General features: G+C 54.3%; 5 protein-coding genes across 16 annotated transcripts in view; 3 read left to right on the forward strand and 2 right to left on the reverse strand.

Annotated features, from left to right (window-relative positions):
- Window positions 1-8632, forward strand: part of MIGA2 (mitoguardin 2) — a 37249-nt gene extending 28617 nt beyond the window's left edge. Inside the window, exons 12-16 of one of the 3 annotated variants that reach the window (XR_004031444.1) lie at window positions 4246-4344; window positions 4781-5557; window positions 5658-5711; window positions 6429-6545; window positions 6828-8632. Coding sequence is in view for 1 of the 3 variants with exons in the window: in XM_030817993.1 (XP_030673853.1) it covers window positions 4246-4344; window positions 4781-4915; window positions 5658-5711; window positions 6429-6545; window positions 6828-7034 (612 nt within the window). In the remaining 2 variants the exon portion in view is untranslated. Of the gene's footprint in view, window positions 1-4245; window positions 4345-4780; window positions 5558-5657; window positions 5722-6428; window positions 6546-6827 lie in introns of those variants that run through there. The other 2 variants (XM_030817993.1, XR_004031445.1) reach the window with 2 other exon arrangements.
- An 8995-nt stretch (window positions 8633-17627) lies between these two features.
- On the forward strand, window positions 17628-26977 carry DOLPP1 (dolichyldiphosphatase 1). 3 transcript variants are annotated; one of them, XM_003264229.2, is made up of 8 exons: window positions 17628-17744; window positions 21199-21299; window positions 21560-21644; window positions 21744-21843; window positions 22055-22153; window positions 22674-22802; window positions 23244-23333; window positions 25510-26977. In XM_003264229.2, the coding sequence occupies exons 1-8, from the start codon at window positions 17669-17671 to the stop codon at window positions 25544-25546; spliced, it is 717 nt and encodes a 238-aa protein (XP_003264277.1). In that variant the 5' UTR covers window positions 17628-17668; the 3' UTR covers window positions 25547-26977. The 3 variants fall into 3 exon arrangements, with proteins under 3 accessions (XP_003264277.1, XP_030673855.1, XP_003264278.1); XM_030817995.1 differs by lacking the exon at window positions 23244-23333 and having other exon boundaries at window positions 25510-26975; XM_003264230.3 differs by lacking the exon at window positions 22674-22802 and having other exon boundaries at window positions 25510-26975.
- Window positions 26978-31307: 4330 nt separating this feature from the next.
- CRAT (carnitine O-acetyltransferase) lies at window positions 31308-47396 on the reverse strand. 3 transcript variants are annotated; one of them, XM_030817996.1, is made up of 16 exons: window positions 47088-47383; window positions 45712-45810; window positions 45297-45437; window positions 44345-44608; window positions 40729-40847; window positions 39553-39606; window positions 38940-39105; window positions 38425-38599; window positions 37050-37228; window positions 36409-36509; window positions 35080-35199; window positions 34798-34920; window positions 34562-34697; window positions 33797-33859; window positions 32527-32664; window positions 31308-32141 (listed from the first exon to the last, which is right to left on the reverse strand). In XM_030817996.1, exons 3-16 carry the CDS (start codon window positions 45324-45326, stop codon window positions 31926-31928), a joined length of 1884 nt encoding a protein of 627 aa, XP_030673856.1. In that variant the 5' UTR covers window positions 45327-45437; window positions 45712-45810; window positions 47088-47383; the 3' UTR covers window positions 31308-31925. The 3 variants fall into 3 exon arrangements, with proteins under 3 accessions (XP_030673856.1, XP_003264275.2, XP_003264274.2); XM_003264227.4 differs by lacking the exon at window positions 45297-45437 and having other exon boundaries at window positions 47088-47396; XM_003264226.4 differs by lacking the exons at window positions 45297-45437; window positions 45712-45810 and having other exon boundaries at window positions 47088-47396.
- Window positions 47397-47959: 563 nt separating this feature from the next.
- PTPA (protein phosphatase 2 phosphatase activator) lies at window positions 47960-86419 on the forward strand. Of its 6 annotated transcripts, XM_030818002.1 has the most exons (11): window positions 47960-48271; window positions 57545-57642; window positions 60101-60187; window positions 65355-65459; window positions 66380-66505; window positions 69102-69219; window positions 72298-72397; window positions 73965-74089; window positions 75082-75182; window positions 79912-80019; window positions 84877-86419. In XM_030818002.1, the coding sequence occupies exons 1-11, from the start codon at window positions 48241-48243 to the stop codon at window positions 84952-84954; spliced, it is 1077 nt and encodes a 358-aa protein (XP_030673862.1). In that variant the 5' UTR covers window positions 47960-48240; the 3' UTR covers window positions 84955-86419. The 6 variants fall into 6 exon arrangements, with proteins under 6 accessions (XP_030673862.1, XP_030673860.1, XP_030673861.1 ...); XM_030818000.1 differs by lacking the exon at window positions 65355-65459; XM_030818001.1 differs by lacking the exons at window positions 60101-60187; window positions 65355-65459.
- A 27264-nt stretch (window positions 86420-113683) lies between these two features.
- IER5L (immediate early response 5 like) lies at window positions 113684-116389 on the reverse strand. Its single transcript, XM_030818003.1, has one exon. The coding sequence runs from the start codon at window positions 116185-116187 to the stop codon at window positions 114970-114972; it is 1218 nt and encodes a 405-aa protein (XP_030673863.1). The 5' UTR covers window positions 116188-116389; the 3' UTR covers window positions 113684-114969.
- Window positions 116390-137881: the final 21492 nt, after the last annotated feature.

The following is a 137881-nucleotide window of genomic DNA, read 5'->3' on the forward strand; positions in this document are numbered from 1 at the left end:
TGCTGCCCTTGGGGTGAAGGCCAAGCTCTGTTTGGTGGCTTTTGTCCTGTCTGGCTGAAGGGCCTGCTTCTAGTGCACCAGACTTGCTGCCTGATCTGGGCTTTGCATATGCTGGTCTCTGCCCCAGGAACACTGTTGCTCAATCTTGTTTTTCTTTTTTTTTTGAGACAGGGTTTCACTCCTGCCACCCAGTCTGGAGTGTAATGGCACAATCTCGGCTCACCGCAACCTCCACCTCCCGGGCTCAAGCGATCCTCCTACCTCAACCTCCTGAGTAGCTGGGATTACAGGCATGTGTCACCGTGCCTCGCTAATTTTTGTATTTTTCATAGAGACAGGGTTTTGCTATGTTGCCCAGGCAGATCTCAAACTCCTGACCTCAGGTGATCCGCCCTCCTTGGCCTCCCAAAGTGCTGGGATTATAGATGTGAGCCACCACACCTGTCTTAAATCTTTTTTTTTTTTTAAACTTTATTATGAAATACACATAGGAGTATAAAAAATACAGGATTTGGCCGGGCACGGTGGCTCACACTTGTAATCCCAGCACTTGAGAGGCTGAGATGGGAGGATTGCTTGAGGCCAGGAGTTCAAGGCCGCAGTGAGCCATGATTGCACCACTGCTCTCCAGCCTGGCCAACAGAGTGAGACCCTGTCTCAAAAAAAAACCACCCAAAAAGTACCTATGGGATTTTTTTTTTTTTTGAGACAGAGACTTGCTGTGTTGTCCGGGCTGGAGTACAGTGGTGCGATCTCGACTCACTACAATCTCTGCCTCCCAGGTTCAAGTGATTCTTCTGCCTTAGTCTCCCTCCCAAGTAGCTGGGGTTACAGGTGTGTGCCACCACACCCAGCTAATTTTTGTATTTTTAGTAGAGACAGGGTTTCACCATGTTTGCCAGGCTGGTCTCTAACTCCTGACCTTAGGTTATCCACCCGCCTCAGCCTCCCAAAGTGCTGGGATTACAGGTGTGAGCCACCGTGCCTGGCCTATGTATAGGATTTAATGAACGACAACCTCTGTATAACCAGCACCCAGGTTAGGAAGTGGAACATAATACCAGTAACTGGAAGCCCCCCACACCACTTTTTCCTCTGTCCTCCTCCCTCCCCCTTCCTTGGTCACTTGTCATCTGAGTACCCTTGTCTGTCCCCAGGAGGTCATCACCTGACTCATCCCCTGAGGCCCGAGAGAACCCTTGGGCTCACCGTGGTGGTGTGGCCTCACTACCCTGCCTCCTGCTCATGGGCTGCCTTGTCCTTCCTCCCCCGTTATTCAGTTAGCTCCATGAGGGCCAGTGTCAGAACTCTCCTGGCACAGATGTGTGCCCCATCCAGGGCCTGGCACAGAGTGGGTACTGCATCAGCACTCCTCGGATATTCTCCCGGCAGTGGCCGTTTACCTGGCGGTGAGCTCAGTGTGTACTCAATGGTTCTTCACTGCGGGGAGTTCGAGCCTCACTGCAATTTCTGCTTGGCGGATGAGGACACTGAGCCCAGGAAGGGAAGGGGCTTGTCCAGGGTACTGAGCATGTGAAGGGTAGACTGGATTTGAAGCCAGGTGAACCGGACCCAGCGTGAGCCCGTGACTTGGTCTCTGTGGGCCTCCCCAGGAAGCTGGGTGAGTGAGCAAGTGAAGGAGAGTTAAGGTGGGTGCCGGGGCCCCACCCTATGGGGACCTCCTCTTTGCAACCTTCCCAGTATGGAACTTTGGTTTTATTAAGAAATGAGGCCGGGTGCAGAGGCGCACGCTTGTAATCCCAGCACTCTGGGAGGCCACGGCGGGAGGATCACGAGGTCAGGAGATCAAGACCATCCTGGCTAGCATGGTGGAACCCCGTCTCTACTAAAAATACAAAAAATTAGCCGGGCGTGGTGGTGGGCGCCTGTAGTCCCAGCTACTCGGGAGGCTGAGGCAGGAGAATGGCGTGAACTGGGGAGGCAGAGCTTGCAGTGAGCCAAGATCATGCCACTGCACTCCAGCCTGGGCGACCAAAAAAAAAAAAAGAAATGAAAGGCTGGGCGTAATGGCTCATGCCTATAATCCCAGCACTTTGGGAGGCCAAGGCAGGCGGATCACAAGGTCAGGAGTTCGAGACCATCCTGGCTAACACAGTGAAACCCCGTCTCTACTAAAAATACAAAAAAATTAGCCAGGCGTGGTGGCGGGCGCCTGTAGTCCCAGCTACTTGGGAGGCTAAGGCAGGAGAATGGCATGAACCCGGGAGGCGGAGCTTGCAGTGAGCTGGGATCAGGACACTGCATTCCAGCCTGGGCAACAGAGCGAGACTCTGTCTCAAAAAAAAAAAACAAAAAACAAAACAAAAAGAAATGAAAGCCATTCAGCAGCACCTGAGCACCACAGCCTGCACCGAACCCTGGGACTGGAGCAGTAACTGAGGTGACCCTATTAGGACTGGGGCCAGGCCCTGGCCTGGGAAGATGCTAGTCCTGTGGGAGGCACCCAGGCACTGGGGTCGTAGCATCAGGCCACTTGCTCAACTTGTTGTCAGTGGGGCGACCACAAAACCTCATTGCATATCAGTGTCCTCCTGTGGAAATGGGTGTGTCCTGGGGATGTTATGTGATGACACGGGCCATGCTCAGGTGTCAAGGACCAGCCCATATCTTTATCATTGCTACCTTTTACCGATGAGAAAACAGACTCCAGGCAGTTAAGGGATGGCCCAGGATCATCCTGGCAAATTCTCTTTAAAATGTAAATACTTTTTAAAAATTTGGGGCCAGGCACGGTGGCTCTGCCTGTAATCTTAGCACTTTGGGAGGCCAAGGTGGGCAGATCACCTGAGGTCCAGACCAGCCTGGCCAACACGGTGAAACCCCTTCTCTACTAAAAATACAAAAATTAGCCAGGTGTGATGGCAGGCACCTATAATCCCAGCTACTTGGGAGGCTGAGGCAGGAGAATCACTTGAACCTGGGAGGCGGAGGCTGCAGTGAGCCAAGATTGCACCATTGCACTCCAGCCGGGGTGACAGACAGAGACTTTAAAAAAAAAAAAATGTTGGGGCAATGGCTCATGCCTGTAATCCCAGCACTTTGGGAGGCCGAGGCGGGCAGATCACGAGGTCAGATCAAGACCATCCTGGCTAACACGGTGAAACCCTGTCTCTACTAAAAATACAAAAAAATTAGCTAGGCGTGGCCAGGCACGGTGGCTCACCCCTGTAATCCTAGCACTTTCGGAGGCCGAGGCGGGTGGATCACGAAGTCAAGAGATCGAGACCATCCTGGCCAACATGGTGAAACCCCATCTCTACTGAAAATACAAAAATTAGCTGGGTGTGGTGGCACACACCTGTAGTCCCAGCTACTCGGGAGGCTGAGGCAAGAGAATTGCTTGAATCCAGGAGGTGGAGGTTGCAGTGAGCCGAGATCATGCCACTGCACTCCAGCCTGCCAACAGAGCGAGACTCTGTCTCAAAAAAAAAAAGAAAAAAAAAATTAGCCGGGCATGGTGGCAGGCACTTGTAGTCCCAGCTACTCGGGAGGCTGAGGCAGCAGAATGGCGTGAACCCGGGAGGCAGAGCTTGCAGTGAGCTGAGATCATGCCATTGCACTCCAGCCTAGGTGACAGAGCGAGACTCCATCTCAAAAAAAAAGAAAAAAAAAAATCATGAGTTAATCCATGCTGAGAACCGACCCTAACACTTAGTGTTTTTCTACATCCGTAAATGCAGACCCACATCTGAAAAGAGCGTCTCAAACCCCAGCTAACCCCCAGGGTCCCAGAGGGTGAAGGATGTGTGCCGAGAGCCTCCGTGCCGTGCAGCGGCGCTTTAAACGCTGTTTGTTGAATGCTTTGGTGCCGGACTGACTGCGTCACACACGAGCAACTGCCCTAGAAGAGCCTCATCAGGGTGGGGCTGTAGCTTCTCCCCTTTCCTGTTGAGGTCCAAGGTCACAGAGATTTGAACCTTCAGCTGCCTGACTCTAACCCTCACATTCTGTGTCCCTCCAAAGTGAGATCACACTGTCACACTGGGCACTCCTGGAAGGCAGCAGGTGCTCAGCAGAGGAGCTGACTTGAGACCTCACTGGGTGCCCTGGTTCTCTGGAGAAGCACGCTGTGCTGAGTAGGAGACACTTCTCTGCCGCGTTTTCTCTGTGCCTGCTGCGTGGGGATGGGCCCCAGCCGTGCCTTGGCATGTCCCCCATCCATAGGCCAGCCTTTCCCTGTGGGTCTTGTCCAGTGACCAGGATGGGCTGTGCTTCTCCCCACAGAGCCCCAAAGGCTTCCTGGAGAGCTACGAGGAGATGCTGAGCTATGCCTTACGGCCTGAGACCTGGGCCACAACACGGCTGGAGCTGGAGGGCCGAGGGGTGAGTTGCTTTGTGCTGAACCCCAACATCCCGGGCTCCCCTGCATCTGAGCAGCAAGGGGGTTCCTGTGCCAAGCTCTACCTCAGTTCCAAGGGGCTGAGATGGTCCCATCACTACTCATAGCCCCCGGTTCCTGCCCTGCCCCAGGCCAAGGCCGAGGGAAGAATGGCCTCAGCTATACCCATTGCACAGCGGAGCGGGGAAGACATGTCCCCGCCACGTGTGCTCATGCCCTGGACCCCAGCCTCAGTCTCCCCATCTGGAAAGTGGCCCCAAGGCTCTGGCAGTGCCCCCATGCATGAGCCTCCTGGGGGCACCCTCTGTAGGTGGTATGCATGAGCCTCCCGGGGGCACCCTCTGTAGGTGGTATGCATGAGCCTCCCGGGGCACCCTCTGTAGGTGGTATGCATGAGCCTCCCGGGGGCACCCTCTGTAGGTGGTATGCATGAGCTTCTTCGACATCGTGCTGGACTTCATCCTCATGGACGCCTTCGAGGACCTGGAGAACCCCCCGGCCTCGGTGCTCGCCGTCCTGCGGAACCGCTGGCTGTCAGACAGCTTCAAGGAGACGGTGGGTCGCTGCCGCGCTCTCAGACCCATGCTTGCTCACATCAGCCCATGTGGTTGCCTGGCTCCGTCCCCTCTGTCCCTAGCACTGGCACCAGGGCTGGGCCCCCACCCCCTAGGTCCGCGGCTGCCAGGCCTGGGAGACCAGAGTCTGCTCTAGAGAAGCCTCCAGGGTGCCCCGTTGCTGCCTGGTGCCCCAGTTTAGAACCAACGTGGTGTGCGTTTTCTTCCTATTGTGTGGTTTCACTTCTGTGCTGGTATGAATTCGATTCAATTTTAATGCATCCGTTAAATCAAGTTAAAAGAGGGGAAAGCAAAACCAAAAGGAAAAACATGCACAGAGCGAGAGACAGCCCAGCACAGGACCCCCAGCAAGGCAAGCAGTGATGCTCCAGCAGCCAGGCTGTGCTGCCTGGGTCCAGGCTTCTGCGAGGCGGTTTACAGGCGGGAACCATTGCTCCCACAACCACCAAAGGAGGTGGGAGTGCTGTGTTGTGCCCCTTTACAGAAGAGGAGACTGAGGCTCAGAGAAGATCCAGCAGTAAGATTAGAGTCAAGATTCAAGTTTAGGTATGTCTGAGTCCAAAATCAGAGGAGGAAGCAGCAGAGCTTAGGCACCCGGCCCCATCTTCCTGCTTGGAGTGGGGTGAGCTGGGTTTAAGGGCTTGGTGCTGGGCTGGCAGAGGGTGAGGGGCTGTGGGCTAGGCCCATTTTGACACCCAGGGGACATCTTATTTTTGATGTAGGCCTTGGCCACTGCTTGCTGGTCAGTCCTGAAAGCCAAGAGGAGGCTGCTGATGGTGAGTGACTGGCAGGCCCAGGGGAGCACGAGCTGGGCTCTGAGGCAGCGTGGTGGGGAGCGGAGCAGGTGCAGGGCGGCTCGCTGAGCCACTTGGCCTTCACCACTCACGGCCCTGGCCCCCTTGTTCCGAGGTTACCTCTCCCCATGCCGGGAGCTCCCCGGAGGCACGTGTAGACCCACTTCCTCTCCTCCCCAGGCCCAGCACAGAGCAGGTCACTGGGGAGGGGAACAGACACTCTAGGGTAGTGGCCACAGGGCTGGCAGCTGGCCTGGTGCATGCGTCTTGGGGACAGGATACCCAGGAGCAAGCAGAGCACTGTCCCTCCTGCCCTTTCCCTGCTCCAGTCAGGCCCCTGTAATCTCCGCTCCTAGGCAGCGACTGGCTGTGCTATCTGGGCTGTGGTTTGTCATTCCCCTCTGCGGGCCAGGCTCTGTTGCCTAGCTGATACCAGCTGCCGTGGCCACGTGCTCCAGGCACTTCCCGCGGAGCCACCATGGCCCCACCTCTTGCAGTTCTCACAGCGGCCCACGGTTACCCTGTCTGCAGAAGTTAAAATGGGCTTCGAAAGCTCGAGTCACTGCCCAGGGTCATCTAGCAGGAAAGTACATGAGCTGGGGCAACCTCTAAAGCCCAGCCCCTCATGCGACACCTGGGCCTGGTGCCCTCATCCTGCCTGGGCCCCAGCCTGGCCCCTCAGCCTTGTGCCCACTGCAGGTGCCTGACGGCTTCATCTCCCATTTCTACTCCGTATCGGAGCATGTGAGCCCTGTCCTAGCCTTCGGCTTCCTTGGACCCAAGCCTCAGCTTGCTGAAGTCTGTGCTTTCTTCAAGGTAAACAGAGAGCAGTTTTCGTTCTTTCCTGACCCCTGCCCTGGGCACAGGCGCCCTGGGAGGTGCCAGGAATGGGGTGAGGGCCTGGGCCTGGGCCTGCTCCCAGAGAAAGGGCAGAGCCAGACCCACGTGGGTCCAGAGGAAGCAGTGGGAGGAAGGAGCCTGGGGATGGAAAGGATGGGCTGGGGCTCTGGTGGTGGACAAGGGGACTTCGGGTGACCTGGGGGGCACCATGGTGGGCAGTGGCCTGGGCCAGGCCTGACACCAGCCCCGCTCCCCCAGCACCAGATTGTGCAGTACCTGAGGGACATGTTCGACCTGGACAATGTGCGCTACACAGCAGTGCCCGCGCTGGCAGACGACATCCTGCAGCTGTCCCGGCGCCGCAGCGAGATCTTGCTGGGGTACCTGGGGGTGCCCGCGGCCAGCAGCGCAGGCGTGAATGGGGCGCTGCCCCGAGAGAATGGGCCCCTGGGGGAGCTGCAGTAGAGGCGGCACGGGCTGCGGGGCAGCAGAGAGAAGGCTCCTCCTCCCTTCCCTGGGTTGGTATCTGACAGCTGTGGTGGCTGAGGGCCGTTGCCCCTGACTTTGCCCCACCCCCATCATCTGGGAGTCCCCAAGGCCCAGAGGGGACATTTCCATGGAGAAGAATGGAATGGTTCCTGGGGGAGGCCAGGACCAGTGGGGCCTGTGGGAGAGAAAGGCAGTGAGAGAGGAGGGTGTTGTGGAGAATTGGGACAGGCAGAGCCGGGATGCCCCAGGTGGAGGACCCCAAAACCTCCCATCACCCCAGGGCTGCTGACAAGGGTGCTGGGAGGGTGGAGGTGAAGGATGGGGCCTAGAGCCCTGTGGTGAAGGTCACAGTGTCCTGAGCTAGAAGCCACCTGTGGCTGTATGGTCTCAGCATCCAGGCATCCAGCTGGCCTGTCCTGATGCCCTCCCCACCTCGGCCGCCTTCTCAGAGAGTTTGCAACTCCAGAGGAGGAGAGTGGGGCCACCTTAGTGGGCAGCAGGCCCGGGCCATCCAGAGGTGGGGCAGAGGTGGGCCTCCCACTCCTGTGCTCTCTTCTGGGCAGGGACTGGGCCCTTGACAAACCCAAGCACCAAACCAGGACACTGTCCTTTGACATTCCCTCGCCCTGCCAAAGATCGTCTTTTCTCCTCCCACCTCTGTCACCACCAAAGACGGGCGGAGGTGGGGCTGGGCCCTCCTGCCCCCGCCCATCCCCCTTCCATGAGCCCAGACCTCCCTGGGTGGTGCTAGGCTCTGAGCTGGGGGCTCGGACCAGGGATCGCTCAGGCCCCTGTCACCCGTGGGCCCGGGGACCACTTGGGGGAGGTCAGAGGATGTATGTGGCCGGCCCAGCTTCCCCACCTTCATTAGGACAAGAAACTGCCCAGCACTTTGCCTTCAGTTCAACACACGAACGCTCCTGGGGCCTCATGGGGGCAGAGCCTCCCCTGGGCCTGCAGACAGAGTCCTGTTAGCAGCGATGTCCCCCTGCCACGGGGTCCTGTCATCCCGGCGTGTCTTCTCAGTGTCTTCACCTGAGCAGGTGTCTATAGCCTCAATGCATTCTGCTGGGGCTCTGCCTTTTCCAGGTTGAGAGGCCTGCGGGAGAAACAGACTCCCCTCTTGGGTTTCCACACTCAGGAGTCAGAGGACTGGCTCCTGTGACCAGGGCCCGTCTCCCCTGAATGGGAAAGGGGTCTGGGGATGGGAGGGCGCACCACAGAGAGGAGATGATGCTGGGTGTGGCCCATCTTCTGTGGGCCCCTTCCCAGACACCAGATCCATGGGCACTAACCCACCTCCCAGGCTGATGCCCGGAGGCAGCCTCCACGGCAGGAAGGACCCTGTGCTCCCCGCCCCCCCATCCTGACATCCTGTTCTTTTGCACTTACCCTGTGCTGTGAATGTAACAGTGGGCTTTGGCCCCGCCCACTCTGATTTGCATTTTCATTTGTCTTTGTTTACACATCTGTGCACTGCCTGTAGCAGTCGATTGTCACAGCTTCGACTTTTGGATGGTAGAGTGTGTGCACTGACTGTGAGTCGAATAAACAATTGAGACGATTTCCTTCCACTTTGCCATGTTATTGGTTATGTGCATGGCTGTTTGCTTCTTGGGGCAGAGCAGGGCACCTGCTCTTTGGGGTGCCGTGGGTGAAGGTTCCAGGAGGACAAAGGTCAGGAGAAGCCTGGTGGGGGCTGTGATCCTACTTGGGGGCCACTTGGCTGCCTGACAGGGTCCAGCCATCCCTAGGCAGGGAGGGCCCCGGTGGTCAGTGGGGAAGGGTGGGGAGCGGCCAGTGCCACACTGAAGGGGATGGATGCGAGGTGGGCAGCCTGGCTGTGGACCCCGCTCAGGCACCATCTTAGGGAAGTCGATTTTCACTGGCCCTCAGTTTCCACATCTGTAAAATGCAGGCACTGGACCGGGCCAAGGTGCAGACTCACAGGCTTAAAGGTTGTCACCCCCCAAGCTGTGAGAGCCAGGGGGAGGGGCTGGAACACTGGGAACAGGTCCAAGCCTGCCAGATCCTTACAAGTTTTCATGGGCAGCTGGAAATCACAAGTTTTATTTTAAAGGTTTTTAAAAAAGAAACTTTAAAACAAAATTTCAAATGTACGGAAAAATTGAAAAAACTATATAAAACGAACACCTCTGGTCATGTAATTAACATTTTGCCTTTCTTTTTTTTTTGAGACAGAGTCTCGCTCTGTCACTCAGGCTGGAGTGCAGTGGCGTGATCTCAGCTCACTGCAAGCTTCGCCTCCCAGGTTCACGCCATTCTCCTGCCTCAGCCTCCCGAGTAGCTGGGACTACAGGCGCCCGCCACCATGCCCAGCTAATTTTTTGTATTTTTAGTAGAGACGGGGTTTTACCGTGTTAGCCAGGATGGTCTCGATCTCCTGACCTCATGATCTGCCCGCCTCAGCCTCCTAAAGTGCTGGGATTACAGGCGTGAGCCACTGCGCCAGCACCATTTTGCCATGTTTATTTCATGTATTTCCAAAATACTTTAGCCTAAGTTTCAGACATGTACTTTACTCTTAAACCTTTAAGCAGAGCTTAAAAACAAGGTAGTCACATTCTTATAAGTGGGAGTTGAATGATGAGAACACATGGACACGCTGCAGGGAACAACACACACTGGGGCCTGTCGGAGGGCAGGGGGTGGGGGAAGGGAGAGCATCAGGAAGAATAGCTAGTGGATGCTGGGCTTAATACCTAGATGATGGGACTGCTGGGCGCAGTGGCTCATGCCTGTAATCCCAGCACTTTGGGAGGCCGAGGCAGGTGGATCACTTGAGGCCAGGAGTTTGAGACCAGCCTGGCCAACATGGTGAAACCCGTCTCTACTAAAAATACAAAAACTTGGCCAGGCATGGTGGCGGGCACCTGTAGTCTCAGCTGCTTGGGAGGCTGAGGGACGAGAAGTGCTTGAACCCGGCGGGCAGAGGTTGCAGTGAGCTGAGATCACGCCACTTCACTCCATCCTGAGTGACAGAGTGAAACTCTGTCTCAAAAAAAAAAAAAAAAAAAAAAAAAAAAAAAGAAAAACCTAGGCGACAGGATGATGTGTACAGCAAACCACCATGGCACATATTTACCTAGGGAACAAACCTGCACATCTGCACATGTACCCCTGAACTTAAAAAAACAAAAAAACAGGGTCATTCTCCAGAATAACCACAATACCATGATCACACCTAAAAAAAAAATAATAATAATCGGGGCCGGGCACGGTGGCTCACACCTGTAATCCCAGCAGTTTGGGAGGCCGAGGTGCGTGGATCACCTGAGGTCAGGAGTTGGACACCAGCCTGGCCAACATGGTGAAACCCCATCTCTACTAAAAAAATACAAACATTAGCCAGGCGTGGTGATGCATGCTTGTAATCTCAGCTACTTGGGAGGCTGAGGCAGGAGAATCATCTGAACCCAGGAGGCAGAGGTTGCAGTGAGCCGAGATCACACCACTGCACTCCAGCTGCACGACAGAGCAAGACTATGTCTCAAACAAACAAAAATAATTTTCTAATGTCTTTGCTGAAAATAAGAGCTTTTCCCAATCAACTGGGGATGAACTGCATCTCAAAGAAGGATAAATGCTTGCATCTTACAGATTTTAGAGACATGAGCTGATACAGTAGCCACCTCCAATGCTGGCTAATGTTTGTTTTGGTCTTTTTGTTTTGGAAACAAGGTCTCTGTCACCCAGGCTGGAGTACCGTGGTGTGTGATCTCAGTTCACTGCAGCCTTGACCTCACAGTACCAAGCAATCCTCTTGCCTCAGCCTCCCAAGTAGCTCACCGCCACTCCTGGCTAAGTTTTGTACTTTTTGTAGAGATGGGGTCTTGCTGTGTTGCCCAAGCTGGCCTTGAACTTCTTGAGCTTAAGCAATTCCCCTTCCTTGGCCTCCCAAAGTAGGAGGCATGAGCCATTGTGCCCAACTTGTTTTGGTTTGTTTTAAACAGTTTTAATAAGGTATAATTCATACATCATAGGTTCACATGCTTTAATGTTTTAAATAAATTTACAGAGATGTGTACCAATTACCTCAGTATGGTTTGAGAACATTTCCATCACCCTGTGGTGCCCACTTGTAGTAAATTCCCCAGTCCCAGGGCAGCATCAAGCTACTCTCTGTGTAGACTTGCCTTTTCTGGGCATTTGCCGTAAATGGAATCATCCAATAGGCGGCCTTTGTGCTGGGCTTCTTCAGGTAGAAGCATGTTTTGGAGGATCATCCATCTGTGGTATTGGTATGTTTCAGTATTTTATTTCCTTGTTGCTGCACAGTATTCTGCAAATGACCTTTTCCTCTTTTTCTTTCTTTCTTTCTTTTTTTTTTTTGAGGAGACTCACACTGTCAGCCAGGCTGGAGTGCAGTGGCGTGATGTTGGCTCACTGCAACCTCTGCCTCCTGGGTTCAAGTGATTCTCCTGCCTCAGCCTCCCGAGTAGCTGGGACTACAGGTGCCCACCACCATGCCTGGCTAATTTTTGTATTTTTTTTTTTTTTTTTTGAGACAGAGTTTTGCTCTTGTTGCCCAGGCTGGAGTGCAATGGCGCAATCCGGGCTCACCGCAACCTCCGCCTCCCAGGTTCAAGCGATTCTCCTGCCTCAGCCTCCTGAGTAGCTGGGATTACAGGCATGTGCCACCACCCTGGCTAATTTTGTATTTTTAGTAGAGACGGTGTTTCTCCATGTTGGTGAGGCTGGTCTTGAACTCCCGACCTCAGGTGATCCACCCGCTTTGGCCTCCCAAAGTGCTGGGATTATAGGTGTGAGCCACCGTGCCTGGCAATTTTTGCATTTTTAGTAGAGGTGGGGTTTCACCATATTGGTCAGGCTGGTCTTGAACTCCTGACCTCATGATTTGCCCACCTCAGCCTCCCAAAGTGCTGGGATTACAGGTGTGAGACACCACACCCGGCCATCTCTCAGGGGTTTCTACAACCGAAACTGTCACTTCTAGTTTGAGATCACAGGGATCCAGGGCTTCCACAGCCTCCACTGAAATGGCAGTTTCCCGAGGGTGGCACCCAGCTGGCTATGTTCACCCTTCATCCCTGATGCCCACACGTGGTCTGGCATGACTGAGGAACTCAAATATTTCCTGAAGTCAACAAATGAACCTCCAACCCAGAAGGCAGCATCACCATGTTTGGGGAAAGAGGCTGTATTAGTCTGTTTTCATGCTGCTGATAAAGACATACCCAAGACTGGGTAATTTATAAAGAAAAAGATGTTAATGGACTCATAGTTCCATGTGGCTGGGGAGGCCTCACGATCATGGTGGAAGGCAAAAGGCATGTCCTACACGGCAGCAGGCAAGAGGGAATGAGAGCCAAGCGGAAGGGGGAACCCCTTATAAAACCATGAGAGCTCATGAGACTTATTCACTACCACAGGAACAGTATGGGGATAACCACCTCCATGATTCAATTACTTCCCACCGGGTCCCTCCCACAACACGTGGGAATTATGGGAGCTATAATTCAAGACGAGATTTGGGTGGGGACACAGTCAAACCATATCGGAGGCCAAGAGAGGGAGAGAGCCTTGTTTCCTAAGGGCTTGCTGGGACTCTGAGCACAGACCAGCGTGGCTGGGTTGCGGTGCAGTTAGACTCTGTACCTCTAATCTCAGGGCCACCTTGCCTGTGAACTCCCTGCCAGAGGAAAGTCCAGAGGTAAAAGGCCAGACCCTGCCCTGGGACAGCTCTGGAAAAGCCTGGGTTTCAGAGCTTGTCTGATAACCTATGGGGCAGTGGGAGGAGGTGGCCATTAGTTTGGTTCATGAGATGCAGGAGGTTCTGAACCTGGGCCAGGAGGCCGTGGCAAACTGTGCCACTCTGAGCCTTGCCGCCCTCAGCTACAAGCTGGGTGCACTTAGGGCTGCCTTGCAGGGCTGTTGTGAAGGTAACAAGGAGGACACAGCACCTCTCAGGATGCACAGAGCCGGCGTCGAGAACATCACTGGTCAAACCCTCAGCTCAGAGACAGGAGGCAGGCAGCTCGGGCAGCCTCCCCTGGGGCTCCTGGCCATATTCATGCCTGTACCGCCCAGCCCCTGTCCAACAGCTGGGTCTGACTGTGTCACCTCTTCCATCTCGTGGGACCCTGAAAGGGCTCCTAGGCACATCTCCCTCAGAAATGAATCCACAGCTATGATTCCACAGGTACGAATCCACAGCCGTGCACAGGTTCACAGCAGCACTACTTTTAACACCCCAAACTTAGAAACACCCAAATGTCCATCAAGACTAGAATGGAGGCCGGGCGCAGTGGCTCACATCTGTAATCCCAGCACCTTGGGAGGCTAAGGTGGGAGGACTGTTTGAGGTCATGAGTTCGAGACCAGCCTGGGCAACACAGCGAGACCCTGTCTCTACAAAAAATAAAAAAAGACTAGAATGGGAAATAAACTGTGGAATGTTCACACCATGGAATACCGCACAGCAACGAGAGGAAGCAAATTTCCACTGGACGCTGCAGCATGGCTAACAACCATAATGTGAGTGAAGAAGCCACATACTCAAAAAGTGCAGACTGTAGGCTTCCGTTGACAGAAATTCCACGATCCAGGTCAGGCTCTGTGGCTCACGCCTGTAATCCCAGCACTTTCGGAGGTCGAGGCGGGCGGATCACGAGGTCAAGAGATCGAGACCATCCTGGCCAACATGGTGAAACCCTGTCTATTAAAACTACAAAAAATTAGCTGGGCATGGTGGTATGCACCTGTAGTCTCAGCTACTCGGGAGGTCGAGGCATGAGAATTGCTTGAACCCGGGAGGCGGAGGTTGCAGTGAGCTGAGATCACGCCACTGCACTCCAGTCTGGGCGACAGCACGAGACTCGTCTCAAAAAACAAACAAAACAAAACAAAACAAAACAAAAATGAAATTACACAATCCAGCCAAACCGAAGGTATGGTGTCGGAAGTTGGAAGTCACCTGGGGTGATTGGAGGGGCGCCAGGACTCCTAAGTTCCTGGTTCCTGATATGGAGGCTGCTTACACAAGTGTGCTTAGTTTGTGAAACCACATCAAGCTGTATACATTTGGTTTCTGAAATTTTCTGTATGAAATATACACATATACATATATATATGTATATATATAATTGTTTTTAAGACGGTCTTGCTTTGTCACCCAGGCTGGAGTGCAGTGGCACGATCTCAGTTCACTGCAACCTCCACCTCCCAGGTTCAAGCGATTCTCCTGCTTCAGCCTCCCGAGTAGCTGGGACTACAGGTGCATGCCACCACACCCAGCTAATTTTTGTATTTTTAGTAGAGATGGAGTTTTGCCATGTTGGCCAGGCTGGTCTTAAACTCCTGACCTCAAGTAATCCGCCTGCCTTGACCTCCCAAAGTGCTGGGATTACAGGAGTAAGCCACTGCACCCAGCCATATATATATATATTTATTTTTTTGAGACAGAGTTTCATTCTTGTTGCCCAGGCTGGCATGATGTCGGCTCACTGCAACCTCCACCTCCAGATTCAAGCAATTCTCCTCCCTCAGCCTCCCAAGTAGCTGTGATTACAGGCGTGTGCCACCATGCCTAGCTAATTTTTGTATTTTTAGTAAAAACGAGGTTTCGCCATGTTGGCCAGGCTAGGCTTGAACTCCTGACCTCGGGTGATCCACTCGCCTCAGCCTCCCAAAGTGCTGGGATTACAACCCAGCCATATTTTTGAGACAGGGTCTTGTTCTGTTGCCCAGGCTGAAGTGTAGCGGCAGGATCACAGCTCACTGTAGCCTTGACCTCCCCAGCTCATATGATCCTCCCATCTCAGCCTCCCGAGTAACTGGGACCATAGGTGTGCACCACCATGCCTGGCTAATTTTTAAAAATTTGTTTGTAGAGATGAAGTCTTGCTGTATTGCCCAGGCTAGTCTTGAACTCCTGGGCTCAAGTGATCCTCCCGCCTCGGCCTCTCAAAGTGCTGGGACTACAGGTTTAGTCACTGTGCCTGCCCTGAATGTTCTATTTTAAACAAGAAAACCAAACCAAACCCAACAACAAACCCATCCTTCAGAGCTCCCCTCTGTCCGCACCAATAACAGTGCCCTCAAAGTTTCGGGTGGTCAGGCCCCTGTGGACCTCCCCCGCACCACCTTACCCCTTGTCTCCCTCTTGCCCACTTCATTTAGCCACACTCGGGCCCCAGGACACTGGCTTACACTGTTCTCTCTGCCAGGAAAACACTCCCTGGGTAACTCCCTCTCATTTCGTAGTTCGTCATCCTCATCCTCCCTCAGGAGGCTCCCTGCACTGACAGGCCTGCATTTCATGGACTTTGCTCCCGAGGCCTATTTGGGAGAGGCAATGTGGCCCAGATCATGGATGGCTGCCCTGTCCCAGGGAACTATTCTGGGAAGCTTCCGGCCCGCTCCTCACACCTCCTGCTTCTCAGAGGCTAATAATGGCAGTGCCTGAGGAAACCGAGGCCAGCTGACCCCAACGAGCCCAGGCTGGGAGTGCGCACAGCAGGGCTAGGCGTAGTGGGACTTCTGGGCTCTCTGGTGGGTTCTGAGTCGCCATCATCTCCGGCCACACAGGCCAGCTCATGGTCCCCGCTCTACTGGCCTGGCCACTCGCAGACAGAGCCACTCTCAGTGGGATTTCCTGGGTAATTCTCAACTCACCTCGGGGGTGCTCGTGTCACTTATCAGGCACTTGCTCTAGGTCTGGTCTGGACCAGGCTCAGGGTGTACCAGGCCCTGTCTTCATATTGCCCAGGGTTTCTCCAGTGGTGGCTGTAACCACCTGTATCAGAACCCCTGGAGCACATAATGCAGACACCTAGGCTCCAACTCAGACCCACTGGATCAACCCAGGCCCCACTGCAACCCAGGAATCTGTGTTTTCTACAGGCTGATCTCGGCACTCTATGAAGTCTGAGAGCCGCCGCTGACTGGGAGGGATAAGGAACCGATTACAGTCCAGTGAGGTCAGGGCTGAGACAGGACAGGAAATGCAACCCTGAGAGCCCAGTACTGGCCCCTCACTTGGCTGTGGAAACCTGTAAGTCGAGGAGATACCTGAGCCAGATTGGGCCGGGCAAAGTAGGGCAGGAGAGGCGGTTCATCCCATGCAGCAAAACAGCACATGGTGGCCCGGGGCGGTGGCTCACACCTGTAATCCCAGCACTTTGGGAGGCCGAGGTGGATGGATCACGAGGTCAGGAGATCAAGACCATCCTGACCAACACGGTGAAACCCCGTCTCTACGAAAAATACAAAAATTAGCCAGGCGTGCCATTGCACTCCAGCCTGGGCAACAGAGCAAGACTCTGTCTCAAAAAAAAAAAAAAAAAAAAAAAGATTAGCTGGGCATGGTGGCTCACGCTTGTAATCCCAGCATTTTGGGAGCCGAGGCAGGCGAATCACCTGAGGCCAGGAGTTCGAGACCAGCCTGGCCAACATGGTGACACCCGGTCTCTACTAAAAATGCAAAAATTAGCCGGATGCGGTGGCGCGCGCCTAGACTACTCGGGAGGCTGAGACAAGAGAATCACTTGGACCCAGGAGGCTGAGCGAGATAGTTCCACTGCACTCCAGCCTGGGCCTCAGAGCAAGACCCTGTCTCAAAAAACAGACAAAATCAGCACATGCTAGGGGCAGGAGACAAGAGGCTGAGCCCTCCCAGCCCACCTTACCTGGACTGTAATCCAATCCAGCCAGAGACAGAGTCGGGTAGGAGAGGTGAAGGCGGGTGGGAAGGTGTGGCTGTTCACGCAGGAATGTCTTGGGAAAACTGAGGGGTAGGTGGAAAACCGACTTCTTGTTTGAAATGCTCCCAAGACGCCTCATTAAGTAGCATAGACGTGACTGAATCAATAAATCTTTGTTAAATGAATGAAAAGAGGAAGGAGTCCTTAACTGTAGCTAAGCTTCCACTCTTAAGTATCAGTTAAGCTTCTCTGTTCAGTCCAGCGTTTAGGGCGCCTACTGCGCGCCCCGCCCCACACACTTGACAAAAAGGTCTGTGTGACTTGCCCTTTCGCCGGCCAGTATGGGGCAGAGGGAAATAAGCCCTCTCTGCTCTCTGGTCTCAGTTTACTCGTAACTGAAAGTGGGTCGGTTCAAACCCCTTGGGGCTGAGGTTGCCTCTCCTCTTCGAGCACGCGCTGTCGGACGCGCAGGTCCCCAAGACCGCGGATCGGCACGGGGTACCAGGGAAGCCTTCATTCAGGGCGCAGGTCCCAGCCGAACCAAAGCTCCCACCAAAGTTCAACACGCCCCCAAAGCCAGCACCTGATTGGCCCGCCCTGCCCACAAGCTGAGGCAGCCTCACCTTCTGATTGGCTGTTATGCTCCCTGTTCTGTGCTGGAACCCTCCCCTTCTCTGATTGGCCAGGCGCCTACCTGCGCTCGCCCCGGATTGGACGCCAACTGGGCCGGCTCGTTGGCTCCCAGGGGCCCCGCTCTCTGATTCGCCGCTCGGGCCAGCCCCACGGCCTGCACGCTGAATGGCTGCGCCGCTACCTATATTGGCCTCCGATTGGGTGCACGGCGCCTCCCCGGCGTGATAGGTCAGGACCACCGCCCCCCTGGCTCCTCATTGGCTGCTCGAAGAAGCCCGGTCTCCGGGTAAGATGGCAGCGGACGGACAGTGCTCGCTCCCCGCTTCATGGCGGCCGGTGACCCTCACCCACGTCGAATATCCCGCAGGTAAAAGGCGGTCCCGGCTCCAAGGACGCCTTCCCGGGGACGGCCTCTCAGCCCCGGGCGCTCCGGCCAGCGCGAGCCCGCGGAGGGGGCGCCGGGGGACCGGGGTAGGAACTGTCAAATAGTGAGCCATGGAGGGGCTCGGCCGGCGCGCGCGCCGCGCAGGCGCAGTGGTGCGGGGATGAGCTGGGCGAAATTGTGAGGCGCTCGCTCGCGCACTCTGCGGCTGCGCGGCCAAGGGCGCTCCCCCCGGTCCCGGGGCGCCGGTGGGCTGAAATGGGGTGGGGATCTGTGTGAGGCGAGAAAAGATCCCTGGCCTGGACCTTGGCCCTTCTTCCTCGCCCTGCCCTGTCCCAGAGAGGCCGCACTCCTGCTCCAGCGTGCAGGGAGTGTCTTGTTTCCTTCGAACAGTGCTTTGGGCTGCTTGTAAGAGAAAGCTCCTCGTTGCTGGGAGTGTGCAAGCTGAAGCCAGGCTTTTGAGTACTTGTGGTGCCACGCCCTGAGCAGGGCACGATTCCACAACAGAGAGGACCCGATGAGGGGGCGGGCAGCCTCTGGGATCTTGACTTCTGGAGCTTCCCATCAGACACACCTCTCGAAGCGCAGGGCTTTCCAGTTGAGAGGTCCATTAGCGGCGTTCTGGAGGCTGTCTATTAAGAGTGGCGCAGAGCCTGGGCGCGGGGGTCAGACCCATCTGGGCTCCAGTTGAGGCTGAGGCCTTGTGCAGGTGCCTGCCTTTGCCTAAGTTACTTCATCTCTAAAGTGGGACTGATTACAGTTCTTACCTTCTGGTGATGGTGTGAGCATGAAATAGCAGGAGGCACAAGAAGGGCTGAGCACAGTGCCCGGCATGCAGTAAGCGTTCGGTAAATACCTGCAGTTAATGTTATCCCACCTTCCAGGACCCTCCCTGGGTAAGATGGTTGAGTGCCAGGGAAGGCTGGGGCCCCTCATTGAGCCCTGGTTGCCTGGGAAGGGCCTGCTCATGCTGCTGTCTTGCGAGATGTGAGAACCTGGCTCCGCTGAGGGCACCAGGACTGAATGCCAAAGAACTTTGACCCTGGTGTTCTGGGTTGTACTGGGGGTGGTATGGCCCTGCCAGGTGCTGGGCCTTGCCTGCCTGCCTGTCTACCATTCATCCATCCATTCATTCATTCAGCCAATATCCGCTGAACGCTTCTGAGTGCTAGGCCCTGGGCTGGCTCTGGTTTTAGAATGCTTAACAGGCCTGAAATATCCCTGCATTCCTGCACTATGAAAACCAGCTGCTTTATAAGAGGAAAGCCAAAGTCTGGAGGTGGGGAAAGACTTGCTAAGGCCTCTGCACCTTCACAGCTTCCCCTCCTGGCCTCAGAGTAGCTTCTTGGAGTGCTCGCAATCCAACGAGCCAGAAGGAACCTGGCAGGCAGTTGTGCGCAGCATGATACAGGCTGTGATGGACCTGGCTGAGCCTGGAGCATCTGGTGAGGTCTAGTCCCCTATTAATGCTTCCATGGTTCCCTGCACTTCTCCGTCACACCCCTCTTCACACCATCACTTGCTTACTTCATTCATTCAACAGTTTTTGAGCCTAGTTAAGAGCCAGGCCCTGTGCTGGGCTTGGGGGATAGAGTGGGGTATAAAGAGACCCTGTCTCTACTCCCAGATGCTGTCCTGATATCTACACTAGTGGATCATGAACTGTGTCTGGATGGCAGATTCTCCCGTCAGACTGCAAGCTCTGCACTAGCAGGGACGTATGTGTCTTTTTTTTGCCACTGTGGTGGGTTCTTAGTTGTTCGTTGAGTTCACCCGGAGAGCATCCCAGGTGGGGGGAAACTGTGTGCAAAGGTCCAGAAGTAGGACAGGGCACGGTGCGCTCAGGGAACTCGAGTTTGGTCCTTGGAACTGGAGCAGGGGGTGGGAGGGAAGCAGGGCCAGGACTGTACAGGGCCAGATGAGCTGTGCTGAGGGGGAACTTGTCCTAAGGGCCGTGGGAGGCCTGAGGGGGCTTGGATCAGAGAGTAGAGAGGCCAGAGTCCCTGGCAGCATCTTCGGGAAAACCCCAGGGTAGTGCTGGCTCTGGGACAGGCTATGGAGATGGCTAAAGCTTTGGGGGTACCAGTCACTCACTGTCTTCAAAGCCCAGTGCTGTGAGGGTGAGCTTCGTAGTGGAGAGGCCCAGGAAAGAGAAGGGACTCACCCACTGTCACCCAGTGGGACTGTGGCAGCACCAGCACTTGAACCCAGGCACTTAGCTGGGCTGCTCTGCTCTCCCAGACCAACTCCAGGCCAGCCTGATCCTGGGTAGGATGGGCTGGGTGGGATCCTGTGTGTGGATGAGGCCGGGCATGCGTGTGTCTATGTCTTTAGCCCTGGAATCTGGGCTCAGCCCTCTGTGGACACCTTCCCTGCTGCTTGTGTGAGGCTGGTGGCGTGGACCATTTCCCACACTGGGTTCTTTCCACCTCTGCCCCAACATGGAAGTGTCCTGGTTGCCAGGGACCAAGCTGGGTGTCTCACAGGTCCCATCTCATCGAGTCTCATGCAGCTGTAGGAGGTAGGCACTGATATCCGTGTTCCACAAGTAGGTGAGCTGAGGCTTGAATCCTTGCCTCAGTTCATGCAGCCAGCGATTGCTGGCATAGGAGCTGAACCATGCCCTCAGACCCCAGAGTGGCTACATAGCTGCCTGTCTCAAGTGGTGAGGGTGGCCTTCAGACTCAGCCTCCCCTCCCCTTGGATTCTCAGCTTGAGTGTCCCCATCTCCTAAAAGGGGCCAGTGTTCCTCTGCTGCCTCCATCCCAGGCGTGATGGGAGTGTCAGAAGCTGGTAATCAATAGGTAGGCAGTTTCCTGCCAGAGAAGTGGCACGCAGCTGTTACCGTCGCCCTATTGGGCTTGGTTTCTGTCCGAGTCTTCAGTGTGGACCCAAGTCTGTGTGGTGTCCAGAGAATGTTGGATTTCCCTGGCGGCCCAGGGCTCAGCCAGGGCAGCCCCAGCACAACAGTGTGTGGCTCTCATGTGCCTGCCGGGCTGCCTCCCAGGTCCCAGGCTCCACCTCTGGAGTCACCAGGCCGGGTTCACCTTCCTGCTTTGGCAGGAGGGATTGGTCTAGTGTCTGGACCAGGTCAGAGACTTGGACTTTAGTCCTGGTCCCACCTCCTTCTGGCTGTGTGACCTTGGGTGAGTCACATAGTTGCTCTGGAATTCAGTTTCTTCATTTATAGAATGGGAACAGTCAAGGCACCTGCTTTAAACGCATGCTGTGTGCACTTTATTACTAGGTAGTAGACAGCGTCACGTGTGGCTGTGACTGAGTTGGCACAATCAGCTGGTAAACAGGTGTCCGTGGCTGCCTGGCCTCCATTCTCCAGGCCCTGCCAGGACCTCCTTTCTGGCTCAGGCCTTACTTATAGGGGGCTGGTCCCTCTTCTGATGCCTGTGCCCTGTCCTGATTCTGTTCTCTGTCTTGCCAGGTGATCTCTCAGGCCACCTCCTTGCCTACCTGAGCCTCAGCCCTGTATTTGTCATCGTTGGTTTCGTGACCCTCATCATATTTAAGCGGGAGCTGCACACGGTGAGTCTGTCCTGCCCACACCCTCCGCACCCCACCCCCAGTGCCCCCACCCTGCTTTGGGAAGCCTGTCTGCCCCCCAGTCCAGGGTTTGCCTTCTCATCCCTGCGTCCAGCTGTCTTCAGGTGCGTGGAGCCTCCTGGCTGGTTCTAGGTTACTCACCTGTTGGGCTGAGAGGTTCAGTCAGAGGCCATGGTCTTTGGGACTAGGTAGCAGCCAACAGGTGCACAGAGGCCCAGCTGACCATACGTCTTCCCCAGCAGATCTCCTTCCTTGGGGGCCTGGCACTGAATGAGGGGGTCAACTGGCTGATCAAAAACGTCATCCAGGAGCCTCGGCCCTGTGGAGGTAGGGCCTCGGCTGCGAGGGCCTGAGGTTCCCCCAGGTTGGGGCATTACTGGGAGGTCTGCATCCTCCCGTGATGCCCTGGTCTCCTCTCTCTCCCAGGCCCCCACACAGCAGTGGGCACCAAGTACGGGATGCCCTCCAGCCATTCCCAGTTTATGTGGTTCTTCTCCATCTATTCCTTCCTTTTCCTGTATTTAAGGTGAGTTTCTACCCCGGTCCGGATGGCCCTGAGCTGGCTCAGGCCGAGTTCTGCTAGGGACTCGCTGCTAGCCCTTCAGATGCCCCTGGGGTGGGAGGGGCTGCAGCGGAGGCAGAAGGTACTCAGGGACCATTTGGATGGGGCCAGGGACTGTTCGGGAGGCCTGGGCTGGGCTGTGGGCTGAGGTCATCTGGTGGGCCTGTTTTCCCAGAATGCACCAAACAAACAACGCCAGGTTCCTGGACTTGCTGTGGAGGCACGTGCTCTCCCTGGGACTCCTCGCTGTGGCCTTCCTAGTCTCCTACAGCAGGTATGGAGGAGGGAGAGCCCCTGCCTGCACCCTGCCCATGTGGTGTCCTGCGGGTTCCGGGTCCCTGTGGGACCCCACCATGGATCCTAGTCCCAGAACCTGTAGGGCAGGACTGGAAAAGGGGTCCCAGACCTCTAGTTTTAAAAGGACAGGGCTCCAGCTGCCCCTTCTAGCCCAGTCCCCACTGAGCCCAAGATTCTGGGACCAACTCCACATATCAGCCATCTCTTCCCAGTGTTCCAGAGGAGTCCACTGTAGACAAATTCAGAGGTCAAGGGCTAGATGGGAGGCAGGCAGATCCCAGCTGACCCTTCACTGCTACAGATGGGAGAGCTGTGTTTGGGGTCCAGCGCCCTCCCTTTTGGAAGTGGATCTGAGGCTGTGCCCCGTGGAGTCACTGTCCTGTGTGTCTCCACATGTGCGGGCACAGGTCCCTGGGAAGCTGGCACATGGGCAGTGGGGATTGTGCGGGCCTGTGTCTGACTGGCTCTCACATACTTCGCTTCTGGCCTTGGCCCAGGGTCTACCTGCTGTACCACACCTGGAGCCAGGTGCTCTATGGAGGCATCGCTGGAGGCCTCATGGCCATCGCCTGGTTCATCTTCACCCAGGAGGTCCTCACCCCGCTGTTCCCCAGGATAGCAGCCTGGTAACTGCCTCCTGCCTTCCTGGGCACTGTGGACCCTGTCCCCTCCTGTGGGTGGGGCCATCAGTGGGCGGACCTAGGAGTCTTGACCCCAGCCCCTGTCTCCCTGGGAAGGCCCCAGTGCCCCAGGGTTTGTGGCAGAGACACAGGGGGTTTCCTCAGGCCCGGAAGCCAGAGTGCCATCCTCTGTCCTCGCCTAGGTTCTCAGGGACTTAGAAGCCTGAGTCCTGCTGGGCTGTGTGTGCCGTGGGACAGTGCCCCTGCCTGAGGTGACACAGGTGACATAGCTGGGTCTCTCAGTGGCTCTGGGGTCTCAGGCCAGGCAAAGACTCTAGGCAGTTGGGGTGGGTGCCGTGCCAGCCCCGGGCAATGATGGGGATGTCTGGCGTGGTAACAGACTCATGCCCTGATGTGGCCCTGGCTCTCTGATGTCTGTCTCTCCAGGCCTGTCTCTGAGTTCTTCCTAATCCGAGACACAAGCCTCATTCCCAACGTACTCTGGTTTGAGTACACGGTTACCCGGGCAGAAGCCAGGTGAGTTCAGGGGACAGCAGTGCTCACTGGGCCAACCACAGGCAGCCTCTGCCTCCATGTTTGGAGGGCTCTCCGGGAGCCTCGCACCTGCCTAAGCACTTTTCTCGCATTAACTCATTGAATCCTGCTGTGACCCCCATTTTGCAGATGATGACACTGAAGCTTGGAGAAGAGAAGTCACTTGCTTGAGATCTTGCAGCTAGTGGGTGGGGGAGCAGGGTGGTGAACCCAGGCTGTCTGGCCCAGAGCCCATGCTTTTAACCTCTGCAGCCCAGAACCAGAATGCTGGGCAGCTGAGGTTCTCAGGGCTCCTGTGTGTGGACATCCCTAGGGATTAGTCCAGATGCTTTCTTAGACCTGGGTAAACTGAGGCACATTAAGTTAGGAGGCCAGCCTGTAGTTGTGCAGCAAGTCAGGACAGAGCTGAGCTTTGGAGACTCCTGACTCATGCTGTTTCACTCACCCCAAATCCTGGGTGGGGTTCCTAGGGGAGTGGGAAGGCTGGCTTTTCTTTTCTTTTTTTTTTTTTTTTGAGATCAAGTCTCACTCTGTCGCCCAGGCTGGAGTGCAGTGGCGCGATCTCGGCTCACTGCAACCTCTGCCTCCTGGGTTCACACCATTCTCCTGCCTCAGCCTCCCGAGTAGCTGGGACTACAGGCGCCCGCCACCACCCCTGGCTAATTTTTTGTATTTTTTAGTAGAGACGGGGTTTCACCGTGTTAGCCAGGATGGTCTCAATCTCCTGACTTCGTGATCCACCTGCCTCGGCCTCCCAAAGTGCTGGGATTACAGGCGTGAGCCACCGCGCCCGGCCGAAGGCTGGCCCTTCTCTGGTTTCAGAGGGGAGCTGAGGCTCCAGAGGAAGCCTGGGGGGTTTCTAGGCAGGCTGAGAGGGACTGTGGGGCGGGGTAGGGTGGGGCGTCCTAGCAGCCAGGAAACGTGTTTAGTGCATCAAGGTCCAAATTATCCTAACGAGCTTAAGAGCAAAGCCGGGGATCCATGAGGAAAGGGGATTGGAGGGGGTTAGGGCAGGCAATCCCATTAGAGGCAGAAAGGCCGCAGCTGGCCCCGCTGATCTCTCATGGGCCTGCCCCGCCTCACCCTGCCCTGCCCTGCCTGGCCGGCCTCCACCTGCCTTCATTTACCAGAATCTCAGGGCACACTTGTTCTGTGCCAGGCTGTGTGCTGGGGGCAAGCACAGTGACAGCCATGGTCCCCTGCTCACGGTGCTCACGGCAGGCAGGGAAGAGCTGCGACGCACCTGCCTATGTGATCAGTGCTGTGGCCTGACAGCTTGTGTCGGGAGCCTATGTGGGGATGTGGGAGCTGGGGGGAGGGGTGGGGGATGGGGAGGTGGGGGGATGGGGGGATGGGGAGGGTAGGGGGGCTGGGGAGGGTGTGGGGGGGTTGGGGGGAACGTTCTCAGCAGAGGGAAGGGCATGCACAACTCCTGAGGCTGACGAAGCTTGGTGACTGCACCAGACGGAGGCTGCTGGGGCTGGAGCCCAGGGAGCAAGGGGTGTGTTGTGGGACGAGGCTGGGGCCAGATCACACAGGACCAGTCAGGCTTCTAGATTTTAACTGGGACCCTAGACAAACCCCATTCTCCTCCACTGAGTCTCTGTCAGCCCCTCTAGAAAATGGGGGTGATTGGCCCTGGTTCCCTCAGGTTCCTGGGCCCACCCTGGATATAGCCACACCCCAAACTGGGTGCTCAAATCCCTCAGTAACCTCCATCAGTAGTTCTCCTGCTTTCACTTGCATACCTCCCAGATGGGGAGATCACTATGTTTCTGTACTTCTGTTTTGATCAATGATAACTGAGCCCACTTGTGCTGGCTCGTCTATAAAGGGAAACTCCCCATAACTAACTGGAACCCAGCCAAGTCCCTCTTGCCTCTGTCGTCTCATCCTGGTCCCTACCCCTGCCCCAATCCCCTGGCTCCACTTCCTGGATTGCAGAGCTGAGATAACAGGTACAGGCCTCGCCGGGGAGATCAGCCCTCTCTAGGTGCCATTCCCAGGGCAGGCGCTCTGATGGGCCCAGTTCAGGTCAATTGCTGGCTACTGGGCGTGGGCATTTGCCTACTTAGTTGGGACTACGGTTGGGGTGGGGACAGCTGTAGGTCACTGAACACCAGGTGTCCCCACATCTGACCCCCATCCCATTTTGCAGGAACAGACAACGCAAGCTGGGGACGAAACTGCAGTGACCCGTGGGTGTGGCTGGGTCCAGCCTCCAGATCTGGCCCGCACAATGCCTTGCAGGATGGACAGGATGACAGACAGGGACGAAGCAGAGACCTCTACAGATCCAAGTCACCAAGTGGAGCCTTTTTTTTTTCTTATTTTAATTTTAATGAACAAGGTGGACCAAAGGGCTGAACCAGCCCCTCAACCAGGACCCTGGAGGGCCTGCTGCCTGGGGGCCATGGCCAGAGACCCTCGCTGTGCTGCTGCCAGCCACCGGCTGGGCAGGAAGTGCCCTCGGCATGGGCACCTGGGTGTGAGTTGGAGGAGGAGGGCTTGCGCCTCTGGTCTCGGGGCCAGGAATTCCAGGTGGCGTGAGTAGTACACACTATTTATTTTTTGGTTTTATCAGAGGCAGGCAGGATTTTGGAGCTGGAAGAACCTGTTCTCCGGTGGCTGCCCTGTGAACAGAGGGCTCCCGGTCAGCTTCCCAGGCCCTTTGCCCTATGCCCAGAGGGCAGACTGCCTCTCCCTGGGCCGGGGTGGCCTGGGTGCCAGGAGGAGGGGAGCATACCCCATACCCTCCCTGCCACCGTTGCCATTCCTGAACCTCGGTCAGTGTTTCCCTGTCTGGGGGCAGGGCCCAGAGCGAGCACGCGTCTGGCGGCTGCTGTCATTGTGTTCTACCCCGTATTGACCCAACACCACAAGGGCTTTCTCTGGTCCCCTGTCCCTAAGACAACAATCCCTTTCTGACAAAGGAGCCTGCACATGTGGGTGAGCAGACCCAAGCTGTTTACAGCTCTTTCTTGTCCTGTCATCCAGTAGCAGTTAGTCTTCATCCCCACGCGAACAAAATGGGAAGGAGCCGCGAGGAGAGGAGTGAGGCAGCGGGCGCCCGAAGTCCCTCGTCCTTCCCTCTGTGTGCTCTGAATATGTCCTTGTCCTTCCTGACCCATCTCTGACCAGCTGGGAACCTGCTTGGGGTCCCCCTCAAACCTGTGTCTGGGGTGTGGGCTCACAGATCCCTACCAGCCCGGTTCGTGGGAGGGCTCTTCCTAAAGGGACCCCCATCTCTAAGTCACTCTGAAAGGGAGTTGTGGAGAGGATACGCCTCCAGACTCTCAGAAGTTTTGAGGACTGAACTGGGTCACTCGGGATCTGTGTTCGAATCCTCCCCACCCCTTTCTTTGTGGAGGTTCCTAACCTGCTGCTGAAGCACAATATTTTGGTGCTTTCTTTTCTCATTTGTTAAAGGCAGTGTCCAAAAGCCATTCCAGATGCCAGGACCAGGGGCTTATTTCTAGGGAAGGTAGGTCGGTTTCCACATTTCCCTCCCGTTATTTTTATTTTTTACTTTTTGCCTGAGACAAGCCGAGTATGAGGTGGTTTGATTTAAGAAAAATCAATGAAATTGTTTACTATTGTTTTAAAATAAAACCATAAACTCTGGCGGCTTGAGCACTTGCTGACTGAGCTCAGGAGAGGAGATTGGGGCAGCTGTGGGGACACATGACCCTTAGGGGCAAGGATACAGTGAAAACCATAAAACCAGAAGTGATCTAGTCCCTTCTAGCCTACAGCAGGGGTCTGAATGACCTCTGCGGCATTTCCCGTCAGGGTCTGCGCAGCTTCTGATTACATCCCTCCAGGGGACCTCACTGAGGGCCAGCATACCAAACTTGGACACTCTCAGCCTTAGGAAGTTTTCCTCTTTTCACTCTCAATCTCCCTCCCTGTGTGGCGCTGGCCCTGCTCTCACTGAGCCTCGTTCCTCTGGGACAGCCTTGAAGATTCAGGGGCAGCCAGTGTGCCCTTCAGAATGTGCCAGGATAAACATCTCCACTTGGTCTGACACAGTGGCTCACGCCTGTAATTTCAGCACTTTGGGAGGCCAAAGGAGGAGGATCATTTGAGCCCAGGAGTTTGAGACCAGCCTGGGCAACATAGCAAGACCCTGTCTCTACAAAATATTTTTTAAAAAATGAGCTAGGCGTGGTGGTGCACACCTGTGGTCCCAGCTACTCGAGGGGCTGAGGTGGGACGATCGCTTGAGCCTGGGAGTCAAGGCTGCAGCGAACTGTGATCACGCCACTGCACTCCAGCCTGAGAAAGACCCCATCTCAAAAACAAATATATGTGGACAAAGATGATCAAATATAAAAGGAAAAGACACCATGATGGAGAACCAGCAGAAAACAGATAATAGAAACAAACCCACAAATACTTCAAATACTGGAATGATTAAGCAGACTGCTTTACTATTTTTTGAGATGGAGTCTCCCTCTGTTGCCCAGGCTGGAGTGCATTGGCGCGATCTCAGCTCGCTGCAACCTCCGCCTCCCGGGTTCAAGCAACTCTCCTGCCTCAGCCTCCCCTGGCTAATTTTTTTGTCTTTTTAGTAGAGATGGGGTTTTGTCATGTTGGCCAGGCTGATCTCTAACTCCTGATCTCAAGTGATCCACCCATCTCGGCCTCCCAAAGTGCTGGGATTATGGCGTGAGCCACCATGCCCAGCCTGTTTTACTATTTTTAAAGAGAAGGCCGGGCATGGTGGCTCACGCCCGTAATCCAGAGACGGGCAGATCACTTAGGGTCAGGAGTTCAAGACCAGCCTGGCCAACATGGTGAAATACCATCTCTACTAAAAATACAAACATTAGCTGGGCATGGTGGCATGCGCCTGTAATCCCAGCTACTCGGGAGGCTGAGGCAGGAGAATCGCTTGAACCTGGGAGGCAGAGGTTGCAGTGAGCCGAGATCGTGCCACTGTGCTCCAGTTTGGGTGATAGAGTGAGACTCCATCTCAAAAAAAATAAAAGGCAATATCTGCAGGGAACAGGAAACTATAAAGCGAGCCCTGGCCTGGAATCATAGCTAAAAAACTAGGATTCGAGAGGTAGATTTAACAGCAGATGAGAGAGTTAAAAAGGAAAAGCAAACTGGAAGATGTGTCAGAAGACATCCCGGCTGCAGTGTGGAGTAGGAAAGCTACCGGGAGCAGCTTCAGGTGCACCCACCCCTGCTAACTGTCGCCTTCACTTCATCCACACTCACCTGCTTACCCTGACCCCACTCCAACCTGCCCAAGGTGCGGTGCTGGGCAGAAGCCCAACTCTTCAAGCCCTCAGAAGCCTCTTTGAAATATCCACTTTTCGAGGCTGGGTGCGGTGGCTCACGCCTGTAATCCCAGCACTTTGGGAGGCCGAGACGGGCAGATCCCGAGGTCAGGAGATCGAGATCATCCTGGCTAACACAGTGAAACCCCGTCTCTACTAAACAAAATACAAAAAATTAGCCGGGCGTGGTGGCGGGCGCCTGTAGTCCCAGCTACTCGGGAGGCTGAGGCAGGAGAATGGCGTGAACCCGGGAGGCGGAGCTTGCAGTGAGCCGAGGTTGCGCCACTGCACTCCAGCCTGGGCGACAGAGCGAGACTCCGTCTCAAAAATAAAAATAAAAAAAAAAAGCCACACGTCTATTTCTCTTGAATTCGTTAATCTTATTAGGCTGGGCGTGGTGACTCACACCTGTAATCCCAGCACTTTGGGAGGCTGAGGCAGAGAGCAATGACCTGAGGTCAGGAGTTTGAGACTAGCCTGGCCAACATAGTGAAACCCTGTCTCTACTAAAAGTACAAAAATACCGGGTGTGGTGGCGCAGGCCTGTAATCCCAACTATTTGGGAGACTGAGACAGGAGAATTGCCTGAACCCGGGAGGCGGAGGTTGCAGTGAGCTGAGATCGCACCATTGCACTTCAGCCTGGGTGACAAGAGTGAAATTCTGTCTCAAAAAAAAAGAAAAAAAATTTATTACTCATTCAAATGTCAAATGATGTATTGCTCAAGATATACCAATTCAGAACAGCTTTTTTTCACTCATTTTGCAAAAACAAATCACGTTTTATGTCTGCATCACTGGCGCCAGAGTTTGGTCACCCCTGGAGCCCCCTCTGGGTCAGCTGACCCCGCTCTCCTGGGGCCACTGTCTTCGCTATGCTAGCCTTTAAGCAGCGCCTGTAGGATTTCATGCACAGCACTAGCACTAGAAATTTCATTCCAAGCCACAAGTGCCCCCTGGCACAACGTTAAGCGCTGGTTTATCTCGACATCCAACACTTGAAAGTGTGAGGTCTCAGGAATTACCCCTAAGGAAGAATGACGAGATCTTGTTTCTTTGCCTCCCCCCCCGCCCCCCCGCCGCACAAAGGACCTCTAGGGATTCCCTCTCACCATGACTGAGGTTGCTCAGATGCTGAATGCGCCCTCCCTGAACAATACTTGGTGGCTCCAAGGAATTGAGGGGGCTTCCATGTGATGGGGCCTGTAACACTGCCACTCTAAGGGGATGTCCCTCAATTCAGAAGGATAATTCCGGGGGAAAAATCCAACCTTATATTCAGACCTGTAGGGTTCTTAGGCGAGTTTCGGGAATCCAGGGTGTCTGTCTGGCAGCCTCTTACTGTTCGCTCTCCCCTCCCTGTCCTGCCCTGGGCTGGCTGCAGGCCCACCCCTGGCTGCTCATGCAGCACTCTGCCCTGCTGTGGACCCTGTTTCCTAGTGGTTCTAGTCACCCCCAGAGGGAGCACCCTGTTGTGTAGAGAGGAGCAGAGTCCGGGTGCTGGTCCAGGTGACATTCTCTTCCAGGCCTGCTTGTTCCCCCTGGAGGCATCCCTTTCCCTGCCTCCATCCATTCCCCGCATTGTCTGGGCTACACCTCCTGTCCCCTTGGGGCATTGGGCATGTGGCTGCCCTCTCCCACTGAGTACACCACCAATGGCCAGGCCTGGCAGGTCCCTGTGCCTGATTAGAGCTCAGGCTCAGCCCAACCTCCCTCTTTACCCCCTTCCTTGTGGTCCTGAGGCTGGGCCGGTTTCCATCCATAGTCTCCCTTTCTCCACCCCTTGCTGCGGGACACCTAGGTGGATGTGGCCTGGGGCTGGGGACCTGGCTCTAGGGAGGGGCTTCTTGGAGCCCTGGCCTAGAGGAGACAAGTGTGGCCTCTGTGAATCCTGCTCTGCCATTTAGCGTCCTGGTGACCTTAACCTGGCTAAGCCTGCTTCCTCATCTGACAAATGGAGAAAACCAAAGGCCCCACCCTCGGGTGACTGTCCCAGCTTAGTCAGGTCACAGAGCCCTTCGCTCACAGGCCAGCCAACCTCCCCCAGCCCACCCTGGCATCCACCCTTGGGGTTTCACATGGGCCTTCCTCACAGGCCAGTGTCCTAGTGGGAGACTCTCCCCTCTCCACAAACTGCACGCTTGATTTTGCCAGGATGCCCTGCCTCAGCCATGGACACAGGGCTGTGGGCAGGTACGTGGTTCTGCTCTGACGGCACCTGCCCACCCCCGAAGGTGTCTGTCCTGGCGGCGGCTGGGTCTGGGGCAAGCTGATCCTGCTGCTGTACTCCTACTTTTGCTGGGCTCAGTTGGGGGAAGGAGGATGACACCCTGGGCCCCTGGGTATCAGCCACATTCATCAGTCCACCAGACGCGGGCCTGCTGGGCCCCACAGTCCCCTGGGAGAGTTGCCCCTACCCACAATCCATGCAACTTGGGAAGGCCCAAGCCAGAGGTAGGTGGGAAGCTGCTGGTGAAGGACGAAGCCCTGGCTCTGGCATGGTTCTGGGCCCAGAGCCCCGAGGTCACAGCTGGACCTTGGCTCCTGGGCCAAAGCCCTCAGGCCCACCAGCTGCTTGGACACCAGCTCCCAGGCCCAGGGAAAGCTGAAGAGGGCAAGGCCAGGTGCCTGCCCCCACCCTGCCTGCCTCTCAGCTGAAACACCTCTTCACCAACACAATTCCCCTTTATTGATGACCTTGCACGTTAATATCATACAGCAGGGCAGGGGCAGAAACCAAGCTGAGTGGAACCAGAGGCAGCTTGCTAGCAATGTTATCCACAGGAACACAGCTGCCACGGAGGTGAAACCTCCCACCCTGGCCCCTCGGCCCCAGACAATCCTGTCTCCAGGTCCTGGGAGTTTGGGAAGCAGGGTACAGACGCTGGCCTGGTCATGGAGATGGCAGGGAGTGGCCGGGGCTGAGCTGGTGAGACAAAGAACTCTTGCCAGTCTCCTGCTCTGGAGGGCTGGTTCCCTTCCCCAGAGGAGGCACCGGTGGAGGACGTGCCAGGGGCCCGGGCCTAACGTCCTGCTCAGCCTCTGCACTCAGCCCCAGGTCGGGCCCTGGCAGGTGCTGGGATGACCCACGGAAGGCACTTGGCTGGGGCCTGCAGGCCCCCTGGAGGATGCGGTCCGTGACTCAGTAGATTTGGGGGGACCAGGGAAGAGGGAACCAGGGAAGAGGGAACCAGGGAAGAGGGAACCAAGGAGCTGAGCCCTGGTGGGTGGCCCATCCCAGGGTGGGCTTGGCTGTGACATTGGCAGGCCTGAGTCCTAGGGGCTCAGAGCTTGGCCCGGGGGTGGCTCTGCAGCAGGGCACGCATGTCCAGGAGCGCCTTCTCCAGGTAATGCGCCAGGCGGGCAGCGTTGGTCTCTGCGCAGCTGTTGTAGGCCGACAGGGAGAAGTTGATGTGGGCCTCCATGGGGTTATAGCACACACCGTAGCCGTCGGGGACCACGGGCCCGAAGAACATGACGCAGTCTGTCTTGGCAGGGACCTGGGGACGGCAGGATGAAAGCTCTCAGCTCCCCTACCTTGATGCCCCCAGCACTTCCCAGGCTGCCTGTGCTTCCGCCAAGACTGCAGGCCCCTTGTGGGCAGGGATCATGGTCTGTCCCCTGCTATATCCCAGCAACCAGTACAGGCTCGCACGAATCAAATGTTCCTTTATACCTGACCAGTGAGTCAGCGAAGCTGATTCTCCCATGAGGAGCACTGACCCCTTCTCAGCCTGCCTGGGCTGCAGAGAGGCCCCTGCCCCCAGCTCCTCCTCTGGAACTCAGCTGTGTTGGCATTGGGTCAGTGGGGCCTGTGTGGGCCACATCAAACTGCCAGTGGGTTCTCTGCCTCCAGCCCCCGGGGCACCTGGGGCAGTGGCCCACCTGGCTGGTGGAGAGGTGGAAGTGCATGGCGATGGCGTAGGAGGTGTCCATGAAGATGTCGGGCATGCTCACCAGGTCCTCGATGGCCTGCAGCTTCAGGCCCAGCAGGTGTCGATCAAAGGCCTCCCCGCGGATGGCCTGTTGGGGTGGGAGAGCCGTCAGGAGCAGGGGCTGTGGACCCCCGGGGTATCCTGGCCCTCTTCAGCCTGTGGCAGCGCCACCCTTTGCAGGCACTGGCCACTCAGAACCATGAGACCAGAGTATCATGGCCAGAGAGAGCCTTCGTTTTACAGATGGGGAAACCAAGGCTCAGGGAGGGGCGGGGATTTGCCCAGGGAGGCAGGGAAGTGCAGGGTTGTGGAGCACAGCCCTGGAGCCGGGTGGCCTAGCCCCATCCTGGCTGCAGGGCCTTGGCAGGTTGCTTAGGTTCTGGAATTGCAGTGTCTTCATCTGTAAAGAGGGGTGAGTCCTACACTCCCCTCGCAGGGTGGCAGTGAGCTCTAAATGGACGTGTGCATGTAGCACGGTCACAGCCTGGACACACAGGTGCTCAGAGACAGAGGCAGGACACGCATCCAGACAGACACCTCCCTGACTGCAGCCCAAGCTGCTGGAGGGCAGGAAACTGGCTGTCTGCTGGACCACGTATACCTAGCGTCAGGGAGAGACACCTAGCGTCAGGGAGGGATACCTAGCGTCAGGGAGAGAGTGTGACCCAACATCTAGGGCCCAGGCCAGCCCTGGAACCTGGAACCAAGGCAGTTACTGGGCCCAGGCTTTCTCCAACTTTAAAATGGGGATATTTGGCTGGGCATGGTGGCTCACGCCTGTAATCCCAGCACTTTGGGAGCCTGAGGTGGGTGGATCACCTGAGGTCAGGAGTTTGAGACCTGCCTGTCAACATGGTGAAACCCTGTCTCTACTAAAAATAGAAAAATTAGCCGGGCGTGGTGGCGGGTGCCTGTAATCCCAGCTACTCAGGAGGCTGAGGCAGGAGAATCGCTTGAACCTGGGAGGCGGAGCTTGCAGTGAGCCGAAATCACACCACTGCACTCCAGCCTGGGCGACAGAGCAAGACTCCGTCTCAAAAAAAAAAAAAAAAAGAAAAAGTTGGGGGCTATTCAGCCTGGCTCCAGGTGCTCCCAGGTTGGGGGAGGTGTGGTCCTAGCAAAGGGTTGGCAGCCATTGGCTGCAGGGACGGACAGTCAGAGGGACAGACAGATGGCTGACACTAAGGGACAAGTGAGTAGGCACAAGCAGGCTCACTTACCCGATCGGTGTAGCCTCGGTGGGCCTGCACGGCCTTCCGCAGCAGCTCCACCTTCTGGTGCTCCTAGAGTGGTGAGGGTTGGAGGGAGCTGAAGCACTGTCCCTTCTCTTCTGGCCCACCTCAGTAGCCCACCCCCACCCAGCACTAGATTCTGAGCTCTTTAAGAGGAAATATTGGGGCTGGGAGTGGTGGCTCACGCCTGTAATCCCAGCATTTTGGGAAGCCGAGGCAGGTGGATCCCTTGAGGTCAGGAGTTTGAGACCAGCCTGGCCAACATGGTGAAACCCCGTTTCTACTAAAAATACAAAAATTAGCCAGGAATGGTGGCAGGCACCTGTAGTCCCAGCTACTTGGGAGGCTGAGGCAGGAGAATTGCTTGAACCCAGGAGGTGGAGGTTGCAGTGAGTCGAGACCACACCACTGCACTCCAGCCTGGGCAACAGAGCGAGACTCTTTCTAAAAAAAAACAAGAAAAAAAAAAGAACGAGTATTGCAACTGCCAACTCCTTGGTCCTCAGCCAGGGCCTGACATAGGGCAGTTGCTTACTGCCAATGAATAAATGAATGAACAAATGGATGACTCTCTTTTCCTCTTTGGCCCCCAGGAAGCTCAGAGCTAGATTCACGGCTCCAGCTTCTGTTAGATTCCCCGTGCCCACCATGGGGCTGGAATCCTGTAGGTGCTCAATTAACGTGTGTTGACTGAGTGAGCAGGAGGGAGATGGCTCAGGCCCAGCTCACCCACCCTCGCCCCAGACCTCTCACCATGACGCTGGAGTCATCCATGGCCTTGACAAAGGCGAGTGAGTCCATGGAAGCCGAGCGGATGGTGTCGGTGCGGCCCAGGTGAAACATGCGCAGGGAGGCACTTTCATAGGTGGCACATGCCTGCCCGTAGATCCTGGTGGGAAATGGGGCTAAGCACGCCCCTTGGAGGCGGGCATCCCCTCCCCTGCCCGCAGGTCTCCTCCCTCCTCCATGGGCGGGCCACAGAGGCGCACCTGTAGTAGGCCAGCTGCAAAGCCATCTGGATGAAGGCATCTGGGCTTAGCTTCTCCGACTTGGGGAAGTCTTTTCCAAAATGGTGGAATACCATCACGGTGATGTCCAGGTCCTGGATCATGCTGGGGGTGTGGGAAGAGCAGGTGAGGAGCAGGCCCTGGCAGCCCCTGCCAACCCCATGGAGGGTCTGGGTGTCATGACAGAGCTGGCACAGGAGCCTCTCAAGCTCAAGGGCCTGGCCTCACCCACCCAGCACGGGGATGGCAGGGGCAGGCACTTACATGCTGAGGTTCTGCTTGGCCTTCTCGATGTCACTCTTGATCTCGGGGGTGATGTTGAACCGCAGCTTCTTGGGCATGGGCAGGGGCACCATGGGAGACCGCACAAGCTCGGGTTTCTTCCTGCACAGTAAACGGGGCCTCAGGCTCATGCTGGCGCCTCGAGAGCCTGGGTCCGTTCTGAGACCAGGGTGGGGAGGATGGGTACCTGAAGCTGGAGGGGGCCAGCCCAGGGAGGTGTGAGTTTGTTCCGAAAACCACCCTCACTTCGGCTTTTTTTTCTTTTTTTTTTTTTAGATGGAGTCTTGCTCTGTTGCCCAGGCTGGAGTGCAGTGATGCGATCTCAGCTCACTGCAACCTTGGCCTCCCCGGTTCAAGCAATTCTCCTGCCTCAGCCTCCTGAGTAGCTGGGATTACAGATGCCCACCACCTTGGCTAATTTTTTTCTTTGTCTTTTGAGACGGAGTCTTGCTCTGTCGCCCAGTCTGGAGCAATGGAACGATCTCGGCTCACTGCAACCTCCACCTCCTGGGTTCAAGTGATTCTCGTGCCTCAGCCTCTTGAGTAGCTGGGATTACAGGCACCCACCACCACACGTGGCTAACATTTTTTTTTTTTTTTGAGACAGAGTCTCATTCTGTCGCCCAGGCTAGAGTGCAATGGTGTGATCTCGGCTCACTGCAACCTCTGCCTCTGGGTTCAAGCGATTCTTCTGCCTCAGCCTCCCAAGTAGCTGGGATTACAGGCACCCGCCATCAGGCCTGGCTAATTTTTGTAGAGACAGGGTTTCACCATGTTGGCCAGGCTGGTCTTGAACTCCTGACCTCAGGTGCTCCGCCCGCCTCAGCCTCCCAAAGTGCTGGGATTACAGGCATGAGCCACTGCACCTGGCCTAATTTTTTTTTTCTTTTTTTGAGACAGAGTCTTGCTCTGTCGCGCAGGCTGGAGTGCAGTGGCACAGTCTCCACTCAACGCAACCTCTGCCTCCTGGGTTCAAGCAATTCTCCTGCCTCAGCCTCCTGAGTAACTGGGATTATAGACATGTGCTACCATACCTGGCTAATTTTTTTTTTTTGTATTTTTAGTAGAGATGGCATTTCACCATGTTGGCCAGGCTGATCTCAAACTCCTGACCTCAATTGATCCTCCCACCTCAGCCTCCCAAAGTGTCAGGATTACAGGCGTGAGCCACCATATCTGGCTGGCTTCCTTGGAAGAAACAGATTCCCAGGCACAAAGGAGAGTGATATTCCCCTGTAAGCTGGTCTGTCACCTGTGTGTCACCTGTCACTAGAAGCTGGGGAACTAGGCGAGAGATGTGACTGTACTCACGTGTACTCAATGACATAGTCCAGAAGGGTGACAATAGGGGGCCCCTCCGCTGCAGCATGCTCGTACACGAGCCCACAGGAGCCATCTTCTGCCACGATGAACTGTGGAGGGGAAGGGAGACCCCGCTCAGCCCCAGGGCCCTGGGGGGTGGCCCCTCACCCAACCACTCTTTGGTTGAGGCAAGGGCCTCTCTGAAGCCATCTCAAGGGGCTATGCTGACTTATTACTGTTATTAACAATAGCTGATACTCACCAGGTGCCCTGGTGTGCTAAGCACATCCCACGCTCAGCGTGCCTGAGTCCTTCAAACTACTCTACCGGTGAGGTCGACCATCACCCCATTTTACAGGTGCAGAGAGGGATTGTTGTGCCAGGATTGCACTGGTGACCCCGGATCCCAGGTTCTCTGTGAGGCACTGAGGGGGTGTGCTGGGGGTGACAGCGGTTTCCAGGCCAGAGGCAGGACTGGTGATGACAGGCTGGCTGCCTGGTAATTACGGCAGCGTCCAGCCTGCTGGCTTCCTGCCTGCTTTACAAGCTAGGAGGCTGGGGACGCAGGGCTGGGGAGGGGCAGGAAGTCCCGAGGCAACGGAGGCCCTGTTCAGGTGTGCGTGAGTGGGCGAAGCCCTGCCGGGCCTCACCTGCAGCGTCTTGTCGAACCAGCGGTTGCCGCTGTTGAGCCTGCTGCCGCCCCCGTGCAGCATCTGGCCTGCCACATGGCTGCGGTACACGTCTTCTGAGACCCTGGGCACGGGCGCATCTAGGCACACAGTGAAGATGCTCTTCTGGATGGAGCGCACGGAATCCCGGTTCACCTTGTCTGCAGGTGGCATGGGGCGGGGAGACGCAAAACGGGGTGAGTCTCAGGGTGCGGGAGAGACGGACCAGCCCCTCTGCAGCCTCCTGCCCTGGGCTCTTCTGACTCATTTGTACCCCTCTGGGATGAGGAGACCCCACCTCGCGGGCCCTCCAGGGGGCCTGCACCGAGTGCAGGGTGTGGGTTCAGAACTTCACACTCAACAGGACCCTGCAGGCCCACAGCACTCCTCAAGGCAGGGCCCAACACCTGGCCCACTTTAGACACAGGAAACCGAAGCCCAGGGGTCACACGGGAGCTGGTGTGGCAGCCGGGGATCCCACACAGGTAGTCTGACTTTGGGGTCAATGCCCCTGAGCAAGACATGCTTTGGAGGATTGCTGGTGCTCAGGGGCACAGGGAGCGTGGAGGTGGGTGGGCTTCTCAGCCAGAGGACTTGGACTCTAATCCTAACTTGCTATTTAGCTGAGAGAAACTACCCTAACCATGAGGTGTCCTCATCTAGGACATGGGGCCCACATTGCCTGCTCCACGTTGAGAGGATGCAGCGGGAAACATGGCTGCCCATGGCTGTGCAGGGCCCAGCATGCCGGGGGAATGTTGGGAAAAGGGCTTGTGGGATGCCTGTATAAACTAGCCATAAAAATATGGGACAGTAAGTTGTGGAAAGCCAGAAGAGGCCGCGGAGGAGGAAAGCCTACCAATTGCCATCATGTTCCATGCTCAGAGCGAGACCCGCTCTCCTATCTGTAAACACTGTGTTCAAGGAGAAAGACACTCCTTTGAAATACTGGGAAGTGGAAGGACGTGCAGGCTCCTAGTTAAGCCCGCTCCCACCAGCTAGTCTCCAGTAAGTTAAAGATACGCTGTTTGAGCACAAAGGAGATTCATTTAAACCGCTATTGCTATAGATTACGCCTATGACGCACTGCCTCCCTTTCACTGTTTCGCCCTGAACATCTGTTTCTTAGATCTAAGTGACTGCACTCAATAAATAGTGTGGAGACCAGAACTCTGCGTCTTTTGCAGCCTCCATTTTGCAGCTGGCCCCTGGCTCCACCTTTATGAACTCTTAACCTGTCTCTTCTCATTCCTTTGTTGCCAGAGGACTTCAGGTACCCTACGGGTGGTGTTGAGGCTGGTCCCCAACAGGGGAAGAGGCCTGGGTGTGCAGCCCCAGCATGGCCCCCAAGAGGCACCTTTGATGAGGGTGTTGTATGCCTTGGCCCAGGAGTTGCGGTGGTTAGAGGTGAGGATGCCCACAGGCTCCTTGTTGGTCTGTAGGGATGAGTTCCAGATCTTCTCCAGCTGCACAAAGATCTGATCTGCAGTGAGGGGCGTCCCGTCACTGTGGTACACATCCAGCTCAAAAAACTGTTGGGGCACAGGCAGGTAAGAGGAGGGAGCTGAGTGGGGACCTCAGGCTGAGAGCAGCCACCTCCCCATACCTGCCTCCTTCTGGCCTTGGCCTTGGAGGGGATGGAATCAGGCCAAGGGTGAGAGGTAGGAGGTCCTTGGATCACCCTTCTGGGCTGGGCAGGCCCACGGCCCCTCCTAGCCTCCCTGGGCCCCCAGTGGAGAAGCCAGGGGTGCCCATTCCTGGCGCACGTGGGCACGTGTGCTGGGGAACCCCAGTGGGGAAGCCAACTGCGGCCGTCATGCTGTACTCCTGCAGCAGGGCCAGGGCTTGTAGGTGTGGGTGGGGGCCGCCCACCTGGTAGTTGTGTACCACGGTGATGTGCGTGGGAGGCTTCTTGGTCTCACTGAAGTTGCTGACCGTGTCCTGCTTGGGGCCCGGCACTCGGCAGGAGGACAGGATCTGATAGTACTGGTTCATGCACAGTGGCTTCCCCCCAAGGTACTCCACCGGCAGGGTCTCGCTGCGGGGCAGAGGGGCAGTGAGGGCGCTACTGGGCAAGTGAATGGGGAGGAGGGCAGGGTAGACAGGGACCTGCTAGGTACTGCTGGGGGCTCACACAGTGTCCCTGCTCCCCCTCCCAGATGAGTAGGACACTTCAGGGCTGCGCTGTGGGCAGTGGGCTCGCTTTGTGCCCCAGAAGGGCCCTGTTCAGAAGTCACCTAGAAACTCCCTCCCTTCCCCTCTCTGGGCTTCAGTTTGTCATAGGGGAGATGAGGCAGCGAATAAAACTCTGGGGTCCTCTTTAGTTGGGATGGGACAGGGTCACCCACCAAGAGGAGATTCCAGCAGCTGGAGCAGGGCCCAGGGCCCGAGCTGGCATGCCGGGCCAGGGCTGGGGTCAGAGGTGGCTGTGGTTATTAGGCAGGCCTGGGCAGGGGTGGGGCTGGGCAGGGGTGTGGATGCTCACTTGTCAATCATCACCTTGAAATCCAACACACCCTCAATGAGTTTGGCAGCAAATCTGGAAAGATTGATTAGAGATTAGAAGCTGTGTGGACACCCTGAGGGAGGCCCCGGGCTAGGGACACCTGCTTGGGGAGCAGGAGGACTAGTCTTCCATCCTCCCTCACCGCTTCCAGAAAGCCCGGGAGCGCAAGGGAGGGGCCTGCGAGTCCCAGCTTGCCAGTCTGTGTGTGCTTCTTCATAACCTCTAGAGGGAGCACGGTCAGGAGGGCTTGGGGAAGTGCTGGTGGCCAAGGGCCTAGTAGGACTTGGGTGCTAGTCCCCTGCAGCTGGAGTGTGGCTTGGTTAGGGGTCAGTGGGCTGGGTCGACCCACAAAGGGCCTGAGCTCCTGAACCACAGCCTAGAATCTGGAGGGGGTGTCATCTGCTCTGAAGCATCGGTTCTGGAGGTCCTGGGCCCCTGGGGTGGTGTGAATGGGAGAGCAGTGGCTCCAGTGTTCCCTCCACTAGGTCCCTTCCCCACTCTGGGCCTCTGTGTCCCCCAGGCCGCCTTCCTCCCAGGGCTGTCTGGCCCATGGCAACCACCCTCAATGCTTGGGGCTGCCCCTGGATCCCACCATGGGGACCAGTGGCTGTAGTTCCTGGGCCTGAACCCCGGCCCTTCCCAGGGTGCCCTGGTCCCTTTAAGAGAAGCAGGTGGCAGCAGCCAGTGGCTGGTCCTTGGGCAGGAGATCCTTGTCACTGGTATTTTTATCTCTGGTAGGACTGGAATAGGGGCTGGGGCAGGTGACCTGGCCGAATGTGGAAAAAGGGACTGTGTACAGAGGTCACCCCTGTGGCTAGCTGAGAAGAGTGGAAAGGAGAGGTGAAGTGCTAAAACTGGGGTGGGGGAGAAGCCTCAGGTACGGAGGAGGATGGGGCCTCCGCGAAGATGTGGTGGTTAACAGCCATGAGGCTTCAGAGCTGGAGAGACCCTGCTTCCTGAATGGGGTCTTGGGCAGCTCCCTTCCCTGCTCCGAGCCTCAATTTCCCCATTTGTAAAATAGGGAGGATGCTCTCTACTTCATAAGGCTGCTTGTGGGGCAGAAAGATAAACAGGGTCGGGGCCCCTGCAAGCCGCTGGGGGAAGTGGACTCGAGGGGCCCGGCTGCCTCCCGGCCCCCTAGCCCCAGCCACTCACCGGAGCTGACCCTGCAGGTCCACGAAGTCCTGCTTGGGCAGCATCACGCCTGGGCTCGAGTAGATGACCACAGGCTGGCGGTACTGGAGGTAGGCGGTCTTGAGCCACCACTCAGACAGCTGGGAAAAGGGCCAGAGCCTGTCAGGAGGGGTGCGTGGGCCTTGGTGCCCCCTGTTCCCCAGGGCTAGGGGACCTGGCTGGCCCCCATGCCCTCTACCCGGCTATGGAGATTCCCAAAGTAAATGCTTAGATCCAGAACCTACCCTCCCCGCCCCACACCTTAAACCCACCAGCCTCTTCCCTTTAGCCCGAGTGATCAGTATTAGCCAGATCAATCAGACGCTGCTGCTAAGAAAAGATGTGAAAGAAAGATCGGGAGGAAACCTGGGGTGTGGGGAGGGGCAGCAAGGTGAATGAATTCTTTTTTTTTGAGACAGCGTCTCGCTGTGTCGCTCAGGCTGGAGTGCAGTGGTGCAATCTCGGCTTACTGCAAGCCCCACCTCCCGGGTTCACGCCATTCTCCTGCCTCAGCCTCCCCAGTAAGTGGCACTACAGGCGCCGGCCACCACACCTGGCTTTTTTTTTGTATTTTTAGTAGAGATGGGGTTTCACCGTGCTAGCCAGGATGGTCTCGATCTCCTGACCTCATGATCCGCCCACCTCGGTCTCCCAAAGTGCTGGGATTACAGGCGTGAGCCACTGCGCCCAGCCTCTCTTTTTTTTTTTTTTTTTTTTTTGAGACGGAGTCTCGCTCTGTCGCCCAGGCTGGAGTGCAGTGGCATGATCTCGGCTCACTGCAAGCTCCGCCTCCCAGGTTCACGCCATTCTCCTGCCTCAGCCTCCCGAGTAGCTGTGACTACAGGTCCCGCCACTGCGCCCGGCTAATTTTTTTTTTTGTATTTTTAGTAGAGACGGGGTTTCACCGTGTGAGCCAGGATGGTCTCGATCTCCTGACCTCGATCCTCCCGCCTCGGCCTCCCAAAGTGCTGGGATTACAGGTGTGGGCCACCGCGCCCGGCAAGGTGAACAAATTCTCCTCTTACACATTCTCTGTCAATGACTGTCATATGTTAAATTAAAATGTATGCCTGAATAGATAGAAAGGAAAAAAGGGAAGGGTCTAGAAAACAAAGTCCAATGAGTGACTTTTTTTTTTGAGACAGGGTCTCACTGTCACCCAGGCTAAAGTGCCATGGTGCTATCTCGGCTCACTGCAACCTCCACCTCCTGCATTCAAGTGATTCTCTTGCCTCAGCTTCCTGAGTAGCTGGGACTATAGGTGCGCACCACCTTGCCTGGCTAATTCTTGTATTTTTTGGTACAGACAGGTTTTCACCATGTTGGCCAGGCTGGTCTTGAACTCCTGACCTCAAATGATCCACCTGCCTCAGCTTCCCAAAGTGCTGAGACTACAGGCGTGAGCCACCACGTCTGGCCCAATACGTGAGTTTTTGACCATCCCCAGCAGAGAATTGTCCAAGGAGGCAGGAGACCGGGGTATCAGAGCAGCCTGAGGAACCTGGTCTTGCTCTGTGGCCTCGGGGAGTAGATACCCACTTTGATCTTAAGGTCAGGGCAATCTTGAGGGGATGCTCCCTGCAAGGATGAATCCTTATGCTAGTGACAAGATGTGGGTGACACATCCTTACTCTCTGCCCTGACGGTCTGTCCTCTGTCTGGGGGGTGGGGGTCTCTGGGCACCAGCCAGGGATGTGGTATTAAAGGCTCCATGTCTGGGGCTGTGCATACTCCCAGGTGACTGTCACCCTGTGCCCTCTATGCTGACTGCAACACCCACCCTCCCCGCACACAGCCAGTACAGCTTTCTCTGGCCTTCCACCCCCAGAGACCTGGGCCCACCTGCGCCCCCTCAACCTGTGGCGAACAGCAGCCGGATGCGCCTCTTCATCACACACATGCACTCCCCTGCAGCACTGGGCCACTAGTCTTTGGCAAGGGGTGAGGGGGAGGCGACTTGTCCCCAGGTTGTACAATAGGTGACTGGTAGCCCCTAAGAACCGGGTCCCTAAGTCAGTCAGACCTTCCTGTGTGGCTGAGGGCTTCCTTGAGAGCTGCTGTGTGGCTCTGGGCTTTTGGGCCACCTCTCTGGGTCTTAGTTTTCCTCATCTGCAGATCAGTGAAGGGCAGACAGGAGCTCCCTTCCCTTGGGGAAACAGCCAGGGGCCTGTACTCCACTAGAGATCTCAGAGCCTCTGGCCAAAGCTTGGGAGACCAGGGGAGACCCCGCAGGTATGAGTACTCCCCCAGCGAGAATCTGCCAGGTGGTGGCAGAGACCCTTCAGTGGCCCCGTGAGTGGAAGGAGGGGTGCCCCCACTCCTTTAGCCAGGAGCTTCTGTTTGAAGGAGTCCCAGGCTAAATGAAGTTGGAAAACCACCAGCCCCCAGACGCTCTAAGGACCTTTCAGGGGAAGCATCTTGGTTCTGGAGTCCAAAGTCCTGACCTGACCAGTCTCAGCAAATGTCGACAACTCCCACCTCCTGTGTGCAGCCCCCCAGCCTCCGCCAAGCCCAGGGCTAGAGCTCTACCTCCCCTCCCAATGGCACCCCCTATAACACAGCATTTCCCAGGGCCGGACCGGCTCTGGCTCTCCCACAGGCAGCTTCTCTCTCAGGCAACCGCGACTTGGCAAATTCCACCCGTGCCCCCACCTCATTGGCAAGTGACACTGGCACTGCCTCCAAAACAGTCCTGGACCCAACGACTCTCCCTCTCTCCCATCCAGTGTCAGGCCCAGGCTGCCACAGCTCCCTGGGGGTGATGTCACCCCTCCCACTCGACTCTGGCTCCCACTCTGCCTCCCTCCCAGCAGCTGGGCCACCTTTTTTTTTTTCCAAGACAGAGTCTTGCTCTGTCGCCCAGGCTGGAGCGCAGTGGCACAATCTCGGCTCACTGCAACCTTCACCTCCCAGGTTCAAGCAATTCTCCTGCCTCAGTCTCCCCAGTAGCTGGGATTACAGGTGCCTGCCACCACGCCCGGCTAATTTTTGTATTTTTAGTAGAGACGGGGTTTTATCATGTTGGCCAGGCTGGTCCCGAACTCCTGACCTTGTGATCCGCCCGCCCTGGACTCCCAAAGTGCTGGGATTACAGGTGTGAGTCACTGCATCCGGCTGCCACCTTTTTAATCTGTGTATTGAAGTATGAGATGAAAATAGAAAAGCACACGAAGCACTGGTGTAGACACATCTTCCAAACTGGGTACACCTGTGTCATAGATCAGACACAGAACCTGGGCGATTGGTCACTGAGTGACACATATCCCCTGCCTGAGGCTGTCCCACCGAGCACAAGGGCATCTTCTATCTGGTTGTACCTGCCGTGCACCCCACTCCTGCCTCTGTCCTGGAACATGAAACCTTGTCCACAACCTGTATCCTGTTCATTACCTTTCTCTCCTCCCTACTTGATTGTCAGCTCCAAGGAGCTGGTGACTGTGTCCTTCTTGATCACCCAGCACCCTGCCAAGTGCCAGACACAGAGTACGTGCTCACGAAACTCTGGGCGGCAAACGAACGGCCGTGCCAGAGCAGTGGGCACTGGAGAACTGTGCATGTGCAGCCAGCAGCAAGTCACAGTGAGGGCGCCCTCACTCACCCAGTTCTCCGTCTTCCTGGCCCGACGCTCCAGCCCCTTCTGAAGGCGCTCCCCTACGCCTCCTGAGGCCTGAAACTCATCCACCAGCTGCTTGGTGTGGGCCCACTCCTCCTCACTCACGATGGGCTGCAGCGCCTTCAGGTAGTGGTCCAGGGACTGCTGGAGAGGGGGCACGGGCAGCCGTGGCAGTGCATCCTGGTGTGCCTTGAAGCGGCCGGAAGCTTTCATCAAGGAGGAGGGCTTCAGGAAGCCCAGAGGCTTCACCTGCAGGCAGCAGAACATCCCGTTCATTCCCTCCCAGGCTCTGGAGCCCTGGCAGCCCCAAAGCTGTAGTCCTGGGCACTTATGTGCCCATCCCTGGGGGCAGAGACGGCCTCTTGGGTAGGGCTGGCCCTGGCCTCCCAGCCCTAGAGCTCTAGGTGTCCCCGCCTCTCCGGGGCCTGGAGATGCAGGTAGGGATGGGGGAGGGTGGGGTGTGGCCATGGTTCTTGGCAAGGCTCAGGGGAACCAAGTCAGGATAAATGGCACCTTTGGGATGGCAGAGGTGAGGGGGACCGCCCACCTGTTGGGTTGCACAGGCCCCTCCTTTCTCACCCTGGAAGAGGAGCCAGCCAATGGAGTGGTGACTGTCCCTCTTGGAGGTCCTCACCTCCTTTTCTCCCACCCTTTCCAGGTTGAGAAATAGAAGGGAAGAAGGGAGAATCACAGAGAGCCAGACAATGGCAGCACCTTCGGGTGAGGGGCCTTGGGCTTCCTCCTGCCTTTGAGATGGAGCGGGGTGGGGTGAGGGCAGTGCTGTGGCGAGAGAGCCGGGTGGCCTGGCATGGAGGGTGAGAGGCGGCAGAGAGAGAAAGAGAAAGTCTGGGAGGCTGTGGAGTGGGCAGAAAGAGACAGGAGGGCCCGAGGCTGCTCTTGCAGCGGGCAGGCGAGCGGCAGGAGCTCTGTTCCGTACCTTCTCTCTCTGCTGCCCGTCCTCCTCCATGGCAGGACTGAGGTTCTGGGCCCTGTCTGTCTGCCTTGGCTGGATCTCTAAGCCTAACTCTGCTACAAAGTGGGTGAGCAGAACCTAGCCAGAGGCAGCCACTTGCCTGGACTGGAAAGAGAAGACAAGAGCCAAGATTCAGAGGGAGGCAGGTGGCAGTGGCAATGGCTGTGGTGGCATCGGGGGTTGTTGCAGTGGCAGGGGAAGCTCCTGGACTCTAGAAGCTGCTCCACCCTCCCGAGCTCCCATAAGTAGAGGAATGGGGAGCAGGTGAGAGGGCTAGTGGGGGGCATTCCAGTAGAAGGGAACCTGGAAAGTTCTTTTCTTTCTTCTCTGCATGGGCTCAGCGCCAGGGAGTCAGGCCAAAAGGTAATAAAAAATCCACCTGTCAGAATCTGCGAAGATCTTTTTGATGAGGGAAAACTTGGCTGGAGGACAGAGACTGCCTGGCCGCTGAGGTTACACCACAGCCCTGGGATCGGTCCTGAAATTAGGGTTGGTGCAAGGGAGCAGACACCAGGAAAAGGCCATCAGTGGATGGGACAGCCAGAAGCCCTGCCTATTTCCTGTTTCTCTCTAGGACTCCTGGGACCCATCTGAGCCATCCCTCTACAAACACTCATTTTTTCCCGAGCTGTGGCTCATTCAGCTAGGGTCCAAGAGTGGAGGACTTTTGGTATGAAAAATAAACCAAAGGATGCTGGGATTGGGCTGGATTTGAATGAGCAGGTCCAGGGGACTCTGGGCAAGTCCCTCCTTGCCTCAGTTTCTCTGCAGGAAAGTAACCAGGCCAGTTGGATGGTCCTGGAGGATGATCTAGAGGCTGTTTGTGGGATGGATGCAGCTTGGGAGACAGTGACAAGGGTGCGGTGGAGGCTCAGGGTGTTGCAACACCTAAAAGAGCCTCTAAGCCTGAGCCTGGATGCACCCTCCGCCCTCTGGCCCCGTAGTGTGTGTCTGAGACAGAGTGAGACACCAGCAACATATGCTTGGATCAGGGACGGAAGGGACTGAAATTAGGCTAGCATGTGGGCTGCCCTCCAGGGAGGACTGAGGGGTAGATATAGCCAGGGTGGGGAAGGGGGCTGGAGGAGAGGATATTGCCAGGGTGGGGAAGGGGGCTGGAGGGGAGGATACAGCCAGGGTGGGGAAGGGGGCTGGAGGGGAGGATACAGCCAGGGTGGGGAAGGGGGCTGGAGGGGAGGATACAGCCAGGGTGGGGAAGGGGGCTGGAGGGGAGGGAGGCCATGGGGCTGCCACCTGCCAGTTCTGAGGCCTTTCTAGCTTGATGCCTCCGCGTGTTTCTCTGGCCACACACAATTCCCCAGGGACCATCTGATAAACCAAGGGAGTCTGACCAACTGGACAGGGTCGGAGAAGTGGCTCTAGCCTAAGCGTGCGACGGGTGTGTGAATCAGAGAATAACTGGGAGAGTGAGCTAGGGTCTGGACGCTCCTGGTCTCTCTCCCCCACCGGCCTGTCTCTGGGTCTAAGGGTGGGGGTGCTAACTGAAGCCGGGGTCCCCCTTGTCCTTTGCGGGTCGTTGGAATTGAATGCTCCAGGACGTGGGTTCAATCCCGCTTCTGACCTTGCGCCCCAATCTCCTGCTCTGCCAAACCTGGGACGCCCGCCTGACCCCACCCCATCAGCTGGAGGCCGGATCGGACAGCGGCCGCAGGACGCGGTCTCCGTTCCCGGACGCAGCCACACGGCCCGCCCACGCCGTCCGGGGCCCTCAGGCCCCGGCTCCGCCGCACTCACCACGGTCCTGGCAGCGAAGGCTAACATCTTCGCTGCCCGTCCGCGGACACGCAGTCCGCTCCGCCCCACACACCGGGCAAAGTCCGCGCCGCCGCCGCCGCGGCTGGGGTCGGTGGGTCCTTGCTAGAGCCTTCGGGCCAAGGTCGCTGAGTTACCGCCGCCAGCCAGTAGAGGCAGCCCCGCGCCCACCCTCTGGGCCGGGCGGCCTGCGGGCAGGCACCCGGGGAGCAGGACTCGCGAGGCGGGGCCTGGGCCGGTAGCGGGCCCCGGGCGGGCAACCGGGCCCGGGAGGTTGGCTGCGGGGCGGGGGCGGGGCATCGATGGGGCGGGTCCTCCTTGGGGAGGGACAGGAGGGGCGGGGACGGAGGGGCGGGGCGTCGCCCGATAGCGGGTCGTAGTAGGGTGGCTGCGAGCCGGGGGCGGGACCACGGCGGGGGCGGGGACACAGGGGCAGGGCCGAGGGCGAGTCATTGGTTGGGAGGCCCTTCGAGTCATTGAGACCTGTGGAGGAGGAAGGGGGAGGTCACCGTCCAGCTGTCTCTCCCCCGCCCCCACATGTCTTCTAAGCTGTTGGAGGTAGTGGTGTGCACCTTTCCAACTCCGTCTAGTGTCCCTGAGCGTAACTCTTAGAGTGATAGGAAAACACAACCATGTTGACCGGGGAATGTCCTCTAATATTCCTTGGGTTAGGGTCAGTACCACCCACAAAGATGACAGGTGGTATTCCGGGACAGGAGACTGTCCCGGAAAAACATGGCTGCGCACAACCCAAACTTGACGCCCCGCACAATCGTGGCAGCCACGGCGCCCGACGTTCGGGCGGCCGTGAGCGGGCCTGGTGCTTGGCGGCCGTTGGGGCGCAGGCGCCCCGCGCGCCCCGCGCGCCCCGCACTGACATGGCCGTCGCCCGGGTCCACGCTTCCGGCGCGCGCCGGCCGTTTATAGGCATGCTCACTAAGCGCCCCGCACCGACATGGCGGCCGTCCTCGGTGGGGTGACTTCAACTCTCGGTTTTCGGTTATAGCCGGCTGGCGCTCACTTGTCTTCGGGAAGCTCGGAGCCTTTGGTGGAGCCGGGGAGAGGAAGGGTGGGTGCAAGAGTGAAAGGCGAGAGGGGACTGCAGGCATCCGGGCCGGCTCCTGGCCGGAGCAAGATGGCTGAGGGCGAGCGGCAGCCGCCGCCAGGTAAGGCCAGCGGGGCCAGGCCGGGCCGGTGTCGGGTAGGGTGGGGGCGGTGCCAGGTGTGGGAGGCTCAGGAGGGCGAGAGTCAGGACACGGAGGAACTGGAGGGGCAAAAGCTGAGGGGCCCCGAGGAGGAACTGAGTTGAATGGCCTTAGGGGAGAGGTGGGTGGTGGGGCGCCGCTGGGGAGGGAACCAGGGGCTGCAAAGGGGTGGTGATTCGGGCGCAACTCTGGGTTTTGTGGGAGTCCAGGCTGCCCGAATGCCGGGTGGGCAGCGCCGTGGTCATAAGGGGGGCCTTTTGCATCTCTGGGCAGCGCGTGCTTAAGTAAGCTGTTGACCTGGTGGGGAAGCTGCCAGGGAAAGGGGCGAAAGTGATTCCGGAGGCTGCCGTCTTTATTCGTCGCTGCTCAGGGGATGGGGTGGTGCTCGGTGGGCCTGCGCCTGCCTCGCCCCCAGTTTCAGCCTCCGCGCCCTGCTCACCCCTCATCCTCCTACTCTCTGGTTCCAGTGCCTGAGAATTTATTGAGGGAAACTGCCCGTGGTGTCTAAATCCCTAATTTTAAAAGGCTGGTTGTGCAAGGAGGTTAGGTCTTTCTCTGGCATCTCCTTCGGTAACTCTTATTTACCCTGTGGCCTCTTTTTAGTTCATCTTAAATAACTGGGATGGAGGTGCTACGGAAGGATCTTCTTAGAGACCCCTTTTCTGGAGAAGGAGGCGGCTGTTTGCCGACCTACCTTGAACTAAGAAGGACTGGCCATAGATAACTTTTACATTCCCGACAGAGAGGCAAATAGGTTGGCCGACCAAACACAGCTAATGTTTTGAAAGCATTTGATATTCTTGCTATCCTGTCTCCAATTTTGTGGTCCCTGAGAAGGTCTCAGGAGGGAGAAATGTTGAAAATCAGAAAAGGCATCCCCTCCATGCCCCACAAAAGAGATGAACAAAGAGCTGGGTTCCGTTTCTTAGGACATTCAAAATCAGACATTTATTTTGTACAAAACCTCTGTGTGTGTGCCCTTAGAACAAGGGTGTCCAGGCCAGGCGCGGTGGCTCATGCCCGTAATCCCAGCACATTGGGAGGCCGAGTCGGGCGAATCACCTGAGGTCGGGAGTTCAAGACCAGCCTGACCAATATTGAGAAACTCTGTCTCTTCTAAGAATACAAAATTAGCCTGGCGTGGTGACACATGCCCGTAATCCCAACTACTAGGGAGGGTGAGGCAGGAGAATCGCTTGAACCTGGGAGGCAGAGGTTGCAGTGAGGTGAGATCATGCCATTGCACTCCAGCCTGGACAACAAGAGTGAAACTCCGTCCTCCCGCTCCCCCCAAAAAAACAGGGGTGTCCAATCTTTTGGCTTCTCTAAGCCACATTGGAAGCAGAATTGTCTTGGGTCACACATAAAATACACTAACACTAATGATGGCTGATGAGCTAAAAAAAAGTCACAAAAAGAAAAAAATCTCATAATGGTTTTATGTTTCTTTTTTTTGAGACAGTGTCACACTCTGTCCCGCAGGCTGAAGTGCAGTGGCGTGATCTCGGCTCACTGCACCCTCTGCCTCCCGGGTTCAAGCGATTCTCCTGCCTCAGCCTCCTGAGTAGCTGGGACTACAGGTGCGCCACAATGCCTGGCTAATTTTTGTATTTTTAATAGAGACGGGGTTTCACCATATTGGCCAGGCTGGTCTCGAACTCCTGACCTCGTGATCCGCCTGCCTCGACCTTCCAAAGTGCTGGGATTACAAGCATGAGCCACCATGCCTGGCCTATGTTTTAAGAAAGTTTACAAATTTGTGTCTGGCTACATTCAAAGCTGTCCTGGGCTGTGGGTTGGACAACCTGGCCTTAGAAGTTCTGGTAATGACTCTGGGCACAGTGGCTCACACCTGTAATCCCAGCACTTTGGGAGGCCGTCACGGGCAGATCACTTGAGGTCAGGAGTTCGAGACCAGTCATGGCCAACGTGGCAAAACCCCGTCTGTAATCAAAATACAAAAATTAGCTGGGTGTGGTGGCACATGCCTGTAATCCCAGCTACTTGGGAGGCTGAGGCAGGAGAATCACTTGAACCCAGGAGGCGGAGGTTGCAGTGAGCCGAGATTGCTCCACTGCACTCCAGCCACTGCACCCCAGCCTGGGCGAGAGAGCTAGACTCCATCTCAAAAAAGAAAAAGTTCTGGTAATGACATCAGGAGATAGGAGATATAAGGCAACCACTGTTATCAGTGAGATGAATGTGTCCCTGAAGATGAATGGGGGTGGGGAGTGGGAGGATAGAGAAACTGTGCCCTGAAAGAGAGGAAGGCTCAGGGAGGTTATCCATGGCTGGAAAGAGCCAGGTCCCTGGTTGTGGTCCTTTTTTGAAATTTGAGGCAGAACTTTTGGGAACAGCTGGAAAGAACTTCTTCTTTTTTGTTTTTTTTTTTTTTTTTTGAGACAGAGTTTCACTTTGTCACCCAGGCCGGGGTGCAGTGGTGCAATCTCAGCTCACTGCACCCTCTGCCTCCTGAGTTCATGCGATTCTCGTGCCTCAGCCTCCCAAGTTGCTGAGGCGCCCACCACTGTGCCGGGCTAATTTTTTGTATTTTTAGTAGAGATGGGATTTCGCCATGTTGGCCAGGCTGGTCTCGAACTCCTGGCCTCAAGTGATTCGCCCGCCTTGGCCACCCAGAGTGCTGGGATTACAGGCGTGAGCCACCGTGCCTGGCCAAGAAGTTCTTTTTTTTTTTTTTTTTTTTTTTTTTTGAGAAGGAGTCTCGCTCTTTCACCCAGGCTGGAGTGCAGTGGCGCAGTCTTGGCTCACTGCAGGCTCCGGGGTTCACGCCATTCTCCTGCCTCAGCCTCCCGCGTAGCTGGGACTACGGGCTCCCGCCACCTCGCCCGGCTAATTTTTTGTATTTTTAGTAGAGACGGGGTTTCATCGTGTTAGCCAGGATGGTCTCGATCTCCTGACCTCGTGATCCACCCACCTCGGCCTCCCAAAGTGCTGGGATTACAGGCCTGAGCCACCGCGCCCGGCCAGGCCAAGAAGTTCTTAATGTATTGATGAAAACTTTGGATTTTGGAGTCATACATATCTGGCTTTGCCTGGCAAGTCACAGCCTCTGTGAGCCTCAGTTCTCTCTTTTTTAAAATTTCTTTTTTTTTCCCCTAAGAAAAAGCCTCAGTTATTTGTAGTATGTGTTCTATAAGAAGACGTGTGCAAAGCGTGGGACATAGTAGGCGATCAGTAAATGCTGATTGCCCTTATCTTTTTCAAAGTTTCAAAGTTGTACAGGTTGAACATGTAGACGAGTTTCAAATGGCTGATGATAATGCTGTATATTATAGTCTTTGTTGGGGGCCTAGGAAGGAACATTTCTAAAATTCTGAATGTTGATTTTATACTGTGAGGTTGTTGGGAATCCACTGTCCCTTGGAACCTATGTCTCTATAACCTGAGGCTGGAGAGACTGGGTGTGACCTCGTTTATCATAGTCCTGCCTTTGAAGGCTTGTTTCTTTGATTTAGGATTGTGTGTTCTGGCAACATGTGTGTGTTTCATCACTAATTTGTTATAGTGCTTCCTGGTAAGGTAGCCTTTTCCCAAACATGGACTGGCCTGAAGGCTCTCTTCCTGTGAAATATCCCGGTTAAATAATGTCAGGAATGCCGTCCCTTTTTTTTTTTTTTTTTTTTTTTTTTTTATTTGAGACAGAGTCTCACTCTGTCACCCAGGCTGGAGTGCAGTAGCGTGATCTTGGCTTAGTGCAACCCCCGAGGAGAGCTGTCCCTTTGCAGAGAATGGTTATCTCACACGTACAAAAGGGCTGTATGTTCCCAAAGATTATTTCCGAGTTGATTATTTGGAATGTGGGGCACATTTTCCCATAAAAGCAATGTGGTTGGGTTACTAGTCTGACCTACAAAGCTTTTTATTTGGCATCTTAGTTGAAGTGCCAATTTACTAATAGCAGAGGGCCTCAGTTTTGGGTTCTGGGAACAGAGCTTGCAGGACAGGTGGGAGGAGGAAGAGAGCTTCTGGTCTCTTTCTAGGGCCTTGGTTTGAGTTAGGCAGAGATTTGTCTCTCTAAACTCAGGTTCTCTATCCTTCTCCTTAGGTCTCCAAGTCCCCTGGCACTTTTCTTTTCTTCAGGACCTCTCCAGACAGGCTCTATTTCTCCACATGTTGTATGTTTCAGAAACTTCTTAGGTCCCTGTCCCTTTTTCTCCATGTAGCTGATATCAGCCAGGTTTTAGGAGGAAGGCAGGGGGACAAATTTATACCAGGTTGTGAGTGATTGATAGTCCTTTACTCTTCCACTTTAGGGAGAGTTTGCATTTTTTTTTTTTTTGAGATGGAATTTCACTCTTGTTGCCCAGGCTGGAGTACAGTGGCATGATCTTGGCTCACCATAAGCTCTGCCTCCTGGGTTCAAGTGATTCTCCTGCCTCAGCCTCCCGAGTAGCTGGGATTACAGGTGCCCACCAGCACGCCCGGCTAATTTTTTTCTATTTTTAGTAGAGACGGGGCTTCACCATGTTGGCCAGGCTTGGTCTCAAACTCCCAACCTCAGGTGATCCACCAGCCTCCGTCTCCCAAAGTGCTGGGATTACAGGCCTGAGCCACTGTGCCTGGCCAACTGCCTCCTGGGTTCAAGTGATTCTTCTGCCTCAGCTTCGCGAGTAGCTGGGACTACAGGTGTGCGCTACCATGCCCTGCTAATTTTTTTTTTTTTTGAGAGAAGTCTCGCTCTGTCGCCTGGTCTGGAGTGCAGTGGCGCGATCTCGGCTCACTGCAACCCCCACCTCCTGGGTTCAAGTGATTCTGCCTGCCTCAGCCTCCTGAGTAGCTGGGATTACAGGCACTCGCCACCATGCCCGGCTAGTTTTTTTTTTTTTTTTTTGAGACAGAGTCTCGCTCTGTTGCCCAGGCTGGAGTGCAGTGGCGCGAGCTCGGCTCACTGCAAGCTCTGCCTCCTGAGTTCACGCCATTCTCTCCCCTCAGCCTCCCAAGTAGCTGGGATTACAGGCATGCGCGACCTCGCCCAGCTAATTTTTTTTGTATTTTTAGTAGAGAAAGGGTTTCTTTTATTTTTTGAGACAGAGTCACACTCCGTTGCCCAGGCTGGAGTGCAGTGGCGTGATCTCGGCTCACTGCAAGCTCCGCGTCCCATGTTCTTGCCATTCTCCTGCCTCAGCCTCCCGAGTAGCTGGGACTACAAGCACCCGCCACCACGCCCAGCTAATTTTTTGTATTTTTAGTAGAGACGGGGTTTCACTGTGTTAGCCAGGATGGTCTCGATCTCCTGACCTTGTGATCCGCCCGCCTCGGCCTCCCAAAGTGCTGGGATTACAGGCGTGAGCCACTGCGCCCAGCCATGCCCGGCTAATTTTTGTTATTTTTAGTAGAGACAGGGTTTCGCCATGTTGACCAGGCTGGTCTTGAACTCCTGAGCCCAGGTGATCTGCCCGCCTCTGCCTCCCAAAGTGCTGGGATTACGGACATGAGCCATCTCGCCTGGCTAATTTTTAAATTATTTGTAGAGATGGGGGTCTCCCTATGTTGCCTGGGCTGGTCTTGAACTCCTGGGCTCAAGTGATCCTCCCGCCTGGGCCTCCCAAAGTGCTGGGATTACAAGTGTGAGCCACTGTGCCTGGTCTAGATTTTATTCTTTCTACAAGTTATGAAAATTTCCATTATGTGGGCATATAATTAATTATGCATCATCTTATCAATTGATGTTTGGGTTGTTTCTAATTTTTTTTTGTTTTCAAGACAGGGTCTTGCTCTGTCACCCAGGCTGGAGTGCAGCTCACTTCAGCCTCAGCCTCCTGGGCTCAAGTGATCCTCCTGCCTCAGCCCCCAAGTAGCTAGGACTACAGGTGTGCACCACTACACCTGGGTAATTTTTGTATTGTTTGTAGAGATGGGGTTTGGCCATGTGGTCCAGGCTGGTTTCAAACTCCTGGACTCAAGCAATCTGCCTGCCTTGGCCTCCCGAAGTTTTGGGATTACAGGCGGGAGGCACTGTGCCTGGCCTAGATTTTATTCATTTTATAAGCTATGAAAATTTTTATTATGTGGGCATATCTTTTTTTTCTCTTTTTTTTATTTGAGACTGAGTCTTGCTGTGTTGCCCAGGCTGGAGTGCAGTGGCGTGATCTTGGCTCACTGCAGCCTCTGCCTCCTGGGTTCAAGCGGTTCTTCTTCCTCAGCCTCCCAAGTAGCTGGGATTACAGGTGTGCGCCACCATATCTGGCTAATTTTTTATATTTTTAGTAGAGATGGAATTTCGCTATGTTGGCCAGGCTGGTCTCGAACTCCTGGCCTCAAGTGATCTACCCGCCTCGGCTTCCCAAAGTGTTGGGATTACAGGTGTGAGCCACCACATCCGGCCTCTTTATTTATTTTATTTATTTATTTTTAAGACAGTCTCACTCTGTCACCCAGGCTGGAGTGCAGTGGAACAGTCCAGCTCACTGCAACCTCTGCCTCCCCAATTCAAGCGATTCTCCTGCTTCAGCCTCCCAAGTAGCTGGGATTACAGGTGTGTGCCATCATGCCGGGCTAATTTTTGTATTTTTTTAGTAGAGACGGGGTTTCAATATGTTTCTCAGGCTGGTCTGGAACTCCTGACCTCAAATGATCCACCCGCCTCAGCCTCCCAAAGTTCTGGGATTACAGGCGTGAGTCACCATGCCGGACCTGGGCATATCATTATTTACCCCATTGCCTTATCAACTGATATTTGAGTTGTTTCTTTTTTTTTTTTTCCCCGAGATGGAGTCTTGCTCTGTCAACCAGAGCCGGAGTGCAATGGCACGATCTCAGCTCACTGTAACCTCTGCCTCCTGGGTTCAAACAATTCTCCTGCCTCAGCCTCCTGAGTAGCTGGGATTACAGGCGTGTGCCATCACACTTGGCTGATTTTTGTATTTTTAGTAGAGATGGGGTTTCACCTTGTTGGCCAGGCTGGTCTCGAACTCCTGATCTCGTGATCTGCCTGTCTTGGCCTCCCAAAGTGCTGGGATTACAGGTGTGAGCCACCATGCCCAGCCTATTTGGGTTGTTTCTAATTAATAAAAAAAATTTTTATTTGAGACAGAGTTTCACTCTTGTTGCCTAGGCTGGAGTGCGATGGCATGATCTTGGCTCACTGCAACCTCTGCCTCCTGGTTCAAGCAATTCTCCTTCCTCAGCCTCCCAAGTAGCTGGGATTACAGGCATGTGCCACCACACCTGATTAATTTTATATTTTTAGTAGAAATGGGGTTTCACTATGTTAGTCAGGTGCGTCTCCAACTCCTGACCTCAGGTGTGATCCACCCACTTTGGCCTCCCAAAGTGCTGGGATTGTAGGCATAAGCCACCGCGCCCCGCCTAAAAATTTTTTTTTTTTTTTTTAAAGTAGAGATGGGGTCTCGCTATGTTGCCCAGGTTGGTGTCAAACTCCTGGACTCAAGTGATCCTCCCACCTGGGGCTCCCAAAGTGCTGAGATTACAGGTGTGAGCCACTATGCCCAGCCTTTTTTTCTTTTTTTTTTTTTTGATGCATTAAGCACCTTTGTGTTTCCATGAGCACATCTGAAAGATAGATTCCTGTAAGTAGACCTGTTGACTCATTGTGTATATGCAGTTTTTTACTTCAAAAGATTGTCCCCTTAGGAGGTCCTACCAACTAGCCTTCCCACCCACAGAGCGGGAGAATTCTTGTTTCCTCTTCCTGGAATCTTATTTTGTTTTTATTGAGACAGAGTCTCGTTCTGTTGTCCAGGCTGGAGTGCAGTGATGTGATCTCAGCTTACTGTAACCCGCACCTCCTGGACTCAGGTGATCCTCTTGCTTCAGCCTCCCAAGTAGCTGGGACTGCAGGTGTGCAACCACACCCAGCTAATTTTTAAATTTTTTTTGTAGAGATGGCGTTTTGCCAAGTTGGCCAGGCTGGTCTTGAACCCCTGGCCTCAAGTGATCTGCCTGCTTTGGCCTCCCAAATTGCTGGGATTAGGTATGAGCCACCACACCTAGCCAGATGTTTTTAATTTGCCAACCTTATCCAGAAAGAGAAATCACATATAATTTACGTGTCCATGCTTATTCAGGAGGTTGGCAATTTATTCCAAATGTTTACTGCAATTAGGTTTTTTTTTTTTTGAGACGGAGTCTCGCTCTGTTGCCTGGGTTGGAGTGCAGTGGCGCAATCTTGGCTCACCGCAAGCTCCGCCTCCCGGGTTTACGCCATTCTTCTGCCTCAGCCTCCCAAGTAGCTGGGACCACAGGCGCCCGCCACCATGCCTGGCTAGTTTTTTTGTATTTTTTTAGTAGAGACGGGGTTTCACCACATTAGCCAGGATGGTCTCGTTCTCCTGACCTCGTGATCCGCCTGCCTTGGCCTCCCAAAGTGCTGGGATTACAGGTGTGAACCACGGCGCTGTACCTGTTTTTTTTCTTCTGTGAATTGCCTGTGTATGTCTGAAACATCAACTTGGTTTTATTTTTCTAACCATCCTGCTCTGGTGGGGAGAGGGAAGGGAGGGCATGGTTATTGAAGAGATTGTCAGTATTGCCCTTCTCTTTCCTCCCCAAAATGAGGGAGGGATTGCCCTTCTCTTTCCTCCCCAAAATGAGGGAGGGCAGGAGGCTGGTGGGTTTGGCTTAACAAGCCCTTACTCTGTCCTGGAAGTATGTGTCTGGTTTATTCTAAGGCTCAGGTGTTGGAGTCCTGGTTTAAAAGTGAGAGAGAGGCTGGGCGCGGTGGCTCACACCTGTAATCCCAACACTTTGGGAGGCCAAGGCGGGTGGACCACCTGAGGTCAGCAGTTTGCGATCAGCCTGGCCAACATGGTGAAACCCCGTCTCTACTAAAAATGCAAAAATTAGCTAGGCATGGTGACACGTCTGTAATCCCAGCTACTCAGGATGCTGAGGCAGGAGAATCACTTGAACCCGGGAGGCAGAGGTTGCAGTGAGCTGAGATTGCGCCACTGCACTCCAGCCTGGGTGACAGAGTGAGACTCTGTCTCAAAAAAAAAAAAAAAAAAAAAAAATTAGCTGGGTGTGGTGGCGTGTGCCTGTAATCCCAGCTACTCAGGAGACTGAGGCAGGAGAATCGCTTGAACCCTGGAGGTGGAGGTCACATTGAGCCAAGATCGTGTCACTGGACTCCAAGCCTGGGCAGCAAGAGCAAAACTCTGTGTCCAAAAAAAAAAAAAAAGGATGAGAGGGAGTGTGTGTGTTGTAGGGGAGGATTCTATTTACCTGTTTGTTTTTTCATTTTTTTTTGTCAAGATTCTTCGGAGGAGGCCCCTCCAGCCACTCAGAACTTCATCATTCCAAAAAAGGAGATCCACACAGTTCCAGACATGGGCAAATGGAAGCGTTCTCAGGTACCTGTGGTGTCTGCACTTTAGGGTTGGAACTGTGGTGAGAAACTTGGGCTTTTCAAAGACAGTGGTTTTCCTGACATGACGGTGGTGAGTTCCTGGCCCTTCTTGCTCTTGGAGCCTGAGTTTTCAGAAGCTAGGGAGAAAGGTGACAGGGGAGCTGGCTGTACCTTCCTTTTAGAGGCAGTACTCAGAGATGCTTTATCAGGAAGGTTGCCTACTTTATCAGGCTGGTGCCAGGGTAGCCCGGGAGAGTTCCGCTCCTGGTTCTTATAAGCCATTGCCCCTTGAGTGTTGCTGTATTGGCCGAACATGAGTGTTTGAAATGATGGAGCGAGTCACTTTGATTCTTGGCTGCAAGTAACAGCAAGTGTGGCAGCCAGTGCCTCGAGGGGAGAAGAGGCTATCTCATGGAAACTTTGGCCAGGGATATGGCTAAGCCTGCAAATACCTAGGAGCTGGGACCCAGAGCACTGGGCACAGACTGGCTTTCTCTGCTGCTCAGCTGAAATGATGGGCAGAAGATAACTACTTTTACCTCCCAGGCTTCTGGTACAGGCTATGGAAAGACAAACTGAGCAAAAGAAAGCTAATTTCAATTTCTCAGGGAAGGCCTCTGGCCCAATTCTCGTCAGGCTTCTGCCCCCGGCCTGGTGAGCTGGGCTGGAGAGTGTTCCTCATACAGAAGGCTGGGCACAGGGGTCCTCGCATGCCAGGCAGATTCTCCAGGAGACCCACACCCTACAGCTTCTATGCCTTGTTCTCACTGGGGCTTGGGGCCATCTAAGCCTGTCGGGTTCCTTTTTCACAAGCCTGCCCTCTCAGTGTTTGGAAATGGTTATCATGTCTTTTCTGAATCTTCACCAGGATCAACAGTCCCTTCAGCCTAGGGGGCAGCTTGGTCCCTTCAGCTGCTCAAAGGATATGGTTTCAGTCCTTTCATCATCTTGGTTGCTTTACCTCAGAGTTTCTCAATGTCAGCATTATGGACATTGGGGTGCAGATAATTCTTCACTGTAGGAGGCCGTCCTGTGCCATGTAGGACGTTTGGAATATCTCTGGCTTCTACCCACTAGATGTTGGCAGCATGCCTTTCCCCAGCTGTCACAACTAGCATTGTCTCCAGATCTTGTCAGATCTTCTCTGAGCCAGATTACTCTAGTTGAGAACCTGTTCGTTTGTCTGAATCCAAATGTGACACTTCCTTTGCTGCTTCTCATCCGTGTGTTCCAGCGTAGCTGCAGTCAGGACAGACTTGCCCTGGCCTGGGAGAGTTACTTTGGAGAGGCCTGGCCTGCTGGGGGTCATCCCATGGCTGGCAGGAGGATCTTGGTATAGGAATACTTCCTTCTAGATATCAGGGCTTGTCTCAGGGCTTACAGTGGACACCCCGGCTTGGATAAGGAGAAAGGAAGAATGAGAGAGGAAAAAGGGATGAAGAAGAAACAAAACCAATCAGGAGTCACTTGTTCCCAGCAACTGCCTCTCTAGGGGCCTGCACCTCAATGCTATTTTTTTTTTTTTTTTTGAGACAGGGTCTCACTCTGTCCCCCAGGCTGGAGTTCAGTGATATGATCATGGCTCTCTGCTGCCTCCACCTCTTGGGCTCAAGCAATCCTCCCACCTCAGCCACCTGAGTAGCTGGGACCATAGACACATACCACCACGCCTGGCAAACTTTTTAATTTTTTGTAGAGATGGGGTCTCACTATGTTGCGCAGGCTGGTCTCAAGCTCCTAGGTTCAAGTGATCCTCCTGCCTCAGCCTCCCAAAATGCTAGGATTATAGACTTGAGCCACAACACCTGACCCTCAGTGCTTTGTTATCCCTGTGTTGGGTGTCACTGCAGCCTGGCAGGGAAGAGAGTGTCTAGTTGAAAGCTGGGAATGGTTGTGTGGGGAGACCTGTCTGTGGCAGGCATCTGCACTCCAACTTGACAGCCTGGCCTGCCTGTGGTGGCTGATTGCTGGGGGTGAGACACTTGGTGGTACTCCTTGAATTCCTAGTGGTAGAGCATCATGGACAAGCATGTGCCCACTCAGCTTTGAGGTTAGGCTACTGGGTCCTAGCTCCATGTCTAATGAGATCTTGGTCTTGGGAGACCTTGGGCAGATCACTTCTCTTGAAATCTTGGTTTCCGCATCTGTAAGATGGCGACAGCAGTGTCTACCTTATAGGGCTATTGTGTAAAGAAACTGCTGGCAGCAATAGTGAGTACTTGGTTCACTCTGGCTGGAGATCAGCGTGTTGCTGTGGTCACTGTCTTGCCAGCTTTTCTGGAGGGTAGGGGTCGGGTACTTGGCATTACGTTTCTACTTCTCCTGCTATTGGGTTGGGAGTCAGGGTCAGGAGAAGTAGAAAGCTCGGAGCTCTTTGGTTAACTGGTGGAGCTGGGGGCAGATGGTGGGGGGGGGGGTCTGCCACCCCTCTCCCCATCCCCATTCTCCTCTCTGTTTGGTAGGCATACGCTGACTACATCGGATTCATCCTTACCCTCAACGAAGGTGTGAAGGGGAAGAAGCTGACCTTCGAGTACAGAGTCTCCGAGGTAGGCCCAGGAGGAGCTGCTGCAGCAGCCTTTCCAAAAATAGCTTCAGAGTCGCCCGGCGCAGTGGCTCACGCCTGTAATCCCAGCACTTTGGGAGGCCGAGGCGGACAGATCACGAGGTCAGGAGATCGAGACCATCCTGGCTAGCACAATGAAACCCTATCTCTACTAAAAATTACAAAAAATTAGCTGGGCGTGGTGGCGGGCGCCTGTAGTCCCAGCTGCTCAGGAGGCTGAGGCAGGAGAATGGTGTGAACCCGGGAGGCGGAGCTTGCAGTGAGCCGAGATCGCGCCACTGCACTCCAGCCTGGGCGACAGAGCAAGACTCCGTCTCAAAAAAAAAAATAGCTCCAGAGAATCATGGGCTCAGTGCCCACCACGGGGCCAGAGCAGAAAATAAGATTGCCCAAATACATGTGCACTTCACATTTTCATGTCTATGTTTCTAATTTTTAAAATCTGTGAATAGATGGATATTTATAAAATTTAGATCAAGGTAAATATGCTGTTTTGTAGTTAGTATTTTTGCTAATTGGTTTTTTTCTTTTTTTTGAGACGTAGTTTTGCTCTTGTTGCCCAGGCTGGAGTGCAGTGGTGCGATCTCGGCTCACCAAAACCTCTGCCTCCTGGGTTCAAGCGATTCTCCTGCCTCAGCCTCCTGAGTAGCTGGGATTACAGGCGTGTGCCACCACGCCTGGCTAATTTTGTATTTTTAGTAGAGATGGGGTTTCTCCATGTTGGTCAGGCTGGTCTCAGACTCCTGACCTCAGGTGATCTGCCTGCCTTGGCCTCCCAAAGTGCTGGGATTACAGGCATGAGCCACTGTGCCTGGCCTGGTGTGTTTTATTTTATTTTTTTTTTGAGACGGAGTCTCACTCTGTTGCCCAGGCTGGAGTGTAGTGGCGCAATCTCGGCTCACTGCAAGCTCCGCCTCCTGGGTTCACGCCGTTCTCCTGCCTCAGCCTCTCCGAGTAGCTGGGACTACAGGTGCCCGCCACCACGCCCGGCTAATTTTTTTTGTATTTTTAGTAGAGATGGGGTTTCACCATGGTCTCGATCTCCTGACCTCGTGATCCGCCCGCCTTGGCCTCCCAAAGTGCTGGGATTACAAGCGTGAGCCACCGCGCCCGGCCCTGGCCTGGTGTTTTTATATAACTTTGGAAATTAAAACAGATTACAAAACAGTAAATGTGCTCACTGGAAAGATCAGTAATAGACACGTGTATGACATTCACAGCAGAGCTGATCTCTCCCTGTGTTTCTCATACCCAGCTTTCAGGGCAGCCCCTCCTGACAGTGGTCACCCAGGAAAGCAAGAGCTTCTCTTCTCCTGCAGTGAGCTGTGCCCTCATTTATTTATCTTATTATTTATTTTTTTAAATATAGAGACAGGGTCTCACTATGTTATCCAGGCTGGTCTTGAACTCCTGGGCTCAAGCAATCCTCCTGCCTTGGTCTCCCAAAGTGCTGGGGTGACAGATGTGAGCCACCAAGCTTGGCCCCTCATTTATTTAAACAGCCCCCTATCTTCAGACTTTTAGGTTATCTCGGTAAACATTGCTCCTTGCATATCATTGCATCCCCGCACATAGATCTGTGGGCCTTGTTTCCGAAGGATTCATTCTTAGACATGGAAATGTGGAGTCAAAGGGCACATGCATTTTTTTTTGCGTTTGGGTTCACACTGCCTGGTGGGTGCTTTTTGGACGTTGTTTCGGAGATAGTTTTGTTTGTGTAGAGAGGGCAAGAGCTGAGGGGAGGCAGATACTGATTGGAAGGTGTGGCCTTACTGGCTGTTTGCTTTTGCTGGATGCTGTCTCTGGGCTAGGTCCCAGGGCTAGGACCTAGGCCTCCAGGAGCCTCTTGGGTTCATGTCCCAGTTGGCCCAGAGCCACCTTGAGTCTCTTATCTCAGACACCAGGGCCCGAAGGGCCTCTCTTAGTACTTTGGCCTACCCAGCTCTCTAGCCACAGTCTTGGGCCCGTTGGGTAAGATGTGGCCCTGCCCTGGCCCAGTTTCTCCACCTGCCCCAAGATTAACACTGCGTGCCTCACCCTCATACCCAGCCCCTGGCAGAGCTGCCTATTGCCGGGCCTGTCTGGCTGTTAGGTGACCTAGGTCCTGTTACGTCCACTTCAGGAGAACCAGGCCTGTGCTTCTAGACAGCCTTCCCTTGGGAGCCAGGCCCATTAGTGGCTTTTTGGGTTCCTTTTGGGCTCACTCAGTCCTCTGGGACTGAGGCTCTGGGTGCAGGGTGGCTGGGGAAAGGAGGTTCCTCCTGGAGCCTGTGGTGAGGGATGCTCAGCTGTGCTCAGTGGGCCAGGAATATCATGGAGGAAGGCTAATTAAAGGGGAAGGTTGTAATTACCCCAGCAATCCTTAGCTGCCAAGTCCCCTAATTGCCTGTGGCTTTGATGGTAGCCATCCACACCAAGCAGGTATTGTCTTTTTTTTTTTTTTTTTTTTTTTTTTTTTTTTTTTTTTTTTTTTAGTTTTTTCTTGTTGCCCAGGCTGGAGTGCAATGGCGTGATCTTGGCTCACTGCAGCCTCCACCTCCCAGGCTCAAGCGATTCTCCTGCCTCAGCCTCCCGAGTAGCTGGGATTACAGGCGCCCACCACCACACCTGGCTAATTTTTGTATTTTTAGTAGAGACGGGGTTTCACCATGTTGGCCAGGCTGGTCTCAAACTCCCTACCTCAGGTGCCTTGGCCTTCCAAAGTGCTGGGATTACAGGCGTGAGCTGCTGCGCCTGGCTCAGGTATTGTCTTAGCTGAAAGGCTGTACTTTGGCAGGATTGCAGTGTGGTTACGTGCTTGGGTTCTGGAGTCAGGCTGGCTAGTTTCATCACTTGTGAACCAATGACTTTGTCATTTTTGACCTTCTGTTTCCTCATCTGTAGAGTGGTAAGAGCAGACTACTCATGGCCCCTTGGGGAAGATTCACTGAGATCCCACGAGTAGGGGTTGTCTTGCATAGTGCCTAACACATACTAAATAAATACTTCGATTGTTATTAGCTATTGTTACCGTTAGGCATTAGTCAGTTCTAATTTTCAATAGTGTTGTTGCATAGAAAGCTAGCTCTTGGCTGGGCGCAGTGGCTCGTGCCTGTAATCCCAGCACCTTGGGAGGCCACAGTGGGTGAATCACGAGGTCAGGAGTTCAAGACCAGCCTGGCCAACATGGTGGAACCCCGTCTCTACTAAAGATACAAAAAGTTAGCTGGGCGTGGTGGCGGGCACCTGTAATCCCAGCTACTTGGGAGGTGGAGGCAGGAGAATCCCTTGAAACCCGGGAGGCGGAGGTTGCAGTGAGCCAAAATGGTGCCACTGCACTCCAGCCCAGGCAACAGTGCGAGACTTTGTCTCAAAAAGAAAAAAAAAACTAGCTTTTATTTTTTTATTATTTATTTATTTTTATTTTTGAGATGGAGTCTTGTTCCCCAGGCTGGAGTTCAATGGTACAATCTTGGCTCAGTGCAACCTCCGCCTCCCGGGTTCAAACGATTCTCCTGCCTCAGCCTCCCGACTAGCATGTGCCACCACGTCCAACTAATTTTGTATTTTTAGTAGAGATGGGGTTTCTCCATGTTGGTCAGGCTGGTTTCGAACTCCTGAACTCAGGTGATCTGCCCGTCTTGGCCTCCCTAAGTGCTGGGATTACAGACGTGAGCCACCGCGCCTGGCGAGCTAGCTCTTATTTTAAATGATGCCTGTCCTCCTCTTATGGGAGTTAACATTTTCGATTTTTGCAAAATAAATGTGATAGGAGATTTATTGTTGTTGTTGTTGTTCTGTTTACTTTTTTTAAACTTACAAGGGGGCAAAATTCAAAAATGGCCAGTAAAATTTTAGGGAAGATTTTACTGGTCCTTGAAATCCAAAAAGGAAACACTGGCCTAGGGAGAATGGGAGAGCTGGAGTTGTTCTTTGTGCCTCAAAGGGGTTTCAGCCCCAGTTCCCTTTCTTCCAGCCCTTCTCTCCCAACACAGCAAACAATAGAGGCAGCCCCTACATTCAAAAAGCCCTCTCCTGAAGAGGAGCTGGGAGCCTTTGAATTATTCATTGGCCCAGCTGAGCTAGCAGCTGGGGCCTGGCTCCTGTGACTCTGTCTTCTCTGTCCCCTTCAGTGCCTCGCCTAAGACTGAGATCCCTGGGGAATCTGGGGCTGACTGGTGCTTCCTGGGGCCAAGATGACTGTGCCATCCATTGTAAGCCCCCGTTTGTGCATGGGTTAGGTCTGGCCTGTGCTTATCAGCCATTCCTGGTTTTTCACAAAGCCAGGCTCTGGCAGCACTCTCACATTTCAGCAAGGCAGCTTTATGCCATCCTAGCCCTCTGCCTTAGCCAGGTGTAAAGGGAAATTTCTCCTCTTACAGGCTACTTTTCCTGTCCTCCCGTGCCCAAGCCTAGATAAAGGGGAGATGAGAGAGGGCAGCACTCAGGGCCAGTTTCACTTAGGCAGCTGGGGGCATGGCCAGTCTGTTTCATTAGCTTAAGCCTGCCTCTCCCCAGGTACATACATATAGCTCTTGGCTGAGTCTTTGCACATGGCAGGCCTGGTCTGCCTTGCCCTTCCAGGCGTAACTTCTCATGTGGGCATCACCCTGCTAGTTCCTACCCAGTGCCAGGATTTCCTGTAAGTTTCTTCTTATACCGTTTGTTTCCATAGACACAGGCAAGATCCACTTCCTGGCAGGGACTCTTTTCCCAGGACTGAATGGCTGCAGATAGCCTCTGCATTGTACTTTCCACCAGCCCTGGTGCTGGCCTGTTTCTACAAGCCCACCTGGAAGGAGCACCTTCTAACTGACCTTTGGGTTGGACAGACAGCCACCTGATTTCTTCATTGAGTAACACTTTATGTGCCAATGCTGCCTGCACCTCTGACTCCGATTCTACTTCTTGGTCCCTGTCTTCTGTGGGAAAGGTGTAGGGGGATGGGCTCTTAAACTCTGCCACCCTACAAAGCATTGCACATGATGACCTGGCATTTCTACAAAGATTGAGTTGCAAGCTGACTTACCATAGCATTATGTATGAAATAGGTAATGAAACAGGTGGAAATAACCCAAACATTTAACAGTGAGGAATTAAATTAATTATAATGCAGTGGCATGATGTTATTCACTTAGTAAAAGTTGTCATAAGATTATGTTTATATGTAGATGTGGAATGAGGTTCATGAGGAAAAGGAGCAGGCTGCAGAGCAGAATGTGTCCTGCGATGAATGTATACCATTACCCCATGCCGGGCACTGTGCACCTCAGGAGGTATTTATCATCAGCCCCATTTTTTAGATGAAGAAACTGAGAGGCTCAGAGTTAGTCACTTGCTCAAGGTCTCACAGCAACTAAATGGTGTTTTAGCTGGGGTTTGAATCCAGGCCCACCATGCTAAACAGTATAAAAAACACTATAAGAAGATAACACAGAAGGATATGTTAAAATGTTTAGTGTAGGCCAGGCACGGTGGCTCACGCCTGTAATCCCAGAACTTTGGGAGGCCGATGCAGGTGGATCACTTGAGGTTGGGAGTTTGAGACCAGCCTGACTAACATGGAGAAACCCTGTCTCTACTAGAAATACAAAAATTAGCTGGGCGTGGTGGCATGCGCCTGTAGTCCCAGCTACTTGGGAGGCTGAGGCAGGAGAATCGCTTGAACCTGGGAGGCAGAGGTTGCAGTGAGCCGAGATCGCGCCACTGCACTCCAGCCTGGGCAACAAGAACGAAACTCCATCTCAAAAAAAAAAAAAAAAAAGTTTAGTGTATTTCTGGGTGGCAGGATTACTGGTCATTTTCATTTTCTTCTGTTTATATTTCTGTTTTTTATGATGAGTAGGTATTGCATACTGAACAAAAGGCTTCCATAAAGTCTTTTTAAAAAGATGTCAGGTCTGGAGTTTGCTTGTCTATAGCAGCAGCCCATGGGGTAGGCTGCCTGCAGAAACCAGGTGCTAAAGCCACCCCGTCCCTGTCCCATCAGCCTAGTGTGCTTCCCTCTCTGGAAAGCCCATCATGCTCCCCTGACCCTCCTTCATATTCAGGACAGTCGGGAAGAAAGAGGGATGGGGGAGAGTGGCCAGTAGGGGCCATGCCAAGGGGTCATTGTCTGGCAGCAGTGGACTTCCCTCTGTGGCTAAGCGGGAGCCACTTGCTCTGTAGCTTGGACCCCTCTATTTTGCCTCCACAGGCCATTGAGAAACTAGTTGCTCTTCTCAACACACTGGACAGGTGGATTGATGAGACTCCTCCAGTGGACCAGCCCTCTCGGTTTGGGAATAAGGCATACAGGACCTGGTATGCCAAACTTGATGAGGTGAGGCTGCCACAGGACAGGCCAGGGACTGGGCTGGCAGTGAGGGTGGTTCTGGCACCAGTTGGGGAAGGGCCTGCATTGTATAGTGCTTCTAGGCATATACAAATCTCAGACAGTTTGTTAAAATGGCAATTTCACTTAGCAAAATTACAAATGAGTTTATACTCTGCTTGGTCATCTTCTGGGAAACACGACTGCACTACAAGGCTGTTTATTAAGTCACTGTATTATAGCAAATTGGAAATGTTCCAAGTATCCATCTGTAGGGGATCATTTAAGTAAATTAGTCCATCAATATCATGGAGTACTGTGCAGCTATAAAAAGGAATTTTTTTTATTTTTTATTTTATCTTTTTTTTTTTTTAGACGGAATCTCGCTGTGTCGCCCAGGCTGGAGTGCAGTGGCGCAATCTTGGCTCACTGCAAGCTCCACCTCCTGGGTTCACGCCATTCTTCTGCCTCAGCCTCCTGAGTAGCTGGGACTACAGGCGCCCACCACCACGCCCGGCTAATTTTTTGTATTTTTAGTAGAGACGGGGTTTCCCCATGTTAGCCAGGATGGTCTTGATCTCCTGACCTTGTGATCCGCCCATCTCGGCCTCCCAAAGTGCTGGGATTATAGGTGTGAGCCACCACGCTTGGCCCCAAAAAGGAATTTTTTTTATAGCTGGGCACGGTGGCTCATGCATGTAATCTCAGAATTCGGGGAGGTTAAGGTGGGAGGATCACTTGAGCCCAGGAGTTTGTGAGTAGGCTGGGCAACATAGCAAGACCCCGTTTCTGCAAAAAATAAGAAATGGTGGTGCACACCTTTGGTCCCAGCTACTTGGGTGGCTGAAGCAGGAGACTGACTTGAGCTCTGGAGTTTGAGGCTGCAGTGAGCTATGATGGAGCCATTGCACACCCACTTGGAATGCTAGCAGCATACTCCATGGTGTGGATGGACTAGTCTATTGAACTGATCCTCTACTGATGTTTTTATTTTTGAATCTTATGAAGGTGTTACCTATTCAAAGCAAACAAAAATAAAAATGCAGGATCTCAGACCCTGTCTAGAAAAGCAGAGTCTACAGGTCCGGGTAGGGAGTGGGAACCTGGATTTTCACCAGCTTTCCAGGAGATTCTCATGCCAGTTGTCTACAACTGAGCTTAAGGAAATTTGGGTCCTAATTGCTCTGGCCCAATATTTTCACATGGAGCAGAGGGGAGGACTCAGGACCCAGTGAAGTGCTTGCTGTTCCCAAGAGACGCCCGGGCCTGCCTCTAGACTCTTAAGATGGTACATGGTCTTTTTTTTTTTCTGTTGTTCAGGCTGAGTGCAGTGGCATGATCTCAGCTCCCTACAGCCTTGACCTCCTGGGCTCAAGCAATCCTCCTGCCTCAGCCTCCCAAGTTGTTGGGACTACAGCATGTGCCACCATGCTTGGCTAATTTTTGTATTTTTAGTAGAGATGGGGTTTCATCATGTTGGTCAGGCTGGTCTCGAAATCCTGGCCTCAGGTGATCCGCCCACCTTGGCCTCCTAAAGTGTTGGGATTACAGGTGTGAGCCACTGCTCCCAGCCTTAAGTTATATCTTAAAGCTGACAAATTATAGCTGTACAGCTTGATGGATTTTTACATGTTTTTACCCATGGACTCAGCACTCATGTCAAGTTTTTACCCATGGATTCACCGCTCATGCCAAGCAATAGAGCATTCTAGCTGGAGTGCTCCCCTTCCCAATTGATATCACCCAGATTATTATTTTTTATTTTTTATTTTTTAAATTTTATTTTATTTTATTTTATTTTATTATTATACTTTAAGTTTTAGGGTACATGTGCACAATGTGCAGGTTTGTTACATATGTATACATGTGCCATGTTGGTGTGCTGCACCCATTAACTCGTCATTTAGCATTAGATATATCTCCTAATGCTATCCCTCTCCCCTCCCCCCAATTATTCTTATTTCTATTCCATAAATTGATTTTTTTCCACGTTTCTGAACTTCATATAACTCTCTGGCTTCTTTTGCTCAATGTCACGTCTGAGATTCATCCATGTTTTCATGTCTAGCTATAGGTCTTTTTCTTTGCTGTGTAGTATTCCATTGTATGAATATATCACAATTTATTCATTTCACTGTCGATGGACATTTCCATTGCATTTCCACCTTTTGGCTACTCTAAACAATGCTGTTGTGAACATTCTTCTGCATGTCTTTTGATGGCACATGACACAAGCTCTTGCTGACCTGAGAGTGTGAAGGAAGGTGGCCTGTATGGGAATCATAGTACTGACCTTCCAGAGTCTCTGTGGGGCTCCAGTGAGTTACCACATGGGAGGGTTGAGGCTTTTTTCCAGATTCCTCCTGTCTTGCCCCTAGACTCCTGTGCCCTGGAAGAATCAGTCGATGATAAGCCGCCTGGGTAGTCTTCTGCTGTGGAAGAATAAATGGTGTCCCTCCCCTTCCTTCTGTGGCCCGTCAGAACAGGGAACCAGGCTGGCCTGGCATGGCAGCACGGGCCCCCAGTCAGGTGCTGCCCTTGGGCACCTGCCTACTGGGATGCTGCTTAATATGCTGCCACCACTTTGTGTCTCTTGTGTTACCAGGAAGCAGAAAACTTGGTGGCCACAGTGGTCCCCACCCATCTGGCAGCTGCTGTGCCTGAGGTGGCTGTTTACCTAAAGGAGTCAGTGGGGAACTCCACGCGCATTGACTACGGCACAGGTATCTGCTGCTTGTGGGGCTCTGTACTTATCTAGCTTCACTGCTTTCTGTTTTGGGCTTCAGATGGTCTCTGGGCCCTCTGAGCAAGCGAGAGCAATCAAGAATTCGCCAAGCACCTGCAACCTATTGGGGCCAGCTGGGGTTCAGGGTGGTTTCACGGGCAGGGTGGTTCAGGGTGGTTTCGTAGGCATGCAGGGAGGCCCGGATGCTGCAGCTCTGCCATAGTCCACCAGGGGGAGCTGATGCCCCGTGCATGGTGCTTGCGCAGCGCTGCTTTCTGTTCTTGTGAAAATGGTCTCTCAGCTTCTCATCACCAAAATAATAATTATTGAGCACTTACTGTATGTCAAGGCAGCAGCTTACTGAAGCTTTGAGAAATGGGAACGCTTCTTGGTGGCCTTTGCAGTGTCATGGCACACCCTCTCCCTTGCACCGCTTGTCTCTTAGCCACATTCTCTGTGCTTTTGGGCTCTTTGGATCTGTGGTGCACGTAAGCCAAGGGACCTGGATTTTGAGGAGAGGGAGTGTGGGGGCACTTTAAAAGGGAAGTATAGACAGGTGCAGTGGTGCGTGCCTGTAATCCTAGCACTTTGGGATGCTGAGGGGGAGGATTGCCTGAGCTCAGGAGTTTAAGACCAGCCTAGGCAACGTAGCAAGACTCCATCTCTTTTTTAAAAATTTATTTTAAGTTATTTTTATTTATATATTTATTTTTTTGAGACAGGGTCTTGCTTTGTCACCCAGGCTGCAGTGCAGTGATGTGATCTTGCCCCACTGCAGCCTTGACCTCCTGGGCCCAAGTGATCCTCCAGCCTCTGCATCTCCCCACTCCCCAGTACCTGGGACTACAGGTGTGCACCACCAGCCTGGCAATTTATTTATTTATTTTTTTGAGACAGAGTCTCACTCTATTGCCCAGGCTGGAGTGCAGTGGCACGATCTTGGCTCACTGCAACCTCCACCTCCTGGGTTCAAGCGATTCTGCTGGGACTACAGGCACACGCCACCGTACCTGGCTAATTTTAGGGTTTTTAGTAGAGACAGGGTTTCACCATGTTGGCCAGGCTGGTCTCGAACTCCTGACCTCTGGTGAGGTCACTTCTCCACCCACCTTGGCCTCCCAAAGTGCTGGGACTGGGATTACAGGCGTGAGCCACCACGCCCAGCCAATTGTTTTGTATTTTTTATAGAGATGGGGTTTCGCCATGTTGCCCAGGCTGGTCTTGAACTCCTGAGCTCAAGCTGTTCTCCCACCTCAGCCTCCCAAAGTGCTTGGATTATAGGTGCAAGCCACCACGCTGAGACCCCATCTCTCAAAAATATAAAAGGGAGACCTTCTCTAGGTCAGGGCATGGCCTGTTGAGCCACCATGCTGAGACCCCATCTCTCAAAAATATAGAAGGGAGGCGTTCTCTAGGTCAGGGCCTGGCCTGTGCAGCTAAGGAGGACCTCTGCTTTGGTGAGGGCCCACCTTCCTTCCCTGAGGCAGGCAGATGGGGCACCGCTCAGCCCTCCCCTTGTCTGGGGAATGTGATCCACAGGAGGGAGCCCCGGCCACAGAGGCAGGCCCTGGAGAAGGGCCCTCTTGGACCAGGTGGGGCTTTGACTAAGACCAGCAGGGAAAAGATCAAAGAGGGAAGACTGGCCAGGTCAGCAGGGGTTGGTGCCCCAGCTGCATGTGAACCCCTGAACAATGGGAGCCTGGGCCCTGGCTGGTCATAATTGGAAACTGTGGCAGGGGAAGGAAACAGCACACAAGCTTCCAGGCCCTGGAAGGGTCTTCGTCCTCCAGAGACAGGACAGAAGTATTCTCTGACACATTCTCTTCTCACCTCCCTCCAGATAGGTTTTGTGTGACACTGTGAACAATGGGATTCAATCACAGTCCAGTGAGTAGTTCCTACAGTGCAGACCATTCCTGTTTGATATGACTGGGAAAGGAAGGAGGATGCTTTTTCACCCTGTAATCTGATCATGTGTTCCCTGCTTAGAAGCCTGCAGTGGCTCCCTATTGCTCTTAGGGTAAAGTCTGAGCTCTTTCCTATGGCCACAAGGCCCATGTGACCTGTAGCCTCCTGTCATTACACGTTCTCCCTTGCTCTCACTGCCTTCGACATACTGGCCTCCTTAGGGTTCCTCAAACAGATCAAACTTTTTCTTGCCTCAAGGCCTGTGCACATGCTATTCCTTCTGGCTAGAATGCATTTCTTGCTTCCCTCACTCCCTTTGCCTTGCCAGCTCACATTTTTCAGATTTCAGATTAGATGTTACTTCCTTAGGGGAAACCTTGAATCCTTACGTCAGAGTCCTTCTGTGATATCCTCCAGTTAGTACCCTGTATTTCTCCTTCAGAGCTGGAATCATAGTAGTGACTGTATATTTATAATGTCTGTTGTCCCTGATAGGTCATAAACTTTCTGAGGGCGAGGACTTACTTGTTACTGTCTCCTAGCACGTAACATGGACAGTGACTGCTTACATAGTAGGTGCTCAGTAAATATGGTGGAATTGCTGAGTGAGTTAAACCTACATAATGAAATGTAAATGTCCAGCCCGGGTCTTTTAGGAGTAGAATTATAGTACTGGTAGTTCTTTTTTTTTTTTTTTTTTTGAGACAGTCTCACTTTGTCACCCAGGCTGGAGTGCAGTGGCCTTATCATGGCTCACTGCAGCCTCAACCTCCTGGGCTCAGGAGGTCCTCCATCTCAGCCTCCTGAGTAGCTGGGACCACAGGCACGTGCCACCACTGGCTAATTTTTGTATTTTTTGTAGAGACAGGGTTTTGCCATGTTGGCCAGGCTGATCTCAAACTCCTGAGCTCAAGCAATCTGCCTGCCTCAGCCTCCTGAAGTGCTGGGATTACAGGCATGAGCCACCATGCACGGCCAGTACTGGTATTATAGTTCTTGAAAGGAAAGGGCCTAGCAAGTCTTTCTGAGTGGGGAAGAGGTCTCATTGTCTCCATGTTGACCACCCTCCTCAGAGGGGCACTTATCAATGATTTGGACTCTGGGAGACTAAAACAATCCCAGTCCTTTACCTGGATGACTGTCAACGCTGGTTGTTTTTCTCTTCCAGGGCATGAGGCAGCCTTCGCTGCTTTCCTCTGCTGTCTCTGCAAGATTGGGGTGCTCCGGGTGGATGACCAAATAGCTATTGTCTTCAAGGTGTTCAATCGGTGAGAGAAAAGGACAGGAGGGTTGGAGAAGGGGGCGTGAGGGGCCATCTGTTTCCTCCTCAGACTGGGAAATGGGGTGCTCTAGGGTTCTCCTGAGTGGCTCATGGTTGTCTTGTCCTAGTCAAGCTCTGGCTGTGGATGGAGTGTCCAAGGCTTTTTTCCAACAGGTTCAAATTAACCTCCAAGTCAAAACAAGTGAAAGAATTGTCACATAGGCCGGGCGCGGTGGCTCACGCCTGTAATCCCAGCACTTTGGGAGGCCCAGGCAGGCAGATCACGAGATCAGGTGTTCGACACCAGCCTGGCCAACATGATGAAACCCCATCTCTACTAAAAATACAAAAATTAGCTGGGCATGGTGGCACTCGCCTGTAATTCCAGCTACTCAGGAGGCTGAGGCAGAAGAATTGCTTGAACCCAGGAGGCGGAGGTTGCAGGGAGCTGAGATCATGCCACTGTACTCCAGCCTGGGTGACAGAGTGAGACTCTGTCTCAAAAAAAAAAGAATTGTCACATAATGTCTGCCAGTACTCACATGGTGTTGACCATGTGGAGGAAGAATTCTAAGCACTTTATGTATAACTCATTAATTCTAACAACAACCCTATGGAATAGCAACTGTTATTTCCATTTTACATATGAGGAAACTGAGGCACAGAGATATCTGGTGTCTTCACTGGGTTCACGCCAGCTGAACGCAGGTAGTCAGACTCTGACCTGCTGCCCCGCACCACCCAAGCCAGTCGCTGGGCAGCAGTGATGTGGATCAGTTACCTAGAACTCTTAAAATCCCTATTGCGTGCCCCAGTCTAGCAGTGCTGCTGCAGCAGGCCTGTGACGAAGCCCAGGAGCAGTGCTCGGTGCTTCACAGGTGGCTGATATGCAGCCTCTGATAAAATAGAAGGTTGGAACCAGAAGAACCTAGGAGATAACCTGCTGGGACTTGTGTCAGCTTTCAGACAGGCCAACTGAGGCTGGAGAGGCTGAGGCCCTGCCCAGGGTTTTACAAGTTGTCAGGAGTTGATGGCACCAAAACCCACCTTCCTAATCAGTGATTTTTATTTTTTATTTATTTATTTTTTTTTGAGACAGGGTCTCTCTCTGTCGCCCAGGCTGGAGTGCAGTGGTGAGATCTCGGCTCACTGCAAGCTCTGCCTCCTGGGTTCATGCCATTCTCCTGCCTCAGCCTCCAGAGTAGCTGGGACTACAGGCGCCCACCACCACACCTGGCTGATTTTTTGTATTTTTAGTAGAGACGGGGTTTCACCGTGTTGGCCGATGGTCTCGATCTCCTGACCTTGTGATCCGCCCGCCTTGGCCTCCCAAAGTGCTGGGATTACAGGCGTGAGCCACCGTGCCCAGGCCCTTAATCAGTGATTTTTATCCCTTTCCTGAGCCAAAAGATGGCTGAGTGTTTGTTGGGGGAAATAAAGCTACATTATTGAAATTGAGACCAGTTACACTCTTCAGTGGTTATTTTGGGGTCTCCTTGTGCTCCCAGTGGCCGAAAGGGTGAGACTGTCTTTTTACTTTTTGCTACCTTCCCTTTCCCTCCCCTCCTGTGCAGGTACCTTGAGGTTATGCGGAAACTCCAGAAAACATACAGGATGGAGCCAGCCGGCAGCCAGGGAGTGTGGGGTCTGGATGACTTCCAGTTTCTGCCCTTCATCTGGGGCAGTTCGCAGCTGATAGGTACTGGAGTGGGAGGTGCCTATCCCTCCACCCCCAACCAAGGCTGCGTTCTGTGGCCCTCCCCTGCCCCTCCTGCGCTCCCTCCTTCCCTTCTTCCTGCCCAGGGCAGACAGTGACAGCTTGGAAAGCAGGGCATTAGACCAGCTATTGAGGGAGGCTGTTTGCTGTCGACCTTCTGCTGTGAGAGCCCGTGTGGTGGGCTGGAGGAGGCGGAGGCCAATTGCCGCCAAGATAATGGGAAGTGACATGGGCTGGACCAAGGGCGCACGCCTGGCGCATAATGGACTGGTGTGAAATGCGCCCCAGCTCCTGGCAGCAGCTGTGGGGTTTTATGTTGAAAATGAGGGACCCTTTTGATTTGGTGACCAGCGTCATCCACTGTTATTATCAAGCTGTGTGCAAAGGGGCCCGTTAGGGAGCAGCCGCCAAGTGCTGGGCGGTGGGCCTGCTTCCTGTGGGGCTCAGAGAGGCCCGCTCTGGTGACTCCCCCACTCTTGAAGCTGGTTTTCAGGATGGGGGTGGGTGATCATCTCTATTTTGATGAAGAATGAACTGCCTACAGAATGATATTCATAAATGACCATTAGTTGTGGCCTCAGGTGCATTGCCTCCCTGAATCTTCTCAGTGACACTGCGAAGGGTCTGCCAGCATGAAGCCAGCTCTGCTGACTGGCACCTGCACCAGGCACCATACTGAGTGCTGTAGGCATGGTAATTATTGTCATGGCCCCTAGGAGGAGGTGCTGTTCTTGTCCCCACTGTCCAGGTGAGGAAACTGAACCTTGGCAGGCTGAAGTCATGCGTCCAACGCCACGCAGCTAGAGCTTAGCACATTAGAATACACAAACCCAGAGCCATTTATTGCTCCTTCCAGGTGAGGTGTTGAGGGCACCACGGGCAGGACTGAGGCCCCGGGTGGGTGTGACTGCTGGGCCGGGTTGCCCAGGTAGTGGGGCCTGGTTCTGAACCCTGGGGCCCATTCCTCTTCCCAGACCACCCATACCTGGAGCCCAGACACTTTGTGGATGAGAAGGCCGTGAATGAGAACCACAAGGACTACATGTTCCTGGAGTGTATCCTGTTTATTACCGAGGTGAGGAGGAGGGGTGAGAGAGAAGCCCATGGCTGCCTCCAGGCTCAAATGAACCAAGGCTGGTGGCTTTACAGTGGATCAGAAGAGCCAGAGCTGCTGCCCAAAATGGCAGGGCCGGCCGGAGCGGGTTACTGAAAAGGAAGCACCACTGGGCCTCTCCTGAAAGAGTCAGCCGCTGCTAACTGTCAGGTCCTCCGCCCAGTTCTCCTTCAGTTTCTCCTGAACACCACAGGAGTCTTGAGATGAGGGTCTAAGACTTGGTCACTAACTGGCCTTGGTGACTGCTGCAGCAGGTCTGAAAGGGTCGGGGCAGGCGGGGGGAGGTTTGTTGGGGAGGGTCAGCATCTTTCAGTGGGGCCCCACAAGGGTCTGTAGAACCATGTGCTTGTGGATGTGTAAAATGAAACCACCAGAGGAGATGGAGCGAACTTCTGGTGCAGACAGCTTTTCTGTAGAAGGGATATGTCTCTGTCAGTGCCTGAGGACGTGGGCCCGAGAAAAGTGCCGGAGTGGGAGTGCGCAGGCCTGGCCTGTGGTGGCAGTCACTGGACAGCCAGCCCCACGGCTGGGTTCTGGAACTGGAAGTTCTTGTCTCACCAAGGCAGGATTCCTTGCAGTGGGCCCTGGACCACTTGTGCAAGATCTCCTAGGGTGTTTGTTAAAACGCACATTCCTTGGCCCTCCATCCCAGCTTACTGCATCAGAATCTTAGGGGACAAGAGCCAGGAACCTGCATCTAAACACACTTGCCAGGTGACTGCACAGGAAAGCTGGGGACCCTCTGCTCTCTGGACCTCTCTTCAGGGAGGTGTTAGGACTTCTCATCCTCTCTGCCATCCCCATGCCCCAATTTCCAAAGGGCGCCCTAGCTCTGCTATCTGGAGAGGGTTTGAGAGTTCTATCCCTCCTCAGTCCCTTTCCCGACACCAGCACGGATGTCTGCTGCCTCAGTGAGGTCCCTAGCAGGCCTGTGGACGCTGGCCACAGGGGCTGCTCTCCGTCCGGGCTGTGTATTCTGAGCCCCCGAAGAGGTGGAGAAAGCTGGGTTATAACCAGCAGCTTTGGCTCCAAGTTCTTCTTGGTCAACATTCGGCTCAGGCTTCTGCCAAACTCCAGAGGCCAGAGGGGAATTACACATTTTTTCCAAGTCAGCAAATGGAGCCGGGACTGACGGCTGGGCGGCCACCGCTTCATTCCCAGAGATCTGCTGCCCTCAGCAGTGTGGCAGGCCCAAGGTCGGGAGGACTTGGGGGCAGCCTGGCTCACTGTCTTGAAAGCCAGTCACGCGCTGCTCTCTGTGGAGTGAAATGTGGGGATCTGTGGAGCCCTGGAGGACCTCAGGATAAGCTGGAGGAGCAGGGTGGGAAGAAGGGTGCAGATTCCACACTGAGCTCTTGCGTGTGGCTAAAAAGCTGAGCTATTTGGGCTCCCCCGGCGGCTGGTCAGGCCTCTGGGTCCCTGTCGATATTTCAACTAGGAGGCAGGCCAGGCCTGACCTCCAGGATTTTTGGAATTGATTCCATGGTAAAATTTTGTGTCTTTAGTTGGTTGGTTGATTGTGTTGGTATAAACACCCCAAAAGCTTTTCCAAAGTTTGGGACCCAGTTCCTCCACTAGAGGAAATCTCAAAGTAGCCACTAGGTGGCAGGAGAGGCACACTGAACTTGGAGAGGGTTTGGTGACATTTATTTGAGGCAGCAGAAGGAACAGGGAGGGGAGGGCGTGCCTAGAGTTTTTGGCTGTTCAGCACCTTCTCCACAGGTCTGGGTTTTCACTTTGGGTCTAGGCTCTTGGGCATGGTGTTCAACAGTAGACACTAGGAGGAGTGTGCCCAGGAGCTGAGGTGGCTGCAGCAAGGGCCCATCTTGCCATGTGGCCGCTGGTTGCAGCACACGTTGTGTTGGTTCTCCAGAGCGCCCACCCTCTTCCACCTCGGAGCAGTGAGCAGCATTTTGCAGCCCTTAGTTGGTGAGTGGCCTGGCTTAGCTCACTCGGGACCTGGAGGCTTGCACGGAGTTCTGTACGCCTTGCTTGGGAAGGAGGCAATGTTTCCTCTGGAGACCCTGGATTCACCATGGTGCTCTTTTAACTGGGAGATTAAATAAAACACTGAGAACTTGGGAATGGAATCAGGCAGCCCTTTCAGGGTCTCATGCCAAGACTGCCCTGATACCCGTGGGCATCCTAGGTGAGGGACCCCACCTTGCAGGGCCTCTACAGCCTCTGTAAATGCAGCCCTGGCGCCTTTAAGAGCCCAGGGCAGGCAGGAAAAGAATTTCAGTTTCAATCTGGCTTCTAAATTTGGAGTTTTGGGAAGGGAGGGATCAGATTTCAGCTGGAAGGAAAGGAGCTGACAGGAAGGCGCTGTGCAGAGCCTCCCCACCCCCGCCCATCCCCCCAGTTACTGACAGAGGAGCCATTTACAAAAGGCCGATTCTCTGGGGAGTGGAGAGGCAGGAACGCAGCGTCTGTGAGTAATTTCCTGCTCAATATGGCTGCTCTGACTCACACGATTCCCCTGGGGTCACTGCGGGCTGCAGCTCGCTCGCTCGTTCTGGTTCTTTCTCTTCTCCCTTTGTGGCTAGAATGAGCTAATTTTTTTTTTTTTGTCTTCCAGCCCCGATTCCTTTTTTCCCCACTCGTCTGTTTTCCTTTGCCAGTTACAGGCAAAGGACTGTAACCTCCCTGAAGGACTTAGGGAGACCCTGGGGCACTGAAGGCCTGGGGGGCAGCCTGCAGCCCCTCCAAAGAAACTACTTCCCTGGCCTTTCTGTGGGTGGGGACCCAGGGCCGCTGGAGCTCCAGGACATGGGCCTAGCTCTGGCTCTGCCAGAGGCCTTTTGAGGATCTGTTCTTTGGCCCTGGTAGGCGAGGCTGGCCAGGAGGCAGGGGCTCTGCCTTCCAGTGCCCATCTGCCTGCCTTTGCCTCAGAGCCTTTGCCGGGCAGGCCCCTGGCAGACAAAGCCGACGGTGCCTCCTGGTTGCTTGCTCAGAGAGTGAAACTGGTTACACAGTTGCATGCTCCCTGAGCTTTCTCGGGCCTGGAAATGTGCACAGGGCTGGAGCCTGCAGACTGGGAAAGGGGTGGGGTAGGGTGGGGAGGCGGGGGAGGGGCTGGAGGTGGAGTGTGGTTGAGCAGGGCAGTTGAAACTAAAGCTCCCCAGAGGCGAGGCCCCTGTAGGCTGGGGGTGCCTGGCTGCCCTCCTGGAGGAGAGAGCCTCGGGTGATTCTGGGTGAAGCGAGTGGCCCAAGACAAGGCCCCCAGGGACCAGGGTGGGCTTTGTCTCTGTCGGGTGCCTCGGGCTCTTGCCCGGCTGTGGTGGAGCCTGGGAGAGGAGAGGAGGGGAGGGAGGAGCCTGTTGTCCCTGCTCCTGAACATGGGTGTTGGGATGGGCTTTTTGGAAACCTGGGCCAGGGGAGGGAGATGGGGGGGATAAAATGACAGTTTTTTTTTTACTTAAATCTTAAAAGTTTTGTCACAGTTGCCCTTACTAGAGAAGTAAGAGGCCTGCCAGGAGTGGGTCACCAGGTGGCAGCCCATGGCTCAAGAGTGGGGGCTCCTGAGGGCTCTTGGGAACTGATGCCCCTTTTTGGAGAGCGTTTCTGGCTTATCTTTTCTCCTTCAAATAACCCAGCCTCCCCTGACACCCGCATGTTTCTAGAACCTTCTAAGTCTGTTTCTTTGCTAGACTCAGCCTCTTTGCAGAGTCTTCCTTCTGCAGCATTGGTCTGGGGTGCAGAGCCCTGTTCCCCTGTAAATGCTGCCTATGCACTCGGGGGCTGTGTTGAGGGGAATTATGAACTGCTTGGTTAACAAATACAAATGTGCTGGACTCATGGTGTCGGGGGGATATGCTCAGGCACACAGGCGTCCCTCTGTGGTTTCTGATGTCATGGGAACTTCATGCTGGCTGCAGAATCTTTCTCTTCCTTCCTGGAGGGTGAGACTCTTTGGCAAGAGGGAGGACCAGGAATGGAGCCGTCCTTGTGCCTGCCTCTTTCAGCTGCTGTGGCGGCCACCCCTTCCCCACCTCCTGGCCAGGCCAGGCTGGCTGCTGCTTCAGGCACCCCTGCCTCCCATCGGCCCTCTCTTCCCTGCCTGCGTGGCAGGCAGAGGGCTGTCGGATACCTGGATTTGGTCATACCCGCCTTGGTCCTCTTGCAAATTGACCCTTTCCTCATCTTTTCTAGCTCTGCTGGTGGCAGGTGCAGACCACGTGCCCTGTGGGGGGGCCTGGGGGAGAAGGGGTGGGCCTGGAGGGGTGGGGTCCAGCTGCTGCTGCTGTTTATCTGAACCTGAGTGAACCCCTGTGCTGGAGAGGCGCTCTGAGGCTCCTGGGGAGTCGGTGGGAACGACACCAGAAGCTCAGGTGGAGATCCGATCTTCCTGAGGCTGCTGGATTTGGTGGGCGATAGGAATCAGGCCCCCTTTTGTTTGGCTGTGGGAGAAAGAGGGGTGACTGCAGGTGAGTGGGCAAGGAATGTTATATTTTTCTAGCAGGCCTTGAGGGCCAAAGGGGAACCCTGTCTCTGGCACTTGCATGTGCCTGTTCGTATGTTTGCCCCTCAGGCAGATGCTATAGCTTGGTCCCCAAGTGTCTGCGCGTGCGTTGCGTGCATGCGTGTTTGTGTGTGTGTGTGCATGCATGGGTGTGACTTTGCTGCAGGGGAGGAGGGATGAACTCCCAGCCAGACCCTGCCTCTTCAGCTTGTGGCTTCTCTTTTTCAGATGAAGACTGGCCCATTTGCAGAGCACTCCAACCAGCTGTGGAACATCAGCGCCGTCCCTTCCTGGTCCAAAGTGAACCAGGGTCTCATCCGCATGTATAAGGCTGAGGTGAGTGGGGGCTGGCCAGCGTGCCCGTCCCTGCTGCCGCACTTGGTCCTGGGCTGGGGACAAAGCGAAAGATGTGGAGCCTGGGGCTCCTGCTTCCTCCTACCCCACTGTTTTGCTCTGAATCTTAGGCCAGCCCCTCTGACACTTGGGGCCTTGGAATCTCCCATCTGGGGCATGGGCAGTCAGAGAAGCACCAGCCACCCCAGCCCTGAAAAGCTGCAGCCCAGCTCTGTCCTGATGAGCTTGGAGGCTGAGGCAAGGACCTGCTGCGTGGGGAGTTGGGGCGATGGGGGCCTCCCTTCTCCCTTGTCAAGTGGCCGAAGGCTCCTCGAGGCTCAGGCAGTCTGAGTCTGGCTCTCCCATGGCATACCTGGGAAGGGTCTTACCCTTTGGAGGCATCTCCAAAGTTCTGCCTTCAAATGTTAGTGTGTATGATCACTGAGTGGTGAGAGGTCTGAGGGTAGGCCGGGAATTGGCATTTTTATGGACTGCTTCAGGGATTTTGATGCAAATGATTTTGCCTGCTCTCAAATCAGATGCCGAGGAGAGGAGAGCTGAGGTTTCCTGGAGCTCCCCCTGCTGGCAGGCAGCCGAGGGTGTCTCCTGCCCTCTTGGCACCGTTCTCCCAGCCAAGGAGGTGGCCTTTTCTCTCTTCCAAGTGGGGAGGAGACATTTTATTTCTACTCTGTCCCTTCTGCTAGCTCCTCCCACTTCCTGGGAAGACTAATTCTAGAACTGCTTGACCTTGGCCAGGGAAGGGCTGGATGTGAAGTTCTACACCTGGAGTGATGGGTCCCTAAAGTCCCTTCTTTCTGTTCTCAGGCTGGCCCTGGTGACTAGTTCATGGCCTCAGACACTGTACTGTGGGCACCATCTCTTGTCTCCTGGCCGGCCTTCTCCTCTGGGAAGGGGCTGCTCCAAGTCTTCATTGGACCCAGAGCTTCCTGGATCCCATCAGAGGCGGGACAACGGGGAAGGGCCCCAGAGGCCAGCGGGGTGGGGGAGCACGGATGCTTCCAGTTGGCTTGGCTCCCTGCACTTGGTCCTGAAGGGGTTAACAAGGCTTGAACTGAGCAAATGGGGCCCTCTCTCCCTTCCGCCCCCTCCCGCTTTGGTCCCCTTCCTCTGGACCTCACATCCTGTGTTTAGGTTCCAGCCCACATACCTCTCTAATCTGAGATGCCTGAGAGCCCGTTGGCTGGAGCTGCCTCGGCTCCTTCCGGCTGCAGCTGGCCACCCCCGGCTCTCCACTCCGACTCTGCCCTGGGTCACTGCCCTCTGGTGTCCTGATGTTCCTGACCCCACCTCCGCCTGTCCCGCAGTGGGGGCTGCTGGGGAACTCTCACTCTGCTGTGCCCCCCGCCCCTCCCCCAGGGTGTCTGAGCATGTGAGAGGTGCACAGCGCCCTCCAGCCACCTCCCAAACCCAACCCTTGTGTGCCAAAGAGAGGACTCTGGCTGCCTTCCCTGCTTGGTACCTGAAGTACTGTCTTCTCTACAAGCCTCTTAATTCAAGTGACTCTAAACTTCTCTTGACTCAGGCTCTAAGGCCCAAAGGATAGGGCAAGAGACCGTGTCCCTTTCTCTCACCTGCCCTTCCAGAGACAAAAGAACTCCAGGCTGCCAGATGATGAGGGAGGAGCATATTCAGATTGACAATGGTGATGGTGTGGCAGGAACACAGGGACTGTCCGCTCTGCACAGGCTGTCGGGGTCTCTGTGGGGGCTGAGCACAGGGTGACAAACACAAGGAGGACACTGAAAATGACCAACTCAGGATGGGGGGGCTCTCTAGTAATCACAAAGTGGCCTTCCTGAAAACGGGAGATTCTAGCCCTGGGTGTGGCCGGTGCTGTGTGGGGAAGGGGACAGCCTCCTGTATAGGGTAACGCTGGAACTCCCTGACTTTAAGATCACCAAGTCAGGCCGGGCGCGGTGGCTCACGCCTGTAATCCCAGCACTTTGGGAGGCCGAGGCGGGTGGATCACGAGGTCAGGAGATTGAGACCATCCTGGCTAACACAGTGAAACCCTGTCTCTACTAAAAATATAAAAAAATTAGCTGGGCGTGGTGGCAGGCACCTGTAGTCCCAGCTACTCGGGAGGCTGAGGCAGGAGAATGGCGTGAGCCCAGGAAGTGGAGCTTGCAGTGAGCTGAGATGGTGCCACTGCACTCCAGCCTAGGCGACAGAGCGAGACTCTCTCTCTCAAAAAAAAAAAGATCACCAAGTCTTCGCCTGTAATCCCAGCACTTTGGGAGGCTGAGATGGGTGGATCACTTGAGGCCAGGAGTTCGAAAGCAACCTGGGCAACATGGCGAAACCCCATCTCTACTAAAAATATAAAAATTAGCTGGGTGTGGTGGCTCATGCCTGTGGTCCCAGCTATTTGGGAGGCTTGAACCTGGTAGGCGGAGGTTGCAGTGAGTTGAGATCACACCACTGCACTCCAGCCTGGGCAACAGAGTGAGACTCCGTCTCAAAGAAAAAAAAATCACCGGCTGGGTGCAGTGGCTCACGCCTGTAATCCCATCACTTTGGGAGGCCAAGGCAGGTAGATCACCTGAGGTCAGGAGTTTCTGACCAGCCTGGCCAACATGGTGAAACACTGCGTCTACTAAAAATAAAAAAATTAGCCTGGCGTCGTGGTGCGCACCTGTAATTCCAGCTACTCAGAAGGCTGAGGCAGGAGAATCACTTGAATTTGGGAGGTGGAGGTTGCAGTGAGCCGAGATCATGCCACTGCACTCCAGCCTGGGCAACAGAGCGAGACTCCGTCTCAGAAAAAAAAAAAAAAAAGATCACCAAGTCTTTGCAGTGTTCAACGCTCATTGACAACTTACTAGGCAAGTAGGCAAGTAGTCCTTAGTCCTTGGTCCCGAAGGGCTGGCATGTTGCCTGCACAGAGGTCCAAGGAGAGGGCTTGCTTTCTCAGGCCAGTTCTTAGCCCCTAGGGAGGCCCTCCAAGGCCTGCCAGTCTTGCAGTCCAGTGGTGGGTAGGAAGGCTGGGTCTCCAGTCAGAGCTGGTTGATTGAGGGGAGTCGGCCTCCTGGGCTGCCACAGAAGTCTGACCAGCCAGCCTGGCAGTAGGTGGCCTCAGGATTTGGGTCTAACTGCATCTGTCCCAGCCTTTCTGACCGAAGAACCAAGTGCTCTCAGGGGCCTTGTGTGGTTGGGGGTGCTTGTCTTTCCTGTGGGCCATGGCTGTGTGGGTGCTGCCTTCAGAAGAACCTTGTCAGGACCCAGGGAGTCCCTTCCCCAGCTTGAATCACCTCTGGCTGGAAGGTCAGGGCAGGCTGAAGCCGCTGCTCCGCCCAGGTACATGGGAGGGCCTTGCTGGGAGAAAAGCTGGGCTGGAGGCTCCTCCTGCCCTGGAGCCTTAGGCTTCCTTGGCCCAGCTCCTGGCCTCTCCTATGGCTCTGAGGGAGCTGGCTCTGGGGTCCTGTGGGCAGAATGGAAAGACCCCCGGCCTCCACCCCTTCTCGCCTTGCAACTTCTCCTATGGGAGCTAGAGGGAGGTTGACCTTTGACCCCTTCTGGAATTCCAGGGCCCTTGGGGGGTGGGGGGGCTCTTATGACCACTTCTGGGATGACATAAGCACCATGGCAGCTGCCTTGGCCTCTGGCCTGGATCTGCGGCTGCTCCCCCTCCCGCCCAGGGACCACCTCCCGCTCGCTCCCTGCTCCCTGCTCCCTGCATTCTGTGCCTCAGGCCCAGGATCCTGGCTGTGGCCAGGGCTCTGCTCCCCACCCCACCATGAGCTTAGTTTCCATCCTTCTTTCCCTCCCCTCCTGGCGCCTCTTTGGCCCACTCGTCACCCCGGTGCTTTTCCCTCCTATGTTCCACAGCTGATTTTTGAGGAGAGGGAACCTGGGCTAGTCATAGCACCCCTTTGTCTCTAAGTTAGTCGGAGGTTGAGATCACAGCCACAGAGTGAGGCTCTTACTCTCTCTGAGGTCTGAAGTCTTGTTCCACTCCAGCCAAGACGTGCCTAACATACTCTGATTGTTTTCTGTGGCCAAAGGTGTGGGAGGAGGCCCTGGTCAGTCTTGGCAGATCCAACCCTCGCATGCCCAGAGCGGCTCCTGTGAGAGCTAGTGTCCAGGTGTGGCGAGCATGGGGGTGCTGTTGCGGGAGCTGCACCTGGAAGCTGGGGTCGGCCGCCTGTGGGCCAGGCCAGCTTCTGTGATAGGCCCTGTCACTTGCTCCCCAGCTCTGCTCCTCTGCTAGGAGCCTGGGCTGGGCTGGGCTCAGGGAGTCGGGCCTCCCCCCTGCTCAGCCATTCCCCTGTTCAGCGCTCTTTTTCCCCTGCCCCCCACACAGGCTGCTGGGAATTGCCCAGGGGTGGGGGGAACTCGATGTCAGCTGGTTCTTATTGTCTCACTCTGAAGTGCCAAGATGCCTTTTTCAGTCCAGAGAACTGAAAGCTGGAGAAAACAGGCTTTGGGGCCCGGCCTCAGCCTCTTAGGCTTATGTTCAAACGTCCCCACGTCTCTTCTCTAGAACTAGGACCTGGGCTGGGGGTCCCCAGTGGTCAGGAGGGTTCTTTCCACCTCAGGTTCCCAACTTCCCTCTCTGGGCCAAGTGATGTCACTTGGCTGCCTCTCTTTTCAGTTTCTACCTTGTAGGTTTGGGCTGCCTTTCTCTCTCTCTCTCTCTCTCTCTCGTGGGTCTTGTTGTGGAGTGGGTGTCTTTGGATAGAAGGAGTGAGGAACTGGGGGAGGAAGGCCTGGGGGATCCCCTGGCGGGGTTACTTCCTGGGCCTGGGATGGACACCTGGGAGCTGCTGCGGTTGTTGGGGTCCCGGCAGGGGTGTGGTGTGGCCCTCACCACTCTGCTCACCTGCTCCTTCCTCACAGTGCCTGGAGAAGTTCCCTGTGATCCAGCACTTCAAGTTCGGGAGCCTGCTGCCCATCCATCCTGTCACGTCGGGCTAGGAGGGGCCAAGCCGAAGAGCCACCCAGGCCACAGTTCCTGTGCCTGCCTTCCCCACCCCAGCAGTGGCCCCTCCCCATCCCCTCCCTCTGTTCGTCCTGTTTGATGAGAGGCTGTTTACTGGGGTGGGGTGGCGAGATGGGCTTGAGGGGGCTCGGAGCATAAGGCTTCAGGGCTCAAGTTGGGAGAAGTGACCAAAGTGTAGCCGGTTTCCTGAGCTCCCCTGTGCTAGACTGGCCAGAAGAGAGGGTCTGGGGCCCGGTCACTCAGCCACCCTCTCCTGTTCCTGGCCTCTTCTCCCTTTGCTCCCGTCCAGTCTGGTTTTGAGAGCAGGCGCTGTTCCGCAGCACCGCAGGGAGGGGAGGGGAGATACCCTGCTGCTTCCATTGCTTTTCCCTTCGTGGAGTTGATGCTTTTCTAAGGGTTGGAGCTGCTCCTTGCAGGGGCGGGTCAGTTTCCCAGGCCATGCTGGGGTGGCCATCTATGCTGGGGCTGGAAGCTGAGGCTGGCCGCCAGCCATGGGCTGGGGTGGTTTGGGTGGAGTCGGGTGGCGGAGAGGCCTTAGCTGTCCTGGCTGCTGCCCCTCCCAGGCTCCTTTTCACCCTGCCCCCTGTGTCCAAGCCTCCCCCTGGCTCTTCTGTTCTCTAGCCCTTGGCTTTGCTGGGTTTCCTGGCTGTAGCCACATCTCTCCCACTCCCCAAGGGTAGCCTAGCCAATGGAAGCTGCCCTTTGGGTAGGTGCTGGGCTCCTGGGAGGGCCCAGCTGATGGGGTGAGGCATGTCTTTCCAGAACTTTCCCTGGCAGGGAGAGGGTGGCAGAAACTCAGGGAGGGGCTTGGGGCCCATTGTATCTGGAGAGCCTGGATTCCTCTTGGCAGTCTTAGGCCCGGCCGCTTCTGCTACCTTTGCGCTGCTGCGAGCTTCAGCCTGGGTACCTGGGCCCTGCTTCTCTGCTACCCTGGGTGGTGGGTGGGCCCAGAAGGTGGCAGTCTCACGCCTTGTCCTCCCACCACCCTGAACTGTCCATTGCCTTTATAGGGTGAGGTAAGTGATGGCCTCCCAAGCCCAGGCTTTGGCGCTCAGGATGGGCCCAGTGGGGGCTGGGTAGGCCCATTGAGGGCCACCGCCGAGGTTTCTCCTAGGGCTGTTCCTGGGCCTGGCTCCTACAGGCTCGTCCCCCGGGCCTGCCCTTCTCCACTGCCCCCTCCTGTGTCTGGGTCCACACGCCCTTCGGGAAGGGGGAGCACTGAGAAGCACAACACGGGCTCAGCCTGGGATCCGGTGATGGTCTGGGCAGAGGCTGGGTCAGGAGTCCCAAAGGTCAGTGACAGTTTCTCAGAAGAGGCCCAGCGTCCACCTCTCTCCCAGAGCCAGACACCCCTTCCTGGCTCCCCCATCCCCCTATGGGCTCCCAGCCCCTTGCACCCTCATTGCTGTTCAGATTAAAGCCTCTGTTTTGCACCTGTCACTTGTGTGAGGTATGTCTTTTCATGTCACGTGTTTAGCCCATTTCTGCATGACTGACCTCCATCAGGTCCCCTTCCCTCAGGCCACAGTGTCTGAGACTTGAGCTGTTTCAGTTTGGGTTGAGCCTTTCCTGGGTTTAAATCCCAGCTGTCTGCAGCCCCAGCTGCAAGGTTGTAAGTTACTGAAGCCCCTGAGCCCCAGCTTCCTCATTCACAAAATGGGGACGGTCACAGGGTGACTGCCAGCAGTGGACAGCAGATGTGAAGTCCTCAGCTCAGGGCCTGGCACATAGCATAGCCCAGGTGGTCGCTGCAGCTGTGCTTGGTGAAGGGGGCCCCTCTGGACTCCCAGCTTAGCCCCAAGCTGGCCAGGGAGCCTTTGGATGGGCTTTGACAGTGGAACATGCACCTGTGGTTTGTGAGGGGGTGGCCCTCTATTCTCCCTCCTCTGCCCCTCCTGTCCCTGCTGGGCTGGAGTTGAGGGTCTCTGGGGCTGCTGTGCCCCAGACTTCCTTAAGACACTCTTGCTCAGAGTACAAGGGTTCTTGACCTTTCTCTTGGCCTTAGAGGCCTTGCATGGACTGGAAAGCCTCATCCGCTCATCACCTTGCGCCGCCTTGGAGACTGGTGACCAGGAGCCCTGTCTGGAGTCAGGCACACCGGAGTTCAAACCGAGCAGCTGCTGCTTACTCACCAGGAAGTAGAAGGGCCCTGATGGTTGACTTCTCTCTGAGCCTCGGCTTCCTGATCTGAAAAATGGGCATAATGACGTTCCTATCATTGGTCTTGAGGATCCCTTCATTTCACAAATAGTGGCTGCATGTTCCTCATGACTGCAGTGCATCCAAATATGACAGTTAGGTAGCGGGTGGATTATGGAGAAAATAATGTCAATTAGAGAAGGCGTTGATGGGGGCAGGGCAGGGGGTTACTTGCTCTAAAAGGTCCTGTGAGCTGAGACCCTGAGGACAAGAAAGAGCCGCTGTGGAGAGCTCAGGCCTGGGCCCAGAGGGCTAGGGTTGGGTGTAGGGGCCAGACTTTTAGGCCGGGGCCTTGGGGGCTCTGCTGAGTTTGGACAGCGTTCTATGGGAAGGTGCTGGAGGGTTTCGTTAAGGAGAAGGGGAGATAGGACCATCTGGGAGGCTGTAGCTGTGATTGGGCACAGGGATGGTGGCCTGGGTGAGGGTTCAGAGTGGGGTGGTGGGAAGTGGTCCAATTTAGGCTGCATTTGGTGTCGCTAACAGGAAGGGAGTTGTGACAGGGAGCCGAGCAGCCAAGAACCCCAATTCTTGGCTTGTGTGGCTTGGTGCCATTTCCTGGGGTGGGGGGCCGTGAGGGAGAGGAATTGCCATGGGGTGCGGAACTGCCTGTTAGCTTCTAAGAGGAGGTGCTGAGGAGGAGGGCTCTGGGGTGGGTTCCTGGAGAGGATGGAGGTGGCGGGCGTGGTGACAAGGCGTAGTGCCAAATGGGTGGAACATGCAGATGAGGGAGAGGAGAGGGCCGGCTTCTGCACAGAGGGGGAGGGTGGAGTGTGGGCAGGGGACCCTAAGCTCTAAATACAAGGAGCATTGGCCCTGGGTGGGCTTCCGTGGGGTGATGGAGCGGGGGGCAGGGATGAGAACGCGGACTGCACCCTGTGAGGTCTGCTTGGCGTGGCACAGGCCCCCAGCCTAGGAGGAAGATGTGGAGGGATGGTCTGCTTCCTGAGGTGGATACTGACCAGACATCACTCACTTCTCTTCTGAGTTTCACTGTGGCGGGAGCAGGGATGGGAGAGTGGGCAGGGTGGCGGCCAAGGGACTGCTTTGAAGGCAGGCTCTGGTCAGGCCGGCAAGGGGCTGCCTCCTGCTGCATGCTGGGAAGGTCCAGGAGAGCGGGAGGCTGAAGGGAGCGAGGCCCTGAGAAGGTACCGGTGGCCTTCACAGGGCAGGTGGCTATGGCGGGATGCTCGTTTCTCCCTGTGGGAGGAAGGCAGACCCTGCGCCGGTTTGGCGGCGGGTTGGGCTGGGTTTATTTTTACATGGAAATGTAAGGCACGAGGGGCAGTGAGAGCACCGAGGACGTGGGCGTGGGCTTCTGGGCAGGACGGGAGCCCACTCAGGCCCTGGGAGATGGGCCATGGGGGCATGTGCACCTGCAGCCCGTGCTGTGCTCGGTGGAGGTTGCCCTGCTGCTGGCACCCCAGCGGCTCAGCGTGTCCGAACGAAGCCCTCTGAGTGTGGGGGTGGCTGCAGAGCTGGAGGGCGGGTGTCATTTCCCAGCATCCTGGGCCACAGGAGCTCCAGAGGACAAGCTGAACTCAGCCACTTGTGCTCCTTTTGATTCATCAGGGCGGAAGCTGCTTTGTGCTCATGAGAGGTGAGAGGAAGAAGCCTTCCTGGGAGGAAAATCCTGGGCAGAGGTTGAGGTTGGAAGGAGAGCAAAGCTGAGGGTTTGGTGTGCCCAAGACTTGGGCCTAAGTCAGGTGATATGTTTTTCTTGAATCCCACAGGCATTAAGCATGTGTTATATATGTATGAGGTGTTGGAGGAATATGGAGATGAGAAAAAGGTAAGAATCTGCCTTCAAGAAACTTCCAGCTTACTGGGGAAACAGAGAGATGGAGAACTAGTTGCAAAGGAGGGCGGAAGGTGATGCTGCCGGGTGGACTTTAGGTAAGCTCTGGAATACTCTGTGGAGGAGGTGGCATGTGGGCATCCTCTCACCTGGGTGATGGGTACAGACCCAAGGACGTGCTAGCGGGGCCATTGTGCACAGAGATGTGGAGGGGTGGCTGGCAGGGGACACGGTTGCAACAGCAGGTCGGGGCTGGCCTGCAGAGGGCTTTAACGCCAGCTCGGGGTCCAAGACCCCCACCATGGATGTCTGTAGCACTCCACACATGGCCTTGACACTTGCCTAGCTGCATTTAATTCTCTACAAAATGCATTGCTTAAGGTTCGTCTTCCCTGCTAGAAGGTGAGCCGCAGGAGGGCAGGGACTGTCTTGCCCACTGCTGTATCCTAGTGCCCAGCAGAGACTGGCACACAGCAGGCACCTGGAAGCAGGAATCAGTGGTTCGGTGGGGAGTTGGTGGGGAGCTGGGGAAGTACGTAACTGGCACCTCTGTGGTGTGTGTGAGATATGAGGATTGGGATTTAGGAAACTCATGGGCAGCTGGCTGGATGCTGGTGATGGGACTGTGGATGCTGGTGATGGGACTGGGGCCTTGGCCCAGATAAGAGATATTGAAGGCCCCGAGCAGCACAGAGAGAGGCCCTGGGCTGGGAAGCAGAGGATGGAGGTAGGAGCTGGTACTGAGGAAGAGGGAGGGGTTCTCAATGACCCTAGGCACATGCCTGAGAGGAGGACTCCGGCGAAGGTAGCTCAGCCAGGGAGGCAGAGTTTGAGGAGCTCTGGTAGACATATTGCATGGGCAGTCCAGGACCCAACCGCAGGTGGAGTGGGGAATCTGGGGCCAAAGAGACTCCCAGAATCCTCTGCTGTGCCCTGCTTGTTCTGCAGCCCCAGGCCCTTGCCCACACCCTTGCTGTGTCAAGGTCCAGCCACCCTGGCTGCCTCTCTTCCTCACACTCCTGGAGCCGCTGATCAGTTTGGCCCTGTTCGAAGAACTCTTTACCCCACTGAGGAACCCCTGGTCTTTCTTTGGGGCTCAGCTGAGGCTTTGCTCCCTCTGAGAGGCCTCGCCTGGCCCCCTAGATCGGGGCTGGTCTCCTGGACCTGCTTGCCTGGGTGTCCCCACCCCACCCAGCACTCAGCCACACCCCTGCTGTAGGGACACTGGGGTCTTTGTTGGGGAGAGGCAGCCAGCTGGTTGGAATTTGGGGTGGTAGGGGGCTGTCTGCAGACATAGCTTCTCTTTACTTGGGGTTCCTTGGTGGGGGCTGATGGAGATTCCCATGAGGCAGGCTAAGGCTCACCACCTTGCACTCAGCACCTAGCTTCGCTGCTCCTGTGAGGCTAGACACCTCATCTGTGCTATTTCCTGCTAGCCCTAGGAAGGTCCTGCAGGCACTTGGTACATATCTGTGAAACGGCTGTGATAGTGGCAGGGGCCCTCGTGCAGAGCATGATAGAGACACAGGAGGGGGCAGGTCAGCCCTGGAGAATCCGTGGAGAGAGGAAGCTGGTGCCCGGCCTGGGGCAGGTGAGCGGAACGGGCAGGGAGACTGAGTGGCCACTGTTGCCCTGGTGCCGGGCAGCCAGCACTGGAGGTGGGCATGGGGCCTGTGAGAGGGCAGTTCTGAGTGCTGTGGAGCCAAGCGGAGGAGCAGTGGGCTGGAGAGAAAGGAGGGTGAGGTTGGCACAGTGGAGAGGAAAAAGGAGGCAGGTGGGCATGGGGGGGCCTGGGGTACCTGAGTGCCACTGCAGGCGGAGGGTGGAGGGAGGGAGCTGAGGAGAGGACCGGAGAGGCCCAGGTCAGGGTTGAGCCGGGAGGATGGCTTGCTTTCATTCACTCAGCAAACACTGCCGGAGCCCTCTCTGCTCCAGTCCGGGGACAAGTGCTGGGGCGCTGCGGTGAACAAGACAGGCAGCACCGTCCCTCCTGGAGGATTTTCCCTCCTGGACTTACTCCAGCAGAACCTGGGAAGCACCCTGTATGTTCAGCAGTTGGGGATTGTTAGGGGCTGGAGGAAGCAGTCATCCTATGGGCTGTCAGATGACGTGATTATCCATTTATTCGTCCAGAAAGATGCAGATAATCTGTTATTAGTGGGGAAGGCAGCTGCAAAGACTGCAGGTGAAGGACAATGTTTTTTTGTAAAAAAGCAGAAATCTGCATTCGTGATCTGTCCGTCTGTCTGTCCATCTACATGAACACAGGCCCAGATAGTGATGGGCTTATCTCTGGGTGGTGGGGATATGAAGGTTTTTGGAAAATTCTTAATGCTTTTCCTGCTTCCAAAGATAGTTATGAAAACGCCAACATGGCTGGGCATGGTGGCTCACGCCTGTAATCCCAGCACTTTGGGATGCTGAGGCAGGCGGATCACGAGGTCAGGAGATTGAGACCATCCTGGCCAACATGGTGAAACCCCGTCTCTACTAAAATACAAAAAATTAGCCGGGTGTGGTGGCACATGCCTGTAATCCCAGCTACTCGGAAGGCTGAGGCAGGAGAATCGGTTGAATCCGGGAAGGGGAGGTTGCGGTGAGCCGAGATTACACTACGGCACTCCAGCCTGGGCGACAAAGCAAGACTCCATCTCAAAATAAATAAATAAATAAATAAATAAATAAATAAATAAATAAATAAATACATACCCAACATTACTGAACCACAAAAGAAAAAGTAGTGGCGGGTCAGTTTTAACCTTGCTTTATGTTTTTCGTATTTGATTTTTAAATCTTTCTACCATATCCACATATTACTTTTGTAATAAGAAAAAAAAAGGGAAACTGAATAAAAAGATTTCCCCCCTAACAAGCGCCAGAGGATGGTGCATCTTGGGCAGAGAGGAGGGGGCTTGTCCTTCTAGTCAGGAGGGAGAGGAAGGAGAGGGGCCTTGCTCACATCTGTTAGGATAAAGGAAGGGGAGGTGAGTTCTTGGTAGGTGCTTTGGCCCAGAGACCCCCTGAGAGGGAGTGGGCAGTTGGGGCTGGGGGATTCAGGGAGTGAGAGCTGTTGGGGAAATAGTGTTTGAGAGTCCACGTGAGCTGGACCCAGGGAGAGGAGGCAGCCTAGATCCCAGTTCCTCAGGGGGTCTTTGGAATGGGGAGAGTTGAGGTGGCCAGCAGTTCCCTGGCGGGCATCTGCAGCCTTCCTGGTGACCTCTGGGACCCAGCCTCTGTTCTCAGGACCCCAGCACATGTGAGTTGGATCCAGAATTCAGTACCAAAGCTGAGGTGCTCTTTCTTCTGCCTGGGACCTGGATGGGGGGTTTGGTGGTTACGAACCAAGGGATGAACGGTTCAATTTCTCTTAGTGCTTGTGATGATGCTAGGAGTATTTTCCTGAATCCCAGTGAAGAGGCGGAGCCCCTGATGGGTCCAGCTTCCTCCACCATCCTCCCCTAAGCAGGTGACATCAAGGGACACCTGAGACAACACCCAGGAGTTGTGACGGACCTGTGAGGATGAGGCTCAGAGCTGCGGCGATGAGACATACTCCACAGTGGCTGGGGCTCTGGGAGGCTTCCCCTCCTGGCAGGGCAGCTGGCTGTATCCCCAGTTCTGGCCCCGAGGCTGGGCCTTTGCTGGCCTGTAGTGAGATCTCCCAGTCTGAGCCTGGACAGATTCCTTGACCCTTGTTATTTGCGTGAGACAAAGTTGGGGCTTTTCAAAAGGGACACTGTAAAGGCAGGCCGAGTGCAGCGCCTCATCTCCGGGTAACTGGACCCAGTCCCAGGTGGGACGGGCAGGCGGGCGGGCTGCGGACGGAACAGCCTGCTCCTGCTTCCCACTTCTGCTTGAGGAGATGGGGCCTGGCCCTCGCTGGGCTGGCAGACTGCACACACCCTCTAGAGCCAGCTCCTGCCCTCTGCAAGTGGTGGGGAGTGTGGTGGCCAAGGTGCGCATGGGCTCTGAAGTGGCTCTTGCATTTCCCGCTATGTGACCTTGAGCCATGACTGAACCCCTCTGAGCCTCAGTTTCCTTATGTATAAGCAAGGTAAGTAAACATGGCCTTACGGGGCGGACGTACCAGCCACCGAACGGACACAGCCCAGGGCTGTGCTGGCACCGTCTCATTGAATCTCCACAGGCCACCCTGCGAGGTGGGCATGTGGCAGCCGAGCCACAGGGGAGGAATTCCTTGGTGGTAAGTGGGTTTCAAACCTGGTGGGCTGTCAGGCTCCAGCGTGGACATTTCTTTTTTTTTTTTTTTTTTTTCTTCGAGACAAGAGTCTTGCTGTGTCATCCAGGCTGGAGTGCAGTGGCGCCATCTCTGCTCACTGCAACCCCCACCTCCCGGGTTCAAGCGATTCTCCTGCCTTAGCCTCCCAAGTAGCCAGGATTACTGGTGTGCACCACCACACCCGGCTAATTTGGTATTTTTAGTAGAGACGGAGTTTCACCATGTTGGCCAGGCTGGTCTCGAACTCCTAACCTCAGGTGATCCACCGACTTGGCCTCCCAAAGTGCTGGGATTACAGGCATGAGCCACTGTGCCCGGCTCAGTGTGGACATGTCTACCCACTGAGCCCAATGATGGCTGTGAATCTGTCCCATGAATGTTTACTGAGCATTTGCTCTGCCAGGCTCCAAGGAGACCCAAGGACCATGGAGGAGGCAGATGCGGTTCCGTCCCTCATGGAGGTTTAAGGACACAGGGGGCGTGTAGGGAGCTGTGGGAATGTTGTGGACAGAGTGGAGAGCCTTCCTTGAAGGCAGGATGAGGGCTCCGGCAGCAAGGCTGGGAGGTGGGCTGGGTTGTCTGGAGCTGCGGCGGTTGTTCCCTTGCTGGCTACTGGCCCCAGGCCTGGCTTCTGCCCGGACTGTGCTGGCCTGGCCAGTCCTTCAGGAGTGGCTCCTGTGCTACTCCATGCAAATTCCTGGTCCCCAAGTCTCAGTTGCCACTGCTGCTCCAGGCCCCAGCAGCTGCCTGCCCCCTGACCGCTGGCGGTTCCCACAGCGAGCTTGGAGCTGGTGGCTCCTGCATGCAGCCTGTGTGTCTGGCCCTGAGCTAAGTGCTTCGAAGCTTCTCTTGCCTCATCCTCACAATGGGTGCTGATGTCCTAATTTCACAGAAGGGTCTGGGGTCTCTTTCCCGCCAAAGCTCGTGCTCCTGCAGCCTCTCCATGGGGCCTGACCTGAGGCCTCGGGTGGCATGGGCTGCCATGTGCTGCCTGTCCCCACTGTGGTGGCCTGAGAGCCTTCCTCCACTCCACTTCACTCTACCCCTTCCCCCTCCCCCTCCTCCTCCTCTTCCTCCTGCTCCTGCGCCCATCTCTCCAGGACTGGCTCCAGACCTGGCCCTCTCTGAGAGGCACCTCTTCCAAGGGCCCAGTTCCTTTTTGGAGGCAGGGCCGATTTGCACAAAGATGACGAAGACGCATGACAGCAATGACTCTCTGGCTGGTAGCGTGCCTCGGTGTGTGCAGATTGTGCTTTATGTGTCACCTCATGGAGTCCCCACAGTGAGCCGAGAAGGTGGCATCACATTCCCAGTCAAGGGCTTTTGGTGGTGGGGCTCAGATTTTAGTGGCATCCCAGGGCCTCCAGCTTGTCCTAGTGGGTTCAGGGTGGTGCCCAGGTTTGTGTGACACCAGGTCCTACAAAGGCCAGCATGGTGGGGCACCCGGAGCCGGGCAAGGGAAAGATTGGCTGTGGCCACATGGCTCCTCCTTCTCCCCAAGGCAGTGTGTCTCTGCGGACAGCCATCAGGCCCAAAATCCAGGCGTCATCCTTTTTATTTTTTGAGACAGGATCTTGCTCTGTCACCCAGGCTGGAGTGCAGTGGCTCGATTTCAGCTCACTGCAAACTTTGCCTCCCGGGTTCAAGTTATTCTCCTGGCTCAGCCTCCCGAGTAGCTGGGATTATAGGCACGCACCACCATGCCTGGCTAATTTTGTATTTTTAGTAGAGACGGGGTTTCACCATGTTGGCCAGGCTGGTCTCCAACTCCTGGCCTCAAGTGATCCACCCGCCTCAGCATCCCAAAGTGCTGGGATTATAGGAGTGAATCACCGTGCCTGGCCCAGGTGTTATCTTTTTTTTTTTTTTTTTTTTTTTGAGACGGAGTCTTGCTCTGTCGCCCAGGCTGGAGTGCAGTGGTGCAATCTCAGCTCACTGCAAGCTCCTCCTCCCGGGTTCACGCCATTCTTCTGCCTCAGTGTCTCTGAGTAGCTGGGACTACAAGCGCCCGCCACCACGCCCGGCTAATTTTTTTGTATTTTTAGTAGAGACGGGGTTTCGCCGTGATCTCGATCTCCTGACCTCGTGATCCGCCCGCCTCGGCCTCCCACAGGTGTTATCTTTTTAATTTTTATTTTTCGAGACAGGGTCTTGCTGTGTTGTCCAGGCCGGTGCAGTGGCACGATCATAGCTCACTGCAGCCTGGACCTCGTTTACCCTCTATTGCTTGAGATTTACTCTCCTGGGTCCACACCTGGGACTACAGGTGTGCACCATTATGCCTGGCTAAATTTAAAAAACTTTTTTTCTGTAGAGACAAGGTCTCCCTATGTTGCCCAGGCTGGTCTCAAACTCCTGAGCGCAAGTGATCCTCGTGCCTCGGCCTCTCAAAGTGCTGGGATTTTTACAGGTGTGAGCTACTACACCTGGTGCAGGTGTTATCCTGAATTCCTTTCTTTTCCTCCACCTCCCAAATCCAACCCATGAGCAGGTCCTATTGGGTCTCCCTCCAAATTGTAACCCAAATCTGCCCGCAGCCAAGGAGCACGGTCGGCTCTCCCAGGAGCGCTGGCCAGCAGCATCTCCTCTCTGCTCTCCTGACTCCACTCTGCCACTGTCCCTGGGCTCTATCCCGAGGTGCTTAAAGATGACTCTACCCTGAGCTGCTTGAAGGTGACTCCCATCAGATCCCTGCTTGAAGGGTGGCTCCTGACTGTGCACAGAGGGCCCCACGAGGTGATGAGCCACTGTGCCCCACCACGCGCCCACTGCCATACTTCAGTCATGCTGCCCTCTCTCTGGTCCTCCAGAATGTCTTTTTTTTTTTTTTTTTTTTTTTCTTTTTGAGACAGAGTCTCGCTCTGTCGCCCAGGCTGGAGTGCAGTGGCCCGATCTCGGCTCACTGCAAGCTCCACCTCCTGGGTTCACGCCGTTCTCCTGCCTCAGCTGCCTGAGTAGCTGGGACTACAGGCGTCTGCCACCACACCCGGCTAATTTTTTTGTATTTTTAGTAGAGATGGGGTTTCACCGTGTTAGCCAGGATAGTCTCGATCTCCTGACCTTGTGATGTGCCCGCCTAGGCCTCTCAAAAGTGCTGGGATTACAGGTGTGAGCCACCATGCCCTGCCTGGTCCTCCAAAATGTCAAACGTTGCTGCCCCAGGGCCTTGGCACTTGCTGTTTCCTTGGCTTGCACTGCTTGAGCCCCAGGCTGAGCAGAGGCACCCTCTGGTTGTTCAGGGCCCAGTTCAGATGCTACCTCCCGAGAGAGGTGCCCCAGCTTTCTTTTGTTTTTGTTTTGGTTTTTTTTTTTGAGATGAAGTCTCGCTCTTTCCCCCAGGCTGGAGTGCAGTGGTGCGATCTCGGCTCACTGCAAGCTCCGCCTCCCAGGTTCACACCATTCTCCTGCCTCAGCCTCCCGAGTAGCAGGGACTACAGGCACCCGCCACCACGCCCGGTTAATTTTTTGTATTTTTAGTAGAGACAGGGTTTCACTGTGTTAGCCAGGGTGGTCTTGATCTCCTGACCTCGTGATCCGCCTGCCTCGGCCTCCCAAAGTGCTGGGATTACAGGCATGAGCCACCACGCCCGGCCACACCCCAGCTTTCTGTGAGTTGCTCCTGACTTGAGCCTCCATCGCCCTCTGTTCTGGTTGCCTTCATGAGCCCATTTTCATCTCAAGTTTTATTATCTATGAACTTGTTTACTTAGTGATCATCTCCCTCTCAGTGGATGGTAAGCCCAGTGAGGGAGGGCACAGGCTTACTGTGGCCAACACTGGGCCCCCGCACCGGGAGCAGGGGCTGGCCCAGACTAGGTGGATGCCCAGTTACTACTTGCTGAACCATGAATGAATGAATGAATGAATGAATGAATGAATGAATGAATGAATAAAGTCCTCTGTCCCTGGTGTTACCCTAGAAGAAGCTGAACAACAGGTGCTGACCAGGGCCTTGGCTGCAAAGTTGCTCTCCCCCCACTCCAATGCAGGAGCTCTGGGGGTTCCATGGAGGGCCCTGCAGGCAGGACAGCTTCCCAGTGTCCCAAACTCTGAGGGTTTGTGCTTCTGCAGCTCACTCCCAAGCTTGGGCAGCACCCTTGATGGAGACAGGCAGACTGCATGGACTTGGCCTCAGGCAGGTGAAGTCTGGGACATTCCCAAGGTTGGAGAGGCAGAGCAGCAAGGGAGAGGCTAAGTGGGAGTCACGCTGCTTTTGATAAACTAGTGATGCCGGCCAGGTGTGGTGGCTCACACCTGTAATGCCAGCACTTTGGAAGGACGAGGGGGTCAGATCACCTGAGGTCAATAGTTCGAGACCAGCCTGGCCAACATGGTGAAACCTTGTCTCTACTAAAAATACAAAAAATTAGCTGGATGTGGTAGTGGGTGCGTGTAATCCCAGCTACTTGGGAGGTTGAGGCGGGAGAATCACTCGAACCCAGGAGGCGGAGGTTGCAGTGAGCCGAGATCATGCCACTGCACTCCAGCCTGGGCAACAGAGGGAGACTCTGTCTCAAACAAACAAACAACAACAGAGGGAGACTGTCTCAAACAAACAAGAACAACAAAAAAACTAGTGATGCCACCTGTCTTGGCAGGATAAAGGTCCCAGTGCTTGTCTTGGCACCCAAGGAGCAGTCGAGCCTCCTTTGCTGGCCTCCCTGCCTTCCTCTGGAACTTCCTCTGCTTCAGTGACAGAGCCAGGGCTCATTCACAGCTATGTTCTCAGTGCCTGCCTGACCCACAGAAGTTTTTTTTTTTTTTTTTTGAGACGGAGTCTGGCTCTGTCACCCAGGCTGGAGTGCAGTGGTGCAGTCTTGGCTCACTGAAGCCTCCACCTTCTGGGTTCAAGCGATCCTCCCACCGTAGCCTCCCAAGTAGCTGGGATTACAGGCACGCACCACCATGCCCAGTTAATTTTTATATTTTTAGTACAGACAAGGTTTCACCATGTTGGCCAGGCTGGTCTCGAACTCCTGACCTCAGGTGATCCACCCGCCTTGGCCTCTCAAAGTGCTGGGATTACAAGCACAGTGAGCCACTGTGCCTGGCCAGAAGTGGGTTCCTTCCATGCGCCATTCTCTCCAGGTGCTGGGGACAGAGGGGTGAACTGGTGAATTTCCTGCCCTTGTAAAATTTACTTCTAATGAGGATGATAGACAAATAAATATACAGCAAAATACTGGGCAGCGATAGTCTATGAAAAAAATAAGGGTAATTGTGATAGAGAAATATTACTTTGAAGGGGGTAGTGAGGGTGGCACTTGAACAGAGACCTCAGTTCGTGACAGAGAATACCCTGAAAGGAGCTGAGAGAACATTCCTGGCAGAGGGAACAGCAAGTACCAAGGCCCTGAGGTGGGAACAGCTTTGACACTTGGTTAAAAGCAAGGAGGAGGCTGCAGGGCATTGAGTGATGGGGAGGGTGGGGATGAGTGGAGAGGCAGCAGGCTGGCTCAGCAGGGCCTTGCAGGCCATAGTAAGGACTCTGTGTTTGCCTTGCTTGCCGTTCCTGTTTTCTCTCCCTTTCTCCCTCCTTTTCTCCCTCCCTCCCTTCTTTCCTTTCTTCCCCCTCCCTCTCCCCTCCCCTTCCCTCCCCTTCTCTTCTTTCCTTTCCTTCTTTCATTTCCTTCCTTCCCTCTTTACCTTCCCACTTGCCCTCCCTCTTTCTCTCTCTCTTTTTTTTTTTTTTTTTGAGACAGGGTCTCACTCTGTCACCCAGGCTGGAGTGCAGTGGTGCAATCATGGCTTACTGCAACCTTGACCTCCCAGGTCCAAGTGATCCTCCCACCTCAGCCTCCTGAGCAGCTGGGACTACAGGCATGCACCACCACACCCAGCTAGGCTCTTATTTTTTGTAGAGACAGGGTCTCCCTATGTTGCCCAGGCTGGTCTCAAACTCCTGGGATCAAGTGATCCTCTCGCCTTTGCCTCCCAAAGTGCTGGGATGACAGGCATGAGCTGCTGCTTCTGGCCTGTGTTTTGTTCTGAGTGGAGTGGGGGCAGTGGTGTGCTCACACTGGCTTGCGAGAGCTGACTGTGCACATTCCTCTCTCCATGTTCAGTGATGTTACATTGGTAGCTAGGAATTGGCCAAAATGGGAGTGTTTACACCACAGTAATTGGCAAATTCTACCAGTGAGCTCCACCCACCAGCTGGTTTTAAACATTTACACTGCTGGGAAGGTTTGAGATGGGGAGAGCCATGATTCGACTTCAACATGTTCACACGTATGGGAGTGGAGAGGAGAACGGCCAGTAGGAGGGCAAGCGCGAACACAGGAAGACCAGGGAGATATGCAGGGAGGTTAGTGCACTAGTCCAGGCGGGAGGTGGTGTGGCTGGGCTGGGAGAGCAACAGCAATGGTACTAAGGTAGATTGTGAAGCTCTTTTTTTTTTTTTTTTTTTTTTTTTTGAGACGGAGTGTCTCTCTGTCACCAGGCTGGAGTGCAATGGCACGATCTCGGCTCACTGCAACCTCTGCCTCCCGGGTTCAAGTGATTCTCCTGCCTCAGCCTCCTGAGGAGCTGAGATTACAGACATGTGCCACCAAGCCTGGCTAATTTTTGTATTTATTAGTAGCGATGGGGGTTTCACCATGTTGGCCAGGCTGGTCATGAACTCCTGACCTCAGGTGATCCTCCTGTCTTGGCCTCCTGAAGTGCTGGAATTACAGGGGTGAGCCGCTGTGTCTGGCCTGATTGTGAATCTCTTCTGAAGGAGGATCTGCTGATGGACTGGATTTGACTTTGTGAACAAAAAAGGAGTCACGACGCCCTGGGTTTTTGGCCTGAACAACTTGCTGGATGGTGATGCCACTCACTGGGATGGGGCAATGGTGGGGAGAAGCAGGGGTCCTAGGTGTCTCTCCGGGGTTTGAAAGGCCCGGACAGACGAGTTCTTAGATGTCAGTATCCCAAGAGTAGAGGCCAAACACGGTGGGACCCTCGACTTGCATTCAGCATGGAGGTCCTGGCTGGAGAGAGTTGTCAGTGGATTGAAGGGACCAGGAGAAGGTGGCAGGAAGGGAGAAGGGGCCAAGGCCTGAGCCCTGAGACTCGCCAGCATTTAGAGGAAGGGAGACTGGGAGCTATGAGCCAGAAGACAGGAACTATATTGCTGTCTCTCCCCCAGCTGGTATCTACATTTTATGGTTTTTTACACCAAGCACGAGGGGTGTGCGTACAAGACGCACAGTGGCGGCCTGTGGCTGTGCAGCGCCCTTTCCTCTGGCAACAGAACTTTCTTCCCGATGGAGAAGCCACGAGAAGGGGTTGAGGTGGGGCCGGTCAGCCCCCTACTCAGGGGTGGACACATGCCCAGACCTGGCCAATCACAGGGGCCCTGCCTTCCTGTGCACTGTGATTGGCTCCGGGATGAGCTTGTGACCTGGTTGTGCCAATGAGGATCATCCCCGATGCCCTCTGTTAGATCAGGTGGGAAGATACCCTGTGCCAGGGCTGCTAAGCTGGGAAGATGCCATCCTGGGGATGCCAGTGGCAAGGCCAGGATCTGTGAGGTGCGATACAACATGAAAATGCAGGGCCCCTTGCTCAAAAAGCAGGAAAAAGTGCCCCGAAGTGTCCATAGAACGCTTCTTTCCGCCATCTCTCAACTTGTCATGGCATTTTAAATTTTCTATTCAATGTCATTCTAAGTACAGAAAGGTGTACTTAGGTGTAATTATTGTAAATAATTAGCATGAATTTTACCATTCATCTTTATATTGCATAATACCAGTTTTATTTATTTATTTATTTTAAGATGGAGCCTCTCCCTGTCACTCAGGCTGGAGTGCAGTGGCCAATCTCGGCTCACTGCAACCTCCACCTCCCAAGTTCAAGCAATTCTCGTGCCTCAGCCTCCTGAGTAGCTGGGATTACAAATGTGTGCCACCATACCTGGCTAATTTTTGTATTTTGGGTAGAGACAGGGTTTCACCACGTTGGCCAGGCTGGTCTTGAACTTCTGACCTCAAGTGATCTGCCCACCTCCCAAAGTGCTGGGATTACAGGCATGAGCCACTCTGCCTGGCTGTGTAATACCAGTTATAAATACAAACACCAGAGCATTTAATTCATGTGCAGAATCGCTGAAATTGCACAATTAATATTTTGTAGCTTGTCCCTGAGTGTGCCTTGAACTGGCCAGAAAAGACAAACACAAGCCAGCCTCAGGAAGTTAATAGGGGGAGGAGAGGACCCCCTGGTTAAGGTGGTTAAGAGAGTGCTTCTCCTTATGGGAGACTGCCACAAGGGTGCACACCCTCCCAGCCCCCTCCACCCCTGCTATGCCTCCCTGCGTGCTCTCTAGATGGGGCCTGGCAGCTGCTGGATTAACCTTCCAACCAACCACCGGGCTGATGTCCTGAGTCCTGGTACCTCCCCTTCCTACAGGCCCCCACCTCAACCTACAGCAGAGGAGTGGTCTCCAAGGACCTCAGTACCCAGATCAGGGTAGGTGAAAGTTTCATCCCACATCTAGACATGGTCTCTGGTTGGCTGCCAGTCAGGCTGTGGTGCTGCCAATGCACAGCAGTGATGGCTGTCACCATGCCCTGCAAGGTGCTGCTCACGGATGCCTGAGCTCAACCCTCTCTATGCCTGTGCCCAGGCCCTGCCAAGGATGGGAGGGAGAGGCCAGGCAGAGCCAGGGCACCAGAGTGCCAGGGGGCAGGGTAGCGGGGGGACCAAGAACCTGTCTCAGGGAGGTGGGGAGGTGGCAGGAGACAGGACTGCACCTGAGTTGAAGCTTCAAACACGCTCCACTGTCTCAGACTTCACTCAACACAAACTCAGCGATAAAATGATGTTGAATTTCAAGACAGCAGAGCATTAGACTCCAAGCATGGGCTCATTTGAACATGGGGCCCTGTGTGACTGCACGATCCCTGGCCAGTGGCCTTCTTGTTCTGGCCACAGAAAAAACCTAAGAAGAGGCCAAGGAGAGGCAGCGAATAAGCCCTGATGACATCATGTGAGCCTCTGGATCCAGCTACGCCTGAGCCGAAACACCCATGGACTTCCCACTTTCTGTGCCAGGAAATCCCCTCTTTGCTTAAGCCAGCTTTAGCTGAGTTTCTGAGGCCTGAACAATATGGGACCCCGAGAGGAGAGGATCCAAGGCCCAGGAATCTCGACACCCGAATCCTTTTCTTGGCTTAAATAATCTTGGAGCTGTCCATCAACTCGGAATGTCTGCAGGTTGCCTAGAGGTCTCACTCCCCCTCCCCACATGGATCTGTCCTGTTCTGGGGCCACGTCCTTTTATCTGTCTTAGGCCTGGATTTCTTTTTATGAACAAAGGGAAGCTTTATTCCCCAGTCTTCCCAGTTCTCCCCAGGCTGTTTGATGTGGGTGTTAAAGGAGACACTAGACTTCCACGCTGTGGTGTGTGCGCGTGTGTGTGTGTGTGTGTAGTGGCCTGGAGGGTGCCAGGGAGCTGGGGAGGAGAGCAGGAAGGATGCATGGAGTGTTTAAGAAACATCAGGAAGGCCTGGCACGGTGGCTCACATCTGTAATCCCAGCACTTTGGGATGCCAAGATGGGCGGATTGCCTGAGGTCAGGAGTTCAAGACCAGCCTGGCCAACATGGTGAAACCCCGTCTCTACTAAAAATACAAAAATGAGCCGGGTGTGGTGGCGCTAGCCTGTAATCCCAGCTGCTTGGGAGGCTGAGGCAGGAGAATCGCTTGAATCTGGGAGGTGGATGTTGCGGTGAGCCAAGATTGTGCCATTGCACTCCAGCCTGGAGAACAGAGCAAGACTCTGTCTCCAAAAAAAAAAAAAAAGAAACATCAGGAAATGACTGCATTTGGGGGGCAGAAGGGGGAGGAGTCAGAGGCCCAGAGGTGGTGGGGAAGGGTCTGATTGGAGGAGGATAGGTGGAGCAATATCTTACTGTTTCCTCTTTAAGCCACTCCCTAGAATGGAGTCCATTCATTCATTCATTCATCCATCCATCATTCATTCATTCAATCATCAAGCATCTATCTTGAGTGAATGTTGATTGTCAGGCACAGTCAGGTCCTGAAGATAATCAGACACCTTCCTGGGGACTAACCTTTTAAAAAATACGAGTCCCAATCTATGGAAAGACAAAAAAATCCAACAAAGTTTCTAAGGCACTTGCTCCTGTCTCCTCCCCCAACTCCAGAGTAAAAAGATCTTGATTGGGTCCCCCTGGAAAAGATCCATGTTACTTTTTTTTTCTTTTGAAACAGGGTTTTGCTCTGTCTCCCAGGCTGGAGTGCAGAGGCGCAATCACAGCTCACTGTAGCCTAGATCTACTAGGCTCAAGTGATCCTTCAACCTCAGCTTCCCTAGTAGCTGGGACTATAGGTGTGCACCAACGTGCCTGGCTAATTTTTTTTTTTTTTTTTTTTTTTTGAGATGGAGTCTTGCACTGTCGCCTGGGTTGGAGTGCAGTGGCATGATCTCGGCTCACTTCAACCTCCACCTCCCATGTTCAAGCGATTCTCCTGCCTCAGCCTCCCAAGTAGCTGGGATTACAGGTGTCTACCACCATGTCCATCTAATTTTTTGTATTTTTAGTACAGACGGGGTTTCACTATGTTGGCCAGGCTAGTCTCAAACCCCTGACCTTGTGATCCGCCTGCCTCGGCCTCCCAAAGTGTAATTTTTGTATTTTTTGTTGAGACGGGGTTTCACTATGTTGCCCAAGCTCGTCTTAGACTTCTGGACTCAAGGGATCCTCCAGCCTCAGCCTCCCAAAGTGCTGGGATTACAGGTGTGAGCCACTACGCCTGGCCTGTTAACTTAAGTCAATTTTGTTCAACAGGAGAGTCAGTAGGAAAACTGTCATCCATTTTGCAATGAAAAGTTATCTGGGCAGAGCTGACCAGTGCCAATATTGCAGCTGTCATTTACTGGGCACTCACTGTATGCAAGTCTCTGAGCTGTAGCAGCCTCACCACACAGGCGGGTGCCCCCATGCATGTCTTCATTTTGCAGACAAGGGACTGGTAGCTCAGGGAGGTGAAGGAAAGAGCTTATTGTCACTTAGAAAGCAGCAGAGCTGGCCGGGCGTGGCCTCCTGTAATCCCAGCAGTTTGGGAGGCCGAGGTGGACGGATCACCTGTGATCGGGAGTTTGAGACCAGCCTGACCAACATGGAGAAACCCCGTCTCTACTAAAAATACAAAATTAGCCGGGTGTGGTGGCGCATGCCTGTAATCCCAGCTACTCCGGACTCAGGAGGCTGAGGCAGTAGAATTGCTTTAACTTGGGAGGCGGAGGTTTCGGTGAGCCGAGATCCTGGGCAACAAGAGTGAAACTCCGTCTCAAAAAAAAAAACAACAACAAAAAAAACAAAACAGCAGAGCCTGGTTTGTCTTGAGCTCTATGTGGCTTTGGAGGCTGAGCTTGGAACTGCCAGTCTGGGCTTTGGACGGGCACCCTGGGTAGGGGTGGTCCTGGGTAGAGATGGCCCTGGGAATCCCTCCAGTGCTTGGCCTTGTGCCTGGTGGTCCACAGTCACTCATCTGATATTTAACAACTTACAATGAGGAGTGCTCCACAAGGAACCCTCACACAGCTTGGGATGCCCCTCCCATGTTCCCTCTTTACTGAGGGTCCCTTGGATGGGTGTGTTTGTGGGGCTTAGTCTCTGGGGGAAGACGGGCAGACCCTGGATTGGTCTGGAGCTCCAGCTGGCCCCGCACAACTAGGAAAACTGGTTGGGGCGGCTGACTCAGGTTGTGTTTATACTGGCGTACTCCCCACCCCCTCCCTCCCTCAGGCACCCACCCCTCCCCTCCCTGACCCGGGAGAGGAAGGAAGTTCCTATAACGTTCATAGTTGCCACTAGTTCTCGAGAGCGTGTTGTGCATTGGGCACGGAGCAGGAAGACCTTCACAGGTTGTATCTGGTCCCAGCTCCCTTTGAGGAGACTGGGTCTCAGAAAAGTCAGGCTGCTCCCTCGATCCTACAGGGGCAAAGCTGGGATCGGAATCCAGCTCTGACTGATGCCCCGATGGAACTCTCATCCATTGTGATTAGAATACAATCTGAACACCTCCTGCTTTTCTTTCTGGCCCCATCTCCTGCCTCTCCCACTTGCCGTCTCCCTCGGCCAGTTCTGTGAATATGCTAAATTTATTCATTTTCTTTTTTTCTTTTTCTTTCTTTCTTTCTTTCTTTCTTTCTTTCTTTCTTTCTTTCTTTCTTTCTTTCTTTCTCTTTCTTTTCTTTCTTTCTTTCTCTTTCTTTTTCTTTCTTTCCTTCCTTTTTCTTTCTTTCTTTCCTTTCTTTTTCTTTCTTTCTCTTTCTTTTCTTTCTTTCCTCTCCCCCTCCCCTCCCCTCCCCTCCCCTCCCCTCCCCTCCTCTCCCCTCCCCTTCCCTTCCCTTCTTTTTTGGCCACAGCTTTGTTCTTGTTGCCCCGGCTAGAGTGCAATGCTGTGATCTTGGCTTACTGCAACCTCCGCCTCCTGGGTTCAAGCGATTCTCCTGTGTCAGCCCCCCAAGTGGCTGGGATTACAGGTGCACACGCCAGCATGCCCAGCCAATTTTTGTATTTTTAGTAGAGACAGGGTTTCGCCATGTTGGCCGGGCTGGTCTCACCCTGACTTCAGGTGATCTGCCTGCCTTGGCCTCCCAAAGTGCTGGGATTAAGGTGTGGGCCACCGTGCCTGGCCTCATGTGTTTAGTCTTCACCCTTTCCATTCCTTCTGCCTGGAATGCTCTTCCGCTGTTGTTTGTCCAGCTGCTGTGGTAGAGATTTCTAGCGCTCATTATGTGCACTCGCCTTTCCTTCCCAGTTACCCAAGAAAACTGCTTTTCCCAGCCCCCTTGCAGTTAGATGAGGGCCTGGGGCTCATTCTGGCCAATGTGCTCTGAGTGTGAGTGAGGAGAATCACTTCCAGGCTGAGGCCATGAAGAGCCCTTGCAGGACTGCCCAGCTCTCATTCTGTGCCACGGTGGAGATTCTGGAAGCCTTGTGTTGAGATAGACTCAGGCTGAATTGCTGAGTCACCGCATGGAGGGCAGCAGCCTAGGAGACCTGGCAGTCTGACTCAGACTTTGCATGGTCAAGAAACAAATCCTTTCTACCTGCTGGAGATCTTAAAAGAGAAAGAAATCCTTGTGTTAAATCTTTGAGATGTAGGGATTAATTTGTTACTGCAGCATAGCCTGTCATATACTAATAGAGCTGATCTGTTCAGGTGCCAGTTGAAATATCACCTTCTCTGATCAAAACATCTAAACTGGTGCAACCCTCACCCCCTCCCCCTCCAACCAGTCCTTTCTTTTTTTTTTTGAGACTTTTTTTTTTTTTTAGTCTCATTCTGTCATCCAGGCTGGGGTACAATGGTGCTGTGATCTTGGCTCACTCCAGCCGCTGCTTCCTAGGTGCAAGTGATTCTCCTGTCTTACTTTCCGAGTAGCTGGGATTACAGGCACCCGCCACCACACTGGGCTAATTTTTGTATTTTTAGTAGAGATGGGGTTTCACCATGTTGGCCAGGCTGGCCTTGAACTCCTGGCCTCAACTGATCAGCCCGCCTCGGCCTCCCAAAGTGCTGGGATTACAGGCGTGAGCCACTGGCCCTTACCAATTTTTCTAGCACTGTGTTTATTTTCCTGAAACACTTATCTACTTGTTTGTTGCTTTGTGTATTGTCTGCACACCTCCTCCCACCACTAGAGTGTAAGCTCTATGCGTGCAGGGCCCTTTGTTTGTCTTGTTTGTGGCTGCATCCTTGGTGCCTAGCACAGTGCCTGGCATATATAGGTACTCAATAAATATTTGAATGGATGAATGTGTGTATATTTATTTTTTGAGACAAGGTCTCACTGTCACTGAGGCTGGAGTGCGGTGGTGCAATCATGGCTCACTGCAGCCTCAACCTCCTGGGTTCAAGCCATCCTTTTGCCTCAGCCTCCCAAGTAGCTGGGACTACAGGCGGGCACCACTATGCCTGGCTAATTTATTTTTTGTAGATACAGGGTCTCTCCATGTTGCCCAGACTGGTCTCGAACTCCTGGGCTCAAGCTAGCCTCCTGCCTCGCCTTCCCAAAGTGCTGGGATTACAGGTGTAAGCCACCGGGTCTTGCCTGAATGCATTTATTGAATGAATGAAACAGGCAGATAACCACACTCACAGGTAGACATGGAATTTGATATTGGTATCTGTGTTTTTCTTTTTTATTGGAGTAAATACATTTATTGATATCCATTTTATATCTAGTTCAGTTAAACAATCTGTAAATATAGGCGGCACAGTGGCTCACGCCTGTAATCCCAGCACTTTGGGAGGCCGAGGCTAGTGGATCACCTGAGGTCAGGAGTTTGAGACCAGCCTAGCCAACATGGTGAAAACCTGTCTCTACTAATATAAAAAAATTAACAAGGCGTGGTGGCGCACGCCTGTAATCCCAGCTACTTGGGAGGCTGAGGCAGGAGAATTGCTTAAACCTGGGAGGTGGAGGTTGCAGTGAGCCGAGATTGCGCAACTGCACTCTAGCCTGGGCGACAAGAGCTAAACTCTGTCTCTCTCTCTCTCTCTCTCTCTATATATATATATATGTATGTATGTGTGTGTATATATATATATATATGTATGTGTGTATATATATATGTATGTGTGTGTATATATATATATATATGTATGTGTGTGTATATATATATATGCATTTTTCTTTTGGATACCACCATGGTCCTTCTACCTGTGTTTTTCTTTTCTTTTTTCTTTTTTTTTTTTTTTGAGATGGAGTCTTACTCTGTCACCTAGGCTGGAATACAGTGGCACGATCTTGGCTCACTGCAACCTCCGTCTCCCAGGTTCAAGCGATTCTCTTGCGTCAGCCTCCCAAGTGGCTGGGATTACAGGCACCCACCACTACTACGTTCAGCTAATTTTTTGTGTTTTTAGTAGAGACGGGGTTTCACCATGTTGGCCAGGCTGGTCTCAAACCCCTGACCTTGTGATTCACCTGCCTCGGCCTCCCAAAGTGCTGGGATTAAAGTGCTGGGATTACAGGTGTGAGACACCGTGCCCAGCCTCTACCTGTGTTTTTCTTACTTGGATGGGACACAAAGCCAGATCATCAGAAAGCTGGAAGCAATGGTTTCTTTTCTGACTCTTAGAATATCAGAACTGGCTTAGAACCTTCTCTCTTCTCACTCTGTCTCTACAGATGAGGGAATATGGGCCCCTTAGGGAAGTGACTCATCCCAGGGCGCAAAGTAAGTCTATGGCTGAGCCAGAACCTGTGTCTGGGTCTCTGGACTCCTGGTCCAGTGCTCTGTCCACTGAGCTTTGCCTCTTCCTCTTTAGTTTCAGCCCAAGTTCTGAAAATATTTTCCTGAGTACGTTTGCCTCTTCCTGCCCACCTCACCACATAATGCTGTGACTCTGAGCAAATCAGTGGCGACTGATGGCTGGGACTGGGTGGGGCTGAGACAGCGCTCAGAGATGAGAGAGGAGAAGAACGAGACTCCCTCCACAGTGCTCCTCAACCACGTCCTGGAGCTGAGCTTGTTGTTTGTCTCACGCCTCTTAAAAAAAAAAAACAGAGGACAGGAGTGTGGATTCCCGTTGACCAAGGCTGTCAGGGAGAGGACTGTTTCTCAGGGGTTGAGCCTTCCCCCAGCCAGATTGGACCTAGCTGCTCCCTCCTCTCTGCTCCATAGAACACTGGACATTGATTGTAGCACCTGTCATGTCACATTTTCCTCTGGCGTACTGTTCATTTTTCTTGTAAATACAAAGGTGATACATGCTTATTGTAGAAAATTTGGAAAATATAGACATGTATGAATGATAAAATAAAGGTCTCCTGTAATTGCCCACCTAGTAATAACCATTTCAGCATTTTTGAACTTGTATTCAGTCTTTTTTCCTCTAAACGTATGAATAGCTAAGGTCACCTGTACCCCAGACGTCCCCAGGCCCTACCAGCTGGGGACATCCCAGTGGCCGTGTTAACGTTTCCTGCGGCCACTCCAGCCCTATCCTGCTGGCTAGCATCTTGACCTTCCCTGAAGCCTTTGCAGTTATATCTGGGAGTCCCTTGAGGAGCCACATGTGAGCTCCCAGCCAGGTTCTGCTTCAGTCTCCCTGCAGCTATCCCTGCCCTAAGTCCCCTGAGGGTGGCCCCTGTTGCTGCCCTGGCCATGGAGCCTGCTGGAAAAATCCAGCCCCCTTGTTCGGCCTCCCCTCCCCTGGTGATTCCTGAGTGACAAAACTGGGAGGCACCAGATGGCCCTGGAACCTCTTTATCCTGGCCAGGAGCAGGGAGGGTGTTCCCCTTCCAGGGCTGCGTTGACCGCGTTGTCACCCAGGTTCTGAAGCAGCCATGCCTGTGCTCCGAGTTCCACTGGGAGACACCTCCCTTAGCTCGGCTTGCAGCCCCTCTCTCTGAAGGACATCTTGGGTCTCCCAGCCAGTACCGACCACCCTCCTTTTCTGAGAAGCTTCTGTGAGCTTCCAGTGGGCGCTAGCTACTAACCACCCCTCATGTCCTGCCTGTACACTTAGGACATTACAGCCTTTCGTTGGGATTTTCTTTTCTTCTTTTCTTTTTTTTTTTTTTTTTTTTTAAATGGAGTCTTGCTCTGTGGCCCAGGCTAGAGTGCAGTGGCACAGTCTTGGCTCACTGCAACCTCCGCCTCCTGAGGTCAAGTGATTCTCCAGCCTCAGCCTCCCGAGTAGCTGGGATTATAGGTGCGCGCCATCACACCGGGCTAATTTTTGCAATTTTAGTAGAGACAGGGTTTCACCATGTTGGCGAGGCTGGTCTCAAACTCCTGACCTCAGGTGATCCGCCTGCCTCAGCCTCCCAAAGTGCTGGGATTACAGGCGTGAGCCACCACGCCCTGGCCAATGCTTTTGTTTTTCCCTTGGGATTTTCTGAGTCGAAAATAAGGGAAGAAGGCAGTCCCTCTTGGGTGGCAAAGCTATGAGAATTGGAGGCCAGGAGCTGCCTCCTGTGGCTACAGTGGGAAGCTTGAGTTCAAAGAAGAAAGTAGCAGGAGATGGAGAGATAGCATCTTGGAAAAGATCTGTGCCTGGATCCCGCTATGCCTGAAGCCAGCTGTGCCCCTGCCCACTACACAGTTTAGTGCCTTGAGCCAAGAAATCCCACCTTTTGCCCGGGCTGATGCCAGTGGTGCTGCTGTCCCCTACCACAAGTGAGTCTTCAGGAGACAGGGCTCTGCCTTGGATGAGGTGGGTACAGACACCACTGTGCTGTGTGTCTCTTCATCCCTGTCCCTGGGAACTGCAGCATGAAGTATTGGGGGTGAGGTGTGTGTTCCCAACCAGCTAGTTCAGGGATGAAGAGATCCCAGAACCCAGTTTCGGTTCGGCTGGGACTTATCAATGTGACTATTTAAACAACCTCAGAATCATTTGCCAGCTCGCAATGTAATGTTACAAATTCTTACCCACTCAACTGTGAGCTCCAACAGTAGAAACTGGCCACCTCTCAGTTGTGTGACCTTGGGCGAGGTTTCTCATTTCTGAAATGAGGATGCTTACAGTCTCTACCTCAGAGGGTAGCTGGAAAAATTAAACGAGCTAATCCAGAGAGAGGGGCTTGCTGTTCTCGTCATTTGCTGCTATTGTTCGCTGTGGTCAGATTAGTGCCTCACACAGGCCAAGCACCAAATGGGAGCTTTGTAAATATTGTCCAGTGATTGGAGGGACAGCTCCTGGTGTGCATCCCCTGTGCCAGAGGGACACACAGTCACACACACTCTGTATTTCTTGCTGTAGCACACACACACACACACACACACACACACACACACACACAGCACCCAGATCTCAGTGCCCTGCGCAGTGACTCTCCTGGGAGCCCGAGGCATCCCCACCCCTGGCTTCTCTGGAGGGCAGCCTGCAGCTCTGAGGCTCTGGGCTGTCATCCCAGCAGCTCTATGTTGCTGGGAGCGCAGCTTGGAGCCTGGCTCAGCCCTACACCACGTATCAAGGGCAGCCGGACCTGTGGTGTCCTAGGAGCCTGGGGGAGTGTGTTGGGGGGAGCTGGTTAACCTAGGAGGACCACGGACTTGCTGGAGCTCTTGCTTCTAGAGCTGCTGCTCTCTGGAAGCTTCCCCTTGTCACCGCCCCCCCCGCCCCGGCACCCAGTCTCTTCTAATTCCCCTACCTCCCTAAGCAGCACCCCTAAGTCCTGTCTGGGGGCTCCACTGGAGCCTTTTTACTGGAGGAAGAGAGGCTTGTCTGTGGAGCTGAGATGGACTCCTGGTTTGCCTGCCCGCCTGACCCCATCCCCCTTTCAGACGACCCCCATGGCCAGGCAACCCCATCCACCCGCCTCCCGGACCCAGCCTCTCACTTGTGCTATGCACGGGAACATCGGTCTCTCTGGATGTTCTAGGCTGGTATGTTTCCTGCTGTGCCAGCGGCCCCAGGGGTTGTGAGTGGGGTGAGGATGCAGCTTAGGATCAAGTGTTGGAGACAGTGTGTGGCTGGGTGTGGCCCTCAGTGTGGGGTGTAGTGTAGAATCAAGGCTGTGCAGCCTGTTACAGTTTCGTGTGGAATGTCTTGGTGAGACGGGTAGATTGCCAGTGGGCTGCGTTTTGGGTCAAGGGGAATTATACTCAGGGCACTAACCCTTTGTGGGGCTGCCCAGGTCCTTGGGCCCCGAGAAGATAAGGGAGGGGGAAGGGCACCTCTCTTTAGGGTGCTCCCAGAGCGCCCCATCCCATCCCTTGGCTTTGCTGGATTCCAATGTGCGGCTTAGGCTCAGATCACCCGGCAGAGGGGAGGAAAGCCCTCGTCTGGGGTCCTGCTGAATTCAGAGATCTTATTTCGCACCCCACCATCCACTCTCCTTTACCATAGGGATCCCTGGGGCGGGTGGGGAATTCCCAAGCCCTTTGGCGGGTCCCTTCCAGTGCCGAGCTCCCAACAAAGGGGGCCAACCACGTGCCCCTCCTCGACGCGGGCCTGCAGTGGGGACGCACGCGGCCCCGGGACCCAGCTCAGGCAAGGGCGAGATGCAGACTCCGCGCAGCTCCCCGGGTGGACGCGAAGCGGCCCCCGGCACCCCGCCGCCCCCGCCGAGCCTCGCCCACTCCCAGCCCCAGCCGCTGCAGCGCGCCCGAAGCGGCGCTAGGGGGAGCTCTGGCAACTGGCTTCGTGGATTGAAGCAAAAACCGTGCAGCCAACCGCGATTTCCTTGGACTTGCAGGGGAAAATGGGGAGGGAGGAGACGCACTGTTCCCCCTCCTCGGCAGCTCCAGACTCTTCCCGTGGGAGGCCGATGAAGCAGCCCTGGGGGTGAAGGTGCCTTTCCTCCCCGCGACTCACGCCCCTAGAGCCTCCTTTTTCCTCACCCCTATCGCGGACCTCCGCGGACCCCCGCGTTCTGGAGTGTCCCCGAGAACTTCGCCTCGCGCGACACCGGGAACCAGAGCCGAGCAGTCCCCGGGGACGGGCTTGCGTCCGCCTCTCGGAGTCTGGCTTGGGGGCCTCTTGGCGGCAGCCCCTCCTGTCGCTGCGGGAGGCGCGGAGGCTGGGGTGGGGGGCGCGAGCCGTCCTGCGGGGTGGCTGCGAGGCTCGCACCGGCGAGGGCAGTGTGGGGGCGAGGGAGCCAGCGAGAGCGAGGAGCTGTGGGGAGTCGGCAACAAACAGCCAGCAGGCTGCCACTTTGCTTTCTTTTTCTCGTTCTTTCTTTCCTAACCCCTCTTTGCAAAGCTGGAACCATCCCGCGCGCCCCCGGGCCCAAGCCGCGGCTCCAGATGTGGATTTGTTTCCAGTGGGGAGAACGCGAGCTTCCCCCGGGCCTTGGCACATTCTCCCACTCTGAGGTCATTCCGTAGGTGGTCAGAGGGGAGCGCGCGCCGGGAGCCTTCCTCCCTCCATCCACTGGGGAGGGAAGAGCGGCGGGTGGGAGGGAAGGAGAGGGAGAGGGGAGGGGCGCGAGGAGGGAGGGAGACGCCGCCAGCACACCACCAAGTGGCACCGAGCAGTGATAACAAACTCAACTTAAAAAAAAAAAAAAATGGGAAAAAGGAAAGGAAAAAACTTCCCCAAGTTGCAGCCCGAGACATGCGGACGTGCGGGCGGAGGCGCGGGGCAGGGAGTGCGGGTGGCCCTGAAGCCCCCAGCGTCCCCCGGCTGCTTTCCCCGGCCACAGAGAGCTCAGACTCGAGGCCGACCAGGCCCTGCGCCTCTGCCTGGGCAGGAAATGTGCTGGAGGCTGGCTCCGCTTCCCGCTGGAGACCCCGGGGCGGCCAGTTCCGTGGGGGACAGGACCCCCCTGGAGTGGGGCCGGCCGAGAGACGCGCAGCACCCGCTTCATTCCCAGCCACCAACATCACCCCCCCTTTCTCCCACCGCCGACCTTGCGGATGTGGGTAGATCCCGCCCGCCCAGGCCCAAGAGAACTGGGGTTTACATGGGGGTGGGGGGGTCTCTCACCACACCTCTCTATCCTCTCTGACGCCCCCAGACAGATCTGAAAACAAGGCACCACCATCTTCTGTAATCGACTTTTTATTAAGATTATAAATTTAAACAATCTGAACAGTTTTACCCGGTGATATACAATTCAGTATGCACAAAAATACAGGGTAATGAGGGAAAAAGGCCGAGAAAGGAAGGGTTGGCAACTTGTTTTGGAGTCCACATGGTGCTGATGGCAGAGAACCGGAGGGGCTGCAGACGAACCCCACCTTTTTACAACAAAAGGCTTTTAAATTAAACAAATCTATCGAGCTGAAGACACAGGACGGGGTTCTCACAGGCTCGAACAATGCTGGTTTCATGAAATGCAACCGAAGGCTGAACCAAGGCAGTGCAACTTAGAAGTACACACACAAACACCACAGCTGACCAGAAACTTAGTGCAAAGTCTCCAACGCAGTCGGCGGTCCCGGCCCCTCCCTCCCCCGGGGCCGCCGGGGAGCCAGGTGAAGGAATTGACTTCCTTTTTTGTTTAGTGAGGACCGCAGTGCTGGGCATGATGGGAAATGTAGTCCGCCATGCCCGCCCCCAACCCCTTACCCAAACAGTGTCCGAGAGTGTCGGGGTGTCAGGCGCCACCCCCGAGTCCGGGAGACGGGTGGAGGAGGGGAGGAGAACGGAGCCAGAGGGGCGGGGAGAAGAGGGGTTCAAGACACCCGCCCCGGGAAGAAAAGAAAAAAAAGTTGAAGTGTTTTCATTTCTGCCTTCTCATTTTGAGAACTTTGGAGTCCGCCCCCAGAGAGGAAATGTGACCCAAACGTCCCTTTCGGAGATAGAGTTTGCCTTTGTTTTTGCTCAGAATTTCACAAGACCCATTCCTCACCCCACAGAGGGACTCGGGAGAGCGGAACGTCGGGCTTCCCGGGTCTGACAACTGATTGGAATCGGCTTCCCGGGTCCCGCGCCCTCCTGCGCTGCGCCCCCGGCGCGCCCCGGCGGCCAGGGCGCCCTGCCTCGCCCCCGGCTGCCGGGCACCTCCTCCGGGCAGCAGCCCTCCCTCACGTGGCAGGCTCCTCGCTAAACACCACTGCAATCACTACAATAAAAAGAAAAAAAGAGTAGGAGAAACACAAAGCATACTTAAATAGGCGCTTTTTCTCTCTGCAAAAATAAAGTCCAACATTTTAGATTTCTTTTTTTTATTTTACAATTTATAAAACATCAGCCGCCTGCCCCCGCTCGCCCCCAGCTCAGCCCCGAGTGGCCCGGCGCCCGCTCGTTCCTTCCTCTTGCCCCTTGGCCGAGTCTTTGTCTGGCCCCAGCCCCGCGGGGCCCTGGGTCCCTGTGCCCTCGGGGGTCCCTAGAAGGCGACAATGGCTCGAGTCCAGGCGCCGAGGCTGGCGAGCGCCTGCTTGGCGCACAGCTGCCCGTTGAGCGGCGGCGGCTGCTCCGAGGAGTCCGGCTGTCGGCTCACCAGCCCCGAGAAGCCGGAGCCAAAGATGGAGATCAAGTTTGAGATGTTGGACGCGTCCGGGGACGAGTCCGGGCAGAAGTCCTCGAAGCGGGCGCGCTTGCAGGGGGCGAACGGGGCGCCCCCGGGGGGCTCGGCCCCCAGCTCGCCCGCGTCCTCCTCGTCGTCTTCCTCCTCCTCCTGGCCAGGGTAATACTTGCGCTTGCAGCCGGCGGCGGACGCCAGGCCCGGTCCCGGAGCGCCCTGGCCACAGCAGGGGCAGTGGGCGGAGGCGCAGCAGTCCTGGTGCAAGTAGCCGTTCTCCACCGTGGTCACCACGTGAGTGTCTAGGTCCAGCACGGTGGTCTGGCTGCTGCAGTGCAAGCCGAAGTCCGAGGGGGTAGGGTATGCGCCCCGGTAGAAGCCGGGGGAGGAGGCGGGGGCCGGGGAGGCGGGCGGAGAAGCGGCGGCGGCCGGAGGGGCGGCCCCTGGGGGCGCGGAGCAGGCGGCCGGGGCGCGAGGGTCCCGCGGGCAGAGCGCAGCGGGCGCGGGCGGCGGCAGCGGCAGCGGCGCAGGACCCGGCTGCAGAGGCTCCAAGGGCTGCCCGCGGTGGGGCGCGCCGTGCGGCGGCTGGAGCGCAGCGCACCCGGGCAGCTCCGAGAGCGCCCCCGCGCCGCCCGCGGGCGCTCCGGCCGCCGCCGCCGCCGCGCAGCCCCTGGGAGCCGGGTGCTGGTGCTGGTGCAGCTGCTGCTGGAGGTGCAGCTGGTGGAGCTGGTGGAGCTGGTGCAGCTGGTGCCGGGCGGCCGGCTCGCGCGCCTCCGCGTCCCCGCCGCCGCCAAGTTGGAGCGGGCCGAAGTCGGCCGCGCTGGCCGGCATGCCAGGCGCCGCGTACGCTAGGTGCTGGTGCTGGTGGTGGGGCGGCTGCTGCTGTTGCTGCTGTTGCTGCTGCTGCTGGCGCCGGTAGAGCTCGGCGTAGCGCTCGCTCAGGTAGAGCTGGCGCGCGTTGCGGAGCACGTAGGACACCAGGAGGTTCTTGTGCAGCTTGATGCCGCCGCGCTGGGTTCGGGAGCTGTGGATCTTGCGCAGGGAGATGCTGATCAGGCTCTGGGCGTCCAGGGCGCACTCCATGCTCCCGCGGAGACGGCGGCAGAGGAGCCGCCGCCGCTGCTGCTGTTAACGCTGCTGCTGTTTCTGCCTCCCGCCGGCCGCCGGGGCGCGCCGGGCAGGGGTAACGGAGTCCGGGTCAGCGGTTCGGCTGCGCTCCGAGAGGAGCCGCCACCATGCGCTGCGCGCCGCCGCGGGCTCGCGCTCCCCAGACGGCGCCAAAGCAATGAGTCTCGGCCGGCCCCGGCCCCAGCTATTTAGCCGGCTGCCCGGGCCCCGCCCCACATGAGAAAAGCCAATAGGAGCTCTGATAGCCTCCTGAGTGACAGGCGCTGCCCGCCCCGGGGCTACTCGGCTGGCCAATCAGACCAAGGCGGTTCCTTTGTGCTATTCAAATACCGAACGGACCCCAGGCCTCCAACGCCGCTGCTGCCTCGAATGTTCTCCTGGGGCTGCCGCGCCGCGCGGGACTCGGAGCCGCCGGGGTCGCAGTCTGCAGCGTAGGTCTCCTGGCAGCGGCCACGTTGAAGCCCGCGGCTGCCCTCGCCTTAGGTCCCGGGAGCCGGGGGTCGGCTCACCTGAGTGCTGCGGCGACGGCTCCTCCCCTTTCCGCACGGCTGGGCCTCACCTGCTGCAGGTGCGCGCAGCTCACCGCTCCCCCGGCCGCGCGGCGCCTCCACCTGCCCACCTGTCGCCCCCCGAGTGACCCGCGGGAGTCAAGGCCTCTCTACAGGAGGCTGGTGGGGCCGCCGGCTTGACACTGGGGGACATCAAAGGAGCGAGGTTTTGGGGGTACCCTCTACCGCAGAGAATGTAGGGCCTGACTCCCTGACTTTTTGGCCGAGGGGCCTCTGGGAATGCTTGCGGAAGGGAGGTCCTCCCCATTTGTCGGACAGGAAAAACCAAAACATCGCGAATTTTGACGTTCTCTGATGGAGAGAGTTCCGAGGCTGGGCATGACCCAGGGAGTGTGTGGACCTCGCGACCAGCTGAGGCTCAAGGGCGTCCTGAGAGCCGAAACGCTGAGTGTCCTAATCACCAGCTCTGTAACCTTTCCTTTCGTGTCTAACTAATAATAATGACAATAGGGACTATTATTATGGGCCTAGTGTGGGGCAGGCAACTCCCCGAATGCCTCACTCTAACGTTTGTAGAGGAGGGGCCTGAGGCTCGGAGGAGTGGAGTGACTTGGGGAACCACACAGTTCCTAGAGGGCGGAGCTAGGAGCTGGGACAGGACCCTGCGCTCCAGACGGGAGGTGGATACCAAAGGCCCGGGAACTCACCGACTTAACTTCTGTTGACACAGTTTTCCTTCTTATCCTGAATCCTTCAGGGGCCACCTCCTCCCAGTTGGGGACTGAGACAATGGGAGAAGAGAGGGACAGGATTGGCTGATTCCTGGGGGCGCTCTATCTGGACCAAGAGGCCTGAAGGGGGCTGGTTGCTGCTCCCAGGGATTTCAAAGGTACCTGGGGTGGGGGCTGCCCAGACAGCTCCTGAGGCTCTTGGAAGTGGTCTGGAGGTTTGCCTGAAGGATGAACGAGGTCTGCAGAGTCTCCCAGAGATAGGTGGGGCTTGTGGGGCTGGACTCAGGAGAGGCCCATGAGCAGACATCCTGCTGCTTCACCTCCTCCTCAGGGGATCTTCTGGGTCTGCTTTTAGGGGCTTCCTTCTGAGATCTCAGCACCTACTTCATTCCTTGGCGGGAGTGGAGAGACCCACTAGCCCACCCTGTGGTCTCTGGGTCTTTCTTTAGTCTTAAGAATTTCCAAGGTTTCTGCAAAAGTTTCTTAGCATCTACTCCATGCCAGGCGTTGAGAGTGAAGACAGAGTTAGCAGGTGTTTACCTCATTTTTCTGACGAGGAAACTCGGACACTGACAGCGTGAGACTTGCCCAAGATCACGTGGCCCCAGGCCTGGTGCTCTGTCCTTCCTGTGGCCCCTCGAACAATCTCAAACTGGTTTGGGCCCCTGTGACCAATACCACCTCTCCAGGCCTCCTGCCAGAGAAGCCAGGATTGAAATTTCAGGGGACTTCAGATAAAGGATGTCCTACCTACATTTTATTGGTGATACAGACCTACAGGGCTGTGGAACTTGCTCAGGTGATAACACGTAGAAGTAGAAATACACTGCCCTTCACTTCCCTGGTGCCTGTCTTAAAGGTGCACAAAGACTTTATTTATGGCTGGGCGCAGTGGCTCACGCCTGTAATCCCAGCACTTTGGGAGGCCAAGGCGGACAGATCACGAGGTCAGGAGATCGAGACCATCCTGGCTAGCACAGTGAAACCCTGTCTCTACTAAAAATCTCAAAAAATTAGCTGGGCGTGGTGGCAGGCGCCTGTAGTCCCAGCTACTCGGGAGGCTGGGGCAGGAGAATGGCGTGAACCTGGGAGGCGGAGCTTGCAGTGAGCCCAGATGGTGCCACTGCACTCCAGCCTGGGCAACAGAGCGAGACTCCGTCTCAAAAAAAAAAAAAAAAAGACTTTATTTATTTATGTTTGAAGTTCACCTTTGAGACATCATTAGCATGCAGAGGGAACTGGGAGCTCTTACCGGCTTTACAGCTGTGAGGGCTTTGTATGTAACAGTGAAGTCCGGGATCCACAGTGTCTGGCACACTGCAAGCCCACAGCTCCAGAAAATGTTATCAGCACTGATTTTGGGTCTTCTTTCTGTCATGGCCCAGTGTTTATTGGGGGAAACTAAGAGTTTATGTACCTTGCTTGAGGTCACATGCCAGCAAGGGGTGGAGTCAGGATCTGAGCCCAAACCCATCTGTTTCCAGGGCGGGAGTCCACCAGAGTTTCCTCCAAATCAGCTTCTGCTGTGAGTGGAGCCAAGGCCACTTCTCAGGGCCCAGCTCTTGGTGAATGTGACCTTGGTTTGATCGACCCCTACCACTTTACTGCCAAGTGCTGTGGGACCAGGGCCCATAAAGAAGTAAATGTCAGTCTCAGCCTCAGCCCCTCATTCAGAGTTGTACCCCAGAACATGACTCTGGGGGCCAAGATGGGGAAACAGGGCAGGGATGGAGGTGGATTTTCAGCTACAGGTTGGGGGCAGAAGGACCAGGCCCCTCACGTGGGCAGCTCCTCGTGGCACCTCCTAGTCCCCCACAAGGTGAGTTTGGGGATCTTTGAAGTTCCTTTCATTCACTGGGGCCAGCTGAGAAGTGGTCAGCCTCTTCTGGGTGGCCCCATCCCCTGGGTCTGTTGGGGGCGCATACTCTGTCTCTCCTCTTTCTCAAGAACTGAGAAGTGGGCTAATGGGGAGGGCTCAGCAGTTGTGCAGCTTCATAAAAACCCTTGGTCTTTTTTGAGGTGGGCTGGGAAGGGGAGGCACCACAGCTGTCGTCAGAAAAACCTTGCTGAAGGAGGCAATGGAACAGCTGAACTATTTGGTGCCCCGGGGGAGCGGTGTGGCTTGGGGGGCACATAGTAGGAATTCACAAACGTTTATAGAATGGGTGGTTTGCATGCCAGGCTTCTGCTGGGATGCATAAAGGTTCAGGGCAGGGGACCCTGATGATTCAGGGCAGTGAGTGTGTGCATGTGTGTGAGAATGTGCACACATGTCAAGAGAAGGTACCCTTGGATCTGCACCCCACGAAGGGGGACAGGCCCAAACCAGACAAGGACGAAGGGCTGGCCTTACTTCTCTGTACACCTGAGAAAGATTGGGGATCTCACCTTTCCCCCTGGAGCTGGGGAGGTTACATCTGGCACTGAGTCACTGCTCCCTGGAGGAAGTTAATTAATGCCTCAATATTTACCGAGTGTCTGCTGGGGCAGCGTGGAGCTAGGGCATGGAACCGCTGGGGACCTGGGCTTGTCAAACTCCAGGTGGTGTCAGCCCTCCATCAGAGCAATTAACACTTCACAAGTGCACATATGTCTGTGGACACCTTCTGGTCGCCTGGGCTTCGGGGCAGGGGACACGGTTAGGAAGGCTCCTGGTCCACAGTGGGATTTGCCCTGTTGGCTCCCGGGGGTTGACTTGGGGAAGGGGTCCATAGGCAAAAAACTGTATTGGGGTGTTGTGTTGGAGGAAGGGGGAGAGAAACGGAATTCACACATTCATTCATTTTTCATTTGCCTGAGAGATATTTCCAGAATCCTTCTCTGGAGTCCCTGGGAATGGGTCAGGGAACAAGATGTGATTCTGCCTTCAGAAGGCCACGATTCAGAGGGAAGCAGACAAGCTAAATAGACCAGAAAATACTGAGAGCTAAGTCTGTGATTGGAAGGAAAGGGCTGGAGGAGGGCAGGTCCGAGGTCCAAGGCTGGTATGGGAAGTGAGAAGCTGACTTGGAGACCAGGAAGAGGGGGAATCTTCTAGCAGCGAGAACAGCAACGGAGGGGCCCAGCCAAGGGCCGGGTCCACAGTGGGCACTCACCTGTGGCATGAGTGAATCAATGAACCTAAGGATGCAGACAGCATTGCTAGTTTGAAGGGCCCTGGAGACCAGATTGACCCCCAGCCTCAATTTCCAGATGGGTAAACTGAGGTCTGGAGAAGAGGATGGATGTGCTCTGTGTTCAAGACATGGGACCACAGCTGGGGTTGGAAATCAGACGTCTCACCTCCAGGTCCTGCCTCTAGCTGCCCTAGTGCGCTGTGTCTGTGGCTTGGAGTGCGGCTTGTTCCAGAGGGATGGGGACTGAAACCCAGGGCTTCAGGCAGTGGCAGGGAAGGCGGAGGGTGTGGCTGGCCACAGGGGTCACTGTTGACTCTTCTCTTTCTTAGGCTGAGGAGCCAGTGGTGCTGTAGCTGGTGGACACTGGGGAATGAGGCCAGGGCCCCGGAGCTGGGGTAGCCTCCGCTGGCCCCACAGAACTTGCACCCTGTCACTGGCCCAGGTGGAGGTTAATGACCCCCGCCCCTCGCCGTCGTCTGTGTTTTCCTAGCATAGTCCTGGGCAATAGGCCTAGTTCCCAGAAAGCCACTGTGGCCCTGGCTTCAAGGACCTTAAGTGTAATGAGAAAGACTGACAGTGGTTTGGCTCTTCTTGGAGCTCTCGCTCTTACCAGGCACTGGACCAAGTCTCCCTGAATTCCCACACCAACATTTGAGGCAGGTTCAGTTATAATTCCCGTTTCATGAATTAAGCAACTGAGGCACAGAGAGCTTGGGTGACTTGCCTGTTCACACCGAAAGGAAGGAGACGTCACAGGGCTCTGGGGCTGGGGGGTGGGGCACTAGGAGCTTCGGGAGAGGAATGAGGCTCTTCCGTTTGTCGGTCCTCTGGGTGAATTCTGCACTTGTCCATGGAGTGTGCATAGGGTACAGATGTGATCTCTCACATCTGGGGTCCCTGCTCCAGCATCTAGCAAAGGCTCTGTTTCCATTTGTTCATTCATTCATTCATTCATTCATTTATTCACCATGGGCTGAATGCTGGCTAACGTGTAGGGGCTGTGCTAAACTGTGAGGAGCGGGGCAGGCAGATCTCACTCGTATGAGCCATGCTGAGGCATCCTTGATTCTTTGGAGCCAGATCTGATTGACTAGTGGTGTCTGCCTGGAGCCCTGGGTGCTCCAGTTGATTAGTGATGTCTGCCAAGGGCTCAGCTGGAACTTTTAGGGCAAGCCTGCTGGGAGGTGCTCTGGGGTGAGGATGGGGTGTCCTTCAGTGCTCTGCACATCTGGGTGGCCTAACAGATAGAGTGGAGACTGGGGGAATGGGGGCTGGAGAAATGGGTTCTAGCTTCAGATTGGCCCTGTTATCCTTAGGGAACGCAGATTGCTTCTCTTGGACCTCAGTTTCCTCATTTGTCACCTGACTCACAAGTGCTTTGAAAGGTGAGAGACACTGTGAAGGGATTAGTACTGAGCTGAGACCGGAAACTTCCCCTGCCCTCTTTTCTCCTTTCTCAAGATCCTGCCGGGAGCTGAGCACTCTGGGCAGGCCAGAGTTAATCCTGGGCCGGGCTGGGGCGTGTGTGTGTGTGTGCAAGAGTGTGTGTGTGAGTGTATGCGTGTGTGCATGTGAGTATGAGAGTGTGTGCATGTGTGTGCACATGTGTGAGAGTGTATGTGTGCACGCGCGTGTGTGTGTGTGCACGTGTGTGTGTGTGTGTCTGGGGTGGTGGCAGCTCAGCTTTCCTGGCTGAGTTGTTTATAACTCACTCAGTACAGACCTTTGTCCCTTCCCCAGCTCAGCTGCGAGTTTCTAAGGAGTGAGAAGCTCCTTGAGTCTTAGGAATCCTATAATTTTTTTTTCATTTTTTTTTTCATTTGAGTGGTGGGAGCTGGCGTACGTGCCTCTCTCCTCCCCACTCCCTACTCCATGAGTAATAACTGTAGACACCATCGTGTCAGGCCCAGGACAACGTGTAACATGTATTATTTGTCATTAATCCTCCAAAGGATCTCACGAGGCGATGGTACTGCAGTCCCCGTTTCCCAGACTGAGACCTGGGGAAGTGAAGTTGCACACCTGGAGCCACACCTCTCTCGCTGCTATGTGGGTCCCACCCTCTGGTCTGAGCTTCATCCATCTTTGCCAGCTGTGCTTCACCCTGGCTCTTTCCACCATTCATTCATTTCCTCACTTGCTCAGTGGTCCTTTCACAAATACTAAGTGCCCACTGTGTGCCACAGCAGCCCCTGCCATCGTGAACCTCATGTGCACGCATTCCAGATGGAAACAAACAAGCAGTAAGTAAGCAGATAAATAAACAAGCTTGCGAGGAGGGGATAAGGGAAGTCAGCCAGGCTTGGGGTGGGGCCTAGAGGGAGGGGAGAGTGTCTGGCTCCCAGGCCTCCTACCCCCGCCTGGTGCTCCCTGGTGGGCCTGTCCCCCTTCTCAGCTCCCAGACTCTCCAGCAGTCGGTTCTGAAGCTCAGGCTGCACTGGTGCCCCTCCTGCTCCCCACCCTAGTGAATTCTTAATGCTACTTGCACGGAACAAAGCAGTTGTGGTTTTCGTTTTGAGAGCATTTCTCAAAAAATCATTTCTCAAGTGTGTGTGAGGAGACAGTAGGAGAGCACAGCGAACCCCGGCTGTCTGCCCTCAGTTCCTCTCCCAAGCTCCTTTTCATTCCTGTTTAATATTTTTGAAAAAATGGGGCCAATTAGAATTTCAGTTCCTGACCTTGTGTTGGTGAAAGGGCACCAGGCAGGGCCCTTGACATCTGTGTCCTGTGTCCACCCAGCCCCTTGGGGGCTCAGGCCCTGTCATCGCCTTCGTCATACAGATGAGGAAACTGAGGCATAGGAAGAAGTTTCCGGTCAGGGGCCTCCCACTGAGTGGTGGACTGGAGCGGGGCAGGATTCATACTCAGACCTCTCAGCCAGCCTCTTTCCGTGCTCCACACTGGCTAGCCCATCACACACACACACACACACGCACACGCACCCACATACACACTTGCTCACACACATCCTACACATACACAAACATGATGCATGCACACACACGCACCCACATGTACACATGCTCACACATACAGACGCAAACACATGCACACACCACACATGCACACACAGACACACAAACACATGCACACACATGTGCACACACAAACATGATGCGCACACCCACACCCACATGTACACATGCGCACACGCACACACACCCTGCACACACCACATATGCACACACATGCACACACATGTGCACACAATGCACTCACATATACAAATGCCCACACACATGCACACACACACCCTGCACATACACAAATGCATGCACACACACAGACACACAAACATTCACACACGCACACGCACACACCCTGCACACACACACACATACACACGGAACACAGCACACACGACACACACACATAGCACACACACAGCACACACACGCACATGCACTCACACACACGCTTGGGGCTAAGAGCTGCCCAGTCACAATGCCGGCCTCAGAAGGGTAGAAATGAGGGAGGGCGCCTGGCCTGTGGCCTCAAAGGGGCAGAGAAGAGGAGGGAGAGAGATGTGCGTTGGGGAGAGTGGAACCTTGTGGTGTGAGGAGGGGGCAGGGCCTTCTCCCAGAACTGACCCCAGAATGTGGCACAGTGGGTCTCTCTGTCTTGTGTCCTGGGTGATGGCCCCCAGTACCCTCTCCTTAGTTTATTTCCTGAGTACTTGCTGTGTCCTCGCCACTAAGTTTTTTGCTTGATGAATCATCTCTGTGAATCCTCGTGATGGAATCTACAGCAGAGGTACTTTCATTACCACGCCCATTTCACAGGCTGGGAGGCTGAGGCTCAGAGAGGGTAAGCGACTGCACCTTAGACTGGCTTGTCTCCACAGCCAGCTCGCTTAACCCTGACACCTGGCAGGGGAGGGGCGGGGGGCAGGCACTTGGCAGGAAGCAGAAGGTGGCTTCCAGGACTCAGAGTGGAGGCGCGGGAATATCTGTGTAACCCTGACAATCCTCTACGCTGTTCTTGCTCATTCTTGCAGCCTGGTTTCATGCGTTCCCAGTGCTTTGCTCCGTGGCTGCTCCTCCAGGAACAGCTGCAATGGCCCAGCCTGGTGTCTCATCTTCCCTTCCTGCTGCCTTCATCCTTCCTCACGGCAGCGTCTCTCCTCAGTTCCTGATTTTTCTGCTTGGCAACGAGGACATCTTATTTATTTATTTTATTTATTTAAGAGGGAATCTCACTCTGTCGCCCAGGCTGGAGTGCGGTGGTACGATCTTGGCTCACTGCAACCTCCACCTCCTAGGTTCAAGTGATTCTCCTGCCTCAGCCTCCTGAGTAGCTGGGATTACAGGCGCACGTCACCACACCCGGCTGTTTTTCGTATTTTTAGTAGTGATGGGGTTTTGCCATGTTGGCCAGGCTGGCCTTGAACTCCTGACCTCAAGTGATCTGTTCACCTCAGCCTCCCAAAGTGCGGAGATTACAGGCGTGTGAATTACAGGCGTGTGAGCCACCACACCCAGCCCAATGAGGACATCTTTAGTCCTATTGCCTCATTCGTAAGAAAATGGAAGGGATTTTTATAAAGGGCTGTGTGAGATGAGTTATGCGTTGCTGCAGTAACAAATAATTCCTGCTGGACAGTGTGGTTCACCCAGCTACTCTGAAGGCTAAAGTGGGAGAATCTTTTGAGGGCAGGAGTTCAAGACCAGCCTGGGCAACATAGTAAGACTCCTGTCTGTAAAACAAAAACAAAAACAAACTTCCTGCATATTTGAGGATTGACCCAATGAGTTTCCTTCCTTCTCTTTTTGAAGGATGTTATATGGGGAAGCCCTAATTGGCATCCCTCCCTTCGGTTGGCCAGAGCTGGGTCATGTGTCACCAGCTAGCTGCAAGGGAGCCTGGGAAATTTAGTCCTCAGGTGTGCTCCAGGACTGGCAGCCCTATTTCTCCACATCCAAATGACCTGGTTCAGTGAATACACAGCATTGCCACTGACACATAGGCCTTGAACAATGAAAAAGTGGATCTTTGGCTGGTTCATTGATCACAAAAATAAGCTATGATGCTCTTAGCTGGTGGTAGGGGTGAGGGCATAGCGGGGACATCTCATCACACAGCTACGAAAATGTTTATTTTTTTAACCCGTCTGTCCATCTCCCCCATTAGACTGTAAATTCCCTGAGACAGGTCCATAAGTCTCTGCTTGGCAGCTTCCTTAGTCCTTGACAAATAATAGATGCCCAGTTAGTATTTTCTCAATGAACAAACATTGCCTTCTTGAAAGGATTTTGGTGAACAACCTGTTTAGCTTCTCATGTATCAGATGTGTACAAAAATATATGTTAACATCAGTCTAGCATGGAAGCCCTTTTTTTTTTTTTTTTTTTTGAGACAGGGTCTCGCTCTGTTGCCCAGGCTGGAGTGCAGTGGCGTGATCGTGGTTCACTGCAACCTCCAACTCCCAGGCTCAAGAGGTTCTCCCGCCTCGGTCTCCTGAGTAGCTCGGAATAAAGGTGCACGCCAGCATGCCTGGCTAATTGTTGTATTTTTTTTGGGGGTAGAGATGGGGTTTTGCCATGTTTCCCAGGCTGGTCTCAAATCCCTGGGCTCAAACGATCTGCCTCCTTAGCCTCCCAAAGTGCTGGGATTACAGGCATGAGCCACCATGCCTGGCTGAAGGCCTTCTTTTAAAAAAAGTTTTAATCAGTCTTGTCCTTCTGCTAAGGTTGAGCACTGCTGTTTAATCAATAAGCATCATTCTTTTATTTTTCTTGAGACAGAGTCTTGCTCTGTTGCCCAGGCTGAAAGGCAGTGGTGAGATCTCGGTTCACTGCCTCCCAGGCTCAAGTGATTCTCCTGCCTCAGCCTCCCAAGGAGCTGGGATTACAGGCATCCACCACCATGACGGCTAATTTTTGTATTTTTAGTAGAGACAGGGTTTCACCATATTGGCCAGGCTGGTCTTGAACTCCTGACCTCAGGTGATCCACCTGCCTCGGCCTCTCCAAATGTTGGGATTAGAGGCTTGAGCCACTGCACCTGGCCCCATTCACTGTTGATTCATTCACTGATTCTTTGATGACTAGAGGGATGGATCGATTCACTCCTTCAACGGACATTTGTTGAGTATCTACTATGTCTGATGCCCTTTCCAAGACAGAAGAGAAGGGGAAGGGACAGTGGCTTGCAATATACCCAGAGAGACCGGCTTTTCTAATTGTCTAATGAAATTGATAATATTTAATTCTATGAAACCACAGCTTGATTTCTCACCGTAATATCATACACTGAATTTAATCTATTCTTTTTTTTTTTTTTTTTTTTTGAGACAGAGTCTTGCTGTCGCCCAAGCTGGAGTGCAGTGGCGCAATCTCGGCTCACTGCAGTCTCCGCCCCCCCGGGGTTCACGCCATTCTCCTGCCTCAGCCTCCCGAGTAGCTGGAACTACAGGCACCGGCCACCTCGCCTAGCTAATTTTTTGTATTTTTAGTAGAGACGGGGTTTCACTGTTAGCCAGGATGATCTCGATCTCCTGATCTCGTGATCCGCCCGTCTCAGCCTCCCAAAGTGCTGGGATTACAGGCGTGAGCCACCGCGCCCGGCCGAATTTAATCTATTCTAAGGCACCACTTTCCTCCCATATCTAACATCTCTAAAATTGAGAAGTGTCTTACCATTGATAACACCTTAGATTTGGCAAAGTCGGGCCATTATACTCATTGGACTAGTTAACGTTTATGTATGTATGTATGTATCTATCTATCTGTCTATCTATCTATCTATCTATCTATCTATCTATCTACCTACCTACCTACCTATCTGATGGAGTCTTGCTCTTGTTGCCCAGGCTGGAGTGCAGTGGCACAATCTCAGCTCACTGCAACCTTTGCCTCCCGGATTCAAGTGATTCTCCTGCCTCAGCCTCCTGAGTAGCTGGGATTACAGGTGTGTGCCACCACGCCTGGCTAATTTTTGTATTTTTAGTAGAAACGGGGTTTCACCATGTTGGTCAGGCTGGTCTCGATCTCCTGACCTCAAGTGATCCTCCTGTCTTGGCCTCCCAAAGTGCCGGGATTACAGGCATGAGCCACCACGCTCGGCCTATTTATTTACTTTTTTATAGCCTAAGTGAACACCGAGATAATGAACATTAACAAGGCAGGCGTGACATACAGCATGCCCCATCATCTCACACTTATTGACTAGTTAGTTCTGTCCCTGTGTTGGTTAGAGCAGCCTATTAGGGTCACGGAGAAGGGATGGGAACCATTTTTTCTTAAGAACAGAGTATATATTTGGCAGTGTGCTTGTTCACGACACAAGATTTTTAAAAACACCCCACCAAGCGCTTGTATCATCTCCATTTTATGGGGGATTTTAAGAGACCAAGGCTTTGCTGGAATCCATCATTGGAAGAGCTGCGGTTCCAACCAGTGCTGCCTTATTCCAGAGCCCATGCTCTGAATCACCCTCCATTGCTGCGTGCAGATGCCCACCCTGGGATGTAGTCGTCAGCCCCATTTCGAATGAGGGAACTGAGGTCCACAGAGCTTAGCTGCTCTTCTTAGATTCATGTCAGAAAGTCGTAGGGCTGGGGTGTGAACCCCAGTCTCTTATTTCCCAGAACCCAAATGCTAATGGCTCTACTCTCCTGCATCTGGCTTCCCCAGGGCCTTAAAAATGAGGCTGGACTGACAGGGGGATTGTCCTGAGACCAAGCCCGGATAGGGAGTCTCTTTGAGCCCTTCTGTCTTTAGGATTCTGGATGAGGATGCCCAGGGCATGCCCACCATGCCCACTAGGTTAGTTTTGGGCCAGAGGGAATCAGATTCTGATGGAGCTGAAAAGGCAGCTGATAAAATTAGTGACAGCAGCCTTTCTTATAGCATCAGAGGGGCCTGGTGATGGGAGGCGATCCTTGTGAACATTTTAGTGAGACTTAAGCAGTTTCGGAAACTCCATAACTAAATTTGATTGTAAACAAGCATGAGTATAGGCTGGGTGGGGTGGCTCAGGCCTGTAATCCCAGTGCTTTGGGACAGCAAGGTATGTGGATTGCTTGAGGCCAAGAGTTTGAGAGTAGGCTGGGCAACATAGTGAGATCCCATTTCTACAGATAAAGAAGACTTAAACAAGGCCAGGCGCGGTGGCTCACGCCTGTAATCCCAGCACTTTGGGAGGCCGAGACGGGTGGATCACGAGGTCAGGAGATCGAGACCATCCTGGCTAACACGGTGAAACCCCGTCTCTACTAAAAATACAAAAAAAAAAATTAGCCGGGTGAGGTGGCGGGCGCCTGTAGTCCCAGTTACTCGAGAGGCTGAGGCAGGAAAATGGCATGAACCCTGGGGGGCGGAGCCTGCAGTGAGCCGAGATCGCGCCACTGTGCTCCAGCCTGGGTGACGGCGAGACTCCGTCTCAAAAACAAAAAACAAAAAACAAAAAATCCAAACGCTTAAACAAAACTTTAAAAAATGTGTATAGCACTGACAGTGGGCTTTGTGCCGAACTTCCTGGCACAGGTTCCAACTCTTCTCTGTTGAGGAAGAACCCGGCGGTTTAGGTGGTATTGGCCTCACTCCCCAGTTCCAGTTCCAGGACTGGCAGCCCCATTTCCCCACTGGGCAGGAATGGGACAGAACCCAGGTCTAAAGATAACCAACACAGAGTTTAGGTACTATTTGATTCCTATGAGGTAGGAATTTCCATCAGCTCCATTTTACAGATAAGAAAACTGAGACTCAGGGTGGCTGCAGTGGCTCACGCCTGTAATCCCAGCACTTTGGTGGGGCTGAGGCGGATGGATCATTTGAGGTCAGCAGTTTGAGACCAGCCTGGCCAACACGGTGAGACCCCATCTCTACTAAAAATACAAAAATTAGCCAGGTGTGGTGGCACATGCCTCTAACCCCAGCTACTTGGGAGGCTGACGCAGGAGAATCACCTGAACCAGGGAGGCAGAGGTTGCAGTAAGCCGAGGTTGCGCCACTGCACTCCAGCCTGGCGACAGAGGGACACGCTGTCCCCCCCTCCAAAAAAAAATGTGGAGAGGAGACACATGGAGATAACTTGAATCTAACCCACAGCTTGGAACCTGGTTTGGCTGATTCACAACTTGGAACAAAACTACCCAGTTGAGCCCAGGCTAGACCAGGCAAACTGCAGTCAACCTACAGACATATGAGTGTGAGAATAAATGTTTGCGTAGGCCTTTGAAAATTTGAGGTTGTTACACAGCATCCTTATGGCAAAAGCTGACTGGTACATAAATATTAAGTGACTTGAGTAAGGCTATACATCTGATTTGTGGAAGAGCCAGGGTCTAGAATTTTGGCCTCCTTGGACTCACCAGCCAGAGCTTATCTGGATGCTTCAGGAAAGGCATCGAATTGCAACCAGTAATGAGAAGAGCACCGGAGGTGACACTCCCTGTGGACATCGAATTGCAACCAGTAAGGAGAAGAGCACAGGAGGTGACACTCCCTGTAGGCATCAGGGCTTTTTCTAGCTCGCTGTCTTTCTTTCTTTTTGGAGACGGAGTTTGGCTCTGTTTCCCAGGCTAGAGCACAAGGGCACAATCTCGGCTCACTGGAACCTCTGCCTCCCAGGTTCAAGTGGTTCTCCTACCTTAGCCCCCCGACTAGCTGGGGTTATAGGCATGGACCACCATGCCGGGCTAATTTTGTATTTTTAGTAGAGATGGGGTTTCACCATGTTGGCCAGGCTGGTCTTGAACTCCTGACCTCAAGTGATCCGCCCACCTCAGCCTCCCAGAGTGCTGGGATTACAGGCATGAGCCACCGTGCCTGGCCCTACTAGCTTGTTTTCTTTGTCTGTCTAATGGAGACAGTAAACCTGCTGTACAGAAACACATCGCTGACCACTCTTTGCATTTCATCACCATAGGCAAGTTTGGAGATGGATAATTTTTGGAGGGAAAACTATTAGTAATTTTTCTGTTGTATGAGCTTTAAGGAAATTTGGCAAGACAACTAGAGGTTCTCAGAAGTTTTTTGTTTTTTTTTTTGAGACAGAGTCTCACTCTTTCACCCAAGCAGGAGTGCAGTGGCGTGATCTCGGCTCACTGCAAGCTCCACCTCCTGGGTTCACGCCATTCTCCTGCCTCAGCTTCCCAAGTAGCTGGGACTACAGGCGCCCGCCACCAAGCCCAGCTAATTTTTTGTATTTTTTAGTAGAGACGGGGTTTTGCCGTGTTAGCCAGGATGGTCTCGATCTCCTGACCTCGAGATCCACCCGCCTTGGCCTCTCAAAGTGCTGGGATTATAGGCATGAGCCACTGTGCCCGGCCGGTTCTCAGAAATTTTTTTGCCTTCTCAGAGGCTGTTTAATTGGTAAGCCAACTTTCTGTTTAAAAAGTCTGTTTCTTAAAAACATAATACATTTTAGATGCATTTGTGAATATGAATTGTCCTTTGAGTATTGCTTTGGCTGCATCCTATAAATTGTAGTATGCAATACTCTCATTTTATTTAATGTCCAAATAGGGTGAAACATCAAAATAGTATGTAATTTTTTTTGAATCCCCTCTTTATTTCAAGAGTTATTCGGGAGACAGTTTTCAAATTTCCACCAAGTTAGATTTTTAAAAATAAATTTCTGTGTGAGGTTGAGGTGAGAGGATCACTTGAGGCCAAGAGTTTAAGATCAGCCTGGGCAACATAGTGAGAATCTGTCTCTACAAAACATAAAAACTTAGCCAGGTGTGGCGGTGTGCACCTGTGGTCCTAGCTACTTAAAAGGCTGAGGTGGGAAGATTGCTTGAGCCTGGGACATTGAGGTGGCAGTCAGCTATGATGACACCACTGAACTCCAGCCTGGGCAACAGAGTAAGACCCTCTCAAAAAAATTAAAAACCACCACCACCACCACCAACAATCAATCTCTAGCTGTTAATTTAACGTTTCCATTTCATTCTGTTGAGAATGTATCTTATTTAGGAACCTGTTGAAATCTTCTTTGTCCCCTAATACCATGATAATTAAATGTTCTGTGGGATTATTATTTTCAAGAGTGCAAGTTTTTGACAGCTCCGAATACCTGCAAATGCTTGCAATCCAAGGACTCCCCTCTGCTTCCTGGCATCATATACAAGGATTTGAACTGAAAATCTGGGGGACATTTGTTTTAAGAGAAAATTCCCCAAGTTCCAGCCCAGCCGGGTGTCTGTTTCTGCTGGTGACTTTGGGCTCTTCTGAAGAGCTGGGTCTTGTTGGTTGGCTCCTGTGGCGTTGTTATAACAAACACGAATGAGTCCTGCAAACAGGAGGTCCAAATGGAAGAAGCAGTTAATTAATATTTGACGCCTGCTGGGCATGTTTGGGGGTGGGTGGAGGAGGCTGATTTTTGGTTTTCTGGTTTATTCACTTTTCTGCTTTCCCCTCTGCTAATTACTGCATTACACTCTCCTCTTTATTGATAAAATTTGCATTTTAAAAGTGATCTGGGAGATACGGAAAGACTATTTGGCCACAACGAACTTTTCACAAATCAAACGATCCTCCCCAGCTTCTTGTACGGGCAGCTTCCTGGCCTGCAGGGCCGTGGCCTCAGTGCTGCGGCCCCGTTGTAGTTTGGGAGCACGGCTCCACCTGGTTGAGAGCGCGGCTCTGCCAGTGACTAGTGTGGAATAACAGTCACTAGGGTTTGCTGGGTTCTCACCTGCTGCGAAACGCTCCCATCTCATCGCCCTCATGGCTCTGCTGTGGGGGTGGGACTTACACTCCCTCATTTTCCAGGGAAGGAAACCGAGATTTGCACAGGCTAAGCCAGTGCTTCTCAGACCTGGCTGTGCCTCAGAGTCACAGCGGGGCTTGTTCATGACGCAGAGTCTCAGGACGGAGGGCCAGGTCACACTGACCCAAACTTGAGTCTAATCCGGACTTCCCTCTTGCCCTCCCTGTCACCTAGCACTTCCTGCCTCCCAGGGGCAGCTGGGGGTTCTCTGAGTTCCAGAAAGAGGGAGACGTGGGAATAGGTGAGGACGCAAGGGAAATTGCTGCCTCACATGCCCTGCTGGGGCCCCTCGAGAGTGCCAGCCTCATTCCCTGCTCTCCCTGAGGTGCCCTGAGAGCCAACTGAGCCTCAGCCAGCCTCTTGTCTCCTCTCTCAACATCCAGGGTGGCGAGACTCCAGCCTCCCTCCCTCCCCCCCTCCCCAAGCCCCTGCCTGTGCCATGCCCTGAGGAAGACTCTGGAGGAGCGCATGGTCTTATGGGGCAGACGGTGTCTCGGGCGAGCTGCCTCTACAGTCAGCCTTTCCCCACACTCAGAGGAGAGCACCCAGGAGCCAACTCTCAGCCCTCCTGTGGGTTCTTTGTGCCTAGAATACAATCCCCTCTCTGTTCCCAACCCTTCAAACTCTCCCCCTTCCAAAGCTGCTTCCTCCAGGAAGCCTTCCTTGATCTTACCGTTAGAACCATCCACTGTTCTTTGTCCCCGTGACTGTGAACATCTCTGCTTAGCAAACATGTCATGGATCCAGGTTCACACTGGTGTCTGTTAATCCTGCTATCCTCCCCACTCCGTGGCCAGCTCCTCCTGGTAGGTGAATGCAGTGGTGGGGGCACCCACTTTGGAGGCAGAAAGACCCAGGGTCTGGATCTGGGACTGCCTCGGGCATTTTTCCTTGGGGAAAAATCATTCTCTTCTTGTAGGTCTCCGCCTACCTACCCCCGACCTGACTTAGGGTAGCAGCTAACTGCAAGGTCCCTTCAGCTCACTGGTCCTGGTGCTGCCACATGCCCACCCTGGAAATTCAATGGAGTTATTTAACCTCTGAGCCTCAGTTTCCTCATTTGTTAAACAGGGGTAAGAGGAGCCCACCCAAGCTGGTAATCCCAGAACTTTGGGAGGCCAAGGCAGGAGGATCATTTGAGACCAGGAGTTTGAGACCAGACTGGGCAACATAGCAAGGCCCCATTTCTACAAAATAAAAAACTAGCCTGTAGTCCCAATTACTAGGGAGGCTGAGGTGGGAGGATCGCTTGAGCCCGGGAGTTCAAGGCTGCAGTGAGGTATGATTGAGCCACTGCACTCTAGCCTGGGTGACAGGCAAGACCCTGACTCTAAAAAACAAAACAAAACAACCAAATAAATAAAATAAAATAAAAAAAGAGGAGCACTTGTGTGATGGGGTGGCATGAAGATTCAGAGAAAGAGCACATGGCGCTTGGCACGAGGCACCCATCAGTGCCAGCCCTCCTCCGATAGTGACCAGTCCCCAGATTTATCAACCCCCTACCCCATGGCATTTGGATTTGAAGGTGAGAGGAGCCCTCCTTCTCCTACCCAAAAGAAAAGGAGGAAGAATCATGGGGGTGCTGCCCCCGAATCTGGCTGCTTCCCTAAAAGACCCTCCGCAAAGACCACCAAGTCCCACACACTAACTTCTCGGGGAAACTGAGGCCCAGAGATGGGGGACCCTTGCTCAGGGTCACATGGTGTAGCCCTGGAGGAATCCAGGCTTCGTAGATCTGACAGAATTATGTTGGCACTCTCCCCTTTGGGGCTGAGTTTGCAGTTCAGGTCTGGAGACTCCGGGCCACAGGGCACCTCAGGGGTCTGTTTGCTGCGTCGAGCCCTTCACTCCTGCATTCAAGCATGTTTCTTAAGTGGCCGCTCTGTGCTGGCCCCTCTGCTGACAGTGAGAGTCTCCGACGTGGCCTGGTGATGAGTTGGGATTTGCGGTTAGCTGCAACTCACAGAAACCCGACGATGATGACTTCAGCGGGAAGCACACGGTGCTGTGGGAGGCAGTCAGGGTGGGGGCAGCCTCTGGAGACGCCCTTCTGGCCACCTAGCATGTGGCTTTCCTCTTTGTGGCTTCACCTCCAGCTCTCATGACAGCATTCTAGGCAGGAAAATTGGGGTGGTGATTGGGAAAGGGTGAAGGGCAAAGTACAAAAGGCCCCTGCCAGGTGAATTCCTTTTTTTTTTTCAGAAAAACAATTGATTTCCTGGTCATTCCTAGCAGGAGACTCCTAATTTCATCTCATTGCTAGAATTAGGTAAAGCAGCCCAGCTAGCTGCAAAGGAGTCTGGGAAGTGAATATTTGTATCTGGGCATATTTGCCCACTTGAACAAAACAGGGTTCTGTTAGGAAGGTAGCTGGGGACAAAGTGGACACCAAACTGTCCAGCAGTGTTCTTACTCAGTGAACAGGGTTTCTGCCCTCAAGGCGCACCCACATCTGCTTGGCCACATACATTTGGACCTTTTTGCTGGAGCACGAGGTAGGATGTTGCTGGCGTGTGCCCTGGAGGGATGCCCAGCAGTCTCCTACCATCTCCAGAGGTAGTGTCCTGTGTCCAGCACAGTCCCTGGTGCGTAGGGGTCCAATCAATATTTGCTGTGACTCAAGGGAGGAGTTTCTATATAGTAGTATTTCTGGTGTATTTTCCATGACCCAGACCAGCTTTAAACATTTTTTTGCATTGTATTTATTTATTTTATTTATGATTATTACTTTCTGAGACAGTCTCACTCTGTTGCCCAGGCTGGAATACACTGGCATGATCTTGGCTCACTGCAGCCTCCTCCTCCTGGGTTCAAGGGATTCTCCTGCTTCAGCCTCCTGAGTAGCTGGGACTACAGGTGCACGCCACCACACCTGGCTAATTTTTGTGTTTTTAATCAAGACAGGGTTTCGCCATGTTGGTCAGGCTGATCTCGAACTCCTGACCTTGTGATCCACCCATGTTGGCCTCCCAAAGTGCTAGGATTACTGGTGTGAGCCACTGCACCCAGGCATTTTCTTTTCTTTTCTTTTTTTAGAGACAGAGTCTTGCTTTGTTGCCTAGGCTGGAGTGGAGTGCAATGGCGTGATCATGGCTCACTGCAGCCTCGTCCTCCCCTGGCTCAGGCAATCTTCCCATCTCAGCCTCTTGAGTAGCTGGGACCACAGGTGCATGCCACCACACTTGGCTAATTTTTAAAATTTTTGTAGGGGCTTGGCGTGTTGGTTCATGCTTGTAATCCCAGCACTTTGGGAGGCCGAGGTGGGTGGATCACTTAAGGTCAGGAGTTCAAGACCAGTCTGGCCAACATGATGAAACCCCATCTCTACTGAAAATACAAAAAATTAGATGGGCGTGGTGGCGGGCGCCTGTAGTCCCAGCTACTCAGGAGGCTGAGGCAGGAGAATCGCTTGAACCCAGGAGGTGGAGGTTGCAGTGAGCCAAGATCTCACCATTGCACTCCAGCCTGGGCAATAAGACTGAGACTCCGTCTCACAAAAACAAAACAAAAAAATAAAATTTTTGTAGACAGGTCTTGCTATGTTTGCCAGGCTGGTCTCAAACTCTTGGCCTCAAGTGATCCTCCACCTTGGCCTCCCAAAGTGCTGGGATTATAGTCATGAGCCACTATGCGTGGCCCAGTCCAGCTTTTGTGTTGGTTTACGTGAGGCTTTTAGTTTGGATCTTTATTCAATGCCTCTTCTGTGGATGAGATGGTGTGGGGTACACAGGCAGGGGTGCTAAGACCAGCCCCTCCTGCAAGGAGAAGGCCACGATCCCCCCGACTCTTGTCAGGGCTTCCGTAATGCCTAGTACTGAGTCCCCTACCCTGTGCTCTGCCTCTGGAATGGAAGCCACTCTGTAACCCCTAAAACCAGAGAGATTGGCAGCCACTCCCTTGCCTGAGAACATCGCTGACTCCAAGTGCCCGGTGCTCTCCACTCATCATTTCACAGACGACCCTGAGAGAGGCATGGCCAGTGCGGCTCCATTCCACAGACGAGGAAACAGTCTCGGCCACTTGGCCAAGGTCCCAGAGCTTGTAAGGAGCAGATCTGGGATTTGAATCCAGGTCTGTTCAATGCCAAAGTAACTGCCCTCTGTCCGGGCTGGCTGACACCACCCGTCATTTATTAGGCAGCAAATGGTTATCCCACTCTCTGGGCTTATGGCTGTGTTTGCGGGGTGGGGATGGAGTGGGAGGTGGGAAACATTCCTAGTGGTGAAAAACCAGATGTGGGTGCGGGGAGAGACGCTGGGAGAGGTGCCAGGTGTCAGGGGCCACGCTGTGACATCTCCTCCTGGCGGAGGGTTCCAGCCCAGGGCAGGGGACAGAAGCTTCGGTGGCCCCTACTCTGAGCCTGGCATCTCTTGGGTCTCCTGGTGTTTGGAGCTGACACGGGGCTCAGTGCTCGGCTGGCGCTTGCCAGAGGCAGTTTCTCTCCTTCCTTCTTCCCTTTTTTTCTGAGACAGTGATCTTGGCTGTGGCGCCGAATCCGCTCTATGGGAAAAACTTGTTTTTGTCGGTAAACTCGAGCGTTATGACTCAGAAGACACCCAGGGAGCAGCCTCGTGGTGTCAAGGGGCCGCTCTGCTAATGAGCTAATGCTTACGAAGTGCTTTGAAGACGAAAAATTCCACACGAGGGTTGAGGGTGTGCGCTGTGATTTGGGGGAGAGGGTGAATAGGAGGATGAAGTGGAGGGAAAGGGGCAAAATCTTGCTGAGGAACAGCCCCCTGAGACCCTCGGGCTGCGCGGCAAGGCTGGCTTTGCTCCGTGTTGCTGATGCAGGCATCTGTCTGGGCAGAGGCACCAGCTGCCCTTTTGTTCAGAACAAGGCAGATCTGAACTGGGTGGGACATGCGGCTTTGATTTAGTTTTTCTTCCGGGGGAGGGGGTGGGCTGGGGTGGGAAGGGATGGGACTTGGGTGACTCCTGTCCTCTAGCCTCAGATCTTCCGGTCTGGAAGCAGCTGCTGTCATTCATTCATTCAACAAACACATCGACCTGCGCCAGGCACGGGCCATGGAGCAGGAAACGAAGGTAGTCCCTGCCCTCTCGAAGTTTATGGCCTGGAGGGGGAGATGACATCTAACAGATGAAGACATCAACCACCTTGCAGTTAGAATTGTGAAAGGGCGGCGGCAGAGAGACACCTAAAGTCATGGGTGCAGGAACCACAGCTGTCCCAGCCCAGGCCTGGGAGTGCCAGGAAGGCTTTCCCAGGAGGAACAGCTCAAAGGAAAGAGTGGGGGTTTCCAGCTCCCAGGCAGAGAGAGAGAACACATCAGCAGAGAGACTGGCATTAATTAATACACTGAATAATTGGCCGGGCCTGGTAGCTCACGCCTGTAATCCCAGCACTTTGGGAGGCCAAGGCGGGTGTATCACAAGGTCAGGAGTTCGAGATCAGCCTGACCAACATGGTGAAACCCCATCTCTACTAAAAATACAAAAATTAGCCGGGCATGGTGGCAGGTGCCTGTAATCCCAGCTACTTGAGAGGCTGAGGCAGGAAAATAGCTTGAACCTGGGAGACAGAGGTTGCAGTGAGCCAAGATCGCGAGACTGC

The sequence above is a fragment of the Nomascus leucogenys genome, chromosome 8, assembly GCF_006542625.1.
Source record: "Nomascus leucogenys isolate Asia chromosome 8, Asia_NLE_v1, whole genome shotgun sequence".
In the NCBI taxonomy this organism is placed as follows: domain Eukaryota; kingdom Metazoa; phylum Chordata; class Mammalia; order Primates; family Hylobatidae; genus Nomascus; species Nomascus leucogenys.

Coding starts and splice junctions, on each gene's coding strand:
- IER5L (XM_030818003.1), bottom strand. CDS start 116,187: ATGGAGTGCGCCCTGGACGCCCAGAGCCTGATCAGCATCTCCCTGCGC.
- PTPA (XM_030817997.1), top strand. CDS start 48,241: ATGGCTGAGGGCGAGCGGCAGCCGCCGCCAG. Junction 72,398..73,964: donor GTCTTCAAGGTGTTCAATCG/GTGAGAGAAAAG, acceptor CCTCCTGTGCAG/GTACCTTGAGGTTATGCGGA. Junction 75,183..79,911: donor GTATCCTGTTTATTACCGAG/GTGAGGAGGAGG, acceptor TCTCTTTTTCAG/ATGAAGACTGGCCCATTTGC.
- DOLPP1 (XM_003264229.2), top strand. CDS start 17,669: ATGGCAGCGGACGGACAGTGCTCGCTCCCCGCTTCATGGCGGCCGGTG. Junction 21,844..22,054: donor TTCCTTTTCCTGTATTTAAG/GTGAGTTTCTAC, acceptor CTGTTTTCCCAG/AATGCACCAAACAAACAACG. Junction 22,154..22,673: donor TTCCTAGTCTCCTACAGCAG/GTATGGAGGAGG, acceptor GCCTTGGCCCAG/GGTCTACCTGCTGTACCACA.
- CRAT (XM_030817996.1), bottom strand. CDS start 45,326: ATGGAGGAGGACGGGCAGCAGAGAGAGAAG. Junction 32,665..33,796: donor ACCGAGGCTACACCGATCGG/GTAAGTGAGCCT, acceptor CCACCCCAACAG/GCCATCCGCGGGGAGGCCTT. Junction 32,142..32,526: donor TCCACCTCTCCACCAGCCAG/GTGGGCCACTGC, acceptor TGCCGTCCCCAG/GTCCCTGCCAAGACAGACTG.